Consider the following 117,645-nt stretch of genomic DNA (forward strand, 5'->3'; position numbering starts at 1 on the left):
AGTTGATCCAGTTCCTAAATTGGGGACAGCCTGTACCATATTATGTTACATTTTGGATTTCAGTTTTGTGTCCTAGAATCAAAGATTTGTTAGAGCTGGAAGAAGCTTTGGATATCTAATGGGGCTAATTTTGTAGGTAATGAAACCAAGATTCAGAAAGACGGAGAGATTTGTTTAAGGTTGTTCAGCTACTTTGGTCTCCTACCTTCAAGCCAATGCCTTTACCACTATCCAAATCATTTTGTGGTCATTTTCCCAAACAGCCATTAAACCACTTGAAAGTTGAGAAGATCATGCCTTCTTCAGTGCAGTATCAAACGTACCAATATTTCATAAATACTGAATGAATTCATTATTCACTTTGTTTTGGAGGTCTATTTGCTGTAAGATGTCCTCAAATAACAACATGAGGGCATTTGAATTAAGAATGTATTAATGGTAGACTAGATTTGGTTTAAATCAAGATAACTCAAAAATAACTTTAAAAAAAATCTCAAAACAAACAACCCTCAAAAATATTCTATTTAACTAGTGTTTCCTATAGAAAAGGGCCTATTTAGTGTTGGATATCACTCCAATAACTATTTTTCACAGCTCACAGGCACATCTGGTTTTAGTTTTAGGAGATACATGCCATTAATTTTAATGTGGTCTTAAGGGAGAGCCACTCATTTTATAACTACATTAAAAAACTTAATAACCCTTTGTTTTATTTATGAAAGCCAACTGAAACAGAGACTAACATCATTTGGATACACCAAATGAGGTGAGCTACCGTCATTAGAAACAAAACATTTAAACTGTTTTATTTGAAACAATCTTTCCATTTGGTATACTTTTCCTTACCAGCACAGCAATGAGTTAGTTCTTGAATATCCTTGAATGAGCAAGATGGGAGAGCCTGAAAGAGAAACTATCTTATATATGTAGATATTGTGGCTTTATTGTAACAAACTATAGCATGACGTAAATAGACAGCTGGTCCTGTAATCTAATTGCAAAAAAGAAGAAAAAAGAACCACAGATCAACTCTTCAAATATTAAATAGCTATCCTTTGTGATTGTTGCCCAACCAACTTTCATTGTCTTATAGTTAACTGTTCTATGCAGCCAGTTAACTCCTTCAATTTGCAGGCATTTACTTTGTGATCATTTTGTCTTGAAGGATATACCAGAGAGTTACTTCAAGAGACAGCACTCCACAGAAAGAGAGAGTTAGAAGTCGGGAAGGGGAAGGTTTGAGACCAAGGGCCAGGGAAGAGGCATTTGGTTATACCTGGCTTTATAATTTGGGGGGCTAAAATGACTGAGGACATGCCTTATGACTTAAATGATCACTTTGATGCTTGATTATTCTCTCATATGTGTATTGAAATGAAACCAAAAGTAAATCCTAAGCAAAATTCTTGGCCCTGCCTGGGGGTACACTGAAGCTTGGCTCTGTACTGATAGAGGTAGCCTCCAGGACACATGCATCCTGACTTGGTTTCTCAATATCCTTGAAGTAAGCTGACTACAAAAGCCTATGATATTTGATTACAGAATGGCTGCCCTCAAGGTATGTCTAGTAAAATTTAGAACTTACTGCCATTTAAGACTTATTCAAGACTTGATTGAGAGGAATCATATTCATGGAAGGACAGCTTGATGAATGTCGATTCATTCATTTATAAGCCATCTTGGATTAGTCAAGGCAACAAAAGTCTATATGTCACTATCACAACCTTCATACTTTGCTACTCAGCTTCACACCATATTGGCTATTGACCAATATCAAGAGGCATATAAAACATCCCTATGAAAGTCTGTGCTGTGTTTACTAAAAGGAATCATGAGGCTACTGCTCGCTGTGTTCCAAAGTGCCTTCTTTGAGGACAATCCACAGGGACATCTCTCTGGTCTCAGTACCGTGATAGCTGGGTTTCTCTGAGCACTGGTCTAGCCCAGGCAATTCTTGTCAGTAAGTACAAATAAGGTCATAATTTTATTAAGACCCTAAATCATGATTCCCCAAGTCCTTTATAATCAGGAAGTCCAATTTCCCTCCACAGACATTTCTGGAATTACCCAAGGATATTAACATGCATGTTGTTACTCCTAAGCGCAGTGGCATGGTGGTAAATGTTGAACAACCAGTTTTCTAGTGGAAAAATGCTCTGGATTTATAGCACGCACTGATTTCCTTTGTGTAAATATTCCTCCCACTTTGGCCAATATAATGTCACCGAAAGTAGAGTTGGAAAGTGATGCATAATAGTGTTTCATCATACAGTATTTCCACCTTACAGATACATGTTAACAACCGTTACACTATACATAATAGTAAGATGTAGCAACATAAGTAGAATGTGATGAATCTTCAGTAATCATCACCTTTGTCTGTGTTATATTTATTGTAAGTCTGTATAATTTACTTTTAAAATAATGATTGTTTAACAACTGGCTTGCAAAATTCCCTGAAAGTTTAACAACTGGCTGTGACACACCACTGTCTAAAGCCCTACTGGGTTGGGAGTCTAGGTAATGGTTTGCCTTTTAGTCTGTTATTAATAGACTGTTAGTCTATTTAGATTGTTATTAATAATCTTGGTCTCACCTGGAGGAGGACCTTAGCCTCGTCCTTTGTCTAAGCCTGGCCACATGTCCAGAAAGAAAGGTAGGCAGTTTCCTGCATGCAATCAGGACCACTACCTGCTAGTCCCCTGCTCTAAAATCTGCTGGTCTCCAGATTCAGGTGCTCTACAGAGCCCACCAAATATCTTTAGTGCTCCAACCAATGTCTCCTATACCACTGGCAGCTTTCTTGTGTCTCTGCTTCTAAGCTGCTGACTTCCCTAACTGGCGATCCCATTCTGCCCACAGGTCACTGCTCAGACTCAGGCCAAGAAATTCATCAGTGTCAGTATGTGCTAAGTGAGGCTTCTGTCTCTTTGGGTCCTGCTGCTGCTACTGCTAAGTCGCTTCAGTCGTGTCCGACTCTGTGCGACCCCATAGACAGCAGCCCACCAGGCTCCGCCGTCCCTGGGATTCTCCAGGCAAGAATACTGGAGTGGATTGCCGTTTCCTTCTCCATCTTTGGGTCCTACCTACCCTTGATCCTCATGGTGGCTCCAACTGCCTTTATTGCTGCTGCCGCCTGCAGCACTCTCTTTTCTGGTCTCCAGATCTCCACCTCTTACCTCTTCCTCTGTCCTCAATGTCTTGCCTACATTTTAAGGTCTAAATTAACTTTGAAAACTGAGATTTACATAAATGTGGCATGAAAAATCACTTAACAAAGTAGGATGAAATGGAAGTATAAAATAGGCATTCATCTATCTCTTCCCTGCTTTAAGCAAGTTCACTTTATGCATCTTTGACTTTAAAAAAGACCTACATGAGTATCTTTTTCCGCTAACTGAAAGAAATCTAAAGAGGACTTTCATTTTTCCAAAAATGTGAGAAGCAAAAATAGTGTTTAGCCTTAGTTCTGCAGTGGGCTGGGACAGAGGCATTGCTCACACCAAGCACCACCAAGCTCTTTCCCTAGGAACTGTACTCAGTGTCTCAGAATCAGGCTGCCATAACTTTGAATTGTGTCTGTGAGCTTCTGTGCTTTATCTGATTTATTTTGTGTGTCTGTTAGCAAGATATGTCCTAGGGTAATTGTGTAGGAATGCTCTACTTTCAGATAGCAGGGGAAACCCACTATATATGTTTATATAGTAAATATATTTATAAAATAATTATATATTATATAAATAAGTATATATATATATATATATATATATATTCAGAAGGGTTTCCTAGATGGTGCTAGTGGTAAAACAAAAACAAAAACAAAAACACCCATCTGCCAATGCAGGAGACATAAGAGATAAGGGTTTGATCCCTGGGTTGGGAAGATCCCCTGGAGGAGAGCATGGCAACCCACTCCAGTATTCTTGCCTGGAGAAACCCTATGGACAGAGGACCCTGGTGGGCTACAGTCCATAGGGTTGCAATGAGTCGGACATGACTGAAGCGACTGAGCACTCATGCGCGTTCAGAAAGAAAACAGAAAAGTGGTTATTTTTGGCTGGTGAAATTATAGGTGATTTTTATATTTTTTCTTTCTTTTCCAAATTTCCTTTGACCTAAACTAACATGAGGCATAATGTAGTCTTTAATTACCTTATATGACATAGATATTCATATGATTTTCTTTAAAAATTTTTTTTCAGTTTATAGTGAGCTGTCCCCAAAGCTGCAGAAGTGTTTAGTAACATATAGTATATGCACTAGTCAAACTTCAAAATCTGAAGAAGCCTGATTTTAATTCTCATGTAATATTTTTGGAGGCAGATCCCACAGGAAAGTTGGTTGGGCCACTAGTAATATAGCTCTTTCATTTTCATAATAATCCCTTCTTACCCAGGATTCTAAGACACTAGAAAATCTGGTGAGGGTAGGGGTGAAGGGCCATCTTCATCTGTAGGCAGTACTCAGAACCACTCTCCAAGCCCTTCTGACTCCTAGAATTCTGCTGAGACTGGACTCTGTATGCCCTACTCCACTTGTAGTGATTTTCTCTAAGATGCTCACTTTCTCTCTGTATAATTCAGTTTCCTTTGGGTGTTCCTTGTCCATTAAATATATCTGCATATGCTGCTGCTGCTGCTGCTGCTGCTGCTGCTAAGTCGCTATAGTCGTGTCCGACTCTGTGCGACCCCATAGACGGCAGCCTGCCAGGCTCCACCGTCCCTGGGATTCTCCAGGCAAGAACACTGGAGTGGGTTGCCATTGCCTTCTCCAGTGCATGAAAGGGAAAAGTGAAAGTGAAGTTGCTTAGTCGTGTCTGACTCTTAGCAACCCCAGGGACTGTAGCCTACCAGGTTCCTCCATCCATGGGATTTTCCAGGCAAGAGTACTGGAGTGGGGTGCCATTGCCTTCTCCATATCTGCATATATTGGACCCTAATTGAGGACAGTGTTCAAAGTTCTCTTTCAAGGGGGTTCATTCAAAAAACTAAGATCATGACATCCTGTCCCATCACTTCATGGCAAATAGATGGGGAAACAATGGAAACAGTGACAGACTTTATTTTCTTGGGCACCAAAATCACTGCAGCCAAAATAATCATCAAAATAGTGACTGCAGCCATGAAATTAAAAGACGTTTGCTCCTTGGAAGAAAAGCTATGACCAATCTACACAGCATATTAAAAAGCAGAGACATTACTTTGCCAACAAAGGTCCGTACAGTCAAAGCTGTGGTTTTTCCAGGAGTCATTTGTAGATGTGAGAGTTGGACCATAAAGAAGGGTGAGTGCTGAAGAATTGATGCCTTTTAACTGTGGTGTTGGGGAAGACTCTTGAGAGACCCTTGGACTGCAAGGAGATCCAACTAGTCAATCCTAAAGGAAATCAGGCCTGAATATTCATTGGATGGACTGATGCTGATGCTAAAGCTCCAATACTTTGGCTATCTGATGCAAAGAGTTGACTCATTGGAAAAGACCCTGATGCTGGGAAAGATTGAAGACAGGAGGAGAAGGGGATGACAGAGGATGAAATGGTTGGATGGCATCATTGATTCAATGGACATGAGTTTGAGCAAGCTCCAGGAGATGGTGAATGACAGGGAAACCTGGCATGCTGCAGTCCATGGGGTCATAAAGAGTCAGACATGACTGGGCGACTTAACAACAACAGTGGGTCCCATGAAAAGTGGAGGATAAAAATACACTTATTTAAGTGTTCTAAAGCACAGTTACTCTTAGAGGCTCATGGAGAGATCTGGGAAAGTGGCATCCAAGTCCATAAGCTGGTCTACTCAAGTTCCAGATCCAGTTCAGCCAGAACACTTACTCCACTTGCTACTGACTGGTTTTCCTTGGTCACTAGAAAGCTTAGAACTGTACTTGTGACCTATCCCTAGCAAACCAAAAGGACCTTATGCCATGCATTTTGCGTACAATACTGCTGGTTTTATCATTATCTCTGCCTCAGTTTTCTTTTGTGCTATTATTCTCTGTACTTATTTTTAATTGATCCTATTGCATGTATTTATATAAGCTACTTTAAATCCCTCCTTCTGGAATAAAACAGGTATAAATTAATGTTCATTAATAAAAGAGTTTGATGAGGATCCATTCCTTCACCCCTAAAGGCCCCAGGACGAACTGGCAGCAAATAAGAGTCAATGAAAACTACTTCACACAGGATCACCGTAATAGATTGTCACCTGGTCTGTGTTCACCACCAACGTACATGCTAAATCTTGAAATGGAGAGAAAGCTAGACAAAATGGGATTAGAAAATCCTATCTCTATAAGTCATCTGAACCATCATAAAATACTTGTTTGGACAATGCTTCACTCCCCCCACCCCACCCCCCAAAAAACCTATGATTTCTTTTCTCAACGTTTATGATACAGCACATGCATATTTTAAACATCTCAGCTCACACACTGAGGGGGAGTATATAACAACTGTTGACAGTGCAGACGCTGGTGCTAGATGCCTGGGTTTGAATTCCAGATCCGCCACTGAATTGGGGCTAGGTACTTAACCATTCTGCATTTCAATAAATCCCATCTACAAAGTAAAGATAATAATAGTACCTACCTCATAGGGCTGGTGTAAGGATTAAATAACACATGTTCTATAACATTTAAAACCGTGCCAGAGCACATACAGGGATCTCAAAAATGTTAGTTATTATTAGTGATATGAGAGTGGGGGGAGCACTGCCTTGAGCTTGAAACAGCATCTTAAGTTTCTGGACAAACACCTGAGGAATGATTAAAGACTTTGCCTCTGACCACTTCTGAGAACAGGCCAAAAAACTCTGGCTTATCTAGATTTTTTGCGTGGCTACTCTTCCCCCTGCTTTTCTAGAGGCAGAATTATGTGACGGAAAGAAGAAGTGGGCAACCAACCTTTCTGAGCCTCAGTGTTTCTTTGTCCCTCTCTTCTACGTACCAGATGTGGCGAGAGCTGAAGGCACCAAGATAGACTAGGATTACCGTGTAGGAGCTCACCGTCGAGTGTAGGAGATAAATGCAAAGACAATCACACGGTAGAATGATTGAGCAATATAATGAAGGTATTTTTCTTGTTAAGATATAAAGTATGTGAAAGAGATCTAAAGAAAGCAGACAGCGTGACCCATGTAAAATATTTTTATTGCTGACCTTACCAAGGCCCACTTCAATTTATTTCATCCACGGACACTTGGCAACCAACCTTGTGGAACCGTTGGATTATAAAACCCTTTATTTGCAAAGTCAAACTTTTCCAGTAGAATAACCCCTTCTCGTTTTCCAAACGGACAAACCCAGCTTCAAACATGGGTAACACCAGTCCACGTTTCCCGCTTACTGAAAACGAGGAATTGCTTGCCAAATCAGGGACTGAAACCAAGAAAAGAAAAGCGAGGCGGGAACAGCCACAACCGCGTCTGCGTAGTGCCGGGGCCCGGCCAGCTGGGAGGCGGGAGGGTCAGTACTGCCTACGCGCGCTCTGCGTAATGGGAGCTTCCCCAGCGCAGCAAACCCTAGGAGCCTCCGGGGCGCCTGCGCAGCCGCTGAGATTCAGCGCAGTGGAACTGGCGAGGAAGCGCGACGCACCTGCGCGAAGGGGGCGGTGCGGCGCGGCGGCGGTGGCGGCGGGAGAACCGAGTCCAGTGCGATTGCGCGAGAGCAGGGTGTGGGTGAGGCGGGGCCGCCCGGGGAGTACGCCGTGCGCCTGCGCTGGGGGCTGCGTGGCGCGGTGGCGGGGCCGGGCGGTGTGGAGTGAGTGGCGCTGCGGGTGGGGCCGTCGGCGGCGCTGGTGAGCTTTGCGGAGTTGGGCGGTGCCGAGGAGGAGGAGGAGGAGGTGGCGGCAGCGGCGGCGGCTGGGTCTGACGCGGCCCGGTTCGTGGGGGCTCCGCTTGTTTATTTATTTATTTATCGTGGGTGCCTCCGAGTGTGTGCGAGCTCCACTGCTAGGCGGGGAGGGGGTGGGGGGGAGGGCCCGGGGGAAGGGGGAATTGGCGCTGGGGTCGAAACGCCGCGTGACTTGTAGGTGAGGGCACGCCGAGCGGTCGCCTCAGACTCCGCCGCCGAGAAGCCCTTGTTCCCGCTGCCGGGAAGGAGCGTCTGGTGCCGACAAGATGGCGGACGGGGAGCTGAACGTGGACAGTCTCATTACCCGACTGCTGGAGGGTGAGTCGGGGCCCGGCGGGCCGCGGGGAGGGGACGCTCTCCCTTACCCATCCTGGTCCCTCGGGCGCTGGAGCCCAAGGGAAACCTGCCCCCCCGGCTCCCGCCCGCTTCCCTGCTTTTCCCGCCCCGAGGCGGCCGCCGAGGATGGAGGCGAAGAAACGGGTGGGCCGGGGGAGCGGCCTCCGGGAGAGAGGCCGGGCGAGAGGGGCTGTCCCCGCGGGCGGGCAGTGCCCCCGCGGACCTTCGGGGACCCGCACGGCGGCGCGCGGCAGGGGCGCAGGGTGACCCTTCCCAAAAGGAGGGGGCCGGGATGCATGCTCCGATGCATTGTATGCCCACGGAACGTGTGTTTCTCCTCTGTTCTCTTTGTGCCTTGCCCTTGGCTGCCTCCCGATTCTTGTTCTGGGAGTGAAAAAAAAAATTTTTTTTTAAATCTCCCTGGGAAAATTTGATCTGTTTGATCTGTTCAGCAAATTTTACATGATCCTACAGGGCGAACTGTTCAGGGAGCAAATAACACTAGCGAGAGCTGAGTACTTCCTATGTCTAATTTAGCTTTAAAAAATAGTAAAACAAGTCTGACCGAGCCGAAGAAGCACGCCAGAAATATGTAGACACACGTTTGCTGTAGGGATTGGTTTTCGGGTTTGAGAATTTTAACAGGTTTGAGCAGGATTTAATTTCTGCACAAACTTAGAAAGGGTCGATTGTAAAGCCTCTGTTGTATTTAAAGGGTCTTTACAAGTCTTCGCAGCTTTTGAAGTTTCTGGGCCCTTCTGTTTTTATTGGATAGTTCTATGTTAGGGTTGGGGATTGAGGGAGAAGGAAGGGATGCAGAGGCCGGCATATTACTCAAAGTCCATCGCGGTCTTCTGCCCGCGAATGCCTTTACCCCGACATTTGCGTCATCACTAACTGCTTTGTGAGTGTGTAGAAAAGAAATTAACTCATTAAAAAAAAAAAGATTTAGAGTCCTCTCTGTCAGAAACCGTGGCAGGATTACTTTGACGTTGTTACTTGCTTTCGAATTTCCTGAAGATAATTGTTTTTCACAGTGAAACAGTATGTACTTACTGTGATGGAAAAGCATCACAGAAGATTGTATGATTGGAGGGCGGAAAGGGAGGGCGCTAGTTCCTTTTTTTGGCCGAAGTGTCGATATCTCAGCAGTTTCTGTATATACCGGTTGTGTAACAAACTACAGTGTATTTGCTCCAGATGTGAAAGTCTTCCAGCAGTGTGAGACTGAATGTCTTTTAAGACTGAATAAGAAGCAAAGTTTTACCAGTAACTCTTATTTGCTTTTTCCTTTACTATCAAGTTATTCCTGGGAGGCCCCCTGCTGCCTGCAGGAAGTGTTCACTGTTTAAGACTTGGTGGATTTTAACAGATAAGAACATCTTGCTGGTTGTGAGACATTTGCTTTGAGGGGAAATTTTTTTTTTTTAATTATTTGTTGGTTGGTCTGAGAGGGAAATGTAGCTGTTTATAAATTTTAATGTGTTAACTTCGGGAGAAGTTTATGCTCACATGAATTTGGCTTGTAAATTTAAATATTTAAAAATCTGATGCTTGTATCCAACTTCTTCCTTTTTATTTCCCATATACTTATTATATACTTTATAGTCATAAGACAAGATAGACTTAATGTATTTTTAAATGTTTGATGTGGGACGTCTTAAGTCAGATGATTTGATGATTATACATAATTAAGAAATTTCACTCATGGATTGTTTGAGGTTATTAGGAAAAAGATATGGTGGGGAAAATAGGCTAAGTGATTGTTTGTTTCTGTGAATTTGAATTACATCAGTGTTCGGTTCTGGTTTTTGATGATCGTTTTCCAGACATTTTCCCCTTTTAAATTAGCAAGAATTTATTGATCTGCTTTGTGCCAGTCACCAGGAATGCAAAGACAAGACACTGTCTCTTCATTCAGGAAATTCCCGATTTAAACAAGTGATTTTCAAGCTTTTGCAGCCTGCTCTCTGTCAGTAAAGGGTACCATTACTTGCTTCTTAATCCTGGGAAGTATATTTAGTTTTGACAGTGCCTCCCTGGGATTCTTAAATTCTCCAGGCTCCTTTCTCCTTTGCAAAATGTAGACCTATCCAAAGACATCCAAAACAAACTTGGATTTTCTAATAAGTTATTTTTAGTCTTGAAATAATTTTTTTTAGTCTCCAAATAAAAATCACTTGATTTTCAGTGATACTACATGCTAATTAAACTTAACTCAAATTCAAGTGAGGTTGCTTAGAATAGCTATAGTTAAATTTTTGGTTTGTCTTTAGTATTAAATGAAAGTACAGGACTTGATCAGCAATACTTGATCTCATTTTAAAATGTTGATTGTAGTTCCATAACATAGTCTCGATTTTTTTTCTTTTTATTACATCAAATTACCAGTCAGCTATAACACTTACAGTATAAATTTTATGAGTTGCTTTCTGTTTTCTTAGGTGGGCAAATCATGTGAATTTCCAAAGCACCATTTACATTTAATTTTTTTTGTTATTATTTAATGCAAAACAGTATACTAATTTATTGTTTGGACAGTGCATATTCCTCCAATATATTTTCTTGGTTAAGTTTTACTTTACTACAAAGCCAGCGATTCCTACCACTCTATCAGCTGTAGTGACCCTGCTACTACATTATTGTGGGTTTATCATCGTGCTTTTGACTGGTTGTGTAAATTGAAGCTAGTTTCTGTGAGTATCCTGGGAAATCCACTAAAAGCTTTTTTACTTTGATGAGCAGTTCCAAAAGGACTTAGGATGGCAGTGGGAGTATAGAGAAATCAGCTGGGGAGCTTTATTCAGACTGTTAATGTTGAGTTTACTTTGGAGGAGTTGAAATAGGATGAGTAGAATCTGCTTGTTTGGGAATCTGCTTACCAGTGGTTAAGATTGTGCTAGCTCTACTCCCAAATACAGACATAATCCAAGTATTTAAAAACTGGGCTGTATCAGCTGATGATAACTAACATGTGCCCATTATATATAATTATATCATATATTTGATTATGTATGTATATCATGTACATTTAAAACTGAGTGTCTGGGATATGCTTTTCTGATTATAAAAATAAGCATTCTTATTCTTACAGGAAAGAATTTCTTATATGAAACGGTGAAGAATTAAAACCAAACTCCTCCCCATAATTCCATGATCCAGAGAGAACTTGTTGAAATTTTGGTGCATTTTTCTTTCAGATACTTTACATCTTTAGAATATTGTTTATATAGCTTTATGAGTTAATTTTTAAAAGTTTTCTTGCAGTTTTTTATTTTTACTTTGCTACAAAGCTAAACTTAATATTATAAGATAAATTGTAGAATATTAGTATCATATTAGTAGACTATTAGCAAAAAAAAATGACAGAATATGATTGTGTTTATATTTTTGGCCCACTATTTATGAAAACCTTGGGATGTGTGTATTCTTGTTTTGTTTTTAAATCCGTTTTTCACTTAATCACAACCTGTCAGATGTCTAAATTTGTGAAACTGCTGTGATCATTTTTAGTTAAGCTGGAAGACTAAGCAAATAGGAAGTTTACCTCTTTTGTGTCCTTTTGAAAGTCAAGAAAAGGAATGGATTTGAAAAATGAAGATTAATGAAACTATATTAACCCCCCCCCTTTTAAGCTTTATTGCTGTTTTTTTTTTTTTTCGGCTGTACCACGCAGCTTGTGGAATATTAGTTCCCCAGCCAGGAATTGAATTCTGGTCCCCTGCAGTGAAAGCACTGTTCCTTCAGTCACTGAATCGCCAGGGAATTCCCAAGTCTCTCCTTTCTCCTTTTTAAATAATAGTTGTATTGAGATACAATTCACATACCATGCAATTTCACCTTTTGAATTGTATAGTTGAGTGGTTTGTAGTATATTCACAGAGTTGTGCAACCCATCAGTCACCATCAACATTAGAAAGTTCTCCCCACCATTCTTAAACACACCCCTGTTCCCATTAGCTGACAAGTCCCTTTTCCCTTCACTCCTCTCCAGCACTAGGTTACCCCAATCTACTTTCTGTAGATTTTGCCTGTTCTGGACATTCTATGTGAATGAAATAATGCATTATGTGGTCTCTTGTGATTGGCTTCTTTTTAATGTTTTGCAAGTTCATCTATATTGAAGCATGTGTCAGTATTTTGTTCCTTTTATGGCTAGACAGTACTTCATTGTATGACTGTACCACATTTTTATTTGTCCGTTTGTCACTTGATGGACATTTGAGTTGTTTCCTGCTTTGGGCTATTGTGAAAAATACTGCTATGGATGTTTATGTACAAGTGTTTGTGTGGGCATATGTTTTCATTTCCTTGGGTAATATAACTGGGAGTGGCATTCCTTTGTCAATGGGTAACTGTTTAACCTTTTGAGGAACTGCCAAACTGTTTAAAGCTTCTTTTCTGATTCAGTTGTTTAATTATGACCCTGCAGTCTGATGGTTAGGCAGTTTGAAGGAAGTGCTAGTTGATCTTGGCAACCTCAGCTTCTGCAGGGCAAGTGTTGTGTGTAAACCCAAGGCCAGGTCTCTTGGAAAAAGCAGGTTGAGGAATAGAGGAGATAGGCTGAAGGTTGCTTTCTCTTCTCTTGCTTCTTTTTGGATGAAAACCTGGAGGAGGCATAAAGATGGTTCATTGTTCAGAGATTGAGCGATTAGGTGGTTTTCCTGTTAGTTAGTTCCAGGTGAGGGAAATTTTGACAATTGAAGAAGTAGTCCAAAGTGTTATTATTGTATTTGAATACAGGGCTTTTCTTTCTTTCTTTTTTTTTTTTTAGGGCTTTTCTGATAAGTGTCCAAATCCAAGATTAGGATTTATTGGGATTTAGAAATCTGTTTACATTTGATTCTAAAGACAAGATTATATTAAGATTTAGGATTAGTGAGGAAGATAGTAAATTTTATCAAGTAATTTTTTTCCTCTGATGTCTTATTATCCACATTTATTGTTTTAATAGAATATCCGTTCTAATATCTTATGTTCTCAAGCAACTCTAACAGGTAAAATAATGCAGCTGTTAAGAATGTCAGAATATTTAGAAATAATTAAAATCTCAGTTTCTGAAACAAAAGGTTATCCTAGAAGTCTTGAGCTCTAGGGATGCAAGAAGAAATGGTTTGCAAATGTTAGTAGGCTTAGTGTGGTGTGGTGGAGGATACGGATTCACAGTTGAATCTTCTAGGATTTAATTTTGAGTCAATACATATTTATACTCTTGGGCAGCAATCACTGCTCTAGTGGCTGGAAGTAGTCATTTCAAGGCTTACTGTTTCTGGGAAAATAGAGGATCAGTGAAGACAGGAAGCAGAAAGAGATGGAGGTTACAACTCTCCTTTCTTTTTGTAAACTCTCCACCTTCCTCCAAGATTGAATATGGTTACCTTTGAAGTCTTGGTTATTAGTAGGTGAAATGCAGCTTTTTTTACACCTCATCCTCTGTAATACACTGCACCTCAGATTTTCACTCTGTTGGATAAAATGAAAATGCTTTAATGGAAATTAAGTCCTTATTCCACAATTAGAGGTAGAGGGCTAAAAATGCAGAAATTCATTCTAAAGTTAAGTATGTGTAAATAACCAGTAGGCACTAGCTTGGTAGAAGAATTCAGTTCCTGTTCTAGGTGGGTACTTGCCGTACATAGGGAAAGTAGATAAAGGACAGGGACAGTTGTCCTTTAATCTGCCTATCCACCTGTATATAGCAAAGTGATTTATGAGGACATACATAACCTTCCTAATAATCACTGACCTCAGGTCCCTCCCTTCCCAAATTTACCTGCTTCTGTGCAAAGACTAGGTTTATTTCATCATAATAGAGTTTAAGCCTTGGGCTGTTCCTCAGACCAGGCCTGAGTTCCCATTTAGTCAGTTACCAAACTATTGATAGAAACATTTTCTTGATTTGAGTGCTTGACTAACACCATTTTAACTTTTCCCTTAATCCTGCCACCTATTTTCAACATTTAAAGAAATCAAGTTACTTTTCCCCATAAAAGAAATTTAAGGACTTCTATTAACATAGCTTTCTCTAATGTTGTACTTAGCAGTTATGGCTCTTTTATTTTAAATGGAAAACTGAGAAGGAAACTTTATAGGTACTTTTAGGTTTTTCTGTGATTCTTGAATATTTATCAAATAATTGAGCCAAACTAGTGAAAGAAAATGACTAGGTTTCTTAGTGGAAGTGAAAGATCTAAGTTATATAATGACAGAAGTGTATTTTATGAACATCAGACCTTAGCTGCAATTGTTACGTGAATCCTAAATAATAAAATCAGGTATACGTTTGTTTACCCAAGGTATATCTAAGTATTGATACACACTGATACAGGTTCTGCATGTGTTACAATTTCACCTTATCTCCAGTTTCTTCTGTATTTTGAGGAGGATAATAGGTACCTGCTTCATAATGTATCTGTTTGTAACAATTAAACTGGTAAAACACTTTGAACATAATAAAGGCTCCGAAAATGTTAGTGTTCTTGTTTAGTGTAAACCTGAGCCAAGATGAGGTAAGGCTTCTTATGCTGGTGAGCCCTGGACCCTCTCCACAGTAATTTTTGAGAAGGCTTATTTCTATTGAGGATCTAACAGATGTGCATTGTTTGTTGCATACAGCCACACACAGTACTGTGTGTATGTGTAAAACATTTCTTTCCTATTACTGTTATTCGGTGTTTATAATCTGGTTTGATATATTAATGTTGGTGCTGAGGGGAAGAGATATTTCTAGGCAGAATCAAGTGGTGAAAGGTGATTTAAGGAGATTTAGTATAAGCTTTCTTTTGATTAGGGACTAGAGAGCAGTGGATTTCAAACTTTGAATCTTGAGACTACTTTATACTCATAAAAAGAACTGAGAACAAGAATTTTCGTGTGAGTTGTTTATCAGTACTGTTAGAAATTAAAACTAAGAACTTAAAATTTTGATAACCTGTTCACTTTACGTAAGTAGTTTGCTTTCTACAACAAAAATATTAGGGATCAGCACATTTCTTTAATGTCTAGCTTTGTAGAGGACAGCAGAATTCTCATAACTGCTTTGCTTCAGTTTGTTTTGATAACATTGTTTTGGTTGAAGTATATGAAGAAAATCTGTACTTTCACAGATAAGTTGGAAAAGGAATGAGTATTTTAAAAGCATTTATAGATAATGGTGGATATCCTTTAATAGTATAATAGAAATTGACAAGTGGTAATTTCTTAAAGGTTAGTTGTGATGTAGAATCTGAAATGTTCTCTTACATCAAAATCCATTGATCTATCTTACATTTTAAATGGATCTTAGAAATCACCGGTTAAGGTGATTTTTGCAGATGTTCAAAGTTGACACATTTTATACAACATTAAAGAATCACATTTGTTAATTTAGAATAAAGTATCAGATGAGTCCTTAAATATGAAGAAGCTGTCAAGTTCATGGTGCTGGATACGAAGTTTCTAAAATTTTAATTTTCACTAGCAACAAATGCTGTCAGTTGTTTCCTTTGAAATGACAGGCTCACTTTGTTGATTTTCAAGCATATCTGTTAAATATATTGAGTGAGTAACCATAGTTTGTTAGTTGTGCTTTCCAGCAAAAGAGATGTTCTGTGAAAAAAAAAGATCACTTTGATACTTCAGCAGTCACTCTAGAGCTTTTCTTGGAGACAGCCATTGTACTTGAATATGCAACAGGAATGCTTCATGGATACTTTCCATTTCCTCATGCAGAATATTTAGATGTGTACTCAGTGGTGGAGATTTAATAATTAAAATTCATCATTTTTACTGCTTAAGGGCATTTTAAATTGAAACTGGATCTTTCTGTTTCACTGTAAGTGCATGGCAGTTTAGTGCCACTGACTTGGTTTCTGCTCAGGTGCCTGCGTTTTAATCATCATTGTTTTCACTGTGCACATGTCAATGCAGTGAAAAAGAGGATCACACACTGAGAACCCACAGGCCTATGGCACTCCCTTCTTCTATTCCTGAAATGTCTAGCCTGCCCCTGTGTCTATTAAGTTTTCTTCTTTACTCTTTTTTCAGTATCTGTTTGTTTACTAGTGTACCTGAAATGATACAGCGATTCACAGACCCCTCTGAGAAATCATGAAAGCCCTGGGCCATCTCTGAAAAATATGCATGTTTATATACACAGTATTACAGACGGGGGTTACAGAGCTCCTGAAGACCATCTGTAGACTCAGATCACATTAATTATTACTATCAGGCAAACTTAAGATAAATTAAAATTATGGCAGCTGCCTAGTTCTTTCATTTAAAACCAAAATTGCACATTCTAACCAATTGTAAAAATTTTACGTTTTTAAGTTAACTTTGCTGTTTAGTATGTAACCTTGAGTGAATCATTTTAGTAGGGTAGAAATTAAAATATTAAAGGTTAATGAAGATTACTAAGATTTCATGGGGCAAATATAGACGTGGAGTTATTCTCTTGACGTTCTTTCTGTTTCAGAGAAGACAGTTATTAGTAAAAACTTGCTGGAAAAAATAGCATATTGTTATTGAAAAATAAAATTTTAGCACACACACAACACAGACATACATATCACACACCATTTGTAATTTAAGAGACAAACCTGCATTGAAAAGACTTTTAAAAGAATTTGAAATAGTGATTGAGTCTAATTTTTTACAGTCATGAGAAGAAGGGACTTCTTTTAGGGGAGAAGACATTTTGCTTAATTGAGGTTCAAAGTTGATGTCCTGTATCATCAAAGTCAATTGGAAGTATCCGTCTATTGTTGATCTATAATGAGATTTTATGTATTTTATCTTGGAAGCTGTCTTAACACAGACAGGCAGGTACTGCCAAAACTAATGTCAATCCACAAGCATATGGTTTTAGTTAAGTGATTTTAGTCATCACTTGGAAGGTATTTATAGGATTTTATTAGTTCTCTCTTGATATTTGCCTTTCAGCATGTCATTATATTACAGATTAATCAATTCCAGTGAAAGGTTAGGTGGAAGCTCCTCACTTGCACAAGTAAATGAATTTTGATATATCTTGCATTAGCACTAAGGTCTGATGAAGGCTGTTAGAACTTGTGGTTTGAGCTTAGAAAATAGTGTTCAGTGCAAAACTGTGAGGGAGTAAAAAATCTCACTTGTTTTAACTTTTGACAGCCCTCAAACTGTATAAAGCAACCTGACATTTGCTTGTGACCCAGGCAACATTAGTTGTCAAAGTGACTTAGCATAGTATATGTTTCACATACAAGGATTTTTGTTTTTTGGGTTTTTTTGCATTTTAATTTTAGGTTTTAATTGAGAAACATTATTAGGTTTGTAACAAAATCTAATTTATGAAACCGACTCTCTGTTTGATAGTAGTGATTGGGGATTACTCTTCTCATTCAGAAAAATTTCAGTATCAGCCCTAAGCCTTAAAAAAAATATCAGTAAAACTTCATCACTACTGAACTACTGAACTTCTCTGTGGTAGGGCAAGTCAGGATATTCAGCTTTTGTTTCTCACAAACATTTGTGGAACTGACAGTGGTTAGGTTTATGAGAGCTAATGAAGTATATCATTGGTATCGCTGGTTCAACAGTGTAATTAGAATCTTTTTCCACCGAGTAACTGCACCATAAACTTTAAATATCTTCAATTTTTACAGGCTTTTTAAAATTATCCAACTAAGTCTTTTTCTGCTCCATGCATAGTTCTACCTCCATCATTGTTTTGGGTTTGTTTGTTTGGCTTTTTTGGAAATTTTTTTTTAGGCCACACAGTGTGGACTGTGGCATCTTAGTTCCCCCACCAGGGTTTGAACCACGTTGCTCCCCACCCCCAACCCACTCTCTGCTGTGGAAGCGTGGAGTGTTAACCACTTAATTGAGGGAAGTCCCTCTTGGAAAATATTCTTGCCTGTGGTTGTCCTACTCACATTGTTCATAGAGGCTAACTTTTCCGTCATTTCAAATTCAGTGTTGGCTCTTCAAATAAGCAACAAATAAGTATTGGCAATATCTGTGAACTCATCAAGAGCCAACGAAACCACTCGAAATTGTTTTTTTAACTGATTATTGATGTTGTTTCCAGTGTTGTCAACTCTTTGAGAGCTGTTTTTACATAAAGACTTCAATAAAGACATATAGTTTGGGGACATATTTCTTTGGCTTTTCCAAACAAACATGATTTAATTAAGTCACCATTAGTAAATGGCTTTCCTTGCTAATACATGAATCAGTTGGAAACTTACTTTCATTGCAGCTTCATTTCTATTTTTGTGAAGAAATTCTGCTGTGATGAGATTCCATTTACATTTTTTTTTAAAGTTTTGTTAACTTTCCTGTGAGTTGAGAATGTTGTGACGATTGCTCAGTTTCCTAATGTTAACACGTATTTTATCCTTTTAGCTGGAAAGTCATAAATATAATGCTGTTGCTGCTGCTAAGTCGCTTCAGTCATGTCCGACTCTGTGCGACCCCATAGACGGCAGCCTACCAGGCTCCTCCATCCCTGGGATTCTCCAGGCAAAAACACTGGAGTGCCATTTCCTTCTCCAGTTAAATATAATGCCTGGTAGTCTAATTCAGTAACAAAATAACCTACACTCTATTGTGCCTTAAACATTCACATTCCACTTTTCTTCCTTTGACATGATGAGTATCCTCTAGTAATAAAAGTAAAATAAAATGGCACTCAGGACATTGTTGAGTTACAGCTGTATCTCTGCAATTTCTAGAACCTTGGGAAACAATGCAAAGCCATGAGGGTACCCCATGTAGTCACTGCCACAGCTACTCAACTCTGCCATTGTAGCATGAAAGTACCTGTAGGTATTGATAATACATAGATGAGTGAGAGTGGTTCTGTTCCAGTAAAACTTCATTTGTGAATGCTAACATTTGAATTTCATGTAATTTTTACGTGTCACAAAGTATTATTTTTTCCCACCTCCCACACCAACTGTTATTAAAAATATATAAAGGACCAGATTTGACCCTTGGACCTTAGTGTTTTCCCCCCTTTCAATTGTAAATGTGATTTTGCAGAAAGATTGCTTTATCAGGAGTCAGGATACCTTGGTGCTCACGCCTAAGTTGCATGACTGATTCATTCACATAATGTATGGAGTTATGGCCCTTAATGTCTAGTCCTTGGCAAGGGATTTCTCAAAATTCTTTATAAAATCATATGAATTTCCAGTGTATACCCAATAATTATATTTTGTGTACTTACTGTTTTCACTTGAGCAGAGGGTTTTGATCTTTAAGAGAAAAGAAGTACCGGTGAGTTCACCAGTCACTCGTAGAGGCATAGGGGGATAGACTCCAAATAAAAAGTGGCAATCTTACTGGACTAAAGAGGAGAGGTGGAAGTCTGGGGCAACTAAAGTAGCTGAAACTTAAGTCCTAAAGAGGAGAGAATCACATAGACTCTAACCTCAGAATCTGTAGTCGGGTCCCCCTAAAGTCATTGACTTCTAAGATACACACATGCAAGAGAAGACTAAGAAACCCAGAAGAATCTGAGCAGTGATTCCAGCGTTGTCCAGTACCTGCGTGGCAAAAGTTGAAGTTCAAACTTAACAAAGTAAGAGAGACTATATTGTACCCTGAGTTTTCCATTGAGACCTCCATCATGGCCAAGATTAAGGGCAAAATGAAATAGACCAGCCCTCCAGAAAATGTGGGTACATTATTGCCACCCCTTCTGCTGCTAAAGGAAACAACCCTCTATGGAGGAAGATGTCATAAAAAACTACTACAATTATTCATCCATAATCAAGTATTTCATACAGTGAAATACTATAGGAATGCTAACATGATCAATTGACAAAAAAAAAAAAGAGGGGAAAAAAAGGTATAAATCTACCTTATATAATTCATATATTAGAGATACCACACAGACTTTAAGATAACTGATTTAATATGCTCAAGGTAAAGAGGAAAGGAAAAATTTTATCAGAGACCTGGAAACTACAACCAAAAAAAATATGTTAACTAAAATTACGAATTTGGTAGTTGTGTTTACATACTAGCAAATTAGAAACAGCAGAATAGAGGAGTAGTAAACTAGGGAAAAATAGTTGAGTGGAAATTCTGCAGTGCTGAGAGAGAAAAAATAAAGGGGGAATACAGAAAGAAGGCAACAGAAGACAATGGAAAAGTTTAACATGTCACCTCACACCTGTCAGAATGGCTGTTATCAAAAAGAAAACAAATAACAAGTGTTGGCAAGGATATGGATGAAAGGAAATGCTGGTGCATTGTTGGGTGTGGGGGGTAAATTGATGCAACCACTACAGAAAACAGAATGGAGGTTCCTCAAAATATTAAAAATAGAACTACTGTAGGATCCAGCAATTCCACTTCTGGGTATGTATCTAAAGAAAACAAGAATACTAATTTGGAAAGACACGTGCACCTCTCTGTTCGTTGCAGTGTTATTTACAACAACCGAGATGGGGAAACAGTCTGAGTGCCCTTTATCCAGTGAATGGATAAAGGAGATATGGTATGTGTGGACTATTAGCCATAAAAAAGAATGAAATCTTGTCATTAGTGACAACAGGAATGGACCTAGACAGTATTTTGCTAAGTGAAATAAGTCAGACAAACAAAGACAAATACTGTATGATTTCACTTGCATGTGGAAGCTAAAAAAACAAAACAGGTGAACAAACGAAACAGAAACACAGTCACAGATAGAACAAACAGATGGTGCTGGGGGGTGGGGGCTAAGAGAAATAGATGAGGAAGGTTAAGAGGTACAAACCTCTTGGTTGACAAATAAATGAGTCAAGAATGTGAAATGTACAGTTTGGGGAATACAGTCAGTACCTTTGTATGGTGACAGATGGAAACTAAACTCACGGTGATCATTTTGAAATGTATAGAAATATTGACTCACTCACTGTGTTGCACCAGGAACTAACAGTGTTGTAGGTCAAGTATACTTCAAAAACAAACTTATAGGAAACAAAGATCAGAGGTGTGGTTACCAGAGGAGGGGAATTGATTGAAGATAGTCAGAAGGTGGGCTGCCGTCTGTGGGGTCACACAGAGTTGGACACAACTGAAGCGACTTAGCAGCAGCAGCAGTCAGAAGGTACAAACTTCCAGTTATGAGATACATACTGGGTATGTAATATACAACATGATAGTTATAATCAACACTGCTGTATGTTATATATGTAAGCTGTCTAGAGAGTGGATCCGAGGGAGTTGCCTAGTGGTCCAGGACTTAGGACTCTGCACTTTCACTGCAGAGGGCCCAGGTTCAGTCCCTGATGGGGGACCTAAGATCCCACGAGCTACATGCACAGCCATAAAAGAGAGAGTGGAACCTGAGAGTTCTTACCACAAGAGAAAAAAGCTTTTTTTCTGTTTTATTTTGTTTCTATGTGAGATGATGGTTATTCACTAAACGTAATTGTGGTAATCATTTTGTAGTATTCTCCTTAAACTTCTACGGAGGTGTATGCCAATTATATCTCAATAGAACTGGAAGAAAAAAAAATTTTAAGGGGGAGAAAAAGAACTTTGACCTTTATTCCAAACCATAAACAAAATTAATTTAAGGTAGATTATTGAATGAGTTAGGCTAAACAATAAAGTATCTAAAAGGTTTAAAAGGAAACATAAGGAAATACTTCAGAGAAGGCAAACATTTCTTGAACATGATGTAAGACACCAAAACAAAAAATAAATTTAAGATGATTTAAATACATTAAATATATCAGTTTATCAAAGGTAGCGTTAAGAGAATGAAATTTTCTTGGGCTCTAAAATCACTGCAGATAGTGACTGCAGCCATGAAATTAAACGACACTTTCTCCTTGGAAGAAAAGCTATGACCAACCTGGACAGCATATTAAAAAGCAGAGACATTGCTGACAAAGGTCCGCCTAGTTAAAGCTATGATTTTTTCAGTAGTCGTGTATGGATGTGAGAGTTGTACCATAAAGAAAGCTGAGTGCCAAAGAACTGATGCTTTTGAACTGTGATGTTGAAGAAGACTCTTGAGAGTCCCTTGGACTGCAAGAAGATCCAACCAGTCCATCCTAAAGGAAATCAGCCTGAATATTCACTGGAAGACTGATGCTGAAGCTGAAACTCCAATACTTTGGCTACCTGATGCAAAGAACTGACTCATTGGAAAAGACCCTGATGCTGGGAAAGATTGAAGGCAGGAGGAGAAGGGGACAAGAGAGGATGAGATGGTTGGATGGCATCACTGATTTGATGGACATGAGTTTGAGCAAGCTCCAGGAGTTGGTGGTGGACAGGGAAGTCTGGCGTGCTGCAGTCCATGGGGTCACAAAGAGTCCAACGCTACTGAGCAACAGAACTGAACTGAAACTGGAAGAAGATACTTACAATGTATCCAACAAAGAATTCATCTGGAATATGTAAAGAATTCTACAAATCACTTCAGTTCAGTTTTAAAGAATGAGCAAAAGACTTAAAATGAACTTCACAGAAAAAAAGGATGTCCCAATGGCCTGTTGAGCATATGAAAAGGGTAATGCAAACCAAAATCTCACTGAATATCACTACACCCAACAAATTGACTGAAATTGCTGACAAAAAGGTAGAGCAGCATTGCTGGTGGGATTGCAAATTGGTTTAACCACTCTAGGAAACTGGTGGTATCTGCTTCTTAATAAAGCTAAGTCTTCTGTGACCCAGCAATCCTCCTGTTACATGTATACAAAGAGAAATGTACATGAATATTCATAGCATTCTTAATAGCCTCAAACAGGAAGTGACCCAAATAAAGTAGATAAATATATTTTGGTGTATTCATATGAGAAAGTACTTCAAATGGCTGCTAAATACAACATGCATGAATCTCACAGATGACAGTGAACAAAAGAGTGTATACTATAAATTCTATTTATCTAAAATTCAAAAACAGATTAATCTATGCTGAAAGAAATAAGAACAGTAACCTTGGGCATTATTGAATGGTTAGGGCTTAAGGGAGCCTTGGGCTGCTGGAAGTATTCTGTGTCTTGATCTGGGTGGTGATTACCTAGGTGTATACATAAAGTGTACTTTATATAATAGCTCAATTGATTTTTAAACAGTAATAGTACAGTAGATATTTGCTGTAACAGAGTTTTTACCTGGCTTGCACTTTTTACCTGCTGAAAATTTTTTTTTCTGGGAAATTTTTGACTAAAAAATTTTATGTGGTGGACTAGAAAGAGTATTTATTGACTTTTGAGTTTGACGACCTTGTTCTCAACTCCTTTCTGCTGCTTTTTACTCCTCTAGTAATCTTGTGCAAATTATTTTAATCTCTTTCTGTTATTGTACAATATAGATAGTAACTTCCCTTTTTAATTCCTGAGATATCAAAAGGATTAAATGAGATGATCGATGTGAAGTTGTTTTTCACTAAATTAATTATGCAGGTATATAGTATTTTCATAATTTAAAGCCACTTGGGTCTAGGTTCATAAACCCACATTCTGTAATTCCTCATGAATATTGTGATAGTGATCTAGTTCCCCCGTGTAACAGATTGCCTTGATTTATTCCTTTTTATCAGATAACTGAGAATTTTGAAGTGTTCTTGGAATTCTTGGAGTCTGCGCTGGTGGGAGCATGACTTTTGCATTGAAAGATAGTGGGATTGCCCTGAGCCGGCTACCCTATTCTCCCAATCATTTTGCTGATGTATTCCTAAAATTTGGTCACGTGTCAGAAGCTTAACCTTTGGAAGAACTTTTAGCTTCTCTAAACTTCATCAACTTTTAGAAGTGATTGATTATGAAAGTCGCTGTTTTATTTGTCTATGGAGGGTAGGGGAGCTATTACCAATTAGAATTTTAAGAAAGTACTGATTGCAAGGAATCTCCTAACTTTTAGAGATACTAATTGGGAAAAAGCATGCAGTGAAATAAATACAAGAGGTTTTGGTGAATTTTTAGTTTCTGTGGATTAGCATGACTTAAAAGTTGAAGCATTTTTAGCCCTGTAAAAATGTTAGTTGAAGTGTACCTAATTGTATCTTAAAGTACTTGCATGGGAGGCCAGAATTAAAGACAGAGCTTACAGAGGAAATAAAGCAAATATGAGATAAAATATTCACCACTGGAATTTAGACACTTTAACACATCAAAGTGACCCACACTAGTCTTAATTTGCTTAATAATCATTGCCATCAAATTAAAACTAAATTTTGATAATCAAGAAGTGTTTTATTGCTACAGAATCACAGCAGAAATTGTGGAAACGTCTATTGAGAGCCCAAAGTATTTTGTTTGTTTTGTCCATTGCTGCTATCTCTAAATAATTACTTTTAGCTGTGTGTTTGTCATCTGAAAGCCCCCAGAAACCATTAATCCTTCAAGGAGAATGCTTTTTACCTCCTAAAACTAAAATAGATAGGTATTTGATGCACTGATGGTAAAATGTTTTTTGTAATCATCATTGCCCACATTTAAATTTTTGTACCAAGATTAATAATTGTTCCTATTGCAGGGCGTTGAATCTTAGCTAGTTTTTTAGATACTTAGCGGAAGATAAAAAATTGTGTCTTTCTTCAACTTTAAAAAATTCAAATGTTTACAGAAAGTAGGTAATTGATTGAGAGCTAGTACTTACTGTAGAAGTAAGGCTAAGTTCCCATAGTAAAAGCAGTTCTGATCGTTGTTTGAATTTCAGAAATGGTCTTACTGTCATATTTGCTTAAAACACATTTCAACATTGACTCTGTCTCTTTGTTATATTACTATATTAATGGATTATATATATGAATAGGCTTTTGCAGGGTTAGAGGCTTTTTTTTTTTTTCTTTTCCTTTTTTAGCCTCTTTCAACCTAACAAAGGAATCAGCGATTTTTAGCAAGAAATGTACGGACTAAAATGTAAATGGGAAGTCATGGGGGTATATAAAAATGTAGTCTCTGTTTTCTTTAATAAATGCTTTTTCAAAGTACGATTGGCAGCTCGCAGTGTATTTAAAGAGAAAGAGAAGGTAGAGAAGGTAATAATGGGAGGAAATGATTACAAGTTCAGTTCAATAGGGCAAGGGTTTCCCTTGTGGCTCAGCTGGTAAAGAATCCGCCTGCAGTGCGGGAGACCTGGGTTTGATCCCTGGATTGGGAAGATCCCCTGGAGAAGGGAAAGGCTACCCACTCCAGTATTCTGGCCTGGAGAATTCCATGGATGACTGAGCGACTTTCACTTTTACTTCATTTTCAATAGGGCAAATAAGGGAATTCTCCATGGACCATTCCTCCCCACTCCATCCCAGAAGTTACTGGGAACCATATTAATTAATGAGTTTTAGTCACTTGAGCTGCAAGGCCTCAAGTTGACCACTGGAGAACAAAGAAGACCACATTTCCATGGCAGCAGTCTTAAGGAGCATTGGAAACGAGCAACAGTGAAGACAGAGAGAAGCCAAAGATCATAGAATAACCTACTGTTGGCCATGGAACACAACAGGGTGTCTGGTAGTTTGGTGCCTATGTGAATCTTCTGATATTCAGAATATAGGCATGACTTCTTTTTTTAGAATTACTATTTTGTGGATAAATTTTAGAAAACTGACCATTTTATTTACTGTTTACCAGTACGAGGATGTCGTCCAGGAAAGATTGTACAGATGACTGAAGCAGAAGTTCGGGGCTTATGTATCAAGTCTCGGGAGATCTTTCTCAGCCAGCCTATTCTTTTGGAATTGGAAGCACCACTGAAAATTTGTGGTATGTAAATGGGTAAAGTTGGAAACAATCTCCTTTGAATCTACTACACTGAAGATGAGTTAGAGAAAACATCTAAAAAGTTTTGTGAAAAAAAGGTTTGCTAGGTTTTATTACATACAATTGTAGAAGTTGAGACTTTGAGAAAATGACAAGTTAGAGATGAGAAGAAAATGTTTGCTATATACACAGCAAATTAAAAGATTGCTGGTTGCACTACACAAAGAGTTCTTAGAAATAAGAAAAAGACAATACAATAAAAAAAATTGAGTGGGAGCAGATTGTAGAAGAAATTGAAACTACCAGTAAACATAAGATCCTCAGACTCACTAGTAATCAGTGAGATGCAACTTAAAAACAAATCTGGGACTCTGATGAAATTGGGGGGGGGGATGTCAAAAATTGTTAATCTATTGTTATCAAGAATATGGATTCGAGTACACAGGTGTAGAGTTTGGGGGGTTGATATGGCAGTATCCATATCTTAGTTTTGATTGTTTTTATTTTGAAGATTATATAACTATACAATTTGTATTTGATCTTTCAAGTCTTAACAGTGGCTTTTGGCCAAAGGCAAAAACTTAAACCTTAAGTTAACATATTATTGCAGTCAGAAAAACTGTTGGCACAGAAAAGCATTTTTCTACAGTTTATGTAACAGTAGGATGTGGTATGTATAATGTATTGTACTGACTTTTGGTTTGATAATGCAGTTTTTCTTTCAGTAGTTGTTAGTATTTATCACATAGCTTTTATGAACTTAACCAGCAGCTTTTGAAGAGATAGTTGAAATTATGTGGAAATGATCAGTCCCTTCTATGAATTTAAATGAAGCAAAGTCATCGTAAAATTTAAGTGACTCAATAGTCTCAACAAGATAGTCTTTACATGCTTTCATACAAAAATAATTTTAAAGTAATAGAAATTATTTATACTAAATATTTCTTAAGGTTTTGCTGTTTGCTCACTACTAGGTATAAAAAAAGTGGACCTAAGTTAAATTTACCAGATAATGAATGTAACTGTATTAGTATATAACAAATTACCCCCAAATTTTGTGACTTAACAACATTAATTTATCATGTCACAGTTTCTGTGGGTAAAAATTCAGGCAGAGCTTAGCTGGATCCTCTGGTTTTGAGTCTCTCACAAGACTACAGTCAAGATGCCATCTGGGTCTGTAATCATCTCAAGGCTCAATTGTGAAAGGATTCAGTTCCTTATGGGCCAGTGGACTGAAGACCTCAGTTCCTAATGAGCTGTCGTCTCGTGGCCTCCTTTAGTTCTTTATTAGGTGTGCTTCTCCATAAGGCAGCTTCATCATCGAGCATGAGAGAAGGCAAGAGAAAGTACAAGCAAGATGGGAAGCTACAATCTTTTGTAACCCAGTCTCAGAAGTGACAGCCCATCTCACTTTTGCTGTATCTTCTTTGTTAGAAATAAGCCACTAGTTACAGCCCACATTCAAGAGAGAGGATGACATAAGGGTATAAACATTGAGAATCATTTCATAGAAGCTGCTTTACCACAGTAACTGTAAACTTTCTGAAACTGGCTTTTTCTATTTTTAGGAGATATTCATGGACAGTATACAGATTTACTGCGATTATTCGAATATGGGGGTTTCCCCCCAGAAGCCAACTATCTTTTCTTAGGAGATTATGTGGACAGAGGAAAGCAGTCTTTGGAAACAATCTGCTTGCTATTGGCTTATAAAATCAAATATCCAGAAAACTTCTTTCTCTTAAGAGGAAACCATGAGTGTGCTAGCATCAATCGCATTTATGGATTCTATGATGAATGTAAGTAAAAATAAAAGCATTTCTTTTTAATTGGAAAATTCTCTAATAGTTTTCCATTTCAGAAGAGTTCTTTCAAGAGTTTTAAAAAAATATGATCAAGCAGAAGGCCAAGAAGAGAGTCTTTCATGGAAGAGGAACCTGAAACTGGGAAACATGTTATTAGTTAAATAGGTTCCTTAGGATCTCTTCTGTCATGTTGTTTCAGGTTGACTACAGCTTACTCAGCTGAAAGGCCCTCTTATAATTAGTTTATGTAGTAAAAATATCCAAGTGGAACAGAGGTCACTATAGATAGTAAGTAGCCTGTTTCTAGTCTCCATTAAGATTTTAGTTTTCTTGTGATATGATAAAAACTCTTATTGAGCCTGTGTCACAAAAAAATATTGAGAAGTTCTAGGAAATTATTTAAAAATTTGAAGTTTATTACAATTTTAATCTGTACCTATAAGGATGTTGTGTACTCTGGGATGTCCTTATTTTGTTGTACTCTTTTTCATCATTAAGAAATCACTGGTTTGCTTTTGTGTGGTGGTATTTCCGAGTGTTACAGATGACCTGGTTACATTTGACTTTGGTCTTTTGGCTTTTGGTTAGGTTATGGAAGTGAAAGGGCTTCCCTAGGTTGGGAAGATCCCCTGGAGAAGGGAATGGCAACCCACTCAAGTATTCTTGCCTGGAGAATTCCATGTATAGAGGAGCCAGGCAGGCTACAGTCCATGGGGTCTCAAAGAGTTGACGCGACTGAGCAACTAACTTAACAAGAGAGTGAATGAACATATGTTTGGTTAATTAAAAGAACCAATTTACAATGATTTTCAAATGGAATTTTGTTTTTCAGTGCTGAATTCTCCGTTAGAGCCTATTTTTGCTTTTTTCCATCCTTAATTATGATAGAGCTGTTAGAACCCCTATCTCTTTGATTCATGTAATCATTTATTTGACAAACTTTTGAGAATGTATTATATGCCAGGCACTATTCTAAATACTAGGAATGCAGCAGTGCTCAAGAGAGATGATCTCTATTCTTACAGAGTTTACATTCTAGTGGGAATGATTTTATATTGCATTTTTATTTCTAAGGTGTAGTATATGGTTTCAGTTGTTTAAATCAGACCAGTAGACAGGAAGTGGATTGTAGTACACCAAGCTGTAACCACTTTTCTAAAGCTATACCAGAAATAGAGGTGTATTATTAAAAGATAAAATATGGACTTGAATACCCTTAAGGATAGAAAAGAAATCAAATGAAATGTATGTGAGAGCAGCTTGTAAACACTTTCAGTTATGCTTGTTCATTGAGAGAAAGGTTATGGCATAAAAAGCATAAGAAATGAGTGCTTTGTGTCTTTTATTCCTCCCCTTGGTTAGTTGTTGCAACTTACTACCAAATTCAGAAAACTCAGTAACTCTAAAAAGGTGAACATGCATTTAAGATTGTCTTTATTGTAGTTCTCAATGTTAGACTACAGGAAAATTATAGCCTTTGTGTCTCTTTATCCTTGCTATGGTGCCAAGTAGAAATTTACTCAAAAGTTAAGCAACTGGCAGAGAAGGCAATGGCACCCCACTCCAGTACTCTTGCCTGGAAAATCCCATGGACGGAGGAGCCTGGTAGGCTACAGTCCATGGGGTCGCTAAGAGTCGGACACGACTGAGCGACTTCACTTTCACTTTTCCCATTCATGCACTGGAGAAGGAAATGACAACCCACTCCAGTATTCTTGCCTGGAGAATCCCAGGGATGGCGGAGCCTGGTGGGCTACCGTCTGTGGCGTCGCACAGAGTCAGACACGACTGAAGTGACTTAGCAGCAGTAGCAGTAAGCAACTGGAAATTCTTTCTTGGCGGCAAGTTTATACCATGTTACCAATGCATTAGAGTTAAAACGGACAGTCTCCAGAGGCACTCTTTTCACTTCTGCTTACTTATTTGGCTAGGTATTTAACATGTTGAATGGAAAAAATTAATAATGTGTTAGATTGTTTAGAGTTGCTATATTATAGTGATCTTAAAAGGCAAAAATGTTTGATTTGTTTCATAAAACACCTGACAAAATCTTTTTAGTCTTCATAATTTTACTGAAAGTGCTGAATGTTTATTATCTGTATTACCCTAAAAGTATACAAGTGACATTCATTATAGAAAAAAACAAGTGCTAGATGAAACATAAAGAAAATTGGAATCATGTATAAGTCTGTGGCTGTGAGAATAACTAATGAGAACAGTTTTAGATTTGTTCTGTTTGCTTGTCCTTTTTTTTAGGCAAACGAAGATTTAATATTAAGTTATGGAAGACCTTCACTGATTGTTTCAACTGTCTGCCTATAGCTGCCATTGTGGATGAGAAGATCTTCTGTTGTCATGGAGGTAGACTAGTAAATCTGCCTTATGGGCTTTTCTTCTTTTTCTTCCCTTGTTTAGAAAGGGCCTGTGTTTATTGAGGTGCTGTGGGAAACCAAAGCAGTGCTTGTTTGAAAACTCAAGTGATTAAAACTGTTTTAAACATAGCCAAAAATCTCTCTTAATAACTAGAAAATTTGTGGTTGTTTATACATAATGAAAATGCAGATTTAGTACTTGTCTTTAAAGAATTTCATATATGAGGGGGATGACCAAAGTTTTGTTTGAAAAAAATGTCTTTGCCTCAGTTTTAACAGAAAACTATCAGTGAAAATGTGAGGATCATGACTATTTTCCTGTCTCTATTAAATGCCTTTCATCAGAATTCACATATAGTTGAGTTTAATATTCTCACATGCCAAGAGTTCTAGGCTTTATGTACTATGTCTGCTTTAGTCCTAAAAGTAATAATAGAATGGTAAATATATGACAGTTCATTTGAAAAACTAACATGTGTCTAGCAGTTGGCTGGATACTGTGAAAATATATAGATAGTGTATGATCTGGCTATCTTGAAGCATTTTAAAACCTGTTGATAAAATATATTTTCAAAACAGATAATTGAGCAATGAAAGGAATTTATGTCAGAGTACTTGTTGACAGTAATTATAATGACAAATTAGGAAAGGAGAGAATTGTCGGGCAAACATTTATGGAAGCTTGGGTTTTGGAGATCAAGAGGACGTGAGAGACTTTCTAGTTGAAGACTTTGTGAGGGCTGGCCCAACTAGAATGTCAGAAATATTTTGGAGAATGATGGGATCAGATTTTGGAGATGTGAGCACTGGGCAAAGGAGTTTGTTGAATGGTTTAATAACCACATTGGGTTTTTGTACAGGGAGATAATTTAATGAAAATAGTTTTTCATCAGTGTGCAGGAAGAATTAAGGTAGAAAAATGCTAAAAGATAGATGCATGTATCTTAGCCTGAGGTAATAAGTTGTTTATTCTTAGAACATAATTTACTATGTTAATTGAAACATTGTACAGTAAACACGAGACATTTAGGAAATGTTTACGATGAAGTGGCCAAACTTCTTAGTAGGAAGGACTAGAATTGAGTGCCTTCCTATGAAGGGCAAGGAATGGTTGGAAAGAAAGAAAAGTGGTAGGATTTTTTCCTTGAAAAATCTTTTGAAATGAAAAGGAGTTTTATTTCTCTGGTAGGGAAAAATAGGGAAGACCTAATCATAATGTTCTTTTATATCAAGGTGAGATTCTATTTAATAAACCAGTGTGTTAAAGATAAACATTGAAAGGGATGCTTGAAAGTATCTTTAATTTCACATAGTGAATCTACTTTAAATGCTTTTTATTTGGAGTGAAAATTTTTTAGATATCAGTGCTGTGAGTTCTGTTTTCATTTATAGGACTGTCACCAGACCTGCAATCTATGGAGCAGATACGGAGAATTATGAGACCCACTGATGTCCCTGATACAGGTTAAGTATATAGAGAAGTTTAATTTTTTTTTTTTTTTTTTTGTGGTCACACCATGCAGCATGCAGAATCTTAGTTCACCAACCAGGGATCAAACCTGTGCCCCCTACATTGGGAGCATCTCGGAAGTCCCTTAATCAATTTTTAATGTAAAGTGTTGGCATATAACTGTAATATGGTTCTGTCAAACTTATTTTTTGCCTAAGATCTTGCTGTTTTTTGCTCAGTATACTAAAGCATACTGAGAGCATAATGATATCACTCAGAATGCTACTCATGACTAAACATCAACCATATAAACAGTTGTATAGATCCTCTTTTATCAGTAAGCCACTGACATATTGCAGTACATTGTCTCATAACAGAGTAACACAGTGTTTCTGTGTTGATTATTTTTAAAAAATGCATTTTTCCAGATTTTGATTGTAATTTAGAATATATTTGACTAAACCTAATGGAAGCTAGTACTTAAGTAATAATAGAGTATTTATTTAAAATAAGGTACAATACAAATTTCAAGTGATTACATCTTGAGAGTTCCTGTTGATGGTATAGTTCAGGCATAAATCAGTTTCAAAGATGGCATGTTAGGTTTCTCTTTCCATCATATTTTAATAGGAAGTTTTTGAGATGCCATGAAATGGCCATTTTGAGCTTTCATATTGTTTGTCATATTTAGAAATTTATTTTCTAAATTAATATTGTTGAAACAATAGCCTAATGATTATAATACTTATTCATTAGGGCTTGTATTATAAACATTAAACCCTGACTCTCAGATTTTTGTCTTGATTCCGTTAAGGTTGAAGAACACCACATTGCTGTTGCTACTATTATTTGATTTTGTATGCATCCAGGCTGTTGCATTTTCCACATAGTCCTGAAAGCCAACTACATTCTAGTTTTTTTTATCATATAAAAATCATAGAATAGTATCTTAACCTCCTCACTGCTGCTTTTGTGGAAACAGACTGGTAACTATGAGTATTACAGAGCTGTGTGTGTGTGTGTGTGTATTTAAAGAATCAGCTTCTGATTCTCTAGAAACAAGAAAGAGCTTGTAAATTGAGACCATCCTAGTGGATTTATTATACTGGTGGATTTCTTATGACAGGAGCTTAGGAAATGATGATAGAAATTAAGTGTACATTGCCACCATTTCTACAGTATGTTTTAGATACATCCCCTACCAAGATAAGCTATATTGTGACTCAAAATGAAGATCTCCTTTTGTTATAAGCTGTATTAGTATATGGATTATCAAAAAAAATCTTTGACGCCAACTCATTCTAAAACAGTCTTTCCTTAGCATTTATTCATTGTACTTGAAGCTTAACCATTTCCTACTTCTAGGTTAATTCTTACCCTTTCAGGAGACTTGCTGGTCTAATCTCTTCTTTTGTTTTGACAATACCTTTCCAGTACTTACTGCTCATTCCTTCTCTGCCTGCGTATTAAATGTTTGATTTCTCAGAGTAGATAAATTGGTCTTCTTACTTTACATTCCCAAGATGATCTTGTTCTCTCCTAAGATTTATACTACTGTTAGAATGATGAAGATGTTGTTATCGCTAAGTTGCGCCAACTCTTCGACCTAATGAACTGCAGCATGCCAGGCGTCCCTGTCCTTCACTATCTCCTGGAGTTTCAGTTCAGTTCAGTTGCTCAGTTGCGTCTGACTTTTTGCAACTCCATGAACTGCAGCACGCCAGGCCTCGCAGTCCATCACCAGCTCCTGGAGTTTACTCAGACTCATGTCCATTGAGTCAATGATGCCATCCAACCATTTCATCCTCTGTCATGCCCTTCTCCTCGTGCCTTCAATCTTTCCCAGCATCAGGGTCTTTTCAAATGAGTCAGTTATTCACATCAGGTAGCCAAAGTATTAGAGTTTCAGCTTCACCATCAGTCCTTCCAATGAATATTCAGGACTGATTTCCTTTAGGATGGACTGGTTGGATCTCCTTGCAGTCCAAGGGACTCTCCAGAGTCTTCTCCAACACCAGAGTTCAGAAGCATCAGTTCTTCGACACTCAGCTTTCTTATAGTCCAGCTCGCACATGCATACATGACTACTGGAAAAACCATAGCCTTGACTAGACAGGCTTTGTTGGCAAAGTAATGTCTCTGCTTTTTAATATGCTGTCTAGGTTGGTCATAGCTTTTCTCCCAAGGAGCAAACATCTTTTAATTTCATGGCTGCAGTCACCATCTGCAGTGATTTTGGAGCCCTAAAAAATAAAGTCTGTCACTGTTTCCACTGTTTCCCCATCTATTTGCCATGAAGTAATGGGACCGGATGCCATCATCTTAGTTTTCTGAATGTTGAGCTTTAAGCCAAGTTTTTCACTCTTCTCTTTCACTTTCATCAAGAGGCTCTTTAGTTCTTCACTTGCTGCCATAAGGGTGGTGTCATCTGCATATCTGAGGTTATTGATATTTTTCCTGACAGTCTTGATTCCAGCTTGTGTTCATCCTCATCCAGCCCAGTGTTTCTCATGATGTACTCTGCATATAAGTTAAATAATCAGGGTGACAATATACAGCCTTGACGTACTCCTAATCCCTATTTGGAACCAGTCTGTTGTTCCCATGTCCAGTTCTAACTGTTGCTTCCTGACCTACATACAGATTTCTCAAGAGGCAGGTCAGGTGGTCTGGTATTCCCCTGTCTTTAAAAATTTTCTAGAGTTTGTTGTGGTCCACACAGTCAAAGACTTGGGCATAGTCAATAAAGCAGAAGTAGATGTTTTTCTGGTACTCTCTTGCTTTTTTGATGATCCATCGGATGTTGACAATTTGATCTCTGGTTCCTCTGCCTTTTCTAAAACCAGCTTGAACACCTGGAAGTTCACTTTCATGTATTGCTGAAGCCTGGCTTGGAGAATTTTGAGCATTACTTTACTAGCGTGTGAGATGAGTGCAATTGTGTGGTAGTTTGAGCATTCTTTGGCATTGCCTTTCTTTGGGATTGAAATGAAAACTGACCTTTTCCAGTCCTGTGGCCACTGCTGAGTTTTCCAAATCTGCTGGCATATTGAGTGCAGCACTTTCACAGCATCATCTTTTAGGATTTGAAAGAGCTCAACTGGAATTCCATCACCTCTACTAGGTTTGTTCGTAGTGATGCTTCCTAAGGCCCACTTGACTTCACATTCCAGGAGTTTGCTCACATTCAGTGTCCATTGAGTCAGTGATGCCATCCAACCATCCTATCTTCTGTCACCAATATTTAAATATTTTTAGCTCTTTTTTTAAGCCTGAAACATTACTATAAAGTCAAGGATTTGATCTGATTTTGTCCCTCCATACTTTATTTAAATCTTCCAGGCTTTTGTAGAAAATGTTTTCTTCCCTCAAATTGATTTATAGATCAAATGCAGTTGCAACAAAATCTCAGTTGGATTCACAGAATTAGACAAACTGATTCAGAGGTTTATATATAGAAGAACAAAGGATTAAAAGTAACCAAGACAGTCCTGAAGAAAATTATTGAGTGGGGATAGACTTTCTACATGGAAAGATTTATTTAAAAGCTTTAGTGTGTTGTTGTCTCAGTGATAAAGTAGATTAATGGAATAGATTACAGCACCAGAAGCAGGATCTGTAAGGAAAGGATGAAATTATTCAGGAAATGCTGCTGAGTCAATTGGTATCCATACAGAGAAACTATAGACAAAAGATGAAGAGCCTTTTCCAATATCATTCCTTTAGAGCATTCCGGGCATAAATTTCTTACCTGTTTAAAGGGCTGAGGAGTATTGCCTTAAGCCAGGCAACATTGTATATGTGTGGTTACTTTAACAAAAAATGGCTGAGTTTTATAGGCTGGGATGCTAGAGGGCAATGGTTGACAGTATTTATTAAAAGGTAGGAGGACAGGAGAAGAAATGTGATGTAGATATACTTTATTTTATAAATTCTGTCTTTTCATTGCTATGTTTTTATCCTTTAAAGGTTTGCTCTGTGATTTGCTGTGGTCTGACCCAGATAAGGATGTGCAAGGGTGGGGAGAAAATGATCGCGGTGTTTCCTTCACTTTTGGAGCTGATGTAGTCAGTAAATTTCTGAATCGTCATGATTTAGACTTGATTTGTCGAGCTCATCAGGTATGAAATACAAAACTTTTGGATGTTTTGATATTTATTAACTTCATCCAGGTCTATGCTTTTTTTTTTTTTTTTTTGAGAAAATTGAGATCTAAGAAAGCTAATTATTACAAGGAAAACAGAAGAGGTAAATCCTATACCTTGATTGCACAATTAATAACCTAATGATTAGTTAACTCTTTCTTATCCTCTAAGAGGAAAGATTTCAAAGGAATATATTTTTGTAGTGTATTGCAATAGTAACATTTTTCAGTGCTTGTCTGCAAGCTTCTAGAAATATTTGATCCCATTTTAATATGATAGTTACATATTATAGATAACAATCAAATACATTGTGTGGATTTTGATAAGAACAAACCACACTTTAAAAAGACATTTTTGAGATTATTGGGAAGATTTGATTATAGATTGTGTTAGATACCAAGGAGTCATTGTTAATTGTTTTAGCTGCGATGAATTGTATTGTTATGTAAGAATGATGTCCATATTTTTCAGGAATGCATGCTCAAGTATGTAGTGGTAAGATGTTTTGTTTTAAAATACATCAGAAAAAGGAGCAGGGAGATAGATGAAATAAATGTAAAAAAGTCTTGGTAATTATTGAATCAGGGTGTTAAGTAAATATCCAGTCCTCATGCTCTCTAGAACATAACTGATTTGAAATACATTTTTAAAATCCTTTTTAGCTGCTCTTACATATTTTAAATTTGTAAATATTTAAAGATTCCTTGTTTATTAAGGTAAAATTTATTGAGTTACTTGTATGCTATATTCTGCAGCTTTGTGCCCCATAAGCCTTGACTGCTTCTACCTCTTTATGTGATCCTATGTGGTAACACAGATGACAGGCTTCTCATTTTCTGTACACGTTGTATATCACATGCCCTTTTTTCTGTTAAAATTTTCTAGTTCAATTGAATGAAGTCATATCCCCAAATTCTTTGCTTTTGGCAAAGTTGTCTTTTAATCAGTGAGCATTGTGTTTATATAAGATTTCTTGTTGTTGTGTTATTCAGTCGCTGAGTTGTGTCCAACTCCGTGACCCAGTGGACTGTAGCACACCAGGCTCCTCTGTCCTCCACTGTCTCCCAGAGTTTGCTTGGATTCATGTCCATTGGGTTGGTGATGCTGTCTAACCATCTCATTCTTTGCTTCTCTCTTCTTTTGCCTTCAATCTTCCCAGCATAAGTCTTTTCCAGTGAGTCAGCTTCTTGCATCAACTGGCAAAAGTATTGGATGCTGAGGCTCCAATAAAAGAGCTTCCAAGGAATATTCAGGGTTGATTTCTTTAGGATCGACTGGTTTGATCTTCCAGTCAAGGGACTCTCAAGAGTCTTCTCTAGTACCACAATTCCGAAGCATCAATTCCGCAGCGCTCAGCCTTCTCTGCTTTTTGATATTCTGTCTAGGTGTGTCATCACTTTCCTTCCAAGGAGCAAGTATCTTTTAACTTCATGGCGACAGTGATTTTGGAGAAAATAAAATCTGTCAGTGCTTCCACTTTTTCCCCTCCTATTTCCCATGCAGTGATGGATGCCATGGTCATTTTCTAGACACCTCCAAATCCTGTTCTGCTTATTTTCAAGCCTGTTATCTCTAAAATTAAGAGACTTACAATGGGAAACAACACAAAATTTCCTTTTTTAAAAAACCCTGTTCTTTTGCTAAATATGTGAATAAATAAACGTATGAACAAGCAAACTAAGAACTAAAAGGACATACTGAATGCTAGGCAGTATGCTGAGCTGGAGTTGATAAGGTGGCCAAGGTCTTAACAGAAAAGGTTAATACCTAAATTTTACCATGAAGTAATAACAACAGGAACATGTGCCTGATACCTAGGTAGGAATTATATAAAAATGTAGATGGTTGTGGAAGTGCTTTCTCCAAGTATTGTAGGATAATTTTGCTTAATCATAGAATACATAAACCCACTCCAGTATTCTTGTCTGGAGAATCCCAGGGACGGCGGAGCCTGGTGGGCTTCAGTCTATGGGGTCACACAGAGTCGGACACGACTAAAGCGACTTAGCAGCAGCAGCAGCAGCAGCAGGAGAATACATAAAAGACTTCAAAATGTATTTTTACCTGTTCTGTAAATAAATAGAAAATGTTTACATGTCATTGCCTACCTCTCAAAGTTGTAGATCTGAGAAACATAAATTGTTTAATTCACTGAGGCATTGACAACAGATTCTAGAAATCATCTTAAATTATTAAGGAAAAGAGTTATAAAAATCGATAAGCAGCTTATTTGTAGTAGCACGATCTGTGTAAACTAAGCTCAGCTTAGTAAGGTTTTCAATGTTTGTAATACTAATAGGAAATTAGAAAGTAGAAGAAAAATGTTCATAACATAATCTATCTTTCATTGTCTGATTATTGTTTGTTGAATTAAGGATTTTATAGTTGGACCATAATGTCATCATCTAAGAAGTATGTGGTATCTCAGCTCCCTTTAGACACTGTTTCTGTTAGCATATGGAGAATGGTAGTAGAACACTTGAAAATGGTATTTTTAAACTTCAGTAATCATGAATTTATTTCTTTTAAGCTAAATTCTTGCCTTTATAGAAAAGGAAAGCCAGTTTTAATATTCTCGGGTAAGTTTAAGAATAAAAATTGGGCTTCCCAAACCAAATAGGGGTTTGTATTTTTTCAGGTCTTTGTCACATTTATCTTAATTAGTACTGGTGGTTGAAAATTTTTAAATATACATAAATGTTTTTTTCTTTTGACTTTTTCTCTGCCAGGTTGTGGAAGATGGATATGAATTCTTTGCTAAGCGACAATTGGTAACCCTGTTTTCAGCCCCAAATTACTGTGGCGAGTTTGATAATGCTGGTGGAATGATGAGTGTGGATGAAACTTTGATGTGTTCATTTCAGGTATGCTATAAGTATACTTTAGTTTGTTTCTTCTTTTTGTTCTCTTTTTAAATATAAATTTTTAACAACTGGAAATCTTTTTAATTGAAGTATAGTTGATTTACAATATTGAATTAGTTTCTGGTATACAGCAAAGTGTTACATACATATTCTTTTTTATATTCTTTTCCACTTTGATTTGTTACAGTATATTGAATATAGTTCCTTGTGCTGTACAGTAGGACCTTGTTATTTAATTTATATATAGTAGTTTGTATCCCAAACTCCAATTTATCCCTCTCCTACTCTTTTTCCCCTTTGGTAACTATAAGTTAACATCTATAAATCTAATTTAAAACTATTGTCAGAAGAATTTTCTTTCAGATTTGTGTTCTTTCCTTGAGCAAGTATAGGAAATCAGTTTTATTCAGAAGTAATTATCACTCTTGGACTCCCTATAGCTTTCTATTTTCATTCACAAATACTCCAGCCTTTCAGGTATATATCTCTTAATTAGAGTTTTAGGGAACCTAAGTCATGTCAGTCATTCTTGATGGCATGTGTTTAAATTGGTAAATTCCTGTATGAATCCTTAGGTAGTGGCTTCACTATTAAAAGAATGTGAATTCAGATTTTGTTTTCTTTTGCAAGATGAATGGATGGGACAGGCATTGAGTAGAAAGAGTTTATGAACTATGATGAAAATGATGTAGAATATTTACCTAGAAAAACCTTCCAAATAATCTTAAAGTATCCATTTGTGAATATAGAAACGTTTACATTTAAAAAAGAGACCAGCTTTAGCATACTACTTAATCATTCTTGTTCATGGACTAAAATGACTTTATTTTTTTGTCCTTAACACACTGTATTTCTCTTAAAAAATGTGAAAGGGGTTTCCCTTACTATCAGCTAATACAATTGAATGCTAAATGTTTGATTTCTCATTCAGAATTTAAATGTAGTAACCAGGCCATATCCTTCAACATTTGCCATAATGGAATTGTATTAATAGTTTGTTTTCTTGTTTGTGTGTGTATGTGTTTTGTATAACCAAAGTATTGCTGGGGATATGGAGAAGTTGGAACCTTATATAGTGATAGTGGGAATGGAAAATGGTGCAGCCACTTTGGAAAATAGTTTGTCAGTTCCTGAAAAAGTTAAACATAAAGTTTCTATATGACCCAGCATTTCCACTCCTAGGTGTATACCTGAAAGAATTGAAAACAGTACTCAAATACATGTATATATACATATTAATAGGAACATTATTTATAATAACCAAAGGTAGAAACAACCCAAATGTTCATCAGCTAAAGAATGAATAAACAAAATGTGGAGTATCCGTAAAATGGTATATTGTTGGCAATTAAAAGTAATAAAGTACTCATACATGCCACATCAAAATCATTATCTCAGTGAAAGAAGCCAGTCACAATAGCACAAATTGTCTGGTATCATTTTTTAAAAATAGAAAAGACAGTTCAATAGAGAAAAGTAAAGTAGTGATTGCTTAGAGTTGAAAGGGGTTAGGGCAGTCAATAATGGAAATAAAGAGTGAGTGAGTGCTTTTGGGAACAAAGTTTCTTCCTGGAGTGACAAACATGTTCTAATGTTAGATTATACCAGTGGTTTCATAGTTGTAAATATGTTAAAAATTGTTGTCTTTCTACATTTTAAATGGTGAACTTTATGATACATAACATATATATAGCTTTTTTTAAATGAAAGATCTGTATACACATAATAAATGAAGATTGAAGAATTTGTGACTAATTACCCTCTAAATAAATAGGAGAATTATGAGAACCTGGGTCTTTTGACTCTTGGTGTTTTTTCCTCATCACAGAGATACACTAGTTTGAAAATTTTTATACTTAGATCTAAGGATTGAATAGTTGATGGGTTTTGTGTACTTGAGCTTTTGTCACTAAATTGTCAATGGAATGATCAATAATAGTAATATTCAGATATTGGGACATTTGTACTTTTTATCTATTTTTTGATACTTTTTAAATATGAGAAATGATTGTAGAACTTTGCTGTTTTTTTCCTACAATTTTACAATTGATGTCATTTATTGAGAAGCCTACTATGTAACAATTTCCTTATTGTACTTGAAAAAGGTAACATTGTTATTAAATTATTTACTTTAAGATATTGAAACCGTCTGAAAAGAAAGCTAAGTACCAATATGGTGGACTGAATTCAGGACGTCCTGTCACTCCACCTCGAACAGCTAATCCACCGAAGAAGAGGTGAAGAAAGGAACTCTGTAAAGAAACCATCAGATTTGTTAAGGACATACTTCATAATCTTTAAGTGTGCCCTGTAAAACCATCCAGCCATTTGACACCCTTTATGATGTCACACCTTTAACTTAAGGAGACGGGTAAAGGATCTTAAATTTTTTTCTAATAGAAAGATGTGCTACACTGTATTGTAATAAGTATACTCTGTTATAATATTCAACAAAGTTAAATCCAAATTCAGAATTACCCATTAAAGTTACATCTTCACGTATCACAGTTTTTAAAGCCGAAAAGCATCCCAGTTAAACTAGATGTGATAGTTAAACCAGATGAAAGCATGATGATCCATCTGTGTAATGTGGTTTTAGTGTTGCTTGGTTGTTTAATTATTTTGGGCTTGTTTTGTTTTGTTTGTTTGTTTTTGCTGAAATAATGGCAAATTCTTTAAATTTTTTCCCCAAACATTTTAAAAAGTGCAATGTGGGAAGATTTTTGAAGACATTCATCAACTATTAATTTTCCATTGCTTATTTACTTATGTACCTGTTTGATCTTACTAAGAAAACATGCCTCATTACAGTAAAAAGGAATTTAGAGATATTTTTTAAAATATGCAAACTGTCCAATTGAGTGATTTAATCAGTTTGGGCAACCGTTACAGCTGATAGTGAATATTTTGCTTCATACAGAAATTGCCACCGATTTGAGTTTGTGCACTCTGATTTTAACTTATTGATGCTCTATTGTGCAGTAGCATTTCATTTAACTTTAAGATAAGGCTCATTTAGTATACCCAACTAGTTGGTAATGTGATTATGTGGTACCTTGGCTTTAGGTTTTAATTCGCACGAAACACCTTTTTGGCATGCTTAACTTTCTGGTAACACCCTCACCTGCATTGGTTTTGTTTTTTGGGGTTTTTTTTGTTCTTGTTGTTTTTTGTTTTTAGATCCACAGAACATGAGAATCCTTTTTTGACAAGCCTTGGAAAGCTGACACTATTTTTTTCTCCCTCTGTACGAAGGATGTATTTATATGAATGCTGGTCAGTGGGACATTTGTCAACCATGGGTATTGGGTGCTTGACTGTCTAATATTGCCATGTGAATGTTGTATACGATTGTAAGGCTTATGTCACTAAAGATTTTTATTCTGATTTTTCATGATCAAAATTCATATGATATTGTATAGACATGCTTTGTAGTGAACTATAGTAGCAATAATTTCTGTACATGATCAAGGGTTTATTGCAGCATTTCTTTTCCTGTTCTCTTTTTTTTAAGGGTAGTATTAACAAATGACAGGAGTAGAAGAGTCAACATAAAGATTTTAGAAGGAGAACTTACAGGACACCGATTTGTAATTCTTTGGGTGCAACACTTTTGGATGTGATTCTAAAAGCTATTATTGAGCATTGTCAAATTTGTAAGCTTCATAGGGATGGACATCATATTTATAAATGCCCTCCTATAAGTGCTACCATAGATGTGAAATTCTTGACCTTAATATTGTCTTTGAAAATGTAAATTGAGAATTCTGTTAACTTAACATCTTAAGAATTGGCGTATTGTATTACTGCAAGAGATTTGATTTTCAGCACAGTGCAAAGTTCTATCAAATGCATATGTCTTTTTTTTTTTTCTAATTCCTTTTTGTTTAAAAGCACATTTTAAATGTAGTTTTCTCATTAGTAAAAGTTGTCTAATTGATATGAAGCCTGACTGGTTATTTTGGTCCTTTTTTTCCCTTTACAGTGAAACATTTAAACACATTTTATTCAAATAGATTTTTATTAATGTCTTTCATGCTGAATTGGTTCTTTTTAAAAATTGTTCATATACTGCTTATGATATATTAGGTCAAACAGGCTTTTATCTAATGTGATTTAAATATCTTCCCAACTGAAGAGTAAGTTGAACAATTTTTAATAGAATTTTAGATGTACTCTTAGTAGTCACAGTGTGAAGGGGGTCTAGAAAATAAGCCTTCAGGAGGAAACAGGGCAGTCTTTTATTAATCTTAGTATTAGTCAAAACACATTAATTTGGATCCTCTATACTGAGTTTTTATAATAATTTAGTCAGGTTAATACTGAATAGTCACTAATTAAGCAAATTAATATTGGTCATTGAATTTGAAGAATAGACGTTTATCACATTTTAAAATTATTCAGTCTTCAAACCACTTTAACAGCTTCTTTTCATATACTGTGTTCATTACAAATATTATTTGCTTGGTAACACTGTTACTTGAAGTAAATAAAACTTTGTTTCTTAGGAGAAGAGTATCTAAAATTCTAGTGTCACTAATTTCTGTTCTTCCCTGTCTAATTTATGTCGTTTTTCCTATCTGATTTTTAATGATTTTCTGTATTCAAATTTATCTTTATTCCAAATGTCATGATATTCAAAAACACTGAACACACTAGATAACTGATAATGTGATGGATCACATGGATTATGTTGGTCAGTTTCTGTTCTTGAATGGAAAGAATCAACTACAAATATTTGAAGCTTTAGCATTCACTATTTTTTTTTTTAAACATTAATTTTTATTTCTTTATTTGGCTGTACTGGGTCTTAGTTGTGGCATGTGGGATCTAGTTCCCTGACCAGGGATCGAACTTGGGCCCCCTGTGTTGGGAGCACAGAGTCCTAGCCCGTGGACCACCAGGGAAGTCTCCCAGCATTCACTATTTTAATTTGGCCTAGGGACCAGTTGTAATCATAATCAGCAGGACTGGTTTGTTCAAAATGTTGGGTCAAAATACCTGCAAGCAGAATTTTAAAGTTTAAAAAAAATGACTAATTGGAAGTATGACAGGTTATCAGTTCAATTCAGTCGCTCAGTCGTGTCCAACTCTTTGCGACCCCAGGAACCGCAGCACGCCAGGCCTCCCTGCCCATCACCAACTCCTGGAGTTTACCCAAACCCATGTCCATCGACTTGGTGATGCCATCCAACCATCTCATCCTCTGTCATCCCCTTCTCCTCCTGCCCCCAATCCTTCGCGGCATCAGGGTCTTTTCCAGTGACTCAACTCTTTGCATCAGGTGGCCAAAGTATTGGAGTTTTAGCTTCAACATCAGTCCTTCCGATGAACACCCAGGACTGATCTCCTTTAGGATGAACTGGTTGGATCTTCCTGCAGTCCAAGGGACTCTCAAGAGTCTTCTCCAACACCACAGTTCAAAAGCATCAACTCTTCGGTGCTCAGCTTTCTTTATAGTCCAGATCACATCCATACATGACCACTGGAAAAACCATAGCCTTGACTAGATGGACCTTTGTTGGCAAAGTGATGTCTCTGCTTTTAAATATGCTATCTAGGTTGGTCATAACCTTCCTTCCAAGGAGTGAGCGTCTTTTAATTTCATGGCTGCAATCACCATCTGCAGTGATTTTGGAGCCCCAAAAAATAAAGTCTGATACTGTTTCCACTGTTTCCCCATTGATTTCCCATGAAGTGATGGGACCAGATGCCATGATCTTAATTTTCTGAATGTTGAGCTTTAAGCCAACTTTTTCACTCACCTCTTTCACTTTCATCAAGAGGCTCTTTAGTTCTTCACTTTCTGCCATAAGGGTGGTATCATCTGCATATCTGAGGTTATTGATATTTCTCCTGGCAATCTTGATTCCAGCTTGTGTTTCTTCCAGCCCAGGGTTTCTCATGATGTACTCTGCATATAAGTTAAATAAGCAGGGTGACAATATACAGCCTTGACGTACTCCTTTTCCTATTTGGAACCAGTCTGTTCCATGTCCAGTTCTAACTTGCTTCCTGACCTGCATACAGGTTTCTCAAGAGACAGGTCAGATGGTCTGGTATTCCCATCTCTTTCAGAATTTTCCACAGTTTATTGTGATCCACACAGTCAAAGGCTTTGGCATAGTCAATAAAGCAGAAATAGATGTTTTTGTGGAACTCGCTTGCTTTTTCGATGATCCAGCGGATATTGGCAATTTGATCTCTGGTTCCTCTGCCTTTTCTAAAGCCAGCTTGAACATCTGGAAGTTCACGGTTCACGTATTGCTGAAGCCTGGCTTGGAGAATTTTGAGCATTACTAGCGTGTGAGATGAGTGCAATTGTGCAGTAGTTTGAGCATTCTTTGGCATTGCCTTTCTTTGGAATTGGAATGAAAACTGACCTTTTCCAGTCCTGTGGCCACTGCTGAGTTTTCCAAATTTGCTGACATATTGAGTGCAGCACTTTCACAGCATCATCTTTTAGGATTTGAAATAGCTCAACTGGAATTCCATCACCTCCACTAGCTTTGTTCATAGTGATGCTTTCTAAGGCCCACTTGACTTTACATTCCAGGATGTCTGGCTCTAGGTGAGTGATCACACCATTGTGATTATCTGGGTCGTGAAGATCTTTTTTGTACAGTTCTTCTGTGTATTCTTGCCACCTCTGCTTAATATCTTCTGCTTCTGTTAGGTCCGTACCATTTCTGTCCTTTATCGAGCCCATCTTTGCATGAAATGTTCCCTTGGTGTATCTAATTTTCTTGAAGAGATCTCTAGTCTTTCCCATTCTATTGTTTTCCTCTATTTCTTTGCATTGATCGCTGAGGAAGGCTTTCTTATCTCTCCTTGCTATTCTTTGGAACTATGCATTCAGATGGGAATATCTTTCCTTTTCTCCTTTGCTTTTTGCTTCACTTCTCTTCACAGCTATTTGTAAGGCCTCCTCAGACAGCCATATTGCTTTTTTGCATTTATTCCGTGGGGCTGGTCTTGATCCCTGTCTCCTGAACAATGTCACGAACCTCTGTCCATAGTTCATCAGGCACTCTATCAGATCTAGTCCCTTAAATCTATTTCTCACTTCCACTGTATAATCATAAGGGATTTGATTTAGGTCATACCTGAATGGTCTAGTGGTTTTCCCTACTATCTTCAATTTCAGTCTGAAATTGGCAATAAGGAGTTCATGATCTGAGCCACAGTCAGCTCCCGGTCTTGGTTTTGCTGACTGTATAGAGCTTCTCCATCTTTGGCTGCAAAGAATATAGTCAGTCTGATTTCAGTGTTGACCATCTGGTGATGTCCATGTGTAGAGTCTTCTCTTGTGTTGTTGGAAGAGGGTGTTTGCTATGACCAGTGCGTTCTCTTGGCAGAACTCTATTAGCCTTTGCCCTGCTTCATTCTGTACTCCAAGGCCAAATTTGCCTGTTACTCCAGGTGTTTTTGGACTTCCTGCTTTTGCATTCCAGTCCCCTATAATGAAAAGGACATCTTTTTTGGGTGTTAATTCTAAAAGATCTTGTAGGTCTTCGTAGAACCGTTCAAGTTCAGCTTCTTCAGCGTTACTGGTTGGGGCATAGACTTGGATTACCGTGATATTGAATGGTTTGCCTTGGAAATGAACAGAGATCATTCTGTCGTTTTTGAGATTGCATCCAAGTACTGCATTTCGGACTCTTTTGTTGACCATGATGGCTACTCCATTTCTTCTAAGGGATTCCTGCCTACAGTAGTAGATATAACGGTCATCTGAGGGAAAACTGGGAGCATCTTGAGATGTCTCTTAAGAATATGTAAAAGTATATTAATATATTGAGCCCAAGAACTTAAATATATCTCCATTTGTACGTTCAGGTACATTCCTTTTTCTCTTTGGCAACTGTAACTTTTGAACCAAAAAAACCCCCAATTTTTTTCTTTCACATTCTAAAAATGTGTTTAGATTAAGAAGGAAAATAGGCAGGCTTATTCTACTCTTGCTACCATGATTTAATCCAGCTCTTCTGTTCCTTGTCAGTCCATCCATGAATAAAAACTCTGCCTGAAAAGATACTTTATAGCCTCACTGTACCAGTTGCCTGACATAGAAATACTGTGTCCCTTGTTGCTAATAAAGTTTAGTGTTTTGTAACTTCCTTAAATGGCTAAAAAGTGGTTAAAAGGAGTGTATAGTGACAGCATACCTTGCAAAGTAAGCAGTAGTTTAAGTAAGACATAAGTTGATTCCATGTAAGTACATACTTGAAAGTTTTATTATCTTTATTCTCTTTATAATGTTTCAACAAAAGTGAAATTTAGATGCAATGTAGAAATTTTGATCTCTTGTTCAGGTTTTACCTATACATTTGAATGCCAGAATTTCTAAATAAATCCATTGATCAGAAAATTTTTTAAAGTCAAAACTTAACTTTCTTCATCTTTATCACCTCTTCTTACATTGGTTGACTTACTAAATCATAAAATTCTTTAATTTCTCATTGTTTCTTTCTTTCTTTACAGGTGGTCGGTGTTTTATTAAACCTTATTTTTACATTGTTATTTAGTGGCTTAGTCGTGTCCAGCTCTCTGTGACCCCAAGGACTCTAGCACTCCAGGCTCCTCTGTCCATTGGATTTTCCAGGCAAGAATACTGGAGTGGGGTGCAATTTCCTTCTCCAGGGGATCTTCCCCCCGCAGAGATTGAACCCGGGTCTCTTTCATTGCAGGTGAATTCTTTACTGTCTGAGCCACCAGGGAAACCCTTATTTTTTATTCTGTTTTATTCTTAAGTAGCCATAAATCTTTGCTTTTTTCCTCTTAGGGATCTTTGCCAACTAATGTTACAAAATCTTAACTTGTAACCCACATTATTAGGGCTATGAGTAGTGTGGAAGGTTATAAGTGTGTTGTGCCGTCTGTGTTGTACATATGTGAAACAGAGTGAGAATAAACTGCCTGTAGCTCATAGACTCAGCATTTCTTTGATACTATGTGCATAAAGGTGGGAACCTAAGGTCTATCCCTAGAGGCTTTCTGTTAAGCCTGGCCTGAGCTCACCAAGTAAGATATGCATTAATTTTTGCAGCTTTCTAAATCTGAGTAATTCAGTGGATGTACAGGCCAAAAAAATCTTCCTGAGAGAGCAGTGAGACTACAACTAAACATCTGAAATTATATTATTATACTAATTATAATTATTACTAGTTATTAAAATAGTGTGCCTTTTAGTATACTGATTTATAGCTGGAGAAGGCAATGGCACCCCACTCCAGTACTCTTGCCTGGAGAATCCCAGGGACGGCGGAGCCTGGTGGGCTGCTGTCTATGGGGTCGCACAGAGTCGCACACGACTGAAGTGACTTAGCGTGTATAAACATGGAGTTTTGACGAAGTCACAAAGACGTAATATAGAGCAACAATAAAGAAGTAGTCCAAAGAAGTCCTTAATATATGTAACAAGTTTAATTGGAATAACTTGTTATATGTAACAATAATAATCAAATAATAATAGATCTTCCAATATATTTCTTGAGGGGGGAAGAGCAGAGGAAACAAAACTGGGGTGGTGTTGATATAAGGTAACCTTATATCAGGCTACCCTCCAGTATGTAATTCTCAAACTGATACTGGCACCGTTTGAAAATGCTTTCACTCACCAACAGGTTATTAACAAACTGACACCTATCCTACCATTCTTGGGCAAACATGAGCTCTGTCTCTCTAGCTTTCAGTGTAATAAGGATTACTGAAAAGGCAGGTGTGAGGGGTGGAGTCACCTTAATCATATTCTGGTAGAATTCAGGAAATTACTCAACTCAGAAAAACTTATGTGAGGCCCAGGGCCCCATTCTTAGCACATGTATCTGTTATGCAGTATATGCCTCAAGTTTTAGAAACAAATCCCCATGTTCCAGGATAATTGCCCTCAGTTTTTGTAGCCCATCTTAGTTAGGGCTTGGTCATGCCACTGAAAATCAAATTATCTGCTGTACAGATCCATTAGTATGTTGGGCATTCCTACAAAAAGTTCTTTTTGGACCTTAGAAGCCTTTGGGTCTAGATCAGTCTTAATTGTATGTGACTAGAATGTAAATGCATATGGACCAGAGATTTTTGTCTCTTGTTTGCTGATGTGTCTACAGCTCCTGGTGTAGTGCCTGGCAAATAGTATGGATGCAGATGTTGGTTTAATGAATGACAAGAGAATTTCAAAAATTACTATTACTGGTTCTGTTTTGACACTTTGATCTTTTGGAGAAATTAGTCAAAAACAGTTCCAGTTTTTATCCTCATCTAACTGCTTTTTCTGTCTTACTAGAATGCTGAAATAGTCTCAGGAGAAAATTGATTTGGGTCTGTATGGCAAAAATAGCCTGTTGTCAGAACTATAATTGTTATTTAGTAAAACGTTGGTAAATAATGAGAAGTCAGTGTTCAGTTGGTTGAAGGAACATTTCTCAGCTAGTTGCTGACAGGCACATTGGGGCTCTTGTTCAGTATCAAACTTTCCAATATCCTTATGGTTACTTTCTTGCCTCCCCTTCGCTGCATTTTATTTAGGTTTTATTTTATTGACCTTAAAGTCATCTTTGTTGTGAGCCACTTCAAACATTTTTAGGAACGTGATGTAGTTTGTGTGACACTTTGTCTTTCAAAAGTCAACCTAGTAAATGAACACTTAAAACCAGGAACCAAAACTTTAAAGTGGACAGGCTCTTGCCTCAATTTAACAAATAAGGATTATGTCATGAGTAGAAGCTAGAATGAGGAGAAATAAAAATAGATATTTTCATTACTGAACAAAAAAGTGAGGTACAGTGCAGAAAACTGGAGAGAAGTTTTATCTTCTTGATTACTGCTCAATGCTAATACTTCCGAAGAGTTTTTAACCTCTACCATATAAAAGAGCAATTAGCCATACTTGGTCATAGTACAAAATTCCAGGAAGCGAATTTTGCCCAGCTTGACTCAGTGGCTGGCCCTTAAGATTAATCTTTGTCACACGAAGTCTGAAAACATGATGTTGGTAAGATGTCGACAAATGGAAACTCTTACATAAAATTGGTACATACAGCTCCTTGGCAAATGAATTTAGTTAGCATTGATAATCTTGCTTAGTTGCAAATGTACATATTCTAAAAGTCAACAGTTTCACTTGAAAGCATTTATAGAAAGACTCCATGTGTGCCCCATGGGGCATACATACATAAACAGAAGTAGTATTCAGAATATTTGACTTTAATACATGTGCACTGATCAGTCAAACAACCAACTAATCAGAGCCTGTGCAAGCTATAAATAATTTAAGTGGCCTTACAGAGACAGCACACCAGATAACCAGGTCTGTATATGGGAATACTCATAGCAATCATAGCAAAAAATAACCCAATTGACTTGACAGGAGCATTGATTCATTATGGTATATTTATAGAACAATCCTATACAGAATGAAAATGATTCACTATCATGCATTTGCATGTCTAAGTCTTAAAACTATGGAGTATAAAGAGAAGGCTAAGTTTTGAAACAAGATTTATGCTTGGGAATATGGTAAATCTAAAAAAAATGGAATGGGGGAATTCCCTGGCAGTCCAGTGGTTAGGCTTTCAGAGCCCCTGGGAGGAGGAGGGATATGGAGTGGGAAAAACAGAAGTCACCTCTTCTGGGAAGTAAGGGAAGGGAGGAGGAGTATACAGAATCTCAACAGTATTATGTTCTATTCCTTGGGTCTTAGGTTTCTTGCTTTTTTGGTGGGTAGTGGTTTTTTGACCCTGCATACGTATTACTAAGATTTTTTGTACATATCAAATACTTCATTTTTAAAATTTTATGCAGTCCCATTTATGTAAAAGATGCCTGGATTTTGATTTAAAATGGGAGACATCCAACTCTACCTTTCACTTGAACACTGTGCAGCCACTGTAAAACCTTAACTGGCCTGACTTCAATTTTGTTGTGTCTCAGGGAAGAGGCCCAAGGAAAGGGAGTGAGATGAGTGAACGGCCGGTTAGTGGAACAATCAAAACACATTTATAGAGGGCTTTTATGGGTTCCCTTTGTGGCACCCCAAAACAGTAACGTCAAAGATCACTGATCATGGGTCACCATAACAAATAATGAAAATGTTTGAAATATTGCAAGAATTACCAAAATGTGACAGAGACATAAAGTGAGAAAATGCTGGAAAAGCTGCAGTAACAGACTTGCACAGGTCTGTTAGTGTTGTCACAAACCTTCAATCTAAAAAAGAAAATGTAGTGTCTGCAAAGCAGCACGCCTGTAGTAGACATTCAGTGTTCAGTAAACATTCTGTACCCAAGGCCGGAAACTAGTAATCACAGTAAACCCTGATACCTTGGGGAAAAGAGAACCACCAGAGAAAGAGGGATGAGGCTTGAAGCAGTGTTTTTTCAAGAGCATCAGTATTTAAGGTTTTCACAGCCAGTTTGTTTCTTGGTTCATTGGAGAAAATGTCCAAAGATGCTTAAAATGAAAAGTGAATTCCCAGATTTGTATCCTCTTACATGTAGGTGGTTTTTGCCATCATGTAACTGGGTGAGAGCCCAAGAAAGAAGGGAACTAAATAATCGTTCTTCAGAGTTGCTGACTGAGGAACTAATTGCTAGGAAGTACCACAAACAGGGGGCTTCCCAGGCTGCTCAGTGGTGAAGAATCTGCCTGCAGGAGATAGGATTTCGATCCCTGGGTCAGGAAGATCCCCTGGAGGAGCAAATGGCAACCCACTCCAGTATTCTTGCCTGGAGAATCCCATGAATAGAAGAGCCTGGCGGGCTACAGTCTAAGAGGTCACAAAGAGTTGGACAGGACTGAGCTTGCATGCACCACAAATAGGCAAGGCCAGATTCCTTTTTAAGTGTACATGAAATTAGAAGCAGTGGCTGACTTTATTTTGGGGGCTCCAAAATCACTGCAGATGGTGACTGCAGCCGTGAAATTAAAAGACGCTTACTCTTTGGAAGGAAAGTTATGACCAATCTAGACAGCATATTAAAAAGCAGAGACATTACTTTGCCAGCAAAGGTCCGTCTAGTCAAAGCTATGGTTTTTCCAGTAGTCATGTATGCATGTGAGAGTTGGACTATAAGGAAGGTTGAGCACAGAAGAATTGATGTTTTTGAACTGTGGTGTTGGAGAGGACTCTTGAGAGTCCCTTGCACTGCAAGGAGGTCAGTCCTGGGTGTTCATTGGAAGGACTGATGCTGAAGCTGAAACTCCAATACTTTGGCCACCTGATGCAAAGAGCTGACTAGTTTGAAGAGACCCTGATGCTGGGAAAGATAGAAGGCAGGAGGAGAAGGGGACGACAGAGAATGAGATGGCTGGATGGCATCACCGACTCAGTGGACATGATTTGGGTAAACTCCAGGAGTTGGTGATGGATAGGGAGGCCTGGCGTGCTGTGGTCCATGGGGTTGCAAAGAGTCGGACACGACTGAGCGACTGAACTGAACTGAAATTAGAAGATGATTGCTTCTTGGCAGGAAAGCTATGACAAACCTAGACAGTGTACTAAACAGTAAAGACATTTCTTTGCCAACAAAGGTCCACGTAGTTGAGGGTATGGTCTTTCCAGCAGTCATGTATGGATGTGAGAGCTGGGCCATAAAGAAGGGTGAGCAGAACAATTGATGCTTTTGAACTGTGGTACTGGAGAAGACTCTTTCAGAGTCCCTTCGACAGCAAGGAGATCAAACCAGTCAATCTTATAAGGAAATCAATCCTGCATATTCATTGGAAGGACTGATGCTGAAGCTCCAATACTTTGGCCACCTGATTCAAAGAGTCGACTCATTGGAAAAGACCCTGATATTTTTTGGGGCTCCAAAATCACTGCAGATGGTGATTGCAGCCATGAAATTAAAAGACGCTTACTCCTTGGAAGGAAAGCTATGACCAACCTAGACAGCATACTAAAAAGCAGAGACATTACTTTGTCAACAAAGGTCCGTCTAGTCAAGGCTATGGTTTTTCCAGTAGTCATGTATGGATGTGAGAGTTGAACTATAAAGAAAGCTGAGCGCAGAAGAATTGATGCTTTTGAAGTGTGGTGTTGGAGAAGACTCTTTAGAGTCCCTTGGACTGCAAGAAGATCCAACCAGTCCATCCTAAAGGAGATCAGTCCTGGGTGTTCATTGGAAGGACTGATGTTGAAGCTGAAACTCCAATACTTTGGCCACCTGATGCGAAGAGTTGACTCATTGGAAAAGACCCTGATGCTGGGAAGGATTGGGGGCAGGAGGAGAAGGGGACGACAGAGGATGAGATGGCTGGATGACATCACCAACTCAATGGAAATGTGTTTGAGTGGACTCCAGGAGTTTGATGGACAGGGAGGCCTGGCATGCTGCGATTCATGGGGTCACAGAGTTGAACACGACTGAGCAACTGAACTGATGCTGGAAAAGATTGAAGGAGAAGAGCGTGACAGACGAAATGGTTGGATGGCACCACCAACTCAATGGACATGAACTTGGGCAAATTCTGGGAGATAGGGACAGGGAAGCCTGGTGTGCTGCAGTCCATGGGGTCGCAAAGAGTCAAGACACAACTTGGTGACTGAATAACAACAACAATGGTGGTAGCTGAAAAATATAGAAGCAATGCAAACATCAAAACGATTTGGTCCATCTGTTCTGGAGTAGTATGCAGTCATTCAACATATTTAGAAGACTGCAGCAACGTGATACATCAGAGGGGTGAGGAAGCAGGTTATAAATTAGAAGTGAAGAGGGAAAGATGTCAGGGACAAAATTAAAAAGCTATGAAGAATCCTTTTACTTATTCATTGAACAAACATTAAGCACTTTACATCCTAGGCACCAGGCCAAGGGCTAGAATGCCGGCAAAACGAAAAGGTTCCTGTAGAAGTTAGAACAATAGATTTAACAGGATAGAAGAACATTACCCCTTCTCACAGTGAGCCACAGTATTCATACATTTTTCAGTTTAAGTTGTCTTTTCCTCTGTTTCTGTAATTATTTTTATGTAGCAGCAATTTATAATTACTGCTGCAAAGTTCCTCTCTGATTCTTCATCCTCCCGCTATTGATGTCTCCATTTTCTGCGTACCTGCCAGTGTATATGCCTGGTGCGGTGGGGCAGAAATCCCGGCACAGCGGTGCCTCTCCGTCTCGCTGGAGAGAAGATAAATGGCTCTAATCCAAGCCTGACTTGGTATGTGCCCAAGGGAAAGGGGTTATATTAAAAGGCAAGAAGAGGCCTGATAGGGTCCCGCCTTTCTACCAGGCCCTTTCCGGGAGGGGAAGCAAGAAAAGGTAACGGTAGGTGGTGTTCAGGCGGCGCGCGCAGCCTCGGACTAACCCCGCCCCCCAGGAGGCGGGCTCCAGGCGCTGATTGGCCTGCGTCGGCCTCGCTCGGGTTGGCGGGAGGTCTCGGGGCCCGTGGTGGAGCGAACTGCGAGTAACCGTCTGAGGCGTAGGGTTTCTGGGAAAGGCTGGCCGCCGGTACGGCCATCGTTCACCAGCCTCAGGTTTCCGCAGGTACCCTCCGCTCGCTCTCCGGCTTCGGGCCTCGCCGGCGACTCCACAGTTTTGGTTGTGCCTGGCCTCTCCGTCCTCTCTTGCCTCCAACCCCGCCGGCCTAAATGCGTGAGACTATGGCTGCGGCGTCTCGACCCCTTCCTCACACGCTTTCGCCCTTGAGTTTCCTCAGGTGCCGGGTGGGAGGCAGAGGCGTCGCGGTAGGACTGCGCAGAGCCGGGAGGAGCAGGGTGGAGGACGACGGTGCAGTAGACAGAGGCAGGGAGCCCCCCTCGGCCGGGTTTGTTGGAGTTTGCCGCACTTTGCTCACCAGCTCTGCTAGTTGTCCTCACTAGTCGGCGGAGGAGAGGACAAAGGAGACGCGTCCCCCAAGGGCTCGCCGTGCCCTCTCCTCAGCCGGCGCTCCCCGCTGCGGAAAGGAAGGCCTTTAGGAAAGAACTCACACCTCCCCGCAGCCCGCCCGTCTTAATACAGCTGAGCGCGGGATAGCAGTGTTTTTAATTCATCCTGCCTCTTGTGTCCCATTAAACGCATCTTTTTTTTCCAGGAGCATCTGCACCAGAATCCTGAGACCTGAGTTGCTGTATCTCAGGGCTACGCCCTTAGCCCATTTATCAAAATTTACAAATGTCCTTTCCTAACATTTCCAGTACGACTGTAGGCCAGCTAGCTTCAATTTAAAAAAACAAAATCAAAATACTTTAGAAGTAATTGAGAGCCTGTCTCTTTTCAAACTTTATTCTTTATCATAAGAACATTAAACTATACCTATGGTGCCTGTTACCAATAAAATTTTAACATTTAAATTACGTTTATTAGTTGAGGTGAAATTTGGTTATCTGTCATATTGGGACTCTTCTTTCCTTCAAAGACACTCTTCCGGTAAAAAAGGTACAATAATAGTGCTGCCATAGGTTGAGTTTTTGCCAAACATTCAGCACTGACATTCAGCACTGTGCGTTATTCATATGGTTCCTTTCCTCATTAACCCTTCAAAATATGTATTATAACAATACCTGATAATAGGTAACTTTAAATGACTACTTACTATGTACCAGTTTCTAAACAAAAAAAGTGCTTTTATTATCTCAGTATCACAAGCAAGAAAAGGGAGACTCCCAGAAGTTAAATAACCTAAGATCATATCACTGGTGAGAATCAGGTCTTAATACAGGTCTCTTGTCCAGTATTTTAAAATTTATTCTCAGCTAGTTCTGTCCCTTTGCCTTCAGTCATACTTTAAAATCCTGTCTTATAGTATGGAGATTCCTTTAAAAATTAGGAATAAACCACCATATGACCCAGCAATCCCTTTCCTAGACATATACCCTGAGGAAACCAAAATTGAAAAAGACACATGCACCCCAGTGTTCATTTACAATAGCTAGAACATGGAAGCAACCTAAATATCCATTGACAGATGAATGGATAAAGAAGTTGGGGTACATATACATAATGGAATATTACTCAGCCTTAAAAAGGAATACATTTGAGTCAGTTCTAATGAGGTGGATGAACCTAGAGCTTATTATACAGAGTGAAGTAAGTCAGAAAGAGAAAGATAAATATCATGTACTAATGCATATATGGAATCTAGAAAGTGGTACCAAAGAATTTATTTGCAGGGCAGCAATGGAGAAGGCAATGGCACCCCACTCCAGTACTCTTGCCTGGAAAATCCCATGGACGAAGGAGCCTGGTAGGCTACAGTCCGTGGGGTCGCTAAGAGTCGGACATGACTGAGCGACTTCACTTTCACTTTTCCCTTTCATGCACTGGAGAAGGAAATGGCAACCCACTCCAGTATTCTTGTCTGGAGAATCCTAGGGACGGCGGAGCCTGGTGAGCTGCTGTCTATGGGGTCGCACAGAGTCGGACACGACTGAAGCGACTTACCAGCAATGGAGAAGCAGACATAGAGAACAGACTTACAGACACAGGGAGAGGAGAGGAGAGCGTGAGATGTACAGAGAGAGTAACATGGAAACTTACATTATCATATGTAAAATAGCCGAAGGGAATTTGCTGTATGCCTCAGGAAACTCAAACAGGGGCTCTGTATCAACCTAGAGGGGTGGGATGGGGAGGTAGATGGGAGAGAGGTTCAAGAGGGAGGGGATATATGTATACCTATGGCTGATTCATGTTGAGGTTTGACAGAAAACAAAATCGGTAAAGTAATTATCCTTCAATTAATAAATTTTGAAAAAGAATTATAAAAAAATTATCCTCAAAAAAAAAAATTATCCTCTGTCTTAAAAAAAATTCTCATTTGACTATTGCCATTCTCTTAGTAATGTCTAAATGAAGAGCAAAAATAGAAGTTACCTAAAGTTGGAATTTGACCAAAAATGTGTCATTGATAGCTTCTTTCCTTAAGCTCCTTCTCCATAACTCTCTTGCCAGTATTTGCTTATTAATCTCAATGAATCTCTATTGGGGAATTTCCTCCTGTTTCTGTTTTCTCAATTTTTATATGAAGCAGGATAATTGTAAAATGTGATCATTATTTTTTGATAGAAAATTTGCATTCTGTTTGATCATATATCCCAGATCGTTTTAATAAAGCAACACTACTTTAAGTTACTTAACATTAAGTAAAAGTGACATCCTGGGAGAAGTGCCACAGTTATTCTATTTTCTGGCACATCTGTCCCCCACTCCCTAAGCCTAGCCCTCACACCCCAATGTGAAAAGCATGACTAATTTTTTCCATCTAGATTGTAAGGCTGCTCTTTCTTTAGGGGATAAAAAAAGATACAGATGAGGATCTAGGGAGAAAGAGGAGTGTAGAGGAGGGAAGCAAAGTAGAGGAGAAGGAATTATATATAAAAGTAATTGAATATAGTTTACTCTGCCTAGTTCTTCATAATCTAGCTCTGTGCTGTCTAATATGGGTAGCTACTAGCCATATGTGCTTATTAAACAGTTAAAATGTGGCAGGTGCAACTGAAGAATTTTTACTTTACAATTAAATATTGAAGGAATATAAAATATTTTTCCCTTCCTAGATCATTGTTTTGGCAAGACTGCATTTCACTAACTGTTGCAAATTTTAGCATTCAAAATTGAGATATAAGTATAATACACACCAGATTTCAAAGACTTAGTATAAAAGAAGAATATAAAGTGTCTAATTAGATTTTATATTGATTACATGCCAAAATTATATTTTGGATATACTCAGTTACATAAAGTATATTTGTAAAATTAAATTGACTTGCTTATTTGTGCTTTTTAAATGTGGCTTTAGAGATACAAAGTTATGTATGTGGCTCACTTTATATTGGACAATTCTGATCTAGCCTCACTATATCCAATTTTATTTACCATTCCTTCCTTCAGCAGGGAAGTTTCTGAGAGTCAGGAAGGAGAATCTGTACCTAACTCAACATCGAGGGAGGCACCACTGCCTGGGTCACTGTGAGTTATGGATTCAGAGATTCTCATTAGGGTGTTAAAGTAGTTTGCTGCTTTGTCTATTCATAACTCCATTTCCTATTACCCTATAAATACTTTGATCATAAAAGTAATACTAGTAATTGTGTGAGCTAATTACCATCAGACATAATAGTGATTATGCATATCATTAAATATTGATGGATTAACTTCCAATTTTTATTAGACTATAGCAGTTTACTTTCATATACACTGGTAATCAGCCACTCAAATAGCATAGTCATACACTCACAACTTTAGAAATTAAAGTGATCAATTTATGAAAATCCCTCAACGCATGCATTTCTTTGCTAGAATTGATTTTAACTTTTCAAAAATATCAATAAACACTTGTTAAATCAGTGAGTTTTATAACATATCCAGGAATTAACCAGTTAGAAAATGTTTGTGTTTATGTGAGATTGCTTTTTAACATAATAATGATATTGATAATGACTTAGTTCTCAAAACAGTTTGCCTTATTCTATAGAAAGTTTGAGATGACAATAATCACATGATAAAATATGTCAATACAAGCAGAATAAAAATTATCAGGAAAAAAGAATACCACAAATAGATTATAAACTCAGCACAGTTTCTATAATTAACTTTAAAATTTGGTTTTTAGTTCCCTAGAAGTCAAAGCAAAATAGTATGCAGTATCTTATTATTTGGGAATAGAGGCATACCAGACCCAGAGGAAACATAGCTTTTCTTGAAGTGAACAAGAGTGTGATAAATAACTATGTGTTTTATTTTTACAGGAATTGTGGGAAACCAAGATGAGACATAATCAGCTGTGTTGTGAGACACCACCTACCGTCACTGTACATGTAAAATCGGGGTCAAATAGATTGCATCAGCCTAAAAAACCCATTACCCTGAAGCGTCCTATTTTTAAAGATAGTTGGCCAGCATCTGAAAAAAATGCACATAATAGCAACAAGTCTAAACGCCCCAAAGGACCCTGTCTAGTTATACAGCGTCAGGAAATGACTGCTTTCTTTAAATTATTTGGTAGGTTTAAAATATTGTAGTAGAGGTAATTATAAAGTACTTAAAAGTGAGAGAATGTAAGTTCTGTTTTATCATTTTCATGATAATCAAAAAGGATGCTGTTATTTTCTGTGTCAGTTTCTATCTCCAACCAAATTTGTTTTTACCTTAGTCTTTTTTTCCCCCAGTGCTAGATTTTTGTTTGTATTACTTTTAGAGTAGAAATTCTGACTCATCTAGCTTCTAGACTACTTAATTCAAGTGTCAAATGTAAATTCTGGGCAATTCAAGGTCATAGCATGAGTTTTGTTTGACTTAAAGTAAATACATATAAAGTCTCAGGTGAGCTAACTGACTCAGTGTCACTGAGCCTGAGGGGTTTCCCAGGACTCAATGCTAAAACTGAGCAAACTGGCAAGGTTAGTGAACCTAGAGAAGTTTCAGTATCATCTCTGGGGAATATTATAAAAAGTTAACTATGCTTTATCATAATGCTCATGTAATAAAATCGAATTTTGTTCAGATCATGAAACAGTGCTACTTTGCTGATAATCTTCTTAAAAATAGCCAAAAAGAAACTTTGTAGTATTTCTACTGGCCCAAAAAGGAGGACCGTTTTGTTTTTGTTTTTGTTTTTTTTTGAGGTAAGGTAGTAAGGCAGACAGCATAAAAGGTTGGATAGATAGATTCTGGTACTTATCTGTGGGACTGAATCAAATCAAGCAGCTATCACAGATCGGTAGATTCAGGTAACAACCTTCTTTGCTTATAGAGGAAAAGGAGATGCATAAAAGAAGAGAGAGTTAGGGACAAGAGTATTTGCCCTGCTGAGAGGACAGAAGTCTAAAAAATGGAGGAGGGAGGTTACCTCTCTCTTTATTAAGAGTACAGCAAAATTATTACCCACAAACTTTTTTGTTATTTGTAACTGAATGTGGGAAATAAGGAAAAATACATTTTAGGTAATTTAAGAAATAGAAATGGAATTAACAAGGCAGAGATTAATTATTCTCAAAATCGATACATATTGGAACTTTCCATTTATTTGACTACACTGATGATATTTCTATGATATAACAAAAAGTTATACTTAGTTATTTAACTAAAAATGGAGGGGGAAATGGGAAAAAGTGGATTTTTTTTCCAAATTATTTTCTGACAGCTACACATATATTTTGGTATTATGTATTTGAGCCTTCATTTGAAGTGAGTGTTTTTTACCTATTTTTTGGATGTTATTCTTTTTAACAGTACTTTTCTCTGTTGATCTTTTTGTCATAATACTGTCTTTCCAAAATTAAATGTTAGTTATAAATAACAAATGAATTTTAAATCTTCTTTACATAGACATTTTCATGTGTATTTGGATAATAGATAATTGGACAGAGGTGAGATAAATAGGGGGATAGAAAAAGAACCCAAAACTAAAAATACCCTGTACATAAAAGGAGAAAGTGGTTAAAAAAAAAAAGTAAAAGATATTTAAAAAACAGAGTATTCATTGAGTCATTTCTTAATGACTGAGTTATCTTTTGTCAGATTCCATTTCCACCTGTTAAAGATTTGTTTTGGAAATTAACAAAGAGCCCATCTAGAGCTACCCAAAACATTCCTAAAAGAGCTACTGGAATATTCAGTAAATCAAACACTTCTGGCATTCCCCCTCTAGTCTGGGCTATATATTAAGGCACATCAGATAGGAAGCCAAAAAATAAAGTGGTAGTTTTTTGTACAGTGCTTGCAGTGGTAAACATACTAAAGAACCAAAAACTATACTTTGGACAACACCAGTCCAGCCATTTTTGTTTGATTTATAAGCATTGTTTATAATCTCCTTATGTAAAAATTAATTCTTCAGAAGGAAACCTGTTTTCAAAAGACAAGTCATAGCCTTCTTTTGTTGTAGATGATGATTTAATTCAGGATTTCTTGTGGATGGACTGCTGCTGTAAAATTGCAGACAAGGTAAATTTGATAACAGTATAATCATTAACTAGCATTTTTATGTCACTGGACTGTCAGGACTTTAATGAACCTTATAATGATTTTCTATCATATTAATTAAGGTTAAGAAAAGAACTAACTTAACGTTGCTCCTTCAGAATGGAATCCTTATACGTTAGTATACAACATACATTCATTCCATCTGTACTCAAGGAATTGTAAAATATTATTGATTGAAGTTCATATAATCTTAAACCCATATTTGTTTGATTTAAAACAAGAATCAATATAGACGTAATATGTTTTTTGTTTGTTTGGTTGGGTATTTTTTTGGTTTGGTTTTGCTTTTGGTTGATGTACAGTACGGGTGTACAATATGATTCACAATTTTTAAAAGTTATACTCCATTTACAGTTATAAAATATTTGCTGTATTAGGCTTAATAAGTTTTGATCAGAATTGTTACCTTTTATCAGGTCATAACATCTGATAAAAGTGGTCGATTATACATTTTAATATTTTGTAGATAATTTAAATGAAACAAATCCCAATAATCTTGTAGAGTAAAATTAGTTTATCTTATTGTTTATATAGGAATCAGTGTTTCATAAAAGAACATTATGAGGCTGATTTATACAGTAGGGATTGTGATGTCTCTGCACTCTTTAGATTTAGCCAAACAGTTAGAATTTCAGCTTTATAAATGTCGTCTTAGACCAGTTAGTCATATCAGAAAACGCAGCATGACTTCATATCACATTTAAGATATTGTGCCAACCAACAGAAAAGGAAATGAACAGACTACCTCATGATTAAATACCCATTAATTTAATATTGATATGAACTCTTATTTTAAGCTTAAGATAACAAAAATAAAATTGGAGGTTTTCTTTTAAAGTTTCAAATTTTAATTTGAGAAAATTTCAAATGTGTGGTGCTACGTTTTAAATTATAATAGAGACAATAGAACAAAGACCGTCTGTGTACCTACCATCCAGCTAAAACAGTCATCAACTCATGGCCATTCTTGCTTCTCATTTCTCTCCCCAAAACTGGATTATTTTGAAGCAAATCCCAGACGGCCTAACATTTTATCCATAAATATTTAAAGACGTACTTCTAAAAAGTGAGATCTTTCTAAACATAATCAGTGTCACTAATACCTTTAAAAATTAACAGTAATGCCTTAATATCAAATGTCCAGTTCATGTGGACTTCTAAAGTTTTAAATTTTAGTTTTAAGTGCCTTAATAATTAAAGTTGTTGGACAGCAGGGGGCAGTGCCTCTAATGTAACTAACCAGGAATAGTGTATCTTAACAAACTAGTATCCAGTCCTCTACTGAAAGTTACCTTGAAAAACTTGGAATCACCTTTGTGGTCAAACCTGTGAAGGTAGGATGAATTAGCCATTTTATGAGAGGGAGTCTAATATATTTGTATTATAACTTGTTTTTAACTTGAACAGGCAGAACCTGGCATGGGTCCTAATAACAGGCTAGACATGTCTTCCTAATAATACATTTAAAACACTTTTCCCAGTGAAAATAGAGCCATGTGATTCTAATTTCTGGTTAGAATTTATTTTTTGAATTATTTTGAGTATTTTGAGTATGGATGTCTACAACTAACTCAAAGAGTTGAGGGAGGGAAAATTGCATATACATATACATCAAGCCAGTGTGGCAACAGAGTAACAGTTGATGAATCTTGGTAAAGGGGTATGGTTATTCCCTTGATTATTATTTCAGCTCTTTATATGTTTGAATAATAGAAAAAAATGAGTTTGGGGTTCAAAAAATATTGGCAAGAATAAAATTTAGGAGTTGATTCCAATTATGGCTTAATCATAAGTGATCCAGAACTATTTCTCACTGTTCATATGGATTAAAGGAAGCCAAAAATAAAGACTCAAACAGGTGTTTCTGTAATAAAGATAAATAATGCTTTATTGTTTTAGCATATAAAGACAGCTAGTTTAAAGCAGTTTTACTTATGAAAGCAAAACATTAATTTTAACTTTTAACTTTTTTCTCTATAGTATCTTTTGGCTATGACCTTTGTTTATTTCAAGAGAGCTAAATTTACTGTAAATGAGCATACCAGGATAAATTTCTTTATTGCTCTGTAAGTATGCTTTCTGCTAAGTGATTTTTATGTTAGTTATTTATCAGTCATGTCTGACACTTTGTGACCCCATAGACTATACAGTCCATGGAATTCTTCAGGCCAGAATACTGGAGTGGGTAACCTTTCCCTTCTCCAGGGGTTATTCCCAACCAAGGGATGGAACCCAGGTCTCCTGCATTGCCGGCAGTTTCCTTATCAGCTGAGCCACCAGGGAAGCCCAAGAATACTGGAGTGCGTAACCTTTCCCTTCTCCAGAGGATCTTCCTGACCCAGGAATTGAACCGGGGTCTCCTGCATTGCAGGCAGATACTTTACCAACTGAGCTATCAGGGAAACCCAATATATACAATACCTTATTTAAAATAGAGGCTGTTTAAACCCTGGTATATTTCTTTGAATAGGCCTTCCTGTTTAAAGGCTGTATGGTTTTTTTTTTTACTTTAATAGGATATTCTTATGTTCTTTTCATTGATCTTATGCCTAAGGTTTATTATTTAATATTCCACTTGAGTTTGTATTGTACCTTTCACATTGTCATACTTTATATAGTGTTGCGTATAAATTATCCCCAAATTTTCCTCTTTTGGACTTAAGAGACTTTTTATAGCCAGAATATCTTCTCTGAAATTTAATATTTAGTAAAAATCATTATAACTGTTGCCCTTTTAAGTTGAACATTTGTGGAAAATACTCTAGATAATCTCAGTATCAAAACCCCAGTACCTGGATACAATGCTACAGTTTGAAATATATGAATATAATTTTAAGTACCTAAATAAGGAGCTACATATAAACATATTGAAGTTAAATATCACAGCAGCTATTAGCAATGAAGAATTTAAAGTCTGCTTAATTCAGAATGTAATTCAAGAAATAGGACTAGAAGAAATTGCTCTTTGCATGTTTTCAGGAGATACATTTCCCCATGCACAGGAAAAAATGAACTCAGTATAAAATTTGATGATGATTGCTAAATTGGAGGAATATAATAGTATTAGCTAATTTGAGTATCATGTACGAAGCACCAGAAAAATGTTTTCTATAAACTCATTTAATTTTCCTATGAGATATATTTTTAAATTATCTCCATTTTACAGATAGGAAAAATGAAACTTAGGAAGATTAAGTGCTTTCCAAGATCACAAAAGTTAGTAAGCAGCAGAACTGGAGCACAGATTTAGGTGTGATTTGCCAATGGCCAAATCCAGCCATTTGACACTAAGCTGTATTGCTGTTAATGTGTCTCTTAGTATTATATCTGTATATTGATGCAGTATCTATTTTGTAGTTTTTTTCTCACCTGAAAATTGAAAACAAGCCAAAAGAAACTTTATGTAAATCTTACCACATGCCCAAAATTGGATTTGACCAGTTTTGTAAAATTATTACCAGCAAAGCATTTTGTTAGCCTACACTGTGTAGTAGCATGTCAGATTTTATAGCATGTTGTATAATAAGCTTCATATTAAAAGTAATATGAGTCATAATTTCCATTTTTATATCTAATCATACTTTTGATATAACCCCACTCAATGTGAAGTGAAGTGACAGTCGCTCAGTCGTGTCCGACTCTTTGCAGGCCCATGGACTGTAGCCTGCCAGGCTTCTCTGTCCATGGAATTTTCCAGGTAAGAATACTGGAGTGGGTTGCCATTCCCTTCTCCAGGGGATCTTCCTGACCCAGGGATCAAACCTGGGTCTCCTGCATTACAGGAAGATTCTTTACCATCTGAGCCACAGGGGAAACCCACCCAACTCAATAGTTCTCATTAAATATTTTCTCAGCCACAGTTCTAATTCAAGTTATTTTCTATATTTTCTTTTAACACACTGAACTTCTATCATTTTTCTATATTCTTTTTTAATTATGTATTTTTTTCATACTTGGTTGCCTTTTCTACTTGACTATAAACTCCTTAAAGGCAAGGAATGTGTACCTTACTTTTTCTGCATACCTCAATGGCTAACATAATTTCTTAATTCTTTATTTGAATAAACATAATTAACCCTATGCAAAATAAATGGACTCTGCTCCAAGAAAAACCTATGTCTAATTAGAAGACAACTTACATGTGTAAGATACAGACATTTCATTGCATGGAGCCTGAAAAATTGTTAATGTAGAATGGAATCATAATGTGGTCCTAATACTGTATTGAAAAGTGAAAGTGAAGTTGCTCAGTCGTGTCTGACTCTTTGCAACCCCATGGACTGTAGCCTACCAGGTTCCTCTGTACCATAGTGCATTATCAGTTCAGCTCAGTTTAGTTGCTCAGAAGTGTCTGACTCTTTGCAACCCCATGGACTTCAGCACGCCAGGCTTCCCTGTCCACCACCAACTCCCGGAGCTTGCTCAAACTCATGTCCGTCGAGTCGGTGATGCCTTCCAACCATTTCATCCTCTGTTGTCCCCTTCTTCTGCTCTCAATCTTTCCCAGCATCAGGGTCTTTTCCAGTGAGTCAATGCTTTGCATCAGGTGACCAAAGGATTGGAGTTTCAGCTTCAGCATCAGTCCTTCCAATGAATATTCAGGACTTATTTCCTTTAGGATTGACTAGTTGGATCTCCTTGCTGTCCAAGGGACTCTCAAGAGTCTTTTCCAACACCACAGTTGAAAAGCATCAATTCTTCGGCGCTCAGCTTTCTTTATAGTCCAACTCTCACATCCATACGTGACTACTGGAAAAACCATAGCTTTGACTAGACGGACCTTTGTCTGTAAAGAAATGTCTCTGCTTTTTAATATGCTGTCTAGGTTTGGCATAGCTTTTCTTCCAGGGAGCAAGCATCTTTTAATCTCATGGCTGCAGTCACCATCTGCAGTGATTTTGGAGCCCCCCAAAATAAAGTCTGTCACTGTTTCCATCGTTTCCCCATCTATTTGCCATGAAGTGATGGGACTAGATGCGATGATTTTAGTTTGAATGTTGAGTTTTAAGCCAACTGTTTCACTCTCCTCTTTCACTTTCATCAAGAGATTCTTTAGTTGTTTGCTTTCTGCCATAAGGGTGGTGTCATCTGCATATCTGAGGTTACTGATATTTCTCCCAGCTTGTTTTCATCCAGCTCGGCATTTTGCAAGATGTACTCTGCATGTAAGTTAAATAAGCAGGATGAACAATATACAGCCTGACGTACTCCTTTCCCAGTTTGGAGCTAGTCTGTTGTCCCATGTCCGGTTCTAATTGTTGCTTCTTGACCTGCATACAGATTTCTCAGGAGGCAGATAAGGTGGTCTGGTGTTCCCATCTCTTTAAGAATTTTCCACAGTTTATTGTGATCCACAGTCAAAGGCTTTGGCATAGATCTTTTTCTGGAACTCTCTTGCTTTTTCTGTGATCCAACAGATGTTGGCAATTTGATCTCTGGTTCCTCTGCCTTTTCTAAATCCAGCTTGAACATCTGCAAGTTCAAGATTCACGTACTGTTGAAGCCTGGCTTGGAGAATTTTGAGCATCACTTTACTAGCGTGTGAGATGAGTGCAATTGTGCAGTAGTTTGAGCATTCTTTGGCATTGCCTTTTTTGGGGATTGGAATGAAAACTGACCTTTTCCAGTCCTGTGGCCACTGCTGAGTTTTCCAAATTTGCTGGCATATTGAGTGCGGCACTCAATATGTGCATTATAGATTTTTCATAATCAGCAAGCACGAAAGGGGCCAATCTCTTCCAACTCTATCTACAGTTTACTAACAACTATTAGGGATACTAAAGTGAGAAATTACTTGATGTAATTTCACAAAGGACACAATTTGACTCAAATAAGTGAGTGAGTTTAACAATGAGGTCCTTTATGATATTAATAATATACATATAATATAAAATAATATTAAAATATACAATTATTTTAAGAAAGAATAAAAATATATAAGTACTCATATTAATGTAACTAAATATGAATGGTAGTTTTCAGGTGGCGCCAGTGGTAAAGAACCTGCCTGCCAGTGCAGGAGATGCAAGAGACGTGGGTTTGATCCCTGGGTCAGGAAGATCCCCTGGAGGAGGGCATGGCAACCCACTCCAGTATTCTTACCTGGAAAATCCCATGGACAGAGGGGCCTGGTGGGCTACAGTCCATGGAGTCACAAAGAATCGGACAAACTGAGACACACATACACACACATATAAATATGAATATGTGCATGGTTAAAAAGACTACATAGGAGGGTATACAATTAAAAGTAAGTCTTCTCGTATCTCAAGATCTTGAGCTCCCTCCCCAAGGATAATTAACAGTTTCATATGTATCTGTCTAGAAATAATTTTCTATATATGAACCAGTGTGTATGTTACATGAATAGAAATGTACTCACACTTCTGTGTGTGCTTTTAAAAATTTTTAATGTGAAATATCTACAGAAGAGTGATTGGAGTGTATATGTATGTGTGTGTGAAAGAATAAAAGCAAAACAAACATTCATGTACCCCTGACTTAAGAATAGAACATTACCAGAATCTTAGAAGCTCACAGCACACAGTTTCCCAGTTAGAGCCTCTTCTTCCACAAGTAATCATGTTTTTTGCTTCTATGTATATACCTCTAAATAATATATTATTTGGTTATTCCTATTTTGGGGCTGTACAATAAAAGAATTATATGTACATGTCTTCTGTAAATTCCTTCTTTTGCTTTATGATATTATTTTGAGACTAATCTCTATTGATATGTGTAGCTGTAGTTCACTTTCACTACAGAAAAAAATACTCTGGTTTCTATATATTTGCATTTTTTCCCACCATCTTGTCGTATACTTTGTAAATATTCCATTTTTTTCCTGTTTATTCTTTCCCCTCCACTTTTATCTTTTTTTTAATTGAAGTTTAAAAATTTTTACTTTTGACACCTTTTTTTCCTCTACTTCTTTGGAAATCTTACATTCTACACCTATTCTTTCAGCAATTACCCTAGTTATTTTTAATTACAAGACCCAACTTTATTCTCTTATCTTACAATTCCATTAGTTCTACATGATGCTCTCTAAAAAGTTAGACATTATTATTGTTGTTTTATAAATTCAACATTTGTTTAGATTTCCCCACATATTTATACATCTTTGATTACTGTTACTTCTTGCATCTCAAACCTTCCACTTGGGATCATTTGCCTACCTTTCTGTTTGCTTTTAAGACCCACTTTATTGGGTGTTTGTCTATTAATTCCAGTATCTTCACACTTCACAGCCTGTTTCTGTTCATTTTGCCTTGTTCCCTTGTATGTTTTGTAAATCTTTCTATTACAAGTTGCCTTTTTTTTCTTAGAAAATCACCTATGGAGCTTGCATTGTTTCCAGTGAGAAATCTGCTTCATCCTTATCTCTATTCCTGTATAATTTAATGTGTCTATTTTTTTCTCTGACTGCTTTTAAGATTTTCTCTATATCACTGGCCCTAAGCAATTAATTATGATATGCTTTGGTGTAATTTTCTGTATGTTTTATGCTTTGGAGTTTATCCAGTTTCTTTGTGGGTTTATAGTTTTCATCAAATTTCAAAATTTTTCAGTAATTATTTCTTCAGGTGTTTTTTCTGTCCACCCACCACCCTTTAGGGATTCCAATTTCACCTTTATTAAGGTGCTTGAAGTTGTCTCACAGCTTATTGATGCTCTGTTCATTATTTTTGTTTCATTTTCTCAGTGTGTTTCATTTTGGATAGCTTATATTGCTATGTCTTCAGCGCACAAATCTTTCCTTCTGTGACATTTAATGTGCTGTTAGCCTCATTCAGTGTAATTTTCACTGTACACAAAGTTTTCATCTCTAGAGGTATACTTTCAGTGTGTCTACTTGTCTTTTTGAACATCTGGAATAATTGTAACTGTTTTAGTGTCTTTGTCTATTACTTCTACCATATGTCAGTCAGTTTTGATTGGCTAATGATTCTTTTTCTTATCTGTCCTGTTTTCCTACTTTTGTACCTGCCCAATCCCCCTCAGGTATTTGAGTGTAGAGAAAGACCGTAAGAAAAGGTTAGAGGGAACACAGTGCCTAACATTCACCCGGGGCTCAAACAGTGCCTGTTTGCACCAGCCAGACTGAAAAAACTTCCAGTTCACACTGAATAATTCAGTACTGAGTAGAGTACTTGGAAACATCCTGCCCTAGTGGGGATTAATTAGGCCCAAACTGAACATTGCTCCAGATCCATCTAACAAATCATGAAATCAAGACTTGAAAGGATCAGACTGTTTCAAATAACTGCATCCTAGAACAAAGCTCAAAATTTATAGGAATATAAAAATATCCAGAACTCAACAATGTAAAATTCATTGTATCTCTATTTTTGATATACATTTCTTTAATCATTCATAAGGCTTGAACATCTTTTACTGTGTTTATAAACAAGCTGGGTTTTTTGTATGTGCGTAAACTCTCTCTTCCTGTCCTTTACCCATTTCTTTTTTGAGTTGTTGGTCTTCTTTTTTAGGTATCTTGCTAATACAGTTGAGGAAGATGAAGAAGAATCCAAATATGAAATTTTTCCATGGGCTTTAGGGAAAAACTGGAGAAAATTATTCCCTGACTTCTTAAAGTTAAGGGACCAACTCTGGGATAGAATTGACTATAGGGCTATTGTAAGCAGGAGATGCTGTGAGGAGGTAAGATTTTTAAATGATTTATATATATAAGCTCTGTCTTCTCTTTATGTAATTTTCCCTGTCTTGTTTTTTAATGTGCTTCTAATGCTTCATTTTTTGTAAATGAAGGGTAAACTGTTAACCTTGATGATTACCATGAGTACAACTTGTATATTAAAATGTTGATATTTTAAATTTATAGCACAATAATTAAAAATTGTCATTTCTTTTTTTCTGAACAACCTACTTCCATAGGAAGTATTTTTATTTTAGTAGTTTCTCTTCTCTAAAAGTTCATCAATATATTAGGAAGAAATAGTGTGCACATTCCAAAGTACCTCAGGGTAATAACATTGGAGCTGAATAATAATTTCCGTTAAATAATTTCCACTAAAGTATCAAAATTTCACATTCACAAGGTTGAAATATAAACAGTGTGGTATTAAAATTTAAATAAATTTAAATAAGCTAAAAAACTATACCTCTTTTCATATAGCATACATAAAGTAAGTTTCCTTGCTGACAGATTCTATTAATGTAAAGCAGAAAGACACTAAATTAAAATCAGTTATTTTATCTGATGTTCTGGTTTTCAGTAAAGAAAGTTAATGTTTCAAACTGAAAATATTGGAGTAGAAAATTAGTGGAAGGCAGTGATCACTGTAAGCTAGAACTAGTTCAGAAAAGTTTGGGCAGATAATACTATAATTAAATGAAGTCATATCTAGTTTAATGACTACAGGCCAGAGAAGCCAATTAATGGATTAGTGTCCAACCTGAGGGAAGACTTTAGAGGTGTGTCACAGAACTCTGTCCAGAACTAATCTTGTTAATAATATTAATGAGATGAAGTTTTAGAAGTTATACATGTTTTTGGATTAAATTAGAATTGTTGAATATTGGGAGAAATGCAAAGATTCAGAAATAACTTAGAAGATGGTACAGCACATGATTATATTCAATAGAAAAATATGAAAGGATGAGTTTGTATGACTACTTCCCTTCCATTAGTGGATCCTCATTAATAAATTTAAAGGACCATTACAATTACAGGGTATTGAAAAATTCCTGTCTTGTTATTTTTTGTCACTGTCTCCCCAGGTCAGGAGCGGGTAATTTGCACACCTGTTGCCATAGTTGGTATGATAGTGCCCTTATTTGAACACTCTGATTTTATCAAAGTAAGTGCTTCAAGCTCCATGGAACACTCAGCCAAGTGCATGGAGGAGACACTGAAGGCAAGAGGTCAGGATAGGCAGTGCTTCCTCATGGTAGACTGCCCACCACTCCTAAGATACAATGACTCACATTTTAACTGCAACAGTTTTATTCTGTTGGAGCTGGAATTACCTTGATTGCTGGCACCAGACTGTTAGAGAATGATGTGGCTTATAAAAGACTACAATGTTTTAGACACCTGAAAAGTCAGTTAGTTGTTGTAATGGCTTTTTCCCTGATTTTTTTACTGACTTCTTCACTCATTTCACTGACACTGAAAATGTCAGTGGGATTTACATAAAAGTTCAGTCTCTCAAGGCTTCAGCACTGAGAACCAACAGAGCTCTCCCCTAATTCCAGATTGGCATATCTGATTTCCTACTTCATATTTCATTATCTAGTAGATACCTCAGACTTAACATGCTGAAAATTGAGTTTTTGATTCTCCCACACAGACCTCCACACTTGCTCCTCCTACAGTCTTCCACATGTCAATAAACAGTAACTTCATCATTCTAGCTGTTGGCCAAAAACTGTCTCCCTAGGCTTTTTTTTTTTCAGATCTATACCTTAAAGAAATATCCAGCATCCTACCATTTCTTACCTTCTCCACCACTAAACCCTACTTTGATTGTCATCTCTTGCCTCAACTATTTCCATAACTTTCCAAGTAGACTCCCTCACAGTCTTTCTCTCCTATAGTTTATTCTTCATAGCAGCCAGAGTAAATCTTTTAGGAAATCAAATAATGTCTCCTCTACTCAAAAACCTTCAGAGGTTTCTCATCTCACAGAGTAAAAGGCAACATCCTTATCTTGCTCCACATGGTCTGCCAGCTCTCCTCCCTTATTTCATTGACTTTATCTCCCAGCCTCGTTCACTTCACTTCAACCACACTGGCCTTCTAGCTATTCCTCAGATTCATCAAGGATGCTCCCACCTTGGAGTCTTTGCACTTGCCATTCCTATTATCTAGAATGCTCTCCCCCAGATATTAGTTAGTATGCTTCACTTCCTCACTTCATGCAGGACTCTGCTAAGTGTCACCTCAGAAAAATCATTCCTTACCACCCTATATTGCATAGTATCTCCCTCAATGGAATAAAAATTGAAGAGTCCAGAAATTTGTGTTCAATTGACTTTTGGCAAGGGTACCAAGAAAACTCAGTGGGGCAAGAATAATCTTTTCAACAAATTGTGCTGAAGCAACTGGATGTCCACATGCAAAAGAAAGCACCTGGACCCCTGCTTCATATTATATATAAAAACTAACTCAAATGGACCAAAGACCTATATTTAAGAGCTAAAAACTATAAAATTCTTAAAACATAGGTGTTAAATCTTCATGACCTTGGATTAGGTTTCTTAGATGTAACAACCAGAAGCACAAGCAAGAATAGAAAATACAGATAAAAAATGAACATCATCAAAATTTAAAAATTTTGTTCTTCAAAGGGCACCATTAAGAAAGTGAAGGGACAGCCCAGAAACTGGAAGAAAATCTTTGCAAATCATCTGTCTTATAAGGTACTTGTATCTAAAACATACAAACAGCTCTTAAAACTCAGAAATAAAGAGACAACCCAGTTTTCTAAAGGGCAAAGGATCTGAATACACATTCCTTCAAAAAAGATATTCAGATGGGCAAAAAAGCACATGAATAGATGCTCAACAGCCATCAAAAAAATGTAAAGTCAAAATCAAGGAGATATTTCTTTACACCCACTAGGAAGGCTATGATTTGAAAAAAAAAGACATAATAACAAATATTGACAAGGATGTGAAGAAATTGGAACCCTCACTTCTGGTGGGAATGTAAAATCATTTAGTTGCTTTGGAAAACAGTCTGGCAGTTCCTCAAAAAGCTAAACAGAGACCATATGACCAGCAGTTCCACTCTAAGTTTTATACTCAAAAGAAATGAAAATTATGTCCACACAAAAACTTGTATATGGGGCTTTCCTGGTGGTCCAGTGGTTAAGAATCCACCTTACAATGTAAGGGATATGAGTTTGATCCCTTGTCCAGGAAGATCCCACATGCCATGGAGCAACTAAGCTCATGTGCCACAATTACTGAGCTTGCACTCTGCAGCCCAGGAGCAGCAACTACTGAAGCCCACGTGCCCTTAGAGCCTGTGCACTGCAGTAAGAGAAGCCACCACAATGAGAAGCCCATGCTCCACAACTAGAGAATAGCTCCTACTTGCTGCAACTAGAGAAAGTACAGCAACGAAGACTTAGCACAGCCAAAAATAAATAGGTATTTTTTGAAAACTTCTACATGAATGTTTATAGCAAGCGGCCTTATTCATAATAGTCAATAGTTGTAAAAACAACTGAAATGTCCAGCAGCTAATGAATGGATAGACAAAATATCAATGCAATGATATATAACTTGGCAATTAAGAGGAATAAAATATTGATACATGCTACAAAGTGGATGAATGCTGAAAACCTTATGCAAGTGAAAGAAGCCAGTCCTCAGATAGCCACATTGGTTCATTTACATCAACTGTGAAGAATACATAAATCCAAACTCATAGAAAGTGGTTGCCTGAGGCTGAAGGGAGGAAGGAGTGGAGTGTGACTGCCTTCTCTATGAAGTGATGAAAATGTACTAAAATTGATTGTAGTAATCATTGTGCTACCCTGAAGATATCAAAAGCCATTGAATTCCATACTTTAAACCAGTGAATTATATGATATCTGAGTTATATCTCAATAAAGCTGGTAAAATAGCAAGTAGTACGTCCCTCTATTACTCTCTACTCCTTTCCCTGGTTTTCCTCACAACACTTAGCCATTGTATAACACTCTATTTTACTTACTTACCTTGCTGATGTCTGTTTACCCATACTAGAATATAAACTCCAAGAGGGTCTTTTTTTTTTTTTTTTTTTGACTGCATTGTGCAAGTTGCAGGATCTTAGTTCCCTCAACCAGGGACTAAACCTGAGCCCTCGGCAGTGAAAGTGCTGTGTCCTAATTACAGGACGCCAGGGAAGTCCCCAAGAGGGTCTTTATTCTGTGCCTATTACATGTACAGTATCTAAACAGTGCCTGACTTGTAGTAGGTACTCAGTAAATACAACTGACTGACATAATGGAACTTAAAGCTTCCATGTCTTTTTCATACTTTCTTATCCATGAAATATCAATATTTCCTTATTTCTTATCCATGAAATATAAATATCTTATCCATGAAATATCAATAACCTCAGATATGCGGATGACACCACCCTTATGGCAGAGAGTGAAGAAGAACTAAAGAGCCTCTTGATGAAGGTGAAGGAGGAGAGTGAAAAAGTTGGCTTAAAGCTCAACGTTCAGAAAACTAAGATCATGGCATCTGGTCCCATCACTCCATGGGAGATAGATGGGGAAACAGTGGAAACAGTGTCAGACTTTTATTTTTTTGGGCTCCAGAATCACTGCTGATGGTGACTACAGCCATGAAATTAAGAGACGCTTACTCCTTGGAAGGAAGGTTATGGCCAACCTAGATAGCATATTTACAAGCAGAGACATTACTTTGCCAACAAAAGTCCGTCTAGTCAAGGCTATGGTTTTTCCAGTGGTCATGTATGGATGTGAGAGTTGGACGGTGAAGAAAGCTGAGCGCCGCAGAATTGATGCTTTTGAGCTGTGGTGTTGGAGAAGACTCTTGAGAGTCCCTTGGACTGCAAGGAGATCCAATCAATCCATCCTAAAAGAGATCAATCCTGAGTGTTCATTGGAAGGTCTGATGTTGAAGCTGAAACTCCAATACTTTGGCCACCTCATGCAAAGGGTTGACTCATTGGAAAAGACCCTAATGCTGGGTAGGATTGGGGGCGGAAGGAGAAGGGGACGACAGAGGATGAGATGGTTGGATGGCATCACCGACTCGATGAACATGGGTTTGGGTAGACTCTGGGAGTTGGTGATGGACAGAGAGGCCTGGCGTGCTGCAATTCATGGGGTCGCAAAGAGTCGGACACGACTGAGCGACTGAACTGAACTATCCATGAAAACCAACAACAAGCACCTCTACTGTATAACAAGGAAACTATATTCAGTATCTTGTAATAATCAATAATGGAAGATAATCTGAGAAAGTATACAACTGCATCACTTTGCTATACACCTGAAACATTGTGAATCAACTGTACTTCAATAAAAAAAATTAAAAATAAACAAGACTATGGAACAATTCTTTACTGAGCAGCCTTAGCACTGACCCTTATCCAGATATCCAAATAGATAATTTTGGCGGGGGGGCGGGGTGGGGCAGGGAGACATGCTAAGAAATTTAGTTAAGTGTTCTATGCATTTGTTATTAAGAGCCCAGTATAGGCACACTGCCAACCCATTTTTTAGTCACATATCCTAAAATAAACGCAAGTTACAATACTAGCTACAAACTGGCTTACAATAATTATACTATACATTTGCATGGTGTTTTACAAATTTATATTTTCATTAAATTGGCTTCTTATCCTCACAAGAGTACTTTTGAGAATTGTAGCATTCTCATTTTATAACTGATGAAACTGAGGACCACGGAGATTGAAATTTACTCAAGATCATACATAGTTAAATCACAGAACCAGAGCTTGACTTCACATCTGATGGTTTCCCAGTGTTCTGTGTTCTCTGACATCTGTCATTTCATTAAGTGATGTTTAAAGTTTGGTAGTAGATAAAAGATCCACAATGAAAATAATGTTAATACTTTCTGAGCACTGGTCTCAGTACTGCACATGTATTAACGCTCACAATTTTTACAGCTAACTAGGTAATCCAGATAAGGAAAAAGGCACAGAGAGACTAAATGACTTCTCCAAGGTCACACAATTAGAAAAGCAGCACACCGGTATTCAAACCTAGGCAGTCTAACTCCAGAGTCATTGCTTTTAACACCTTATATTATACTGCCACTTGAGATCATAGAGAAATAGAATGTATAGAGAGAAAAACAGCCAAATATTAAATTTTAAAAACTCACCAAAGCCCACCTCCACCCCCCACCAAGAAATCACTAAAAATAAAAGAAGAGTGAGCTGAAGTAAAAAAAAAAAAAACTAGGATAATGTTTCTGATAGATCAAGTGCTACCAATGCTTCAGAGAAGTCACTTTCATAAAATTGTAGAATTTAATAACTCTAAGTGACCTATTTTCTCATATATAAAAGGCCTTGTGGCTCAGAAAGTTAATGCAATTTGCTTAAGGTCATAGGAACTATGACAGAATGTGGTCCACTGGAGAAGGGAATGGCAAACCACTTCAGTATTGCCTTGAGAACCCCATGAACAGTATGAAAAGTCAAAAAGATAGGACACTGAAAGATGAACTCCCCAGGTCAGTAGGTGCCCACTATGCTACTGGAGATTAGTGGAGAAATAACTACAGAAAGAATGAAGGGATGGAGCCAAAGCAAAAACAACACGCAGTTGTGAATGGGACTGGTGATAGAAGCAAGATTCGATGCTGTAAAGAGCAATATTGCATAGGAACCTGGAATGTTAGGTCCATAAATCAGAGCAAATTGGAAGTGGTCAAACAGGAGATGACAAGAGTGAACAGCAACATTCTAGGAATCAGTGAACTAAGATGGACTGGAATTTAACTCAGATGACCATTATATCTACTACTGAGGGCAGGAATCCCTTAGAAGAAATGGAGTAGCCATCATAGTCAACAAAAGAGTCCGAAATGCAGTACTTGGATGCAATCTCAAAAAACGACAGAATGATCTCTGTTCATTTTCAAGGCAAACCATTTAATATGGTAATTCAAGTCTATGCCCCAACCAGTAACGCCGAAGAAGCTGAAGTTGAACAGTTCTATGAAGACCTACAAGACCTTCTAGAACTAACACCCAAGTAAGATGTCCTTTTCATTATAGGGACTGGAATGCAAAAGTAGGAAGTCAAGAAACACCTGGAATAACAGCCAAATTTGGCCTTGGAGTACAGAATGAAGCAGGGCAAAGGCTAATAGAGATTTGCCAAGAGAAGGCACTGGTCATAGCAAATACCCTCTTCCGACAACACAAGACTCTACACATGGACATCACTAGATGGTCAACATCGAAATCAGATTGATTATATTCTTTGCAGCCAAAGGTGGAGAAGCTCTATACAGTCAGCAAAAACAAGACCGGGAGCTGACTGTGGCTCAGATCATGAACTCCTTATTGCGAAATTCAGACTGAAATTGAAGAAAGTGGAGAAAACCACTAGACCATTCAGGTACGACCTAAATCATATCCCTTATGGCTATACGGTAGAAGTGAGAAATAGATTTAAAGGACTACATCTGATAGAATACCTGATGAACTATGGATGGAGGTTTGTGACATTGTACAGGAGACAGGAATCAAACCATCCCCAAGAAAAAGAAATGCAAAAAAGCAAAATGGCTGTCTGAGGAGGCCTTACAAATAACTGAAAAGACGGGAAGCGAAAAGCAAAGGAGAAAAGGAAAGATATACCCATTTGAATGCAGAGTTCCAAAGAATAGCAAGGAGAGATAAGAAAGCCTTCCTCAGGGATCAATGCAAAGAAATAGAGGAAAACAATAGAATGGGAAAGACTAGAGATCTTTTCAAGAAAATTAGAGATACCAAGGGAACATTTCATGCAAAGATGGGCTCAATAAAGGACAGAAATGGTAGAGACCTAAGAGAAGCAGAAGATATTAAGAAGAGGTGGCAAGATACACAGAAGAATTGTACAAAAAAGTTCTTCACGACCCAGACAATCACGATGGTGTGATCACTCACCCAGAGCCAGACATCCTGGAATGTAAAGTCAAGTGGGCCTTAGGAAGCATCACTACGAACAAAGCTAGTGGAGGTGATGGAGGTTCAGTTGAGCTATTTCAAATCCTGAAAGATGATGCTGTGAAAGTGCTGCACTCAATATGCCAGCAAATATGGAAAACTCAGCAGTGGCCACAGGGCTGGAAAAGGTCAGTTTTCATCCCAATCCCAAAGAAAGGGAATGCTCAAACTACTGCACAATTGCACTCATCTCACACGCTAGTAAAGTAATGCTTAAAATTCTCCAAGCCAGGCTTCAGCAATACATGAACCGTGAACTTTCAGATGTTCAAGCTGGTTTAGAAAAGGCAGAGGAACCAGACATCAAATTGCCAACATCCACTGGATCATCGAAAAAGCAAGAGAGTACCACAAAAACATCTATTTCTGCTTCATTGACTATGCCAAAGTCTTTGACTGTGTGGATCACAATAAACTGTGGAAAATTCTGAAAGAGATGGGAATACCAGACCACCTGACCTGCTTCTTGAGAAACCTGTATGCAGGTCAGGAAGCAACAGTTAAAACTGGACATGGAACAACAGACTGGTTCCAAATAGGAAAACGAGTACGTCAAGGCTGTGTATTGTCACCCTGCTTATTTAACTTCTATGCAGAGTACATCATGAGAAACGCTGGGCTGGAGGAAGCACAAGCTGGAAACAAGATTGCCAGGAGAAATATCAATACCTTCAGATATGCAGATGACACCACTTTTATAGCAGAAAGCGAAGAAGAACTAAAGAGGCTCTTGATGAAAGTGAAAGTGGAGAGTGAAAAGTTGGCTTAAAGCTCAACATTTAGAAAACTAAGATTGTGGCATCCGGTCCCATCACTTCATGGAAGATAGATGGGAAACAGTGGCTGACTTTATTTTTCTGGGCTCCAAAATCACTGCAGATGGTGATTGCAGCAATGAAATTAAAAGACGCTTACTCCTTGGAAGGAAAGTTATGACCAACCTAGATAGCGTGTTTAAAAGCAGAGACATTACTTTGCCAACAAAGGTCCGTCTAGTCAAGGCTGTGGTTTTTCCAGTGGTCGTGTATGGATGTGAGAGTTGGACAGTGAAGAAAGCTGAGCGCCGAAGAATTGATGCTTTTGAACTGTGTGTTGGAAAAGACTCTTTGAGAGTCCCTTGGACTGCAAGGGGATCCAACCAGTCCATCCTAAAGGAGATCAGTCTTGGGTGTTCATTGGAAGGACTGATGTTGAAGCTGAAACTCCAATACTTTGGCCACCTGATGCGAAGAGCTGACTCATTTGAAAAGACCCTGATGCTGGGAAAGATTGAGGGCAGGAGAAGAGGACGACAGAGGTTGAGATGGTTGGATGGCATCACCGACTCGGTGGACATGGGTTTGGGTGGACTTAGAGTGTTAGTGATGGACAGGGAGGCCTGGCGTCCTGCGGTTCAGTTCAGTTCAGTTCAGTCGCTCAGTCGTGTCCGACTCTTTGCGACCCCATGAATTGCAGCATGGGGTTGCAAAGAGTTGGACACGACTGAGCGACTGAACTGAACTGAACTGAATAGGAACTATATAGAATTAAGACCAAAATCTTGCTTTTTTGACTGTGGTACAGTTTTCTTTTTAATTCACTGTTGTTATCACTGTAACATTCTAATGTGTGTGCAAAATATATGTAGACCTTATGTATATTTAAGAGTGTGCACTTGCATGCACTTCTCTAGGTTAGCATGTGGAGAGACTATGATGCCTAGTTTTGCAGAAAGAACAGTACCAAATCTTCTATATTGTGCCTTTGCTTCAGAGTTCCCTTTACTTCATAGTTTCCTCTGCTCTCTTCATTAGACTTTGCTGTAGGGTTTCTACAAAAGTTATATTGTTGAAGGCTAGTAATGTCAGTGGCCTCTTAATTTCTTATTTTCATCTATCATTAAGAAATATTTAATGACTACTGTTGTGGAGAAGGGAACTGGCTACCCACTCCAGTATTCTGGCCTGGAGAATTCTATGGACTGTATAGTCCATAGGGTCACAAAGAGTCGGACACAACTGAGCAACTTTCGCTTTCACAGTTATGGAGAGGGCATTTGAGAGAGAGATGTACAAGAAGCTGTTCCTGTCCGGAAAGGGTAACATGCATAGTAAGATATATCTGAGTACTAACATTTATATGCTGAGTCCTAATATAGGATTAACAATAAAACAAAATTTGAAACCTGGAGTTTCTAGAAAGGTGGGATTTATGCCAGGCATTGAAGGAAAAGCAATGCTAAGACAAATAAAGGGAAAGGCCATTCCAGATATGGGAAATAGAGAAATACTGATGAAAAATTATAGATAAATATGGAAGAAATAAGAAAAATTGACATTTTACTTCCTCATCTTAGGTATTTCTTAACCAAACTTTACAATGTCATAGAAATATATGTTTACAGTTAAGATCTTATTTACTTCTGCCTTTTAAAAGATATATAACTTTATTACATGTCTTTGGTTGAAAACTTTTTTGAAGGATTTAAGAAGCAGATTATAAAATAAATCCAATCCTAAAGTACACTTTAAAAATTAGCATAGCTACATAGAACTCTGCTCAATGTTATATGGTACTGTGGATGGAAGGGGAGTTTTGGGAGGAATGGATACACATATATGGATGGCTGAGTCCCTTTGCTCTTCACCTAAAACTATTACATTGTTAACTGGCTATACCCTAATACAAAATAAAAAGTTTAAAATTAAAAGAAACGATCATAAAGTTAGCATAGCTAGTATTCTTTATTCATTGCCTTGAATGAGACAATAACAGCAATAACTCTATTTTCTGAGGGATTTGGCTTTAACCAGGACTGGGGGTTGGGGGTGTGGTTAAGGTTTTCTTTCTTAACAACAAAAGCTTCTTTCCAAACAAAATTTTATACGATCCCCCAAATTGAGGTTCTCCAACCTGCTTTGTCTTCCCTTAGCCACTCCTGGGGACCCCAGCATTGTCTGTGAAACCAAGGGCTCCTCAAACCAGTCTGAAAAATCATTAAGCACTGTCTGTCTTTTTGAATTATAGTTTTGTCCAGAAACTTGAATATTTTTTAAAAGCACTGTCTAGCTCTCAAATTCTACAATTCTAATTTACCTTGGGTCATTGATAACTACAACTAAACATTATTTTTTGTTTAGAAGTAACATTCTGTTTTGAAGTTTTAGACAAGAGGTCAGCAGGTAGGTACACTCCCCTAGCTTGTCTTCTTAAATGGCTATCATTTGCTTTCATTGGCCAGATGTTTACTGTGTGATAAGGATTTTATATATATATAACCTTCAGGACAATTCTATGAAGCAGATGCTATCCCCAGCTTTAGATATGAAGAAATTGAGGCTCCTAAAGGTTAAGTAACTAGCATCATACAACTAGCAAGTGGCAGAGCCAGGATAAGAAACTAAGTCTATCCCGACTCTAAAGACAGTATTTTATCTAACACACCTTAGAGAACAGTGTCTGACATGTAGTGCAGAATCTTCAGTACTTTTTAAATACTTCCTCATCTAATACTTGCAACAGCCCGCTAAAATAGACAGTATTATTCTCTCCATACTACAGACAAGAAAACAGGAATAGAGAGGTTAAGCAACATACCTGTGTTCTTATTTACCATATCTCTTGCTATTATTGCAAACATGCTAAGATAAACATACATAGGTGGAAACCTCAATTAAAAATATTCTCAACCCAATACATTCCAAAGTTAAGAATGATGTATTATTTGGGGGGCATTATCTTTCCAAATCCTAGAATATCTGAGCAAAATGTGGAAAGTTGCTTCAGTTCTACTGTTCTTTCACTAAATTTTAAAATCTTCTTAAAAATTCTAAAAGAAAGCTTTCCACTATAGGTTATGGCTATTGCTCCAACCCATTATATATGGCAACGAGAACGCTCTGTGCATCACAGTGGAGCTGTTAGAAACTACAACAGAGATGAAGTTCAACTGCCCCGGGGACCTAGTGCCACACCGGTAGATTGTTCACTATGTGGTAAAAAAGGAAGATATGTTAGACTGGGATTGTCTTCATCATCATCTTCATCCAGTGATACAGTAGAGGTGGTGGAGAAACATTCTCAGGAATCACCCAGTTCATTCTCAATGGACAAAATACTTGATCCTTCTCAAGCTTATAGCTATTCTCAAGGTATGATTTAGCAATATGGCAGATCTATGCACCTTAGTAATGAATTGAAGCCATCTATTGACCTGTAGTCCTTGTAGGCAGCAGTATGTAATAATTTTATACTATAACAATATGAGTTAAATTAGTATTGAAAATGTTCCCCTTTTCAGTTGCTACTTTTTGTTTTGGTATCTGTTTTGTGGTAGCTTACCTAAACTAAGAGATTTTTAACATAACTTTTGTTAAATTAAAACCTAATTCACCATGGATCCCAAGTATTTTAAGAGCCTGAACCATTTTCTTTGAAGTGTTTATTTTATTCAAAGCAAGTTTTAAGAAGAAAATAAATTTACTTCCAATCTCACCATCCAGCTTTATCAGTGAGTAACTATTGGTTTCTTTAACACACTTTTCAAAACTGGAATAAAAGTAACATGTAACATTGTATTAGTTTTAGGTGGGCGATATAATGATTTAAAGGATGTTGCAAAATGATTAACACAATTTTAGTTAACATCCATCACCACACATAGTTTTTGGTTTTTTTCTTCTGATGAAGACTTTAGGATTTTCTTAGCAACTCTCCTAGCAACTCTCAAATATAGGATCTTGTTAACTATATGACTATAGTTATAGTCGGCTGTACATTATATCCCCAGAACTTATTTATCTTATTAATCAGTCAGTTCAGTAGCTCATTCATGTCCGACTCTTTGCGACCCCAAGGACTACAGCACACCAGGCCTCCCTGTCCATCACCAACTCCCGGAGCTTACTCAAACTCATGTCCATTGAGTTGGTGATGCCATCCAACCATCTCAACCTATGTCATCCCCTTCTCCGCCTGCCCGCAATCTTTCCCTGCATCAGGGTCTTTTCAAATGAGTCAGTTCTTTGCATCAGGTGGCCCAAGTACCGGAGTTTCAGCTTCAACATCAGCCTTTCCAGTGAATATTCAGGACTGATTTCCTTTAGGATGGACTGGTTGGATCTCCTTGCAGTCCAAGGGTCTCTCAAAGAGTCTTCTCCAACACCACAGTTCAAAAGCATCAATTCTTCTGCGCTCAGCTTTCTTTATATAGTCCAACTCTCACACCCATAAATAACTACTGGAAAATCCATAGCCTTGACTAGATGGACCTTTGTTGGCAAAAAAATGTCTCTGCTTTTTAATGTGCTGTCTAGGTTGGTCTAGCTTTCCTTCCAAGGAGCAAGTGTCTTTTCATTTCATTGCTGCAGTCACCATCTGCAGTGATTTTGGAGCCCAAACAAATAAAGTTAGCCACTGCTTCCACTGTTATCCCATCTATTTGCCATGAAGTGATGGGACCAGATGCCATGATCTTAGTTTTCTGAATGTTGAGCTTTAAGCCAACATTTTTACTCTCCTCTTTCACTTTCATCAAGAGGCTCTTTAGTTCTTCTTCGCTTTCTGCCATAAGGGTGGTGTCATCTGCATATCTGAGGTTATTGATATTTCTCCCGGCAATCTTGATTCCAGCTTGTGCTTCATCTAGTCCAGCGTTTCTCATGATGTACTCTGCATATAAGTTAAATAATCAGGGTGACAGTATACAGCCTTGATGTACTCCTTTTCCTATTTGGAATCAGTCTGTTGTTCCATGTCCAGTTCTAACTGTTGCTTCCTAACCTGCATACAGGTTTCTCAAGAGGCAGGTCAGGTGGTCTGGTATTCTCATCTCTCAGAGTTTTCCACAGTTTGTGGTGAGCCACACAGTCAAAGGCTTTGGCATAGTCAGTAAAGCAGAAATAGATGTTTTTCTGGAACTCTCTTGCTTTTTCGATGATCCAGCGGATATTGGCAATTTGATCTCTGGTTCCTCTGCCCTTTCTAAAATCAGCTTGAACACCTGGAAGTTCACAGTTCACATATTGTTGAAGCCTAGATTGGAGAATTTTGAGCATTACTTTACTAGCATGTGAGATGAGTGCAATTGTGCGGTAGTTTGAGCATTCTTTGGCATTGCCTTTCTTTGGGATTGGAATGAAAACTGACCTTTTCCAGTCCTGTGGCCACTGCTGAGTTTTCCAGATTTGCTGGCATTTTGAGTGCAGCACTTTCACAGCATCATCTTTTAGGATTTGAAAGAGCTCAACTGGAATTTCATTACCTCCATTAGCTTTGTTCATAGTGATGCTTCCTAAGGCCCACTTGACTTCCCATTCCAGGATGTCTGGCTCTAGGTGAGTGATCACACCATCGTGATTATCTGGGTTGTGAAGATCTTTTTTGTATAGTTCTTCTGTGTATTCTTGCCACCTCTTCTTAATATCTTCTGTTTCTGTTAGGTCCCTACCATTTCTGTCCTTTATTGAGCCCATCTTTGCATGAAATATTCCCTTGGTATCTCTTAATTTTCCTGAAGAGATCTCTAGTCTTTCCCATTCTATTTTTTCCCTCTATTTATTTGCATTGATCACTGAGGAAGGCTTTATCTCTCCTTGCTATTCTTTGGAACTCTGCATTCAAATGGGTATATCTTTCCTTTTCTCCTTTGTTTTTTGCTTCTCTTCTTTTCACAACTATTTGTAAGGCCTCCTCAGACAACCATTTTGCTTTTTTTGCATTTCTTTTTCTTGGGGATGGTCTTGATCCCTGTCTCCTGTACAATGTCATGAACCTCTGACCATAGTTCATCAGGCACTGTATCAGATCTAGTCCGTTAAATCTATTTGTCATTTCCACTGTATAATCGTAAGGGATTTGATTTAGGTCATACCTGAATGGTCTAGTGGTTTTCCCTACTATCTTCAATTTCAGTCTGAATTTGGCAATAAGGAGTTTATGATCTGAGCCACAGTCAGCTCCCAGTCTTGTTTTTGCTGACTGTACAGAGCTTCTCCACCTTTGGCTGCAAAGAATATAATCAATCTGATTTCGGTTTGACCATCTGGTGATGTCCGTGTGTAGGGTCTTCTCTTGTGTTGTTGGAAGAGGGTGTTTGCTATGACCAGTGCATTCTCTTGGCAAATCTCTACCATGAGCTCATTCCCATGGTGAGGGTGAGCTGTCCCACCATATCAGACTCAAGAGCACTGCAGGAAAAGGGGCCCAGTCAGTTAGGGGTCAGGAAGACACTGTCATTTATCTTATTACTGGAAGTTTATACTTTCCACTACTTTAACCCATTGCCCCTTTCCTCGCCACCTCTGTGCAACCACCATCTGGTGGGGTATCTATGAGATCACACGGTATTTGCCTTTCACCATCTCATTTATTTCACTTAGCACAATGCTCTCAGGGTCCATCCATGTTGTCACAAATGGTGGATATCCTTCTTTTAAAGATGTGTGTGTGTGTAAAATATTCTTGTTTTATTTTCTTTATCCATTCATCCATTGACGGACAATTAGGTTGTTTCCATTCCATTTCTTGACTATTGCAAATAATGCTGCAATGAACATGGAGATGTAGGTATCTTTTCAAGATAGTGGTTTTGCTTCCTTCAGATAGTACCCAGAGGTGGAGTTGCTGGATCATATGGTAGTTCAATTTTTAATTTTTTGAGGAACCTCTATACTATTTTTCATAGTGACTGCATCCAGCAGTGCACAAGAGTTCCCTTTTCTCTACATCCCTACCAAAACTTGTTATTTCTTGTTAACCGCCATTCTATCAGGTGTGAGATGTTAACTCATTGTGGATTTAATTTGCATTTCCCTGCTAATTAGTGATGTTGAACACCTTTTCATGTACCTCTTGGCTATTTGTATGTCTTCTTTGGAAAAATGTCTGTTCATTTCCTCTGCCCATCTTTTGATTGGATTTTTTTCTGTTGAGTTTTATGAGTTCTTTATATATTTTGGATATTAACCCTTTATCAGATATAAGATTTGCAAATGTTTTCTCCCATTCTGTTGGTTGCCTTTTCATTTGTTGATGGTTTCCTATACCACAGAGAGCTTTTTAGTCTGATGTAATTCCACTCTTTATTTTGCTTTTGTTGCCTTTGCTTTTAGTATAAAATCCAAAAAGCAATTGCCAAAACCAATTTCAAGGGCTTACCCTCTGTTTCTTCTAGGTGTTTTGTGGTTTCAAGTCTTAAATCCATTTATTTTTGTGCATGGTGTAAGATACTGATCCAGGTTTAAACTCTTTTACATGTGGCTATTCAGTTTTTCCAACTCCATTTATTGATGAGACTATCTTTTCCCAATGTGTTTTTGGCTCCTTTGTCATAAATTAACCATATGTGTGGGTTTATGTCTGTGCTCTCCATTCTATTCCATTGATCTATGTGTCTGTTTTTATGCCAATATCATACTCTATTAATATGGTTTTGTAATACTATACAGTTTCCTGTTTCTATTTTCTGTTTTCTCCATGTTTGCTTTTTTCACTTATCTTAAAGCATTTCCCATTTGTCATTATTTAGTCCTTGAAAACCTGATTTTTAGTCATGACATGGTATAAGTACCACAGCTTATTTGCATATTTCTTTGGGGTGATTTATGTGGTTTTGAACAATGGTTCTTGTTTTTCAGTTGCCCAGTCATGTCTGACTCAGACCCCATGGACTGCATCACACCAGGCCTCCCTGTCCCTCACCATCTCCTGAAGCTTGCCCAAGTTCATGTCCATTGCATCGGTGATGCCATCCACATCTCATCCTCTGACACCTTCTTCTCCTTCTGCCCTCATTCTTTCCCAGGATCAGGGACTTTTCCAGTGACATTCACATCAGCCATTCACATTGGCCATTCACATCAGATGACCAAAATACTCGAGATTCAGCTTCAGCATCAGTCCTTTCAACAAGTATTCACAGTTGATTTCCCTTAAGATTGACTGGTTTGATCTCCTTACTGTCCAAGGGACTTTCAGGAGTCTTTTCTAGCACCACAGTTCGAAGGCATCAATTCTTTGGTATTCTGCCTTCTTTATGGTCCAGCTCTCACAACCGTATGTGACCACTGGGAAGACCATAGCATTGACTATACAGATATTTGTTGGCAGTCTATGAACTGGACCATTCAGGTATGACCTAAATCAAATCCCTTATGATTATAGGGTGGAAGTGACAAATAGATGTAAGGGACTAGATCTGATAGAGTGCCTGATGAACTATGGGTGGAGGTTCATGACACTGTACAGGAGACAGGGATCAAGACCATCCCCAAGAAAAAGAAATGCAAAAAAGCAAAACGGCTGTCTGAGGAGGCCTTACAAATAGATGTGAAAAGAAGAGAAGCAAAAAAGCAAAGGTGAAAACTCTGCATTTGAATGCAAAGTTCCAAAGAATAGCAAGGAGAGATAAGAAAACCTTCCTCAGTGATCAATGCAAAGAAATAGAGGGAAACAATAGAATGGGAAAGACTAGATATCTCTTCAAGAAAATTAGAGATACCAAGGGAACATTTCATGCCAAGGTGGGCTCAATAAAGGACAGAAATGGTAGGGACCTAACAGAAGCAGAAGATATTAAGCAGAGGTGGCAAGAATACACAGAAGAACTATACAAAAAAGATCTTCACAACCCAGATAATCACGATGGTGCGATCACTCACCTAGAGCCAGACATCCTGGAATGGGAAGTCAAGTGGGCCTTAGGAAGTATCACTATGAACAAAGCTAGTGGAGGTGATGGAATTCCAGTTGAGCTATTTCAAATCCTAAAAGATGATGCTGTGAAAGTGCTGCACTCAATATGTCAGCAAATTTGGAAAACTCAGCAGTGGCTACAGGACTGGAAAAGGTCAGTTTTCATTCCAATCCCAAAGAAAGGCAATGCCAAAGAATGCTCAAACTACCGCACAGTTGCACTCATCTCACATGCTAGTAATGCTCAAAAATCTCCAAGCCAGGCTTCAGCAATACGTGAACTGTGAACTTCCAGATGTTCAAGCTGGTTTTAGAAAAGGCAGAGGAACCAGAGATCAAATTCCCAATATCTGCTGGATCATCGAAAAAGCAAGAGAGTTCCAGAAAAACATCTATTTCTGCTTTGTTTACTATGCCAAATCCTTTGACTGTGTGGATCACAATAAACTGTGGAAAATTCTGAAAGAGATGAGAATACCAGACCACCTGACCTTCCTCTTGAGAAACCTGTATGCGGGTCAAGAAGCAACAGTTAGAACTGGACATGGAACAACAGACTGGTTCCAAATAGGAAAAAGAGTACGTCAAGGCTGTATATTGTCACCCTGCTTATTTAACTTATATGCAGAGTACATCATGAGAAACACTGGACTGGAGGAAGCACAAGCTGGAATCAAGATTGCCAGGAGAAATATCAATAACCTCAGATATGCAGATGATACCACCTTTATGGCAGAAAGTGAAGAAGAACTAAAGAGCCTCTTGATGAAAGTGAAAGAGGAGAGTGAAAAAGTTGGCTTAAAGCTCAATATTCAGAAAACTAAGATCATGGCATCCGGTCCCATCTCTTCATGGCAAATAGATGCAGAAACAGTGGAAACCGTGGTAGACTTTATTTTTTTCGGCTCCAAAATCACTGCAGATGGTGATTGCAGCCATGAAATTAAAAGACTCTTACTTCTTGAAAGGAAAGTTATGGCCAACCTAGACAGCATATTCGGAGAAGGCAATGGCACCCCACTCCAGTACAGTGGTTGACTATTTTTTTGGGCTCAAAAATCACTGCAGATGGTGATTGCAGCCATGAAATTAAAAGACGCTTACTCCTTGGAAGGAAAGCTATGACCAACCTAGACAGCATATTAAAAAGCAGAGACCTTACTTTGCCAACAAAGGTATGGTTTTTCCAGCAGTCATGTATGGATGTGAGAGTTGAACTATAGAGAAAGCTGAGCGCAGAAGAATTGATGCTTTTGAACTGTGGTGTTGGAGAAGACTCTTGAGAGTCCCTTGGACTGCAAGGAGATCCAACTAGTCCATCCTAAAGGAGATCAGTCCTGGGTGTTCATTGGAAGGACTGATGTTGAAGCTGAAACTCCAATACTTTGGCCACCTGATGCAAAGAGCTGACTTATTTGAAAAGACCCTGATGATGGAAAAGATTGAGGGCAGGAGGAGAAGGGGATGACAGAGGATGAGATGGCTGGATGGCATCACCAACTCACTGGACATGAGTTTGGGTAAACTCTGGGAGTTGGTGATGGACAGGGAGGCCTGGCGTGCTGTGATTCATGGGGTTGCAAAGAGTTGGATACGACTGAGCAACTGAACTGAACTATGAACTGGAAGTACATTGAGTCAACCACATTCTAATTTCCATTTAAATTATATTTAGAAAGGTTGTTTTTCTCTGACATTTCCCAATTTGAAACAGAACCAGAATAATATTCTACCAGCAGTGATCCTTTTTACTTCTTATAGTGCCTTTGTCCCAGATTTTCACCCATCTGAACATAGGACTGGCAATTTCTTATGGCTCTAAGACTATAAAGAGGCCCACATTATTTCAGAATTTCACCTATTTATTTTTACCACATCCTTATAGCAGTAGCTACTGAAGTTTTACTAAAAGAGAAAATAATCTCTTAAGACTCTTGAAGGTAGGGGTCATGCCTGTCATTGTTCCCTTCCCGGCTCATATGGTAAGGAATCTGCCTGCAATTTGAGACCTGGGTTCGATCTCTGGGTTGGGAAGCTCTCCTGGAGAAGGGCATGGCAGCCCACTCTAATATTCCTGCCTGGAAAATTCCATAGATGGAGGAGCCTGGTAGGCTACAGTCCATGGGGTCACAAAGTTGGACACGACTGAGCAACTAACACTTTCACTGGCCATAGTAATCACTAAATATTTTGACTGATAGTTTAGTCTCTTCCCTTGTAACTTCTTCAAGCATAATTTTTATTCATTCACTCATATTAGAGGGTAAATAGGATCTACCATAGGCTAAATTATAAGATAAGAGTTGCCTTTAAATTTCCTTTAAGGAGTTGCCTCTCCTCTCTCCCAGCTCCTTTTGCTTACACTCTTTTATCCTCACAACAGGTAAGATTTACTAGATGTTTAAAATGTTCCATGCAATGTGCTGAGCATTTTACATTCATAACCTCACTTAATACTCACAGCCAAACCTAAGGTAAATACTAGTATTTCTACTTTGTAGATAAGGAAGCAGAGGCTTAGAGAGGTTAAATACTTTCCCCAAGGTGATAAGAGTGACAATTGAACCCAGGTCTGAATCTACTACAGCCTGAATTCCTATGATGCTATACTGACCTCTTTGATGAAATCCTGCCTTCTGTGGTAAAAAATAAGTTGCCACAGAAGTCCTAGCTGACTGCCAAGGACTAAGGAATTGGTGAAAGCATTAAGAATGAAGTCCCTGATGGAAGGCTGTATGAACTAGAAGAGAATTCCAACCACAATTTGAACAAATATTTAAAGAAAGAAGAACAGAAGCATTTATATTTTATTCAAACTAGCCCCTTAGATATCAAGAGTAGTCAGTCTATGCTTAGGCTTTGATGTTTCAACGGGAAATCAGAGCGCACCAAGGGAGGAAGAGGCTCTGCCAGTCAGCTTGCTTCAAGGAAAAGAAAAAGCAGGTCTTTGAGGGATTTTAGGTGAAAAGGGGAGCACTTGATTTAGGGCAACTGTAAATGGAATTGTGCTTTCATCCGTTTCTGGATGAACACCCTGAAACCCTGGCTTAGGATATATAAGTCCTATATAGGAAGAAACAATTACTTTCTCATTTCTGTTCTCAGTATTAACTGAAGGCTAATGTAAAACCTATTGTTTCAGGATGACAGAGGGTAGGCAATACAAAGAAAAATTATTGTTCATACATACGCTTGATCAATAAACACTTAATTCATTTTCCCTCAATAGGTTTAACAAGAGAGTGAGCTAATTGGGGCTGGGGAGGTTTAAGGATAACATGATATTATCAGAACGGTGGTCATTCTGTTACTGCCTTAGCAGCTGTTGATGCCAGTAGTGGCCTCTATTCAGCAAAATTTTCTTCCTCCAGTTCACATAAGGTTGTTAGAATCACCTAAGGTTTGTGGTTGCAGACAATTCATTCTCCAGGAGAGATACAAAGAACTGATGCTCTGCTCCAGGCTTTTATGCTAAAACTAGCAATAGATGGTATCCATGCTTCCATCCTTCTTTGAAATACAAGCAACTTCTTGATTTTCAGGTTAAAATCATGTTTTTCTACCTTAACATTTTTTTCTCAAAACAACATGTTCAACAAGCAAGTTTACATAAACATTTATAACATTTATTAAGAATAAAATAGTTGATTTTGATAAGGTTGTGGGGGATAAATGAAGCATTCTTTACAAATTTACATGCATCACAATCACCAATCATGTGCTAAGTTATCTTATAAAGGCTTAAACAAATAATTTTTCCTCAAAAATAAATCCTTCTCATTTAACACTTAACTCCACCAAGAAATCCTGAAGTGGCACTATGACATTCATTTTACTGATGAAAAAACAAACTCAGAAAAGTCACCGTTGCATAGTGAAACAGCAACAATAAAAACACCAAGATGGAACCCAGTTTTATCTGAAGAGATAGTACATGTTTATACCAACTAAATTACCTTATGCTATTTTAAGCCTATGGCACCTAGGCTAATCTATCTGAAACATGGGTACATATTATTATGTATTATCTGAGGACTCTCCAGAGTTTAGAGTGAAGCCAAGGGCAAGAAAGCAATATACCAAATCTTACTCCTGGGTCATGTAGACAGGCGTGAGACATTCCAACTGCTATATAATCTAAAAGCAAATAATTTCCCCTCAAAAACAAATCCTTCTCTGAACTTTCTTATTTACTTTTGTCATTACCTCTGTTCTAGTCATCTTATTTTTAAATCCTTAATGAAGGCATAATCAGGGCTTATAAATTCCCAATGCTAATTATATAATCAACATTTACGAGCACAAAAAATTTAAAAATTAACTCTGCAGGGTAAGAGACATAGTGAAGGCTGTTCCAAGGAAGTAATTTATGAGCTGGGTGTTGACTGAATCCTGTTCAGCCCAGAGAAATAAGGGAAAGGGCTTCTGAACAGTGGATGAATGTTTGAGTATATATAGCTTCTCTCCCTCTACATCCAGTGAACCACCAGCTTATCTGGTTCTTCCTTTACAATAATTTTTTAGATTCTCTCCTTTTCCACCATTCCTAGTTGTATATTACTACCAATCACCTCACAGTTGTACACTATGTATTACTATGAAATTTCTCATTTAATGGTTTTTCCTTCCTTTAAATACTCAGACACTAACAGACTTTTAAAAAATACCTGCTTTTGCATAAACACGGAAATTTAACTTTCCTACTGATTCTGAAGTAAGTTCAAAATCAAAGTCTTCCACAATCCATGAGCTATATACTTACATTTCCCCCTAGAACAACCAAGTCTACATTGATGAAATAATACCTGATCCAGTGTAGGCTTCAAAGCCATCAGCAAACTTTTACTGACCATTTACTGGGTAGAAAAGTCAGGACCCCTGGAAGTTACTAGGAAGAGAGTTGTGAGTCAGTAACAGATCTCTAGGAATATTTTATGGTAAATGAGGGCCAGACATGAACCGAGAAAGCTAATTTTAGAGGAGGGCATCTGTCCCACAAACTGTATTATAAAGATGCTTAGTATTCAATGAAGAGATGGATAAAGGGCTTAAACTGGACTTTGATTAAATACACAAATGTTTATTTGCTTCAGTAGTTTTGTTTTCAACTCAGTATTAGAATCGATGCTGTTAGGTCTTGTTCAGTTCAACATCTACTGAGCAGTGTATCAAACAAATTATTCTACATGAAACAGGAGAAGGCACAACTTTTCTCTCCTCTTTAAGTCATCCCCTTCTCCAAAAAGTACAATTAGGGCCTGTGTTCAAAACAATAAATGAAGGACAGAATTTCACTAGCAGTTAAATAGAAAGGCAGAAGAATGGGGAGTATTCCATGATGGAATTTAAAAATGTATATTAGAACTTCTATACATCTGGGAATGTTATGAAAACTTTTTTTTTTAATTTTTTTTAAAATTTTTATTTATTTGGCTGCACCAGATCTTGTTGTGGTACGTGGGATCTTTAGTTCCCCCGAACAGTGATCGAACCCAGGCTCCCTGCGTTTGAGAGCCTGGAATCTTAGCCACTGGACCACCGAAGAAGCCCCCTGTTATGAAAACTTTAAAGCCATTATTATTATATGAGTGTTCAGATACTTACCACACAGAAATAGTACCAGAAGACTTCTCTGCTTATGATTTAATCAGTTCTCTAAATGCAACCAAAGTGATTTTTTTTCAAAACACAGATGTAAGCATGTTACCCCTTACTTCACTAAATGCTTCAGTAGCACCCCATTTTTCTTGGGAGAGACCAACTCCATAACAGGTCTACAAGATCCTGCATGGCTTGACCCCTACCTTCTTTTCAGTCTCTTTCAGTCAACCTCAATATCACTGACCCTTTTTGTGCTCATTTTCCTTGCTGTAGTTAACTCTTACCTACCCTTCAGGTCTTGGCTCAATTGCACAGGTAATTACTTTACCTGAGCAAAATCTCTATTGTACCCTGTACTTTTCTGAAGCATTTATAACAGTTTTAGTTTTATATTTGTGTGATTTTTTAATGTCTATCTCTATTATAGGGTATAAAATCTAAAAAGGCAGAGATTTTAGACTAGATTTTTCCACATAATGAAAAGTATGTAAAATGTTTTTTAGGATATGTATATTAAGTAGTTCTAGCCTAAGAGATAAGTAGCATTTATCCTTATAGGCACTACTACTTCAAAACCTATAAAAATCTATATTTAAACAATAATTCTAAGCTTATGTTTATCTGTAAAATATGGATAACCTTAAGGATGAGCAACACATATTAAATAAAAAGACATTATAAAGTCCTTAAGACATGTAAGGCACATGGTAAATGCTAAATGACTGGTGCCTATGAATAACAAAATCTCATCCTAATTAGTTCATATTTATAAAGTGTATCTCTCCAAACTTTTTTTTTAGCTGCACCATGCAGCTTGCAAGATTTTAGTACCCTGACCAGGGACTGAACCTGGGCCATGGCAGTGAAAGTGCCAAGCTCCAACAACTGGACTGCCAGAAAACTCCCCAAACATTTGACTTATATAACAACAGAATAATTCTGATGTTCTTTCAAACTGTTAAAATAGTGAAGGGCAAAAGAGATTCAAGCATTGTTACATCTTTTGTTACAATTTTAAAGATAGTGATATCATTATCAGTTTTTTCCCTATTATTTACTGTAGCCTAGACTTGTTATTTTTTAAGATACATACAAGCCATTAAGGTATATATTTAAAATACACAGGTACATAAAATTTACCTCAAAATGCATATTTTATTTTGGTAGCCAATGACCATCAATCAAACAAAGAAAAGAAAACTAATTTCATGAAGAAAGATAAATCTATGGAGTGGTTTACAGGAAGTGAAGAATGAAATGGCTCAACTAAACCAACTTGGAATCATTTACTACAAAATGCCAAACTGCAAGACAAGTGTCAAAATGGGACATCTAAACAGTTTTGAAATGTTATATGTTTTTCCAGCTTTTATTACTTTTCAAAGTTACATGTAAAAGTTATACAAATCATAGTGATAGCTGAAAATACCAATCTATGAAAGTAGTGATTTGCAATATAAAGTTCTATTTTAATACTTTTCAAGTCTTCAAATCAGTTGTCATCTGAGGTACTCAGCTAAGTTGTGGTTTGCATTTCCTCAACTTGACAAGAAAAGCTAAATTAAGGGGAGAAAAAGGTAAGGTGATTGCAATAATGAGAAGAAAACACCATATAATATAGCCTGAAAAAAATTACTCACCTGTATGACCAATTTGCCAGTGTACAGGTCTAGCAATATAGGGAAACAATCCACAGGGAAAATCAGAATGTGATTCTTCTGTTATAGAACAAAATATGTATTATAAGCTACATAAAATATTTGATAATTTGTTTACAAAACTGTTAAACAACAAATTACTGTCCCTTTCTTGTAAGTTTTTTCTCTCAGATTTTTTTTTTTTTAGTGTTTATTTTGCAGCTATTCTGACAGTTATCTTACAGAAACAACTGGTCGAGGATTACATGATAAACTTTATATATGGTTTTATTACCAAATGAATAAGCCCATATCATAAATCAATAGATGTCTGAAAACTTGTTTATGGTCTAAATAATGTGTACATATAATAAGGAACTAAATTTAGTTCCTGGAAAAATTCCAGCAGCATACTAGAAGTTGCTTTTTGGAATATTAGCTATTTGCATACCAAGTCCTATTAAATTCTTTCCCTTCAGTGATAATCACTGATCTAAATTTAAAACATTCTTTAGTATATTTAAAGTATTTCATAAGCCAACCCCCTTGTCACAAATATGAATATTATAAGAAGTTCAATTCTTCAAAGGTATCAGAGTTTTACATAAAAGGCATGAAAAGTCATGATTTTTTCTCTTAGTGATTTTAACTGAACAGAATAAATACATTTCAATTTCCATAGGAAAAAAATAATAAATCCCTGAGAAATATTTTTATAATGTATTGCTCATACACTCAGGAATGTATTCTCCATTTATTATTGCAAACACATGCGTAAAATAGAATTGAAGCTCACCATGGTCATCATATTGAAACATCTCACCTTCAATTCTAATTTTTTCTTGAGAGTGTACTTGTAAGTCTGTGTTGATTTTAGGTTCTACTTTTTGAGCTAAAATTCCACTTTTCTGTCTTGCAAGGCAAACCAACCAATCTCTGACAATAACTTCACTTATCTTTTCACATGAGAGGGCAAGTTCACAGATGCGAATTCCATCTAAAAGTTCAATAACCTGTGTGATGCTTTCAAAAAAGTGAAATATGTACTTTAAACTTCTACTAAGCAATAACTTTATTTTAAGTTCACTATACCTCTTATCCCAATTTAAATGCTATACTTAAATCAAGACAGGGAAAAAAAGTAAAAATGCAAGTTAGGGCACATAAGAGAATACTAAGTAAAAAAATACAGATTACACTTTTAAAAACTTTTCTTCTAAATTGTCAGGAGAAATAGCCATCTTATATTACTGTTTATGTAAAGGATGATTTAACCAGAAATATAACTAAATTTGGGACATATGCTCTTTCATAACAGTTTTACGAGATAAAATATACATCTAACTCAGTTACAAAATGAACATTTTAGCCTAATATTTAAAACAAAAGTGTGTTTAAAATAACATTAAACTATGGCTGATTTATGTTGATATATAGCAGAAACCAATACAATATTGTAAAGCAATTATCCTCCAATTAAAAATAAATTTTAAAAAATAACATTACAAAAAAGAACAGTCACATTACTCACTTTGCTAGATATACAGCACATATACCACCCTGTTTAAGATTTGGGAATAAAACAGGCAAAGCACCTTGAGGATTCAACATATCCAAAGCTACCTATAGTGGGGAAAGAGAATCAGACTGAGTTTTATTTAAATAAAGCATGTATTTTCTTTTCTTATTGTGGTGAAATGATACACTTTGGGAAAGCAGTTAAAATACCCAGTTAAAGTATTTCACTTTTTAGAATACAGTACTGATGATGATCATTTTACTTCTCTCAAAAAGGCACATTTATTATTATACATTTTGTCATAATTCTTGACTACATAAAAACTGTAATGGCAAGTCTTGTACTTGACAGTATTGATAATACAGGAATCTTTAGCTACTTTTATACATACACATACACACACACACAGAGTTTCCCCTTGAACAACATGGATTTGAACTGTGCAGGTCCACTTACCCAAGGATTTTTTCAATAGTAAACACTACAGAACTACACGATCTGCAGTTGGTTAAATCTGAAGATGTAGAACCCTTTGATATGATGGAACCATGGAGAGGGAGTCCTGACTGTAAGTTATACTCAGATTTCTGACTGCAAGCAGGATTGTTGCCCCTAAACTTCGTGTTGCTCAAAGGTCCACTGTATATATAAAATTTCAATGCTTTATTTCTGCTTTTTGCAATAGAAATTCACACTATCTCAAATGTGCATTTTTATGTTCAAAAGAAAACTTCTGAATATTAATTTTAGAGATTCTAAAATATAAGAATCATGTCCCTTATTTCTTTACTCTTCATTCAATTGCAGAATACAAGGCTATATACTCAAAAGATGTCAAATGAATACAATGAGTAAGTGAAATTTTCAAAAAACTTTCATTGAAAACAAAAATAAATAGCCAAAATAGAAAATAACTGACTTACTGATAACTCCAGAAATCAAATCTAGTTGGCACATCCTTAAATTTAATAAATTAGAAAGTATTCTCTTTACATGTTTTTTAAAAAAAATTATAATGGGTCATCATTCATTAATAATTTATTAACCAAATATTTATTGAGCAACTTCCATGTGCCAAGTATCTTGCTAAGTGGTAAAAATAAAATGGGAGCTTACATTCTATTTTGTTTCATAGGAACTTATATTCTAATTAAGGGATAGGCATTAAACAAAAATTCAATGAATATGTAATTCAGAGAATAATGAGTGACATGAACTATAGGATTATAAAGGAGACTATGAAGGATACAGTGACAGGGCAAGGAAAGGAAGTGCTATTTTATACATAGGCTGGTCATGAAGAGACCTGAAGAAAGTGATTAAGCTCACCCTGTGGACATTTATGGGGGAAGTGTACTCCAGATGGAGAGAAGAGCAAATACAAATGCTCTGAGGCTGAAGCATTTTCTGGTGAGTCTGAGAAGGCCATCATTGCTGCAGTGGGGACAAAAGTGGGAAAGTGGCAAGAGAAGAGTTCTCAGATGATGGGGATGTGGTGGAAATGGGGGAGGGAAAAATTATGCAGAATCTTACAGACTTTAGCTTTACTCATGAAGAGAGAAGCCACTGGAGAGTTTTAGACATGATCTGACTTTTTAAACTTTTTTGAGTGTGGTAAACATACCATAAAACTTGTCATTTCAAGTGTATAGTTCAGTGACATTAAGTATATTCTGACTTGGGCAAGGAAAGATGATGGTGGCTTGCAATAGCAAATAGCACTGAATGTGATAAGACAGAGCCAATTAGAATTAGGATTGGCTGTGAGATACGAGAGAAGTGAGGATAAATTCAATGTTTTTAGCCTAAGCTACTGAAAGAATGGAGTAAATTTTCCTTATTTACTATTGAGGAAAATGACTAAGACAATGGGAAGAACAAGCTTGGGGAGAAATATTTGAGAATTCAGATTTGAACACGAGTTTAAGATGCCTATTAGATATCCAAGTAAAGTTCTCAATGACTAATCAAGGGGCCAACATTGTGGACATAAATGGATTTCTTTGATTGTAGTCTTATTATTTTCAAGGGCCAAAAGTCAGACTACCAAGCAGCCTGCCAATCCAAAGCTCTATTATACTCAGCCAACAATATTACCATTCATTAGCCACTCAAATCAGAAACTTAGAGTCATTATTTTCTTTACCTTGAATTCTCTTTTGAGAATCTGTAGGGTTATGATGCTTCTGTTTGGATTAAAATTACCCAGTCCTACAAATCTATCTCTTAGTATTTCTCAAATTCATCCTACTGCTAATGCATAGAAACCAAACTTATTGGTTACCAAATGATTAACGGGTGGGAGCGATAAAGTAGGAGTTGGGATTGCCAGATACTAACTATTATATATAAAATAGATAAACAACAAGGTCCTACTGTATAACACAGGGAACTATATTCAATGTCTGTTGTTGTTCAGTAGCCCAGTTGTGTCCAACTCTTTGCAACTTCATGGACTTCGGCACACCAGGCTTCCCTGTCTCTCACCATCTCCCAAAGTTTGCCCAAGTTTATTCACTGAATCAGTGATGCCAACCACTCATCTCATCCTTTGTCACTCTCTTCTCCTTCTGCCTTCAATCTTTCCCAGCATCAGGGTCTTTTCTAGTGAGACGGCTGTTTTGTATCAGGTGGCCAAAGGATTGGAGCTTCAGCTTCAGCATCAGTCCTTCCAATGAGTATTCAGGGTTGATTTCCTTTAAGATTGACTTGTTTGATTTCCTTGCTGTGCAAGATATTCTCAAGTGTCTTCTCCAGCACCACATTCAAAGGCATCAATTCTTTGGCACTCAGTCTTCTTTATTGTCCAGCTCTCACATCCATACATGGCTACTGGAAAGACCATAGCCTTGATTATATGGACTTTTATTGGCAAAGTGATGTCTTTGCTTTCTAATACACTGTCTAGGTTTGTCATAGTTTTCCTGCCAAGAAGCAGTCATCTATTTGCGATGGAGTGGTGGGACTGGATGCCATGATCTTAGTTTTTTTAATATTGAGTTTTAAGCTGGCTTTTTCACTCTCCTCTTTCACCCTCATCAAAAGAGGCTCTTTAGTTCCTCTTCACTTTCTGCCATTAAAGTGGTATCATCTGCATATCTGAGGGTGTTGATATCTCTCTGGGAAATCTTGATTCCAGCTTGTAACTCATTCAGCCTGGCATTTCACATGATGGATTCTGTATATAAGTTAAATAAACAAGGTGACAATAAACAGCCTTGTCATGCTCCTTTCTCAATTTTGAACAAGTCAGTTGTTCCATATAAGGTTCTTACTGTTGCTTCTTGACCCGCATACAGGTTTCTCAGGAGATAGGTAAGATGGTCTGGTATTCCCATCTCTTTAACAGTTTTCCAGTTTGTTGTGATCCACACAGCCAAAGGCTTTAGCATAATCAATGAAACAGTGGTAGATGTTTTTCTGGAATTCCCTTGCTTTTTCTATGATCCAGCGAATGTTGGCAATTTGATCTCTGGTTCCTCTGCCTTTTCTAAACCCAGCTGTGCCTCTGGAAGTTCTTGCTTCACAAAACTTTGCGAGTTACAGTCCATGGGGTTGCAAAGAGTCGGATACAACTGAAGTGGCTGAGCATGGCATGCATGACACAGGCACATTTATTAACAACTCTGGCACCTAATTCCCAACTCTGGCTCTAAATCCCACCACAATATTAAAGGAAAATACTCCTCCCACTCTTAGAAATGGAAATGGGACAAATAATGAAGGAAGATCCTTTTCCTTACAAAAGAAATGTGGTCTTTGTTTTCTTTGTACTCAGTATTAGGTAATATCATAGGACCCACTTTGGAAAACTTACCGCATCCAATGTTAAAGATTTTATGTCCTCGGTTGCTCCTAAAATATCCTTATGAATAAAATCTACATTGTCTGGCCACTCTTCTACATGACTTATTTTCCATGAATCACGCCAGTGTCTATAATTCTTCATAGCCAGTTTGTGGTGGTCCTTTCGAATTTCAAAACTTATGACTCGTCCTTGTGATCCAACTTAATTAAAAAAAAATTATGACAGTACATGGTGTAAATCAGTTTATTAAAAATGTCAAAAATATATTTTTCAAAGATATTACATGGGTATGAAAAAATAATTCAAGTGGTTCAAAGTTACAAAAGTCTCTGTCCTGTCCCAAATCTCCAGTCAGTCTCCCTCTTCCCTCCCAGTTATTTCCCCTTTCCAAAATAGTCGGTGCCTCCACAAGTGTGCCAATATCTCTTTTTCTGTTTTTAACACACACTGTGTCCCATCATACATACTGTCCTGTACCTTTCTTCTTATTTACCAATGGCATTTCAGTAATTAACGATCTACTGCATTTTTTAAAAGAGCTATTACGTTCCCTTCTTTGGCTGTTTATTTAACCAGTCACCTGCCAAAGACCATTTAGCTTGTTTCTCATCTTACACTATTACAAACAATACTGCAGTGACAATTATTTTGCCTAGGTCTTTGTAAACATAAGCCAGTTATATATATAGGATAAAGTCCTAAAAATGGAATTGCTAATTCAAAGGATATGTGAATTTTTTTTATTTTGAAAATTATTACCAAATTGTTCTCCAAAAAAATGATACCAATTTACACTTGACCAATAATGTATTAGAGCACCTATTTCTCCATACTCTCTCCAACAGTTATCAAACTTTGTATCAACCTAAAAATTGCATATAGTTTATCACTGTAGTTTTAACTTGCATGTCTTTTGTTAGGATGAAGTTAGGCCTTTTGGATACTTAAAAGATACTTGGGGCTTCCCTTGGGGCTCAGCTGGTAAAGAATCCACCTGCAATGTGGGAGACCTGGGTTCAATTCTCGGGTTGGAAGATCCCTTGGAGAAGGGAAAGGCTACTCGCTCCAATATTCTGGCCTGGAGAATTCCATGGACTGTATAGTCCATGGGGTCACAAAGAATCAAACAAGACTGAGCGACTTTCACTTCACTTTCAAAGATACTTGTATTTTTGTGTGTGTCTGAAAAACTTTCAAACTATCACAGTAATACTGCAGTTTCACAGAAAACTACTACATTTTAAATACAGCAATTAATTTTCTATCCGTCTCTATACGAGGTGATGTGATTTGGAGGCTGTCCCAGGTCCATCAGTCTATAGTTAAAATGAGTTTAAATTCCAGCATGTCTCTTTAAAATATAAGTCCAGCTGTAATTCATCATGTTACCAAGGGATAAAAATTAATGTTAATAGTAGCATAAGCAAAACGTTTAGAAAATTGTGGAGCAAAAATATCCACCCTGAAGGTAAATAGCAATGATTTCTTGATCACTCATAGGTTGGGATTATTCATGCTATGTGACACTCCTCCAACACTATAGGTATTAGAAATATGGACACTCCTACCTCACAAACTTTTATAAATTCACTTTGTCAAATGCATTTAGTAATCAGTCACAGACTGTGAAGAAATGGCTGCCTTTAACTATACACAGAAAAGAGTCCAACAAAAGATGTGAGGAGCCGAAAATGAATTTCCTGACCCAGTATAAGCAGGATTATGTTTATATGTGATGACATTAGGTCAAAAAACAAAAGGTTTAAGTTTAATTCAGTATATGTCTACCTGTAATCTTTATAAAATCTACCCACATACACCTACAACTGCTCTAACAATGTTTATTAGCTAAAAAAGAATGCACTAATAAAAACAACATGAATGATTTAAAAAAAAATTTATCCAAAGAGAGTGCTGTCTATTATTAAGTGAGAAAGGGAACACTGCAGAGGCAGTCAAACAAGCCAAAGCAACCTTGACAATCAGAGGAATTCAGTGGCCAAAAGGAGCAGTAAGCAGCTACAACAACAGTAACCAGAATTCAAGTGGAGGTAACATGAACAGATATTTATGTTTACTACATACCTCTTGATTTTTGACCTTCAAGCAGTACTTTAACCAACTGACAATTTTTAGAGACTTTCTCTAAGAAAGGAAAATTCTTCATGATCTAGTTTTAGCTTAATAGTTTAATTAATTTATTCATGAACAATGATAATTCTTTGCCTCTAATAGTATATGACTCTTGCCAGCAGCTGACAGCCCTTTTCCCCCTTCTATAGTTTCTGATACTGAGTATTCATTTGGCACTATTATCAACAAAAACATGTACACATGTGCACCAAAAGACAAGCACAAGAATGTGCAGAGGAGCACTGGAGCACTGTTTACAACATTCAACTCAAATGCCCATCAACAGCAGAATGAACAAACTGTGCTTTACTTATAAAATGGCAACTAAAATGAAATAACCACTGCTACATATGATGACTGAGCCTCACAAACAGAATGTTGAATGAAAGTAACCTGATTCAAAAGTGTACAGTACTAAAGGATTCCTTTTATGTAAGATTCAAAACAGGCAAAACTCATCAATGGTGATTAAAGTCAGAGTAGTGGTTACCTTCTTCAACCTTTGGATAGGATAAGGACTGAGAGGGATTTGAGAAAGTTTCAATAGTACAATAATATTCCCTATCTTGATCTGGGTAATAACTACATGAGTGTGGTCACTACATAAAAATTCACTGAGGTATACACTAACGATCTGTGCACTTTTCTGCAGCTGTGTTATGTTCTAATGAAAATTTCAGTTTAAAAAAAGAGCATGGAAGGAGCAATAGAAAGCAAACAGAGAGAGGGTTAGACAGAAAATGACTTGAATAAATGTACAAAATAGAAAAATCATTGCTTACATTTGATTTCAAGGAGAATGCTCTCTATCACAAAGTTATGTGAACATTTTCTGAAACATCTGTATCTATTTAACTTTCTGTTATTTGAACAGATTGAATGTTTTCTTTGTCATCTAAATTCAATTCATTTACCCTAATCTCTTACCTGCTTTGGATAAAAATAAACTCATTCCACCAGAGCCGGAGCCAGCTTCCAAAACAGTATCACCTGGGTGGATATTCATCATCGACAGTATCATATTTATATCCTATGATTGAAATACAGCATGGGTGATTGTGTGGCCAATAAATATGTACTAAGCACCTACTCCTTCGAACACTATGTTGGGCTTGGAGAAAAGTGGAGGAAAAAAAAAGGATTAAACTGGCCCTTTCTACCAGGAGTTTATAGTTTACTTGACAAAATGAGAGATTCAGGAATCGATTAGCAAATACAGAAGGACTTAAGTATAATACTGAAATTACAGACAATAAGTAACATTAGGAGCTCAGAGAAAGGAGAGAAATCAGCAGACCACCCTAGCTTAAAGACATAGAAAATTTAAGGAAACAGTCACAAGGTAGGGACAGCTTTCAACAAAAAAGAGGTAGAATAAAACACAGTCTCCTCATCTGAATCCAGGCCAAAGCATTTAAACTTAACATGGTAAGTAACTAGGATGTGTCACTGAGGTAATATAAATGGCATTTTATAAAGATTAATCTGTTAGGGCAATACAGAATGTACTAGAATTGAGAAAAACTAGAGGCAGAAAGACAAATTAGGAAGTTATTACATAATCTGCATGAAATGATGAATTCTCATTTAGAATTAGGATACCAGGAACAGACAGGAGGACACATTTGCCAAGCTTTATAACTAAAGAATTGTTTTGTTAACAGGAATATCATGGATGATAGTAGTAATAGCTGTTTATTGAAACTTCACCAGGTGGCAGGCTTCTGTTAACTATGCAAACTGCTCTCAAATATTATCTTGCTTAATCAGAATAATAATGAGAAAATGGCCACCATTGCCATTATAAGGATGAGAAATCAGAAAGGTTAAGTAATTTGCCCAAAGTCACACAGCCAAGAATTAAGTGGGCAAGTAATACTGATGCTGAACTCCCCAACACCATGCAGTTGACTGTTACACTATTCGTTATACATGCTATAGAGAGAAAAATGTAAGTGTTAGCATTTATTTCAACATTCCCCTCAATAGCAAACCTTTCGAAGTTGCTAATAAGCAGCATATCAATTAAGTTTTTACTATCTTTTTCTTCTCTGGGAAAAGCTGCAGTGAAAATTCTACAAAAAAATATGATCCTCTGTTGAATCACAAGAAAACTGTGTATTAAATATGGGTTTGGCTGCATAAGAAACTATTAATATTTAACAGGTACAGTGGTCCAACTGAAAGCCAAAATGTATTTTCTAAAATGATGGACTAACACTCGAACCAAATGATACATAGACACATAATATTTAAGGTGTACTCTTCAAAAAGTTTCAGTCACAAATTCAAAGCCTTTCAGACACACATATCCTTTCCCATCTGTCAGGCACATGGGAGCACATGGGAGGGGGCACAGATAATTTCACACAGGAGTGGGAAGCAGCTCCAGCAATCATTTTTCAATGAAATGCCCACGAGAAGCAGTTCTGTTTCCTTGGCTCTTTCATATAAGACATAGAAACACTTCATTATATATCACAATGTAATAATAACAGAAATAAATGCACAATAAACATAATGTGCTTAAATCAACCTGAAAACAACCCCCCCACCCGTCTGTGGAAAAATTGTCTTCCATGAATCCGGTCCCTGGTGCCAAAAAGGTTGGGGACCATTGCACTAGGACATGAGGTCTATGTTGAGAGCAAGGACTACAGTTCACCACTACACCTCCCTAAGATAATGCCCTGAATGTATAAAGTTGGTGGTTATTTGCTGAAGAAATAATGAATGATTCTTCATCTAGGACTGGAGGAAGAGTTGTTATAATTACAAATGAACATTGTACTCAAGGACAGTGACTATGATGAATGATTAAAATAATCCACTAGCAATGGATATAAGACTGTGACAAGGAATTGGTAGGTAATTTCCTTTAAAGAATATCCCTTTTATGTTTAGTGTCTAATTTTAGCTGTTTTAATACAAACATTTTTCCTTAATGATAAAAGCATAGTAATAAATCTATTGTTGATAAAATATATTTTGGTCACCTGATGCAAAGAGTGGACTCATTGGAAAAAAATCCTAATGCTGGGAAAGACTGAGGGCAGCAGGAGAAGGGGGAGACAGAATGAGATGGTTGGATACCATCACCGAATCAATGGACATGAGTTTGAGTAAACTGAGACAGTGAAGGACAGGGAAGCCTGGCATGCTGCAGTCCGTGGAGTTGCAAAGAGTCGGACACAGCTTAATGACTGAACAACAACCTATAATAACTTACCTCAGTAAGTATGATGCTTAAAATATCACCACAGTGGTACTAAACAATTGTCCCCAAGAGTTCAACATTCTCTTGAAGGCTGAACCTGCAAACTTAAGTATTATGGGGAATAAATGTACATTCTTATTAAATGCCTAGTGAGTCCACATCACTCCATAATACTAAGTCACTTTACAGATCAGAGAATCGAGGCTCCCAACTTAAAATCTGGCTGTTTCTTCCTAGAATTAGAAATCAAAAAATATGTAAAAGTTATAGCTATTGGTTTAAAAAAAAAGTGAGAATAGAAACTTGAAACATTCTGGGAGGTGCTTTAAGTACATTAATCAGGTCTGCAGTAGTGCATCCGTTTTGCTCTTAGTAACTCCCATGGCATTACCTTAGGATACGTTATGGCAGGCCCTCTTTGCATCAGTAACACATAATCCTCCAATGTCGGCCTCCTCAGCATGAAGTGCTTACCAGAGGAACTCCTCAGAATCTGGCCGGGGAACTTCCCCACGATCTCGTTGAAAGAGACTGTTCCCCAATTACTATTTAAGTGTCCGGCGTTGCTCAACCTAAATAATTTTTTAAATTGTGTTTCTCTCTTCCCAGTCTCAGCTAAAATCAGCTCCCCAACCCGAAAAGGCACCACTCTGGAAGCGGACCAGGAAGAGGAGACGTGAAGGATTTCGTCCTTGGTGGCAGGCTGGACCAAGGCGGGCACTGAGGGACTCCCGGATCCCGAGTGTGCAGGATCCGACTGGCCCTGGTCTCCACTCGAACCTTCGCTCTCTTGAGGGGGTGACTCCTCTCGCGGCGTCGGGAGTCCGAGGCTTTCCAGCGACGACAGACATCTGGTCCCAAGTTCCCGGACGCGGGGAGGGAGAGATGGAGGCGAGTCTGCGCTTGGGGCTTTCCTCTGTGCCGCCTCGCGCTCTCCTTCATCTCCCGTGTCTCTAGGTGAGGCTTTAAAACACAGTAACCGGCCTTTCTCGAAGGACTCTCGCTCAAGACGGTGCAGGAAGAGACAGGTCCCGAATCCTGGGAACCTCTGGAGGCGCCGCAGCGGTAGTAGGACCAGACCCACACACCTGGTCGACAGCATGACGATCCGCGCAGGCGCAGGCGCTAGCGAGTGACAGAAGGCCCGGCGAGGCTCTGTCTCTCGCCGCGCGCAGCAGTGACGCAGCCTCCCTCGGCTGGACAGCTATTGAGCGGGAAGAGCTCGGCTACCTCGCCTGTCTCCAGAGGGGGCGCAGTAACCGCCCGTCCTCGCTAAGTAACTGTCCCATGAGTGGGTCCCTTTCCTGCGCGGGGGCGCGTTTTCCTCTTTGGAATGTGTTCAGACTAAACAACTGACCGCTGACACATCTCCACCAGCCTCGTCCGGGAACGAGAGGATTAACAGAGACACAGCCTGTCAAAGCGCTGTCTAAGCTGAAGTCCTGTATCACAGTTAGCTCGCTAGTCATCAGGAACAGGAACGTCGCTCAGTCACCATCAGTAAAACTGGCCGCGAGATGTGTTTTTACAGATTGCTTTGTACCTACCACCTGCTGACTGTCTCTGCTTTCCCCGCTGACCGCCTCCATCTTCCCCTGGTCTTAGCGAGTCCCTTTTGACCGGGCTCTGACCACTTGCATGTCCTCCCCAGGCCCTGGGAATAGGCCACCCTAGATTGAAGTGATTGTATCCACTGTGTGCTCATTTAACAGAATTGTCTTCAATAACTAAAATATAATGCTTAGTTTAAGTATTTTACCCTCCTCAAAACTAAGCAAAATTTTAGTGTCTTAAAATGGGAAAGTGAAAGTCGCTCAGTCAGGTCTGACTCTTTGCGACCCCCATGGACTTCTCCATGGAATTCTGCAGGCCAGAATACTGGGGTGGGTAGCCTATCCCTTCTCCAGGGGCTCTTCCCCACCCAGGAATGGAACCGGGGTCTTCTGCGTTGCAGGCGTAGTCTTTACCCACTGAGCTATCAGGGAAAAAAGACCTTTGCTAAACAGGAGTGGCAGAGTAGAGGGATGTTATAGGCTGCATTTCATTCCCCACACCACCCCCCACCCCCAGCCCGCTAAATTCATGCACTGAAGTCCTAACCTTAAGTACTTCAGAATGGGACTGTATTTGGAGACAGAGTCTTTAACCAGGTAATTAACTTAAAATGCCATTAGAGTGAGTCCTAATCCAGTATGACTGCTGTTCTCATAAGAAGAGATGAGGATCCAGAGGGAAGACCATGTGAAAACATAGGCCGAAAATGGCCATCTACAACCAAGGAGAGAAGACTCGGAGGAAACCAGACCTGCCAATACCTTGATGTTGGACTTCTAGCTTCCAAAAACTGTGAGAAAATTAATTCAGTTGTTTAAGAAAAAAGAAAGAATTGACTGTGCTTTCTAATACTCTCTTACTGAATCTCGTAAAAAATTTTTATTTCCAGGTTCCCCCCCCCAATTTTTAAATAAAAATGAATTTAACCCTGAAAACTAAACAAAATTAATAACGGGGGGAAAGTTATCTATAGAGTCCAAAATCTCACCTGACATTAAATATCACTAACTTTTTTGCTTAATATTAATTCAGTCGGTAAAAGTTCATTGAGGGTTCGACATTACAAGGCACATTAGATATTTATTTCATATAAGTTTACAACAATCCTGTGTCAGAAATAAGTATTCCAGTTTTACACATAAGAAAACTGACCCAGGAAGATTAAACGATTTGGGCAATAGCCCATAGCTGACAAGTGGCATGACAGGGTTCCCTATCTAGGTCAGTCTGGTTCAGCAGTCCATGCTCTTTGTACTGCAACACCCCTTCTCAAAGACTAGTCAACAGTACAACTGAATTCAGAGCTAGCATGGGAATATGTTCAGAGGGCTACTAATTCAATTTAAATTTGAGAAGATAAGTCTTGTTATTACTTTCAAAGACATAAATTCTTTTTAATCTGTGCTTTCTAAAACATCAACCATTGTAAACTCCATCATCAAGACTTCTCTCTTTTAATCTTAAACATGAAAAGACAAAACAGCCCTGCTCTCTCCCGTCCCAACTGCATGTGTCACTTTTGGTTTCGATTTGTTTTAAGAAAAGTTCTTTTTATTATCACTGCTAAATATGGGTCTGAGTTGGAACCTTCTGGATCGTAAGCCTTACAATTGTTTTAAAATTTATCATTCCTACTTTATTATCTCTTAAATGTTATTTAAGATATTTGGATGTTATTTCAGAAGGAGTAAGAATTAGAAGGTATGTTGACAAAATATGGGAAGTACATTTAAATACATAATTTCTGAAATTGTGAACAGTAAATGGCATTCCTTTCTTTCTGTTGTTTGAATAACAAATACAGTGATATAAATATTTTGTCCTACACACATCTAAAAGTACCAATATTGAGTATGGCTGCTCAACCTCCAGCCGTTTTATCCCAATTCTAGTCAGTAGGAAGGGAGAAGGGGGAAGAAGGTCATGCCCTCTTTCCCTAAAAACAATTTCCTAAAAACACATACATCACTTCTGCTTACATTTCATTCACCAGAACTTAATTGCATGGCCAGATCTAGCAGCAAGGAAAGCTGAGAAATTCAGTCTTTTTTACGACTGAATATCATCCTAACCAAAAATCTGAAATTATATTAATACTTAAGAAGAGGGAAATGGATTTGAAGGCAACTAGCATTTTCTCTCCCAGGTTCATGCTAGTGAAAAAGCTGGCTTAAAACAACATTCAGAAAACAAAGATCATCGCATCAAGGCCCATAAAGGAAATCAACCCTGAATATTCTTTGGAAGAACTGATGCTGAAGCTGACTCTCCAATCCTTTGCCACCTGATGGGAAGAACCAAGTCATTGGAAAATATCCTGATGCTGGGAAAGATTGAGGGCATGGGAGAAGGGGACAACAGAGGATGAGATGGTTGGATGGCATCACCAAACAATGGACATGAATTGGAACAAACGCTGGGAGATAGTGAAGGACAGGGAAGCCTGGTGTGCTGCAGTCCATGGGGTTTGCAAAGAGTCAGACAATGACTTTGTGACTGAACAGCAACAGTGAAACAGTGAATGAATTAGGGACCAACTGATAATCTGGTTAGCACTGACGTCCCATGTGAGGTTTGTGATCAATTTAAAGTAGATTAAGAGTCATAATAAGGTGGTTGTGGCTTTCCTCTAGTCACCTTCAGTTGTTTGTGGGTGGAGAGTTAGATTTTACCAATTTTACCAGGTTTGTGTTGTTGCTTTGGTGCCACCTTGCATCTTGTGGGATCTTCTTAATAGTTCCCTGACCATGGAGGCAATGCCAAAGAATGTTCAAGCTACTGAACAATTGCACTCATTTCAGTCAGTCAGTCAACTGAGTCGCTCAGTTATGCCCAACTCTTTTTGACCCCATGGACTGCAGCGCGCCAGGCCTCCCTGTCCATCACCAACTTCCAGAGTTTACCCAAACTCATGTCCATCAAGTCGGTGATGCCATCCAACCATCTCATCCTCTGTTGGCCCCTTCTCCTCCCGCCTTCAATCTTTCCCAGCATCAGGGTCTTTTCCAATGAGTCAGTTCTTCGCATCAGGTGGCCAAAGTATTGGAGATTCAGCTTCAGCATCAGTCCTTCCAATGAATATTCAGGACTGATTTCCTTTAGGATGGACTGCTTGGATATCCTTGTTGTCCAAAGGACTCTCAAGAGTCTTCTCCAACACCACAGTTCAAAGGCATCAGTTCTTCGGTGTTCAGCTTTCTTTATAGTCCAACTCTCACATCCATGTATGACTATTGGAAAAAACATAGCTTTGACCAGACAGACCTTTGTTGGCAAAGTAATGTCTCTGCTTTTTAATATGCTGTCTAGGTTGGTCGTAACATTTCTTCCAAGGAGCAAGTGTCTTTTAATTTCATGCAGTAACCATCTGCAGTGATTTTGAAGCCCGAAAAAATAAAATCTGTCACTGTTTCCACTGTTTCGCCATCTATTTGCCATGAAGTCATGGGACCGGATGCCGTGATCTTAGTTTTCTGAATGTTGAGCTTTAAGCCAACTTTTTCACTCTCCTCTTTCACTTTCATCAAGAGGCTGTTTAGTTCTTCTTCGCTTTCTACCATAAAGGTGGTGTCATCTGCATATCTGAGGTTATTGATGTTTCTCCCGGCAATCTTGATTCCAGCTCGTGCTGTATCCAGTCTGGCATTTTCCATGATGTATTCTGCATATAAGTTAAATAAACAGGGTGACAATATACAGCTTTGACGTACTCTTTCCCGATTTGCTGCCAGTCTGTTTTTCCATGCCCAGTTCTAACTGTTGCTTCTTGACTTGCCTACAGATTTCTCAGGAGGCAGGAGAGGTGGTCTGGTATTCCCATCTCTTTCAGAATTTTCCACAGTTTGTTGTGATCCACACAGTCAAAGGCTTTGGCATAGTCAATAAAGCAGAAGTAGATATTTTTCTGGAACTCTCTTGCTTTTTCAATGATCCAGTGGATGATGGCAATTTCATCTCTGGTTCCTCTGCCTTTCCTGAAACCAGCTTGAACATCTGGAAGTTCACGGTTCACATATTGTTGAAGCCTGGCTTGGAGAATTTTGAGCATTACTTTACTAGCATGTGAGATGAGTGCAACTGTGTGGTAGTTTAAGCATTCTTTAGCTTGCCTTTCTTTGAGATTGGAATGAAAACTGACCTTTTCCAGTCCTGTGGCCACTGCTGAGTTTTCCAAATTTGTGTGCATGTTGAGTTTCAGCAATGCGTGAACCGTGAACTTCCAGATGTTCAAGCTGGTTTTAGAAAAGGCAGAGGAACCAGAGAACAAATTGCCAATATCCGCTGGGTCATCGAAAAAGCAAGAGAGTTCCAGAAAAACATCTATTTCTGCTTTATTGATGATGCCAAAGCCTTTGACTGTGTGGATCACAATAAACTGTGGAAAATTCTGAAAGAGATAGGAATACCAGACCATCTGACCTGTCTCTTGAGAAACCTGTATGCAGGTCAGGAAGCAACAGTTAGAACTGGACATGGAACAACAGACTGGTTCCAAATAGGAAAAAGAGTACGTCAAGGCTGTATATTGTCACCCTGCTTATTTAACTTCTATGCAGAGTACATCATGAGAAACGCTGGGCTGGAAGAAACACAAGCTGGAATCAAGATTGCCGGGAGAAATATCAATAACCTCAGATATGCGGATGACACCACCCTTATGGCAGAGAGTGAAGAAGAACTAAAGAGCCTCTTGATGAAGGTGAAGGAGGAGAGTGAAAAAGTTGGCTTAAAGCTCAACGTTCAGAAAACTAAGATCATGGCATCTGGTCCCATCACTCCATGGGAGATAGATGGGGAAACAGTGGAAACAGTGTCAGACTTTATTTTTTGGGGCTCCAAAATCACTGCTGATGATGACTGCAGCCATGAAATGAAAAGACGCTTACTCCTTGGAAGGAAGGTTATGGCCAACCTAGATAGCATATTTAAAAGCAGAGACATTACTTTGCCTACAAAAGTCCGTCTAGTCCAAGGCTATGGTTTTTCCAGTGGTCATGTATGGATGTGAGAGTTGGACGGTGAAGAAAGCTGAGCGCCGCGGAATTGATGCTTTTGAACTGTGGTGTTGGGGAAGACTCTTGAGAGTCCCTTGGGCTGCAAGGAGATCCAATCAATCCATCCTAAAAGAGATCAATCCTGGGTGTTCATTGGAAGGTCTGATGTTGAAGCTGAAACTCCAATACTTTGGCCACCTCATGCGAAGGGTTGACTCATTGGAAAAGACCCTAATCCTGGGTAGGATTGGGGGCGGGAGGAGAAGGGGATGACAGAGGATGAGATGGTTGGATGGCATCACCAACTCGATGAACATGGGTTTGGGTAGACTCCGGGAGTTGGTGATGGACAGAGAGGCCTGGCGTGCTGCAATTCATGGGGTCGCAGAGAGTCGGACATGACTGAGCGACTGAACTGAACTGAGTGCAGCACTTTCAAAGCATCATCTTTTAGGATTTGAAATAGCTCAACTGGAATTCCATCACTTCCACTAGCTTTGTTCATAGTGATGCTTCTAAGGCCCATTTGACTTCACCTTCCAGGATGTCTGGCTCTAGGTGAGTGATCACACCATCGTGATTATCTGGGTCGTGAAGATCTTTTTTGTGTAGTTCTTCTGTGTATTCTTGTCACCTATTCTTAATATCTTCTGCTTCTGTTAGGTCCCTACAATTTCTGTCCTTTTTTGGGCCCACCTTGGCATGAAATCTTCCTTTGATATCTCTAATTTTCTTGAAGAGATCTCTAGTCTTTCCCATTGTATTGTTTTCCTCTATTTCTTTGCACTGATCACTGAGGAAGGTTTTCTTATCTCTCCTTGCTATTCTTTGGAACTCTGCATTCAAATGCAGAGTTTTCACCTTTGCTTTTTGCTTCTCTTCTTTTCACAGCTATTTGTAAGGCCTCCTCAGTCAGCCATTTTGCTTTTTTGGATTTCTTTTTCTTGGGGATAGTCTCGATCCCTGTCTCCTGTACAATGTCACGAACCTCCGACCATAGTTCTTCAGGCACTCTGTCTATCAGATCTAATCCCTTGAATCTATTTGTCACTTCCACTGTATAATAGTAAGGGGTTTGATTTAGGTCATACCTGAATGGTCTAGTGGTTTTCCCCACTTTCTTCAATTTAAGTCTGAATTTGACAATAAGGAGTTCATGATCTGATCCACAGTCAGCTCCTGGTCTTGTTTTTGCTGACTGTATAGAGCTTCTCCATCTTTGGCTGCAAAGAATATAATCAATCTGATTTTGGTATTTACCATCCGGTGATGTCCATGTGTAGAGTCTTCTCTTGTGTGTTGGAAGACGGAGTTTGCCATGACCAGTGCGTTCTCTTGGCAAAACTCTATTAACCTTTGCCCTGCTTCATTCTGTACTCCAAGGGCAAATTTGCCTGTTACTCCAGTATTTTTTGACTTCCTACTTTTGCATTCCAGTCCCTTATAATGAAAAGGACGTCTTTTTTGGGTGTTAGTTCTATAAGGTTGTAGGGCCTCATAGAACCGTTCAACTTCAGCTTCTTTGGCATTACTGGTTGGGGCATAGACTTGGATTACTGCGATATTGAATGGTTTGCCTTGGAAACGAACAGAGATCATTCTGTTGTTTTTGAGATTGCATCCAAGTACTGCATTTTGCACTCTTTTGTTGACTCTGATGGCTACTCCATTTCTTCTAAGGGATTCCTGCCCACAGTAGTAGATACAATGGTCATCTGAGTTAAATTCACCCATTCCAGTCCATTTTATTTCGGTTATTCCTAAAATGTCGGTGTTCACTCTTAGCATCTCCTGATTGACCACTTCCAATTTACATTGATTCACGGACCTAACTTTCCAGGTTCCTATGCATTATTGCTCTTTACAGCATCGGACTTCACTTCCATCACCAGTCACATCCACAGCTGGGTGTTGTTTTTGCTTTGGCTCCATCTCTTCATTGTTTCTGGAGTTATTCCTCCACTGATCTTCAGTGGCATATTGGGCACCTACCAACCTGGGGAGTTCATCTTTCAGTGTCCTATCTTTTTGCCTTTTCATACTATTCATGGGGTTCTCAAGGCAAGAGTACTAAAGTGGTTTGCCATTCCTTCTCCAGCGGACCTGTTTTGTCGGAACTCTCTACCATGACCCGTCCGTCTTGGGTGGCCCTACACAGCATGGCTCACAGTTTCATTGAGTTAGACAAGGCTGTGGTCCATATGATGAGACTGGTTAGTTTGCTGTGATTGTGGTTTTCAGCCTGTCTGCCCTCTGATGGAGAAGGATAAGAGGCTTATGGAAGCTTCCTGATGGGAGAGACTGACTAAGGGGGAAACTGGTTCTTGTTCTGATGGGCGGGGCCATTCTGAGTAAATCTTTAATACAATTTTTTGTCAATGGGCCGGGTTGTGTACCCTCCCTGTTATTTGACCTGAGGCCAAACTATGGTGGAGATAATGAAGATAATGGTGACCTTCTTCAAAAGGTCCCATGCCATGCACTGCTATACTCAATGCCCACAACCCTGCAGCAGGCCACCACTGACCCACACCTCCACCAGAGACTCCTGGACACTCATGGGCAAGTCTGAGTCAGTCTCTTGTGGGGTCACTGCTCCTTTCCCCTGGGTCCTGGTGCATACAAGGTTCTCTTTGTGCCCTCCAAGAGTCTGTTTCCCCAGTCCTGTGTAAGTTCTGATGGCTCTATGGTGGGGTTAATGGGGACCTCCTCCAAGAGGGCTTATGCCATACCTAGGTATACTGCACCCAGAGCCCCTGTCCCTCAGCAGTACACTGCTGACACATACCTCCTCAGGAGACACTCAAACACAGTTCTGTCTCAATCTCTGTGGGGTCTCTGGGTCCTGGTGCATACAAGGTATGTTTGAACCCTCAGAGCATCTCTGGCAGGTATGGGGTTTGATTCTAAACGTGATTTCACCCTTCCTACTCTCTTGCATTCATCTCACAAGCTAGCAATGTAATGCTCAAAATTCTCTAAGCTAGGCTTCAACAGTATGTGAACTGAGAACTTCCAGATGTTTAAGCTGGATTTAGTAAAGGCAGAGGAACAAGAGATCAAATTGCCAACTCTGTTTGATCATAGAAAAAGCAAGAGAGTTCCAGAAAAACATATTACTTCTGCTTCATTGACTATGCTAAAGCCTTTGACTGTGTGGATCACAACAAATTGTGGAAAATTCTAAAAGAGTTGGGAATACCAGACCACCTTACTTGTCTCTTGAGAAATCTGTATGCAGGTCAAGAAGCAACAGTTAGAACCAGACATGGAATAATGGACTGGTTCCAAATTGGGAAAGGAGTACATCAAGGCTGTATGTTGTCACCTTGCTTATTTAACTTATATGCCCATGGGGTTGCTAAGAATCGGACACGACTGAGCAACTTCACTTTCACTTTCCACTTTCATGCACTGGAGAAGGAAATGGCAACCCACTCCAGTATTCTTTTTTTTTTTTTTTTAATATTTTTTTGGTGTGGGCCATTTTTAAAGTCTTTATTGAATTTGTTAGAATATTGTTTCTGTTTTATGTTTTTGGTTTTCCGGCCACAAGGCATATGGGATCCTAGCTCCCTGGCCAGGGATTGAACCTGCATCCCTTGCATTGGAAGGTGAAGTCTTAACCACTGTACTGCCAGGGAAGGCCCCCCACTCCAGTATTCTTGCCTGGAGAATCCCAAGGATGGCGGAGCCTGGTGGGCTGCAGTCTATGGGGTCGCACAGAGTCGGACACGACTGAAGCGACTTAGCAGCAGCAGCAGCAACAGCAGAGTACATCATGAGCAATGCCAGACTAGATACAGTGCAAGCTGGAATCAAGATTGCCAGGAGAAATATCAATAACCTCATATATGCAGATAACACCACCCTTATGGCAAAAAGGGAAGATGAACTAAAGAGCCTCTTGATGGAAGTGAAAGAGGAGAGTGAAAAAGCTGGCTTAAAACTCAACAGTCAAAAAAGTAAAATCATGGCATCCAGTCCCATCACTTCATTGCAAATAGATGGGGAAATAATGGAAACAGTGACAGACTTTCTTTTCTTGGGCTCCAAAATCACTGCAGATAGTGACTGCAGCCATGAGATTAAAAGATGTTTGCTCCTTGGAAGAAAAGCTATGCCAAAACTAGACAGCATATTAAAAAGCAGAGAGATTTCTTTACAGACAAAGGTCCGTCTAGTCAAAGCTATAGTTTTTCCAGTAGTCATGTATGGGTATGAGAGTTAGACTATAAAGAAAGCTGAGCACTGAAAAACTGATGCTTCTGAACTGTGGTGATGGAGAAGACTCTTGAGAGTCCTTTGGACAGCAAGGAGATCCAACTAGTCAATCCTAAAGGGTATCAGTCCTGAATATTCATTGGAAGGACTGATGCTGGAGCTGAATCTCCAATACTTTGGCCACTTGATGCAAAGAACTGACTCATTGGAAAAGAGCCTGATGCTGGGAAAGATTGAAGGTGGGAGGAGAAGGGGCCAACAGAGGATGAGATGGTTGGATGGCATCACTGACTTGATGGACATGAGTTTGAGCAAGCTCTGGGAGTTGATGATAGATAGAGATGCCTAGTGTGCTGCAGTCCTTGGGGCTGCAAACAGTTAGACATGACTGAGCGACTAAACTGAACTGAACTGACCATGGAACTAGGGCCCCAGCAGTAGAATTGTGGAATCCTAACCACTGGCCTGCCAGGGATCTCCCCAGGCTTCTGGTTTTACCAAGACTTTGATGAGGGAAAGAGGCAAGGAAGTTGAGTGTTGTAACAAAAGAATTTAGGATAAATCAAGAGGAAAGTGCAACCATCAGGGAGGAGGGATGAGGGCTGGTGAAAAGACTATAGGACGAATGAATTGATGGTCTAGTCGGGTAGAAGGACTGGCTGAATGCTGAGAGTTAGAGGTCGTGAGCTGAAAAGATCGGAGTTGGTAGTATAGACTAGTGTGTGGAAACTGAGATTATAAAAGAGGTGCATTTATTGCATGGCAAGGTCTGGGACATGATAGTGGGAGTGAGTGGCTGATGTGGCATAGAGATCATTGAAAGGGAGGAGGTCAAGGAATTGATATGCTTGGGTATCAGAGGGTCATCTATATAAACCCTACATATTCATTGGGTCTGGTTGTGCTCAAGCTCTTAGAAATCAACCTCTTCTTCCATTGCTCAGCTCTACACGTCAATTTCTTATCAGAAAGAAGTAGATGTTGATAGTTTCTACCTCCTAAGGCTGTTGTGAGGACTAAATGAATTAATACACACAGAGCACCTAAAAGACTGCCTGATGTATAATTTGTGCAAAACAAGCTTTATTTTCATTTATGACTGACAAATCTATAACTCTAGCTCAGACCTATCTTCATGAAGACTAGCACAATCTCTTTTATAACAAAAATCCTAGAAATAGCTGTCTGTACTTTTCTGCCCTTTCTCATCTCTCATTCCCCCCTCTATTTTCCAAAATGAGTTATTCCTGTACCTCTGTACTAAAAATGCCTTTGAAAAGCCAACAATGATCTTGATCTTGCCACATTCACTGATTCTCAGTCTTCATCTAACAGCATTTGACATGGTTTTGATTTTGTCTTGCCTCTGAAATCCTTATAAAAATTTTGGTTTCCAGGGCATCTCATTTTCCAGGGCTTTAATCACTGTTAACCCTTCTTAACCTCCTTTGCTGGGTTCTCTTTCTGTTCCTGACAGATTGGCACATTTGAGGGCTAAGCTTTTTTCTCTATTTATACCTACATTCTAGATGATTTGACCAGTCCTACATTTTCAAATAGCATCTGAATACTAATGCATGCAAAATTTATATCTGTGATTTCCTCATATATCTGACTCCCCACTGAACAACTCTATTTGGACGTCTAATGGCCATCTCATCCTTAACTGTCCAAAACAGAAGTCTTGATTTCCACTCCATCCAGACCCATTTCCCCAATTCAGCTAATGGCATCACCATTCACTTATTCTCTCAGGCCTTAGAGTCACCCTTCACTCAAGTCTTTTCCTCATCCTTCATAATCAATCCATTTAGCAAGTCCTGTTGGCTCCAACTTCAGGGTATATCTGAATCTGGACCATTTCTCACCACCACAGCCCAGCATCCTGCTTATTTCTTGTGTCTTTGCTTTCATTCTTGCCCCTCTACTGTCTCCATGAAACATGCAGGAGGCCTTTAAAAATGTAGATCAGTTTATGTCATCCCAGATAATATAAAATGCAGATTTTACCATGACTCTCTCTACTTATAAAAGATTCAGAGTCTCCTATAGCCCTGAGGGCAGTGGGTTTCTTTCTGTGTGTGTGTGTGTCTTTCCTGCTGGTCAATAAACTCTGTGTGGTTGAGTAGTACCTGACATTTCTTGAATCAGAATGCACAGATTTAGTGAA

The 117,645-nt window shown here is 38.1% G+C and overlaps 3 protein-coding genes and 2 long non-coding RNA genes across 15 annotated transcripts; 3 read left to right on the top strand and 2 right to left on the bottom strand.

Moving 5' to 3' along the window:
• The first annotated feature begins 7,717 nt into the window (after positions 1–7,717).
• Positions 7,718–42,446, top strand: PPP1CB (protein phosphatase 1 catalytic subunit beta). Of its 4 annotated transcripts, none has more exons than XM_081484278.1 (9): positions 7,718–7,929; positions 8,029–8,168; positions 25,733–25,864; positions 27,433–27,663; positions 29,926–30,030; positions 31,434–31,505; positions 35,461–35,612; positions 38,366–38,500; positions 40,637–42,446. In XM_081484278.1, exons 2-9 carry the CDS (start codon positions 8,117–8,119, stop codon positions 40,739–40,741), a joined length of 984 nt encoding a protein of 327 aa, XP_081340404.1. In that variant the 5' UTR covers positions 7,718–7,929; positions 8,029–8,116; the 3' UTR covers positions 40,742–42,446. The 4 variants fall into 4 exon arrangements, with proteins under 4 accessions (XP_081340404.1, XP_081340403.1, XP_081340402.1 ...); XM_081484277.1 differs by having other exon boundaries at positions 7,718–7,881; XM_081484276.1 differs by having other exon boundaries at positions 7,718–7,877.
• Positions 11,968–40,755, bottom strand: LOC145503843 (uncharacterized). The gene is made up of 3 exons (XR_014051834.1): positions 40,670–40,755; positions 13,565–13,649; positions 11,968–12,793 (listed from the first exon to the last, which is right to left on the bottom strand). It is a non-coding gene; the product is annotated as an uncharacterized LOC145503843 (long non-coding RNA).
• Positions 42,447–53,915: 11,469 nt separating the features above from the next.
• On the top strand, positions 53,916–93,867 carry SPDYA (speedy/RINGO cell cycle regulator family member A). Of its 8 annotated transcripts, XM_081484284.1 has the most exons (9): positions 53,916–54,093; positions 54,533–54,876; positions 57,331–57,408; positions 58,188–58,440; positions 60,326–60,384; positions 62,404–62,489; positions 68,919–69,090; positions 80,949–81,246; positions 93,557–93,867. In XM_081484284.1, the coding sequence occupies exons 4-9, from the start codon at positions 58,206–58,208 to the stop codon at positions 93,643–93,645; spliced, it is 939 nt and encodes a 312-aa protein (XP_081340410.1). In that variant the 5' UTR covers positions 53,916–54,093; positions 54,533–54,876; positions 57,331–57,408; positions 58,188–58,205; the 3' UTR covers positions 93,646–93,867. The 8 variants fall into 8 exon arrangements, with proteins under 8 accessions (XP_081340410.1, XP_081340412.1, XP_081340409.1 ...); XM_081484286.1 differs by having other exon boundaries at positions 53,916–55,136; XM_081484283.1 differs by having other exon boundaries at positions 53,916–54,876.
• On the top strand, positions 62,490–68,901 carry LOC145503844 (uncharacterized). Its single transcript, XR_014051835.1, has 2 exons — positions 62,490–63,440; positions 66,517–68,901. It is a non-coding gene; the product is annotated as an uncharacterized LOC145503844 (long non-coding RNA).
• Positions 93,525–105,815, bottom strand: TRMT61B (tRNA methyltransferase 61B). Its single transcript, XM_081484273.1, has 7 exons — positions 105,095–105,815; positions 102,414–102,516; positions 99,363–99,553; positions 95,558–95,649; positions 94,823–95,049; positions 94,030–94,107; positions 93,525–93,945 (listed from the first exon to the last, which is right to left on the bottom strand). Exons 1-7 carry the CDS (start codon positions 105,803–105,805, stop codon positions 93,902–93,904), a joined length of 1,446 nt encoding a protein of 481 aa, XP_081340399.1. The 5' UTR covers positions 105,806–105,815; the 3' UTR covers positions 93,525–93,901.
• Between the last annotated feature and the right edge of the window lie 11,830 nt (positions 105,816–117,645).

The sequence above is a fragment of the Giraffa tippelskirchi genome, chromosome 4 (assembly GCF_054371585.1).
Source record: "Giraffa tippelskirchi isolate mGirTip1 chromosome 4, T2T-mGirTip1v1.2.pri, whole genome shotgun sequence".
Classification (NCBI taxonomy): domain Eukaryota; kingdom Metazoa; phylum Chordata; class Mammalia; order Artiodactyla; family Giraffidae; genus Giraffa; species Giraffa tippelskirchi.

Coding starts and splice junctions, on each gene's coding strand:
- PPP1CB (XM_081484278.1), top strand. CDS start 8,117: ATGGCGGACGGGGAGCTGAACGTGGACAGTCTCATTACCCGACTGCTG. Junction 25,865..27,432: donor AGCACCACTGAAAATTTGTG/GTATGTAAATGG, acceptor TTCTATTTTTAG/GAGATATTCATGGACAGTAT. Junction 35,613..38,365: donor TGATTTGTCGAGCTCATCAG/GTATGAAATACA, acceptor TTTCTCTGCCAG/GTTGTGGAAGATGGATATGA.
- SPDYA (XM_081484286.1), top strand. CDS start 58,206: ATGAGACATAATCAGCTGTGTTGTGAGACACCACCTACCGTCACTGTA. Junction 58,441..60,325: donor TGCTTTCTTTAAATTATTTG/GTAGGTTTAAAA, acceptor CTTTTGTTGTAG/ATGATGATTTAATTCAGGAT. Junction 81,247..93,556: donor AGCTTATAGCTATTCTCAAG/GTATGATTTAGC, acceptor TTATTTTGGTAG/CCAATGACCATCAATCAAAC.
- TRMT61B (XM_081484273.1), bottom strand. CDS start 105,805: ATGCTGTCGACCAGGTGTGTGGGTCTGGTCCTACTACCGCTGCGGCGC. Junction 99,554..102,413: donor TTTATTTTTATCCAAAGCAG/GTAAGAGATTAG, acceptor TTTTTAATTAAG/TTGGATCACAAGGACGAGTC. Junction 95,650..99,362: donor AATCTTTAACATTGGATGCG/GTAAGTTTTCCA, acceptor TCCCCACTATAG/GTAGCTTTGGATATGTTGAA.